Source organism: Chelmon rostratus, chromosome 2 (assembly GCF_017976325.1).
Source record: "Chelmon rostratus isolate fCheRos1 chromosome 2, fCheRos1.pri, whole genome shotgun sequence".
Taxonomy (NCBI): domain Eukaryota; kingdom Metazoa; phylum Chordata; class Actinopteri; order Chaetodontiformes; family Chaetodontidae; genus Chelmon; species Chelmon rostratus.
This window is the reverse complement of record NC_055659.1, coordinates 14182654-14324068: the sequence shown is the minus strand read 5'-3', so window position 1 is coordinate 14324068 and position 141415 is coordinate 14182654. Positions and strand designations below refer to the sequence as shown.

General features: G+C 42.1%; 10 protein-coding genes across 13 annotated transcripts; 4 read left to right on the top strand and 6 right to left on the bottom strand.

Moving 5' to 3' along the window:
* The first annotated feature begins 24132 nt into the window (after positions 1 to 24132).
* sema3fa (sema domain, immunoglobulin domain (Ig), short basic domain, secreted, (semaphorin) 3Fa) lies at positions 24133 to 75669 on the top strand. 2 transcript variants are annotated; one of them, XM_041947304.1, is made up of 19 exons: positions 24133 to 24423; positions 26032 to 26185; positions 53816 to 53976; positions 54063 to 54125; positions 56515 to 56634; positions 58073 to 58162; positions 59757 to 59850; positions 61204 to 61323; positions 63315 to 63454; positions 65768 to 65882; positions 70073 to 70142; positions 70943 to 71087; positions 71205 to 71427; positions 71865 to 71953; positions 72215 to 72256; positions 72362 to 72519; positions 72690 to 72757; positions 72910 to 73043; positions 73205 to 75669. In XM_041947304.1, exons 2-19 carry the CDS (start codon positions 26074 to 26076, stop codon positions 73631 to 73633), a joined length of 2373 nt encoding a protein of 790 aa, XP_041803238.1. In that variant the 5' UTR covers positions 24133 to 24423; positions 26032 to 26073; the 3' UTR covers positions 73634 to 75669. The 2 variants fall into 2 exon arrangements, with proteins under 2 accessions (XP_041803238.1, XP_041803245.1); XM_041947311.1 differs by lacking the exon at positions 58073 to 58162.
* A 1288-nt stretch (positions 75670 to 76957) lies between these two features.
* gnat1 (guanine nucleotide binding protein (G protein), alpha transducing activity polypeptide 1) lies at positions 76958 to 80768 on the top strand. Its single transcript, XM_041947335.1, has 9 exons — positions 76958 to 77204; positions 78238 to 78280; positions 78367 to 78508; positions 78617 to 78774; positions 78862 to 78990; positions 79100 to 79229; positions 79333 to 79486; positions 79588 to 79804; positions 79904 to 80768. Exons 1-8 carry the CDS (start codon positions 77099 to 77101, stop codon positions 79776 to 79778), a joined length of 1053 nt encoding a protein of 350 aa, XP_041803269.1. The 5' UTR covers positions 76958 to 77098; the 3' UTR covers positions 79779 to 79804; positions 79904 to 80768.
* On the bottom strand, positions 80764 to 89218 carry edem1 (ER degradation enhancer, mannosidase alpha-like 1). Its single transcript, XM_041947324.1, has 12 exons — positions 88620 to 89218; positions 86870 to 86942; positions 86122 to 86225; positions 85616 to 85787; positions 85313 to 85496; positions 85017 to 85191; positions 84532 to 84652; positions 84277 to 84447; positions 84123 to 84196; positions 83940 to 84036; positions 83118 to 83303; positions 80764 to 82987 (listed from the first exon to the last, which is right to left on the bottom strand). The coding sequence occupies exons 1-12, from the start codon at positions 89087 to 89089 to the stop codon at positions 82898 to 82900; spliced, it is 1917 nt and encodes a 638-aa protein (XP_041803258.1). The 5' UTR covers positions 89090 to 89218; the 3' UTR covers positions 80764 to 82897.
* Positions 89219 to 90487: 1269 nt separating this feature from the next.
* On the bottom strand, positions 90488 to 96959 carry arl8ba (ADP-ribosylation factor-like 8Ba). Its single transcript, XM_041948634.1, has 7 exons — positions 96763 to 96959; positions 92609 to 92689; positions 92416 to 92489; positions 92178 to 92271; positions 91991 to 92058; positions 91610 to 91680; positions 90488 to 91456 (listed from the first exon to the last, which is right to left on the bottom strand). The coding sequence occupies exons 1-7, from the start codon at positions 96883 to 96885 to the stop codon at positions 91407 to 91409; spliced, it is 561 nt and encodes a 186-aa protein (XP_041804568.1). The 5' UTR covers positions 96886 to 96959; the 3' UTR covers positions 90488 to 91406.
* A 1265-nt stretch (positions 96960 to 98224) lies between these two features.
* tnfrsf18 (tumor necrosis factor receptor superfamily, member 18) lies at positions 98225 to 101742 on the bottom strand. Its single transcript, XM_041960644.1, has 7 exons — positions 101610 to 101742; positions 101342 to 101467; positions 101050 to 101181; positions 99997 to 100105; positions 99840 to 99910; positions 99586 to 99711; positions 98225 to 98773 (listed from the first exon to the last, which is right to left on the bottom strand). Exons 1-7 carry the CDS (start codon positions 101734 to 101736, stop codon positions 98619 to 98621), a joined length of 846 nt encoding a protein of 281 aa, XP_041816578.1. The 5' UTR covers positions 101737 to 101742; the 3' UTR covers positions 98225 to 98618.
* Positions 101743 to 105605: 3863 nt separating this feature from the next.
* si:ch73-361p23.3 (tumor necrosis factor receptor superfamily member 4) lies at positions 105606 to 110668 on the bottom strand. 2 transcript variants are annotated; one of them, XM_041956892.1, is made up of 7 exons: positions 110533 to 110668; positions 110263 to 110373; positions 109029 to 109163; positions 108882 to 108948; positions 108492 to 108763; positions 108265 to 108414; positions 105606 to 107835 (listed from the first exon to the last, which is right to left on the bottom strand). In XM_041956892.1, the coding sequence occupies exons 1-6, from the start codon at positions 110612 to 110614 to the stop codon at positions 108281 to 108283; spliced, it is 801 nt and encodes a 266-aa protein (XP_041812826.1). In that variant the 5' UTR covers positions 110615 to 110668; the 3' UTR covers positions 105606 to 107835; positions 108265 to 108280. The 2 variants fall into 2 exon arrangements, with proteins under 2 accessions (XP_041812826.1, XP_041812817.1); XM_041956883.1 differs by having other exon boundaries at positions 108310 to 108414.
* Positions 110669 to 119255: 8587 nt separating this feature from the next.
* Positions 119256 to 130833, top strand: ddi2 (DNA-damage inducible protein 2). Of its 2 annotated transcripts, XM_041953192.1 has the most exons (10): positions 119256 to 119679; positions 121051 to 121180; positions 121770 to 122069; positions 122178 to 122304; positions 122493 to 122620; positions 124653 to 124781; positions 125367 to 125470; positions 125628 to 125820; positions 127829 to 127877; positions 128214 to 128313. In XM_041953192.1, the coding sequence occupies exons 1-9, from the start codon at positions 119542 to 119544 to the stop codon at positions 127837 to 127839; spliced, it is 1260 nt and encodes a 419-aa protein (XP_041809126.1). In that variant the 5' UTR covers positions 119256 to 119541; the 3' UTR covers positions 127840 to 127877; positions 128214 to 128313. The 2 variants fall into 2 exon arrangements, with proteins under 2 accessions (XP_041809126.1, XP_041809115.1); XM_041953181.1 differs by lacking the exons at positions 119256 to 119679; positions 121051 to 121180; positions 121770 to 122069; ... (2 more) ...; positions 124653 to 124781; positions 125367 to 125470 and having other exon boundaries at positions 125729 to 125820; positions 128214 to 130833.
* A 94-nt stretch (positions 130834 to 130927) lies between these two features.
* On the top strand, positions 130928 to 135236 carry si:ch73-15b2.5 (rho guanine nucleotide exchange factor 19). The gene is made up of 12 exons (XM_041953166.1): positions 130928 to 131805; positions 131884 to 132048; positions 132128 to 132192; positions 132272 to 132570; positions 133114 to 133274; positions 133354 to 133506; positions 133586 to 133715; positions 133817 to 133891; positions 134088 to 134180; positions 134300 to 134448; positions 134626 to 134790; positions 134888 to 135236. The coding sequence occupies exons 1-12, from the start codon at positions 131570 to 131572 to the stop codon at positions 134931 to 134933; spliced, it is 1737 nt and encodes a 578-aa protein (XP_041809100.1). The 5' UTR covers positions 130928 to 131569; the 3' UTR covers positions 134934 to 135236.
* On the bottom strand, positions 134909 to 138177 carry cplane2 (ciliogenesis and planar polarity effector 2). The gene is made up of 5 exons (XM_041953204.1): positions 137847 to 138177; positions 136880 to 137032; positions 136645 to 136769; positions 136416 to 136549; positions 134909 to 136247 (listed from the first exon to the last, which is right to left on the bottom strand). Exons 1-5 carry the CDS (start codon positions 137956 to 137958, stop codon positions 136025 to 136027), a joined length of 747 nt encoding a protein of 248 aa, XP_041809138.1. The 5' UTR covers positions 137959 to 138177; the 3' UTR covers positions 134909 to 136024.
* A 1009-nt stretch (positions 138178 to 139186) lies between these two features.
* Positions 139187 to 140059, bottom strand: LOC121612555 (heat shock protein beta-7-like). The gene is made up of 3 exons (XM_041945515.1): positions 139981 to 140059; positions 139757 to 139890; positions 139187 to 139321 (listed from the first exon to the last, which is right to left on the bottom strand). The coding sequence occupies exons 1-3, from the start codon at positions 140057 to 140059 to the stop codon at positions 139187 to 139189; spliced, it is 348 nt and encodes a 115-aa protein (XP_041801449.1).
* Positions 140060 to 141415: the final 1356 nt, after the last annotated feature.

Here is a 141415-nt window from a genome sequence, read left to right as displayed (position 1 = left end):
TATCTCCCTCTATGCATTTAAATAAACAAAAGTGCACTTTTTCATAATGGTGAATCTTGAAGTCATTGTGCTGGTGTTGTTTTGTGCCGTGGGCTGTCATTCAGTTTAACAAATGAGGGCTAAGACAATTGTGGCACTCAGTCAGTCGTGGCCTAGTTTTGTGGCCACACAGGCTGTATATAATACCACATGATATGATGTCAAAACACCCAGCCATAAAATGGTCGACCACCAGTTTAGCCAGTATTTTTTTGGACGTGTAAATTCTGGGCTCCTTATAAAAGCTCAGTGAAACGTATAAAAAAAGACCAAGCCTGACAAGATGTTGGAGCCAGATTCACAGCCAAATTTCAATTAAATTGTTAAATTGGAGTTGTTGTCTTTCACAAGGAAATTTTCATCTTTCAGTGTGAAATGGCATTCGCTCATGCTGGCGCACACAAAGGCAACAAAACAAGCCGCGTATGTGTGTGGGTCCCTCTCTCACTCTGTGTCTTTGCATTGCATGCCTGGCACTCCAACTATCTGTCTGCTTTGGCTGTGGCCCGGCTGTTGTTTCTCTCCAGGCTCACGCTCTGGAGATAAGGACAGGAGAGGAATCGAGATAACGCAGAGGCCCAGACATACCCCCCTTAATCCCCAGAGAGCCAACACAGTGATAGCCTCATTCCAACCCTGATTTAGTGACTCTGACACTACATAATTACCCCGTAAGCACAGATAATCACAATCTGTATCAATGAGCAATTAGTGTAGACATGGGCTGAAGGGTCCCCTGGGGATGCCAAGTTGGAAGCTTGCAGGGAAGCTCGGAGGGATGGCAAGGCAGGACTGGTGCTCTGAAAGACCTCATGACAAAAGCCACAATCGGGCTGCTCTGTTCCCTGTAAAACCTTCACTCTGTCTTATATGGATACCACCTCGGACATCCTGGGCTATTTGGAGGCGAAATGTGATCCAGTCCTCTGTTTTGATGATCAGAATTGGGCCAGCTGTACACTCCAAACAAAAGTGAATTTGGCAAGTTCTCCAAGGTTAATGAACTGCTGTCGAAAATGCTTCTGCAAACAAACGCCTCTCTGCCCACTGCGATGCGGCGTCTGTTTGTTTAATGGCAGCCACGTCAGCTGGAGGAGCACGCAAGTTCAATGGGGAGCAGACCCCACTCGCAAGCCCCTCAAAAAAGGAGTAAATACTCACAGACACACTTATGTGAACTTTCAAACAATCGCATGAGGTTGCTGAGTGATTGGACAAATTCGGCTTGAAGCCTGTGGACACTAAAGTGGTCAAAGAGGTGCTTCATTTTTTGTTAAAAACAGATTAACTGGTTAGTCCTGCCTCTGCCAGTTGAAAATCATCTAAAAATATGGTATTTCTATTGCCTTTATGACTTCAATAGAGTGTTTATATGTGTTTATCACCTCAGGCCACCTCGTAAATCCAATCTCAGTCGAAAGCCCTCTCTCTCCTGCTGTTAGTGCCTCCCACCGTCCTGTCCTCTAATTCCTGACCCCTTGCCGTCTTGTCAGTGGCCTCCTCAGACTCCAAGGCCCCTCTTACTTGTTGGAGGAACAGACATAACCCAATAAGTCTGTTTACTGCGGTGGTCAAAGGTCAGACGTTTTAACAGACAAGTACACAGACGCGATCGGCTTCTGGTCTGGAAACTGGAGATAGCGCCGGATTTGTGCAAGCGAGCACAACATAAAGGTCGCCGTCGAGGTGGTGAGGGCCATGTGGTTTTCCTGCAAGAGTTAAAAACATTCTTTTCGAGGATCATGACAACCATGGAGCCATAGTTTAACGTTATGAGTCTCTCTCTGAAGATTTTATAGTCACTGCTGTCTTTGTAGACCAAATTTTCCATTACAAATACATGTTTCTGTCAATTAGACAATGGAGTTTCTTACATTAATTATTGACATAAAATTCTTGATTTTATTGCGCTAAATTGTCTCATTCACGCGCAAACGCAAAATAAAATCATTTCTTTCAATTCCCTCATGATCCTGAATTCCTAGCAGAAGCTCCCCTCACCTCACCTCTGCTTCAACCTGCTAAAAATCTTTGAACATGTATTTAATTGAGGCAACACCCAGCCATTTCTGTTAAGCTGACATTTCATGTGGATTGGCCCAAGGCAGGATTTGATCCCAGCAGCCTTTTAAGACACCATAATTGAATAGTTAAAAGGCTGCACTATGATAACCATTGGCTTTATCGTTCTAATCCAATTGCCTTAATTTTATTTTCCAAAGGGGAAACAGTGCGTCAGGGTTCCACCGGGCATTTTCCCTTAATTTGCATTCAGCAAAGCACTTCAGTTTTGCAAAACGTAATCTAATGTCATAAAGCTCCCTTCGATTACAAATGAGACGGCTGCAGTATATTATCCTGAACCCTCTTGTTTTGGTGTCATGCCTTCACAGACCTAAGTACAACGGTTAGAAAGGGAGCTGCAGGAGCAGTTTTCTCCTTAGGATTAACATTCCCTCGCTGCATCTCCTCTTCCCCAGCAGTGCGCCTGGACAGAAAGTGGAGGCCCGTTAAGATCAAGGGTCTTATGTAATCATACTCCAACGAGGGCAAAACAATCACAACTCAGCACGACAGAGAGCCAAAGTTCAAGAGAGACATGTTATTCATTTTGAGAGAATACTCCAGGGCCTTCAGAACAACCTTGTTGGATAGACTTTCTGTCAGGGAAAAAAAGCTGGAATGTTTGACCCGGCATCGCTGATGCTCTGATCAGATGGAGCGGTCATGTTTTCCCTTCTGACTCCCCTAGAGAGAGGTTATCACTCCTCCCAACCAATCACACATACCTGACTACTTTACATAGTTTTGTGACAGCATACCAAAATTATTCCCTGTGTTTTTCCCTCTGTGCTGTAATTTCTGTATCGGCTAAAAGACGGTGACATTCTAAAGTTTTTTGTCAATAAGTCTCATGAAGTGATCCTAACAAGTATTACCTGTGGAACCAAGGCCAACTATAGCTTATTTCTGTGTGCCATAGACCTCAGCCTTTCCCCAAATCATACCTCTGAGCCATACCAATGCACTGGGTGGCATGTTCTTTCAATATGGTGGAACTTGGGCGCTAAAGCATCACATCCGCAGCTGAAAATAGTCCCCAGTAAATACACTAATCACTGTTTGAGTTAGGCTGACTGAAAACTACAATGCAGAGCTGTTTAACAAAATAATTTAGCCTTTAATAAAAAAAAAAAAAAACATCTTTTAAACTTCTTGTCTTTGGAGGGAACAAATGGGCTTGTGTCTGAGGGTAAGGAGGTCAGGAAGAACTGAGAGATGGACTAATTGTTGGTATTGGTCTTTTCATGAGATTTGATGATACTGACAAAAAATGAATAATATTGTCAGCCAAATCCTTTAACTCAGAATTCTGTAGATAGTGAATCACCATGATTCACTATCTACAGAATTGTGAGGATATGTCGATGTACAACATATGGCCAAAAGTGTGTAGACAATCATATATGCGAAGATGCTTCTGCTCTGTTCATTGAATATTTCTTAATGATGTTATTTTCCTTCATATAATGTGAATATCTGGCATGTCCGCGTAAACATGAACTCAGTATTTGACCTCGAGCGAGCCTCTGATGACACTGCGACAGCTGTGGCTGCTATTCTTTCAGCTCACAGACTCTGCGTGAATGGAGCATCATGTTTGAAGCGTGAGGAGTAAGCACGGACAGTATGCGAAGGACTCGGTAATGAGAGCCCCTCAGTGCGCAGGGAGCGAAGTCAGTAAAGCTGTAAACACTTCCGAAGAGTGTCCCCCTCCTTCAGACTCCTGCCAGTGCATTAAAAAAGCTACAGTAAACACTGCAGCCCCTCTGGTGGAGCTATACATTTTCACATCTAAATGCACACAGGCTGCTGTTTCTCCTGTTTCCTACATTACACAAAAATGGGTCACATCTAAAAGGACTTCCATCAACAGTGAGTGAGAAGGTATTTGTTTGAATTTCATGCATGTGCAGATTTATGTGTGTGGGCGCCTGGGTCTGTGTCACAAAGGTTGATTAATTCTGACACAGGTTGACAGTCCTCCTGCAGCAGTGATATATTCTACCACACATGCAGAGGACTGGGGAGCATTTAAACTGGTCACCTTTCCCCTGTGAAAGTATCCTTTAGCTTGATAGCTGCGAAGCAGGTCTGTCTCTCCTAATATGTCAGGATGAAACAGCTTGTGTGACTACAGTCTTTCAGGATGTGGAATAACAGTCTAAACTGAGTACAAACACGGTGGTTTTCCTCTATCAAAACAACATCGCTCTTTGTTAATCTTAATGCAAGTAAATATAAAAATAACTTATTTTGTTGAAAACAAATTTCCACAAAATGATGAGCAGCTGCAGAAAAGTTCTCCACACCAAAATAATGCTAGCATGTATTAGCAATATTGCACATATGAGATACTGCACAATAACTGTGTTTATTGAGTGAAAGTGTCTTTGTTTTACAAAGCAATGGGTCAATTTGAATATGAACTGCCATATAAATAAAACACAAATCCTTCAGTGCACCTTGGATAATTTTTGAAGGAGACAGGCCTTTCAGATCTTTTTATTGAGACCATATTCCACCCACGTAATGAGCCTTCACAAGATGGAACCAAGATACACCAATACAAGTATCCAGAGAGCACCTGTATGTGATCACCGCAAAGACCCAGCAGCACTTCTGCTCCTCGTGGTTAGAACAGGGGGATCTGAGTCCGGCATGTTTCTTTGCTTTCCGAAAACACACAAGCTCTCTCTCGAGGACTGTTTTTCATTCTTCACACAACTACTTCGGTCATTTTTCGTGAGTACAACGCCATGAGTGCAGCACCTTGGAGGAAAACTGTCAGAAAGAGTGCACTGTTCATTGATTCAATTGTGTTGAAACTATAAAGATGCACAAAAGGCACAGAAGTCTTGGCAAGAAATCAGGGAGGCAGTGTTTTGCAGTCAGGAGGAGGCCATGACGGTCCATGCTCCACACATAGATGGTTTGACTAAGCGTGGTATGGTCACATTAAACCTCTGGTCTGGGAAGTCTTTTGATGCTATTATATTATGAGGTACACACACAATGTGCTGTAAATATCCATTCAGAGAGGGCATAGGCCTTCCACCTAAACATTTTCAACTAGTTATAGTATCTTTGGCGTAATATGTTAAACTGCACTACAGCTAATAAGGTGCTATTGGCAAAAGTCAAAACTGCTCTATGTTGCAGGAGTGATTCAAAAGGTTAACAAGCTTCAGCAGTGTGTTACCCACCCTCTGTCAGCTGATCACGTCCAATCCTCCAGGTGGAGTTGGTGTGGACAGGCCATTTTGTTCTCAAAGGCACACGGGGAGACAGACCCCGGGTAATCCCATTAACGTTTTGTTCTGTGGCGTCCAGACCGAAGAGAGTAAATTGGGAAACAATGCCATTGGTGATCTCCTTAAACGCATGAGGCAGCTCATCAGCCTTTGATTTATGGTGTTACTCTCTTTGGGACAGAGGAAGAGGAGAGCAGCAGATCTGCAGTGACGGCAGTCTGAATTAGTCAAGGTGCTCACTTATATCGCAACAGCCTGAAAGTGCTCTTTGAAATATTTAGCTCCTTATTCCAGCTTCATTTGAGAGTGTGGATACACAAGCTGACAATGTATTTGCTACCACATATTATATCTTTAATTCAACAATACAGAGTCAACTTTTTAGCTTGGCTGAAGCTCATTGGAGGAAATAATGTCATGTTAAGGGGAAACATGCCATTTACTGATTAGATGTATAACTCACATTAAACAGTGATATTCTGTATTATGTGTATTTTATTCCTGTAACGCCTCTGAGTTTTATCATGAAGTCTGATACATGAGAAATGTATGGCCAGAGTTTCTGGTATACATCCTTTGAAGTTAAACTTATACCTAAGTAAAGTTATAATATGAAAGACCAAATGTGACATAATTATGTCAAGAAGGCAACAACAACATTGAAATAATATAATATATATATAGTATATAGAGAAACATGTGGTGTGTGGGTATGTGAGGCTGGGGGCTGGGTTTTGTGTGTGCTCTCTCTGACAGTATCGGTGTGGCTTGCGGGTTAGAGGAGGAGCTGGCTGCACACACCTGTGCCTGATCTTCATCAGGAGCTTACTTAAGGCGGGCACGTCGGTGTTCTCGCTGCCAGATTGTCACCGCTTTGTGGTAGATTGTATGCTAGTGCCTCAGAGAGTTTTTGCTTGTGATTTCTTGTGCTTACCTGTGTTTTCTATGTTCAGGATCCAGCTCGTTACCCTTTCATTTATTTGCTTTTCAATTAGATGCTTGCCCTTTGCCTCATCCATTTCTTTCAGTGTGTTTTTGGGAACAGGTTATACCAGTAAACTTCATGGACAGGGGTTGAATTTAAGGAGTTGGCTGTATAAAAAGTCGACATGAGTGGGACAGATCATGTCTCCAGATAGGATATCTTCAATATTTATTAATATCATTTTGTCATATTTGATAGTTTTGAAGTAAGTGGTACTAAACATATTTTAGCATCAAATGCACAGTAAAAGAGCACTGACAAGCTTCAGTATGCCAACACCACCTCTCCTGCTACTCTTCCCCAAGCAGGCTGTGTGTTGAAGGATCCAGGGGGATTATGGGATGCTAGGCTCACCTAATAACATGCCATCATGTTGACAGACATGTTAAGCAGTCTACATCTCCTGTGCAGCTGTAGTTGGGCATAGGTATCATATGTGAAGCAGTGATTGCTCACATTTGTTCCCCGTGGGCTCCTGTGCAGTGAACAGCAAACTTGAATGCAAACATAAGCTGCTGTGATAGAAAATAAGAAGCTGTGATGACCTGTGCAGTAACCTCACTGCTGCAGCTGTTAGACATGATAAAAACTGTGAACTGTTGTACAGAAAACATTTATGATGTATGAATGTTTCAAACAATACAAGAATTGTGGGATTTTTATAGCATGTTTAAACAGAAATAGATTCTAAAGCAGTCTACCAGATGTGGATGAGGTCAGTCATTTTCCTCAGCTGTTGCTTAGTCCCCTTGAGGTCTTACGACCTTTACCTGAAGCTTCTTGTTGCAGCGCCTCAGACATTAATTAGTGGCATGTCAGAGAGCCTGAGTGGATCTGGAAAGGAAGAACGTGCTGCTTAGGAAGTGGAAATCTCCACACAGCCATCAGTGGTGAACCATACTGTACGCACGCATCTCACGAGCCGCCTGGAGGCTGCTCAACACTCTCCAGAGCAGATGGACTTCCTTTAAGGTGCAAAGGGCAGAGAGTTTATTGAGCCCAAATCCTATGGGTGTCTGACTGACTGGAAGTGCATTCCACACACACACACACACTGTATTGAACCAAAGGAGGTTTTTTTTTTCCCAAACAGGAGAGATATGGTTTTTAATGTTGTGTTGCACCTGGGGTCTGTCATCCTGGTCTGGAAGAGGGCCTCCACTTCACAGATGGCAGGGCTGATGTGGGCCGTGGGCTCTCTGCACAGGGTTTTTGATTACATGACCTGGTTCCGGTGCTTGTGGAAGGTGTGGAATGTGGAAAACAGTCTGTCTGACAATGTGCAGCTGGTTTGAAAAACAAGAAATCAAATCTGAAGTCAATTTTAAAATTGGTGTCACTTAAGTGACATAAAGCACAATTAGCCCTGAGCGTTATCTTCTAAAATCATTTAGAAGACCATTTGACAGGGCTGACAGAAGTATTATCTGTGAATAACGACCTCTTCATTAACACTTCCTGAGAGAACACACAGATCAGATCGAATGAACAGAGAGACATTCAGACCCGATGAGTAACTTTGTCGTCGATCTTGCACTGTTCTCCTCATATACTCCAGAGGCCAACACATTCACATGTGTTGCCTTACTCCATTGATCCGCTCCACTAATCCACTCCCACATGTCATTGTCAACACCTCTAGGTGACAAACTCATGCCCTTGTCAGAGCATGAAAACACACCAGACACTGTGGGATTTAAATGACTCGCCACACAGTAATTTAAATGCCACAAAAATATCAGCTGTGATATTGTAATTATTATCATTGTTGATATGCTCTTATAACAGATGATAAAATACTGCTGGCTAATTCCAACATCTTCTGTTTTCGTGCAACATTTTTACACGGTTTGCATTCTTATTTATAGACGCCTCTTGTGACCAATCAAAAGTTTGAGGTGTTTGCGTGTTGACAGCAAGTCTTCAAGGTCATGGGAGTCAGTGAAAATCCTATTTTAGCAGCCAAACGAGCCATCTGCTTCATCTCCGCTGTTAATTGGCTGCAGGTTGACATGTTTTGCACAGAGTATACTCCCTTCATCCCGCCTCTCTGGCCACACAGCTTCATGATTCATTAGGTCTGACATCGCAAATGGAGGTAAGACATGTCAGTTACTCTCTGTTCATGAACGGATATCTGAAAAGTTTACCTTTCAGTGGGCTAACAGTCGTACGAACAGTTTGGTGCATGTTTTTTTTCATAAGCAGAGTTTAAACTCTTTTCCTCTCTGATGCAGATGAAGCCAAACTCAGCCATAATAGCCCACGCTGCTTCCCATCACCTGCCCCTACCTAATGACACCTGCCACCACCCCATGTGTAAACACACACACACACACACACACACACTTATTCACGCACAGAAACACACACCCTCATTAGTGTGCTTGGGTCTCCATGGAAACACTAAACAGGTGACAGTATTCCAAAGGGGGAAGGTTTGGGGAACTGACAGGCTACCATCCTGCATGTGTATCTTGGAACATGTGTGTGTGTGTGTGTGTGAGCTGTGCTTCCTGTGTTGGCTGTGAAGCATAGGACTTTGGCTGTGATTGCGCTCAGGCTTAGCTGTGTCTGGAAAGACGGGGCAGTGCCAGGTTGCGGTGACAGGACATGTCAGCTGCCTCTGGCCAGTGACGTCCTCGTGCTTCAGGCTCATGCTGTAGGTAGCTCAGTCCTTCACAGAACCGTATCCACACACACACACCTCCTGAATAATTCAACACAGAAAAAGACACACAAGAACATGGCCGCATTATCCATCATCTTGTACAGCTGTTCCATAGGAAATCATATTTCCGGAGATGCCAGAGGAGGAAGAGATTATCTGTAACATTAGGATGAACTTTTCATAATAATCCATTTATTCTGCCAGCCTGCCATTATTATTATTATAAATACAGTCCAGTCAAATTAAGGTAAGAGAGAGACAAAACACTCAAAACACGATGTGGAAAATCAGTAAATAAATTAATAAAAATGCTTTGAAGTCAATCAAATGGCTAAGGTACGCTAAAGGCTAAAGGAAAGAGATGGGCCTTATTATTGTCTTAAAGATACAGCTTACTATTTTCATTTTAGATGTAAAAGATAATTATACATGGCTATATGCACTTAATTAATCAGAATTTCTGCAGATTTAATGTAGTATTTGGGTCAGGATTATCAGAATATCATGACTGGTGACAACAGCTAATGCCAGTGGGTGAAAGTCAAGGATGTGGCAGCTAATCAGTCAAGAAGATATTCAGAAGAAATGCTTATAGCAACGAAGCATTTCCTCTTTTAGCCATAACAGCAGGGTTGAATCCACAGCGGTTTAGCCGACCTCTTTGTAAATAGCATTGTTACCACAACAGATAGGGCTGTTAGTGCACATATGGAGAAACAACCAGAGGGTGGTCTGGTGGAGTGGGTGCGGGGATAACCCCAATTCAGAGCATGACCAGTTTAATATGTAGGGCAGGCTTCATGTCATGCCCGTGGGTTGGAGGTAAAAAGGCATGGCACACTGACAGATTTCCTGTGGGGGTGCAGGGTTAGAGTTCATCATGCTGCTCACGTTAGGAGAAATCTTCACTTGCAGAAGTGAAGGCAAAGGTTAGAATGAGGTGGTGACTGGCTAACTGGAAACTGTCCGGCCCAAGAAAAATCTCAGCAAATTCTTCAATACGACACCGTGTTATGACCGAGCTCTCTAACGGCCGAAGGAATTATGATTCTCGTCCGTCTGGAGAAAAGAGGAAGCGAGATGATGATAGTCCACAGAGGGAGGAGTTCAGGGTGGATGGATGAGTCAACAAAAAGTGGAGTTTAATACAGGAGGCTGCTTTGTTTCCCGTCTCCTACTGACATTCAGTAGACTTAAAATGGCCATTACAGTTCCAAATTACGTATTTTGACATTGAATTTAAAGGACTTCTTGGCTGACTTATATGGCTCTCTGACGGCAGACATGATAGCAGGAACAGCGCAGACGTTATTAATAACATTAACGATTGCTCTGTTCTATTAAAGCATCCCAGTAAGCCGGGACAATGTGACAGCGACCCAGCATGCACAACACAAGCCGAAGCCTAAATGGAATTCAGCCATCATTGAATTTATTACGTACACCTGTGCTTTTCTTAACGACATGACATATCAAAATGTCTTTAGTGAAAAAGAGCCATTAGGAGCTGTTTCTGCAACATAACAGCAAGAACAAGTTGCTGCTAAGGCTCTTTCAATCAAAACAATAGCAAAAGATGAAGTTTGACGACATCGTGAAGCAGAATCATGGGAGTTGCACCATTGCTGACGGCATTGAAAGGCATCTAAATGAAAAGCACTGTTGAAAATCTTGCATAAACTTACAAGTTTTTCTGGGTTTGAACATTGTTTAGGCTTGCAACTCAACAAAAAATACAGTATAACATAAGTCTTGTCCTTTTTGGACGTATTAATGAGGAAATGTTACATATTAGGCCTTTAACATGAAGAGGCATGCTCTCTCAATACGCCCTTAAAGCCCATATTGGTGCAATCCCGCTGTGCCTGTCGACTCGCTGCAAGAGAGGCATCCCAGAGAGTGTTGTACAGTTTATGTCGCCATGGTAACAGAACTCAGTCGGGACTGGAGGGAGGAAAAAGGCACATACAGTAGATTCAAATGCTGCTACAGGTGAACACACATCAACTAACACGGGCTCTGCTGCTCTGACATGCAGGGCTTTCGGCTGCTGCGCTAAGGGATGACATGCATGTAGGGAGGACAGAGGAGAGACTTAAAACATCAGCGTGTCAGCAGCTGTCTCCCCACAGTGGGCTGTCAGACATGAACGAGGTCTCCCTGCAGTACACTTCGCTGCAGGTGAGTGTCAGGCCTGAATCTGCTAAAGCTTCATTAATATTAAAAATTGAACCCACCAGCAGGCAGCGAGCACAGCTGTGCCTGAGAACTCGGTGTGGGTGAGGCGGAGAGCTCCTCCAGCTGTGTGAATGGAGGCAAAGATCCGCAAAAGACTGCGAGAGCTGGAGACAGCGAAGAACCGGTGATGGTGCAGCAACGATCTTTCTGTGGAGCTATGAAGTGTCAAGATGATCCAATTACAGAACAGCCAAAGGCACCAACTGTCACATATAGGACATCACTTTAGGCTCATTAAAAAAAAAATCCATGGCACAGGAAACACCCATAACTTTAAACTGTGGTTTCTTTTTGGAAGTCAAGAAATTCACTGTCAGAGATAGGACTCTGTGGATATACAGTAAACGAGTGCCCTCCTGTCTTACCTGACTTTCTATGTTAATGAGAAGTGACACTAAAGATGTGGCTGATTTCCTACATGGCCCTGGCAGTCGCTTCGCATTAGCAGGGATGACAGATGATTAAAGGAGGGAGGCAGAAAGTGGCATCTCGCTGAGTGACAGTCAAATGAGGGAAACGCGAGTAAGGCAACAACCTGCGAGAGGCAGGAGCTTGATTACTCCATCGCTCGCTCTCTCATGGCTGCTGTGAATGCATGCAGGCTCCCCAGCAATTTTTAATGAGAAAAAGATGCAGATGCAGATTGCCCAGCCGAGTATCTATTAGCACTAGAAAAAAAAAATTACACATTGAATGAATTTGGCAGCATCATGCTGTTTAATTCACTGCTATACCTAAAATGTGTTGTTATCCATGCAGTGAAGAAAACAGCACTTAACACCTCACAAGAATCAGAAGACTGTGCCATTTATAGATGTTTAGTCTTTTATAGACATTTAACAGCAGCATATATTATAAAAATGAACAATAAGCTGCCTTAACTGAAACTACATAACCATCATTGTCTAAGTTTGCTTATTTCTATGAGGATCCCACCACGTTATTGGTTCTAGGTTCTCTATCTTCCTCATTTTTCTGTTTTAAATTCCCACAGTTGCATTGCCCAGATGGATTCCAGTGAGCTAACACACTTCTCAACTGAATGTGCTGTGAGGTCAGCTTATTTGTTGGTTTGCTAAAAGCATCCTGCCATCCTTCCCTCATTCAGTCAGTCAAATAGCTGTTTCCTGACATTTCTAAGTCAGATAGTTATTGTTTGGATAATAAGGGGTTTCCACCACCTCCACCACCCCCCAGCGTTATTGCTGGCATGCCAGTCCAGAAGAGACCAAAGAAATGCGGCTGCTGATGGTCTTGGTGCCTCAGGGAGAGCTGCATGTGGGGTTTCCCCCTGCTGTTTTCAGGAAGGGATTAGTAGATGTATTGTGATTACTGCTGCATTGTGCTCAACCTCTCCTCATCAGCCCTTGTTGTACAGAAAGCGCCGAGGTCTGCCGTTCCTCAGGCGCCTCAGCCCCTGATGGCTCCCATTTGAATTCAGTGCACATTATACAAATAACCTCAACTAATTGATTACCATGTTTTACACAAATTAACATGCTTCAGCTTCAGTTCATGTCCTTTCAAAGGAAAACAACAAAGCGTGCATGCCACTTAACATTTCCCATACATATCAGTTTACATAACATTGGTTAGGCAAGTAAGTACTGGAGAGGTGAGGGGTCGTGTCAGAGCCCAGTGACCCAGGTCCTGGGTAACTCAGGAGGGAAGTCCCAGCGTGACGTTCTTGGGTAGCTCATGTTGCAAAAATGTCTAAAAGTCACAATCCTGCAGGAATAGAAGGGTAATATCACATCTACAGCTAGGCCCCTCTGACCCCTCAGTCAATGTCACAAAGACTTCAAGGCCTTTACTTTACTGGGAAGTTCAGATGTTATGTTGCCTTTGTGTCCCCAAGTCTGGACCTCTAAATATATGAAACCTTTGAGTTTTGGGGTTTTTGTTGTTTTTTTTTTTTTTTTTGGATGTTTGAGTATTAATCTTTGCAGGCCACAAGAGCACAGGACACTTTAACATGATGGGCTGGTAAATACAGTATTTTATACTTCACTATCCCTCCAAAATATTAAGTTGTAGGCAACGTAAACCTCAACATAAATTTTACTTTATTTACTGTGATAATTGTGTTGATGCTAGTTGTGTTTTATATTTCCAGCAAATAAACCAGTCTAATTATCAACCAAACTGCCGCAACAAGTCAAATTCTGCTGGCAGCCAGGAAGAGTATCCACATGCTAACAAGCACTGAGCCCTGTGTATGACTCTGGTGCATGAGTTCAATTTGGCGAGCCCCCAAACGGTGTCTTCGGTATTTGTCTTTGGCATACTGGCAGCAGTTTGGTATGTTCAAGAGTGAGTATCACCAGTAGCAAGTTAGGTTAAGTTGAGTGTATGAGTTTGTAGTGCTGACTGAGCTCAACTATGAACAAATACACGGGGATGGGAACATGTGTGTCAGTCAAAGCAAACTTAATAGTGCTTTAACACAGTGAGCACTGTTTAGGGTGGTGATCCTTCCATTTTGATCTGCGGCAGTTGGTAAAAAATAAAAGCAGAATAGATGGAAGAAGAGCTTTGGTCATGTAGGACTCATAGGCTCTGGCTACTTCCTGGAAGCAGAATGTAAAGTGCAAACCTGGTACATACTGAACTCAGTAGAGAAGATTTGTTCGCTCACTTTTGCAGCACAAGTTCACGCTGTGGAGTGGCACTCTCTGTAGAAGCTGCTGGGCACAGAGGATGGAGCCGACATTGCCTCGTATCTGTCTTGACTACCTTTGGCCTTTATCACCACGGATGCATGAAGCATGACACACTGCATGCTGGTCAGTGTCCAGCATGGATTAAATGTGGGATACTTCATATATCTGCATGGGTTGTCACAAATCGAAATGCTGATGAGGGTTATTAAACACTGACACATTTGCTAGCGTCCATCCTCAGCTCTGTAAATAGCCCGAATTATTTCTATCTTTTGCCAAAACTATTTCTCAATTTTACCATCCCCAGATTTAGACGTAATTCAAAAGGACTTTGTATTACGTCAGCCAGCGTGTCAGAGATTGTTGGGAGTCCTGATCTGCTTTGAGTGAGGCTAGCACAGCCTTGACTAGCATGCTTGCCAAAGTGAGCCATCCATGGCCCCTGTCCTGGGCATCATGCCACAGGTCTATTGCTGGAGACATGAACTCTTGGGAATGTTGGGATAAACAGTAGGTCACTGTACTATTACAGCGCATGTTCTTCCATCCTGTAAGACCACCACACCGAAAACAGCAGGAGACTGAACAAGGTGAAAGGCAGAAGAAGTACTGTACACTGCATATGAATAGCGTATATGTATATACACACACATAATAACTGTAAAATTTGTGTTTTTTTGGTTTTGGGTTAAGTTATGTTTCTTATTTGGGTGCAGTGACTTCCTGTTTCATCATATGGTTGCCAGGTAACAAGTGGCGACTCCAGGAAGTGGAGTGGAACTGCTCCCCGCCAAGAATTGTTCCTGCACACAAACCAAAAACCACAAAATGTTGTTTTAATTAGGTTTTAATTAGTGAGCCAGAGGCAGGCAAGCCTTTAAAACGTTTGTGCTTTTAATGGTGCACAGATAGATAGATAGATAGATAGATAGATAGATAACTCGCAATAAGCTGACCTGAGGTAGGTAAGAGAAACAGAGTTTTAAAAATATATTCATGTGCATATTTTGAAGGCTGTATTTCATTTTAGCATAGTTTCAAATGACAGTGGGGTTTTGAGTTTTGGAGCAGAACCTGGAAGTTCTGGTTTCACTTCGGCTCTCATTTAACTTTCCATGAAGAAAACCAACGAGCGTATTTCCCAAAATACTGAACTATTCCTCTGAGTGTCACTTTTTTCTCTCTCTCATTTTGAAACATTTTTTCTAAGTGTCATCACGTCCACAGTGTGTTTCTTGTTTTTCTCGTCATGCTTACAGAGTTCTTGTTCTATTTGTTTGTATTTGCTAGAAATGTAAAATGCATCACATAGAGGATGTTTTGCAGAGAAGGTTTCACCAAACTGTGCATAAGTTGAATAAGTTATACGATTTGAACGTATACAAATTGTTTCTGTTACCTTAATTTAGTAAGCCTTTGGGAGAGAAAACTTAAAATTTCCACAGTGCAGTATGTGAATTATGATATCAGGTTTTGACTGTTCAGACTAGTTTTCATACAAACACACCAGAACAGGGCAGCGAGGACTTGGCCTTTTGAGACTGCAAAACAACCTCATACACCAGGGAAAAGGTAGAAAAGAAATGATCTGCCACCACCTGCCTTTTGACATAGCAGGTGGGTTTTTGTCCTTCGGATCTGAGGTGGATGTGCTGGTTTGTTTCAGTGATTGGCAAGCCAGAGGTGAGAGGTTTGACGGAGGCTGCAGGGCACACACAAGAGTCTGCCTGGACCCACTTGGTATGCTGCGGGCTCTCAAGGGGCAGAGAGGAAGGACGGGGGCTTCGGTCTCTGCTAATCTAGCTGGCAGATGACTGACGTCTCCCTGTCCATCAAAGTGTGACCCGGGGCATACTTTTAATGAGATCCATTCCACATGACAGGCGCCACCTCTCCCTGGGCTGTCTGTCTAATCGCCTCCTCTGTTCCAATCAGACTGCTGGCTACATGTGTTGCTGCTTTAACGTACAGACCGAGTGGGACTGTGTGTCTATGCGTCAGTGTGTGTCTTGAGGGTACGCTGCTCAGCGTGTCCGTTAAAACGTCTCCTGAAAGGAAGTCATGTTTTAAACCTCCGACAAAAACTGAATGAACATGTCAAACTCAGCGCCGGCCTGTCAGCTGCCTCTGTCAGTTGAGTACAATATTGTTTTCAGCAACAGCTCATTTAACTTTGAAAATGAGCTTGTCAGCTTTGTATAACACCGCATTTTCATGTCTTTACAGCCGGTACAAAACTCACACACAGACTGGAGATGCGGAACAGTTTACATTGTGTAACAGCAAAAAACGCGCCCTGCGTTTGTGGAGGCGAGAATATTTATCCAACAGTTGAATCTGTCAACTTCGCTTTCGAGTGCATGTGCGAGTGTGGAATTTATGTGCACGGGCTAACATCCATCATACGCCCAGAAGAAAACTGCTGGAGCATCTAAGCCTTGGCTGAACTGACTTGGCCTGTTGGTTTGTATCAGAAACACATCTTGCTGGGTGGTTGTGCAACCTCTGCCGCACATCTTTAAAAAATCCTCAGATTTGGAGAGACTGGGACAAAACCAATGAAATACTACATATCTTCAAGCTAACAGAGGAGAGACACGTAGGATCTGGGAGTCTGGCTCCTCCAGGGATTGCTCAATCTTTTCATTAATTCTTACACAACTGTACGCATCTGGTCTGAGCCAGCAAAATGCTATATCTGCCCGCTCTGCGTGAGGTTCACGCTGCAAAGTGGTGGAACTTTCACAGATTCTCACTCCAGTTCATTACAGTGGACGACTGTGGCAGATCTGAAAATACACAGGCAAATTATCTCTCCGTCAACTTCACACAGAGAACAAGATGAGGTTAGCTCGCCTTGGCTGGCAACCGCTGGCACAACGAGTTAGACTGAGGATTCTGCTTGTTACTGCAGATTTAGGAGCCAAATGTGCCAATTTGCCAGTCTGAGGCTGCACACTGTCCCCGCTGAGTGACCATAAAACTGTCAACATATGGTCATACCGGGGTGCAATGTCAATAAAGCAACTGGTATGATATTAAAAGCTTTAGCAAGTTTTATGATACATCAGAACAAACTCACCATTCTACCACCAATTTGTGGCAACTTTTAAGACAGAGAGTTTTGACAACATTTATTTTCTCCTACCAAGAACCACCGCTAACATGAAAACAAAGCCAAATGAAATGTGAAATGTGTGAGATCGATTGGTAACTGGAGCGTCGGGAGTGCTGATGGGAAAGCAGACGGTGATAAGACTGAGGGACCTTCTTCTGGGATTGACTAGAGAGCCACCAACAGTTGTGACATCCCTCCAACAACATTTTCACAGTTAATTAAATTGGGAACTAAGCCACAGAGAAAGGCACAGTTTAGAAAATGTGCTTGATGTGCCATACTGTCTCCAGACAACTTACTACAGGATCTGTTACAACACAAGTGCTGCTGGAAAATCTGGGAACAGATGTCGAGGCAGATTTTTTCTCTTTCTGCAGAGCTGAGAAAACTCGTCTTTCAGGCCACTGTTAGATGTGTTTAAACAGAGAAAGTATTTCCTCTTATCATTGCATGTCACTGTATCTGTTTCAGCTGAACGGTACAATACCGCAGTCATGAACGCTTACCGCTTCCAGCTCTTCATCTGTTTAGAGCCCGGCGTTTGAATCAAGATGGATTTCATTAGCTTTAATTTAATTTAGGTGTATTCTGGCTACAGGCTGACAGTCTGGGCAGAGAGGCAGCTCTGAAATAACTCTGAGAGAGAGCTAAAAGAAATGTGGTAGTGGGTTCTGCAGAAACCAGCAAACACAGCAAGTAAACATATTTGTGTGTTGTTTGTTGTTGTTTTTGGGTGGCCCCCTTCCTTTCTTTCCCCACTCGTTCATGAACACACATGCAAAACCGTTCCCTGTTGCTCCCTCACACACACACAACTGTTTGGTTGCCATCTCTCCTATGTCATTTTAAATTCTCGAGCCACCTGTTTCACGGCCTCATCAGAGCGAGTGATGACAGGAGGATGAGACAGGGAGAGTGGGGGAGGAGGAGCGAGGGGAAGGGTGAAGGACAAGGGACTCGGCATGGTCCGGTTTGCAAGAGGACGGCAAATTAAAGGCAGGCGTCGTAAATAGTGTACGCTCAAAACTTTTAACCAGACGTGAGCGCACACGTTCCTGTCCGTGTCAGTCGTAGAATGAAGGCAAGTTTCTAGAGTCGTGCAGCTCGGTGAGGCTGCACCACCATGCTAACATGCTCACACTGACAATGCTGGTATATGTTTGCCGTGTTCATCTGGCGTGTTAGCATGCTAATGTCCGCTGGTTAGCAATAAACAGACAAAGTATGGGATTTTTTTTTTTTTTTACCTGATTCATTCTTCCTCATTCATCCTGAGTGAGACATGAAAGTATGTACCAATTAATTCCATGGCAATCCTCCAACCTCAAGGTGGTGCTAGATGGAAAGTCAGGGGGTCACAAAAGTAATCAGGATTCATCCTCTGGGAACCATGAATGTGCTAAATCTCATGTCAACACATCCAGCGTTCATTGAGATATTTCAATCTGGATTAAAGCAGTGGATCGCCAGACCAGCATCGGAATCCTTAAAGCCGTCGGCTAATAAGGACTGACCTAGTAGAGAGATTACACTGGCTGATTCTGCATGAACGAGCAAGCCATCTTAATTGTTCTTAGTTACATTTGTCATTTGTTTCTTTCCATGCAAATTGTATGAAACAGAGGGAAAGGACAGAGAAAGAGAGGAAGAAGAAGGGAAAGGACAATGATGTGTGTGATGCGGTGTATTTCATTAGTGCTGCCTTGTAAGCCAACACTGGAACATAAGCATGAAACTCAACAGAAAATTGTACTCATTGAGAGGGTCTTTAAATAATTAAAGCAGTGGGCTATGGCAAAAAGTCCCATGTATTCCCCTATCAGACCACAGATTACATTAGATTGAGTTCCACTGCAAAAGCTGACCGCTTTTGAGTGCAGCGTAGAACAAAAAGCACAGTCATTTCCTCTTTGGTCTCTCCCTCTGGCCAGAGACCTGCGGCTGGATGCAGATGAAGACTGACACTGACTGGACCCTCAGGAGGCCCACACCATACAACACTGCATGGGAAAACTATTACACAAAGCCCCTCAGCCGACCACAGGTAGCGTGGCCGGGGCACCTTCAACCGCAAAGCTGTGCTAAATATATAACCATTGTTATTGTTTGCAATACATTTGACTGTGAAGAACAATAAGACAAGAGGGAAAAAGAGCTGATGTAATGTGATACATACTCTCCTCTGGTTGATACTGGAGGGAGAGAATCCACCAGACAAGCAGGGGACAGGATCAGACCCTGTGGAGCCTGTTAGGAAACAGCTTTAATTCATACCAAATCATCCCACCACAGCTGCCCGCCTTCCCTCTGTTCCCAGGCAGGAGACATGTGAGCCAGATACAATGAGACAAACTTGTGTCATTTAAAAAAGGCAGCTGTCCCATTTTTAGCTTCGCAAAGCTCCAGCTGAGTCACAGTCAGCCCCTGTGACAAAAGACTGAGGAACAAATACGAGCTGAGAAATGACAATCAGCCAAACGCAGTGAGATGTGGATGAGAAAAACATGCACGGAGGAAGGGGGTGCCATTAATCTTGAGAGTGCAGCTCAAAGGGCATGTCATGTGCGAGCGCTCGAAGGAAGAGAAGTACATGCTCAACAGAATTTACATCACAGCATAAATGTTTGGCTGGGTACAGATTCACCAGCAAGAAGCAACGTTTTCCATCTGCATTTATTAGCATTACAGAGAGGCTATTGTTTTAGCTTTACAGCGGACTATTTCATTGTTAAAGTCAACACGGTTTGCATCATGCCAGGCCAACGAAAATAGCAAAAATCCAAAGTATTTTTCTAGCTCATGGTTCACTCACTAACGAACTGTATGTGGTCTGAATGGGAACATCCAGCCAGGGGGGCAAGGTCTCTCCCACAGGCATGAATGTACTTGAAGAATAATAGACAAATATTGCTGTATTTATTGCTATTAGAGAAAACACAGAATGGCTCTGCTATTACAGGAGAGAATAACTGGAACAGCTCCAACAATAAGAGACCTCAGAGTTTACATTTTTACTTGAGATTTTATATTCAATTCAATTCAAACGTCTTTTTTCATTGTTTTGCTACTGAGTACATAAAGGACAATTACTCTAATTCCTAATAGATTTGAAAGTGTCTTCAGTGGCACTGATTTAGCCTTCCCTTAAATATAATAATCTTTGTGTCTAAAGTTAGATTCCCTGGCAATTATAGTATATATGAGGTACAAAAGCAAAATAAATCATACAATGACAAAACATTAGTAATAAGATGGAACTATTTCCGCTCTCAGGTGTCTAAAAACAGCCAAAGTTTTCAGGGCCTGATTCAAGTTTTCTTCTCTGTCTGCCAGCTCTGTGATGGAGGTATGACTCTGCCAAGTGCGGCGTTATCTTTTTCCCATTTAAATGCTAATGAGCGTGCTGCCGTACTAGTCAAAGCGCTGCAGAAACAGTGTGAATTTTTAATATCTTATCACACCAAAAGGTAACAGCTCTCCCGGTGAGGTGGAGGGATGAGTACATGTTCCCTCATTAAATTCTACACAAACGATGAGTCCCTCGGAGAGCGCTGAGGGCCATTCTGTGTGCATCCGCAGCTCTGTGTGTGAGTGTGTGTGTTGTTAGTCAATTGTGGTCAATTGCGTGAGTGTGTGTGTGTGTGTGTGTGTGTGTGTGCACACTCACATCTGTCCGTGTCATTTAAATGCTTGCGTACATGCAGATGTGCGCAGCAGAGTGCGGGTGCACTTGTTTCTTCACCTCATTGGTAATGAACAGCTGTTAATTGCCTCCCCATCATGTGGTGGAGCCAGCAGACAGAGGTTAGGGTTGTCACAGCCTGTTAATAATTACTTTCCATGGCTGGCGGAGTCATTGGTGGCAAAAGGTTAGAGGAAAATTCATTGAATGTAATGAAACTCATATGAGAGAGTCACCTCTGCTCCTCTACTGCCTGGATTTGTATTCCCCGCTGCCACCTGTTTCCATGAAAACCACCCGTGTCTTCTACAGTGAGAAAATGTTAATGCACAACAATCCTCAGAGAACTCAGATAACAATAATCTATGCAGCGTTGCCTTCATGTCCTCCAGGAAAATGACAAAATTTTTTAAATAGATTCATTGAACTCTGAGTCAAACTCACATTGTCAGAACTGGCAGGTTTAGTCTGGCTGATAGAAGTGCAGCATTTGAAGTGATGTAATAAATATCTGCAACAAACATAAAACCTCTCAAGAGAAAGACGAATAAAGTGTCCCAGCAGCAGTGCTCAAGCTCGGATTTATAAACCTGGCATCTCCTCTGCAGAACAAAAGGCCCAAACGTCACTTTTCGCAGAATTCCTCTAAATGTGTTGCCTTTGTGGTCTGGCACCCAATGCTGATCTTTGGTTTCAACATTATCGTTCACATTGTACTCCTCAGATAGCTGCTAGAGAAAGCAACGCTAGAGGAGAAAACTGGAAAGCATGAGGGACTTTTATGAAGGCGGGCGCTCCTCAAAGCCAGGATTCAATAATTGCTTTCCTCTTGTCTCACGCAAGTGACAGATGGTGAGGCCACCAGAGGCCTGAAGATGGGAATAATATTGTTGATTAAAAAGAAATATAGGAAACAACATGCAGCTGTTGGCGACAAGACAGAGGAGGGGAGACAAAAAAGCGAGAGGAAAGAGAGAAAGTAGGAATCGATGGAGCTAGGAAACAAAAAGAGTACCAGTAATGACACAATTAAACTTGGCCGGTCCACACACGTTTGGATTGGAGGCTGTTTGAACTGCTGATATGGGAAGTTTAGGAGAGATTTTATTGTTTGACTGATGTATTCTGGGTGATTCGTGAGGGATTTGGAGTTGTGCTCCAGATATTTATGAAAGTTGTTATTTATTTGGCTCTGTGCAGTCTGGTGCTCAGACCACCCTTCAAACATGGACGCCCACCTGCATATGTTCAGCTGTGTGCCTCTTTGTGCTCGTGTGTGACTGTGATGATTTTTCAAGATCCTCCAAGATTCAGACAGACGGAAACATATCAATATCTTCTGCCTCATGCCTGTGTGTGTGAGCTTGTACTGTAAGTGTGGGGATAATTGTTTCCCAGAGCTCTTTGCTGGTATCAAGGGAAATTTAGCACTTTTTAATGGCAAATGCTGATGCTGAGCTCCCTTCTTTTCTCTGCTCTGAGCATCAAAGCCTGGAGTCGCGCTGCGAAGCCTCTTTTGCATAGAGTAATGTGGTAATTGTCTTTCCGAGACATCTTTCAAAGGACAGAAAACTCAAAGTCACAGCCAGAGATCCAGTATCACGTTTAGCATGAAGGTGCTTAGCATACACATCCGATTTATTGTCCCCTCAACACAAAGATGACAACATAAATGACAAAATAAACATGCATGAATGTCATACAGAGCCAGTTTGGTGATTTGAAATGCTGCACAAGTAAGTTTCAGTGGAATTGCCACCCAGTAGGTTTTGGTGCAGGTTTTATGGCTTGTAACGTGTAACATGATCTTTCCCGTGAATGAGAAACACAAAGGAAACAATAAATCATCTCTACAGCCATGATTCAATGACAGAACATCTTTATATCCTCCACATTCTTCTCTGATTTTATACATTTCTGCAATAATAACACCCCTAAGACTGCATGACACCGCTGCTACTGTATTTATCATTTATAGAATAATAAGCATGCACACTGGGTGTCAGCTGCGTTGGGCATTGACTGGATAAGAAGCAAAATAAGCCAGCGTGATCAGGGGAGGGATCGAGTGAGATTAAAAGCTTTGAGGCTCCATTTGCCCATGAATATCTGATGCCTATCTGAGGCGAGAGCAAGTGATCCTCTGTCAGGTCGCGGAGGTGTCGGAGGAAATCTACCTTATCTGCATCTGGCCACTTTTCAACAGTTTCTTATGTGAATGTGCCGCCACATTCCTGCTTTGCAGAAGCATTATGCAGCAGCTGTTTGCTTCAAATGAAAATTGTTCTCCTCGTCTTAAGGCAATGTTAGCTTGGTTTGCTCTTTCTTCTCCACCCGCAAGTCAAAATATAGTAAGTGATTCACATTTCATTCAAAAAGCCAACACTGTTCCATACCGTGAGATTGCCAACAGCAGCAGATAGTGAACAATTGTTCGGCTCAGACCTGGCATCCGAAAGCTTCTCAGCGCTGCTCCATGTTGGCTCCAGTCAGCAAATAAAAATCAGTAGCTGGCAGTCACAAAGGCTAATCAAGTTGTGAAATGACCTCAGTCGTATTTTGATATTTAAAAAAAAAAAAAAAAGCCTTCCCTGGACATTGGAAAGAATAGCTCTCCCTCTTAGACTTAAAATGAAGCATCTGTGCTAGGACCATGCACTTTGGACACAGGTTGCATGCTTGTGCATTTGTCATGGCAAAATATTTTCTCTCTCAGACAAACATCACATTAAGTCCTTGTGTTCCTGTATTACTGTGAGTAAGTGCAATTTACATTGTTTATTCTGCAATAAAGCCATAATGGGGATATTTCAGTTGGTAATGTTTCACCGTTTGAGAGCTGTCTTCATCTTAACCTTTATCTCAACGTGTACTTTTTGGTGACAAAGAATACTAATGGGAATGAAAACAAATTGCATAATTCTCGCCTACTGAAGGCTTTCGGTTCAACAGCATGAATCAACTTCAGGGGAACAAATCACACTGGCATACAATGCAACTGTGTTTTCACACTTAATAGGAAAAATAAAAACCCAAAATCCAAGAAGGTGACGTGACAGCATTGCCAAATGTCATTAAAAGGAGATTTTAAAAATAATCTTTGTTCATTTCTTGAAGGATAAACATATTCATTTGTTGATTTTAGCACAACTTAACTGCTTCTAGCGTTGAAGGAAACTCTGCATCTGCATGTCCTTTTCCTCACTTAGAGCTTGCTCTTCATCATTTTACCTTCGCCGCCCCTCCGGAGTGAAAGAAGACGCAGAGCAGACTTATTTTGTGCTAAATTTCGGGGCGGGACGGAGCTCAGGGATGTGAAGGTAGGTTCCCTCCCCCATGGGTGTGTCCACTGCCGGGAGACCTCCGTCTATCCACCTGCAGAAGCCGCTTCCCTGCACTACACACTTGAGCGCCGCCGCGCACGGCCGAAGCTCCGCTCCGCCGCGCATCTCCAGGAACAACTCTTTGTTTCTAACCTCCTCCTGTGGAAAATACAGAGTCCGTTGATGCGATTTAAAGATCACTTCAAGTTAAGGCGGCCGCGTCAAGTTAATTTAAATCCAAGCTTTGTTTGGCTCTGGGATAATCGTGCGGGATCTGCGGCGGATACGCTGGTACTCCTGCGTGCGGACAGAGAAGCTCAAAGGATCTGGGTGGATGGTTTTAAATGTTGACCAGCTTTATCACAATATTCACCGGACGCGACTAGAAGGTAGGTCAAAATGCAAATACTGTTTGAATACATGACAAGTAATTATTTGTGTTGGGACTGATGTGCTCATAGGAAGCCACGTTTGGTGGAGTCGATCAAAAAGGACTGATGCCTCCGCTTCGTTGCAAGATAGAAGGATCTGAGATTTTTTTAAATGTATTTTAAAAGTTCTGTATTTGCATTTTTTTTATAATTTTGAATATTTTAAATAGTTTGTTTTAATCAACAGAATTCAGGTCGCCTCTATTTATATTTTGAGGGTTTTTTTGGCGCGTGGGATGCAGTTTGAAATGAGCTCTACTCAAATACATTTTCAAATTCTGCAAGACCCAACAGCAGTGTGTGTGTGTGTGTGCGTGTGTGTGTGTGTGTGTGTGAGAGAGAGAGAGAGAGAGAGAGAGTTTTGAGCCTCTGAAAGTTTGTGCTGCATGTGATGCTGTATGTTGATTATTCTCTGCGGCTGAGCGCGCGGTGATTAGACCCCAGCGCTGCTCCTCATAATATAAAATCCCGGGCACTCTTATAAATGACACGTGGTTCGTGTTCATGCCCTCATAACTCGAAGCCCAGTCACGCTTTATTTTGGTTAACGTATCTGCTTTGGAGTTCTGCCTTCAGGGCCGCGGAGTGGAACTTGATCTTAAACCCCGACTGACAGTTTGACCTCAGACTCAGATCCACGTTTACGAGCAGATCAGTGCCATGCATGGATAATTACAGCCAAACGCGCTCGCTAAATTGGTTTTATTGTCTCCAAAACGCGGCACAGCCATTTCTGCCTGTAACTTGTTGTTGGGTTTGTTTGTTGGTTTGTGTTTTGTTTTTTTTTTTCGGGGGGGCTGGTGTTTCGCACAGCTCGCACGCTGATAACTTGACCCATCAGATCCTTTTATGGGGATATTATTAACTTCCCTTTTGTGGCGGAGATGAGCGCGTTGATGCGCTTTGTGATTAATGGAAGACTGGCTGCGCGCGCCAGGCTGAACGCGCAGCTAGCCTAATGTGAAATTCAGCTCGTGCTGTATAACAGTAATAATATTCATCGATCAGATATTTACAAAACACGTTTTGTGTCGGTGTGTATGCGAAGTGCGGCTCAGCAGAGAGAGGCGGCGGCTCTCCCAGCTGGACGCAGACTCAGGCGAGAATCACTGTGGGCGGTTTGGAGAAGCACATTCACCAGGAAATCCAGTAGCAATGAAGAACAGTCAGCTCTGAAGCAGCAGAGTTTGTTTCCAGACCACAAGCCTCAGGTTCAAGCCTCAGGTTAAGTTACTTGGTCTCTATTGCGCACCCAAAAAAAAATCACCTGGTCAGGATTTTTAGCATTTTGATTCCCATATGATATGCAACCATACAACAGATATAGAAGGCAACAGAAAAAAAAACAGATCCAGTTTTTAAGTTTGTGTCTCAGTCCCTGCTTGATTTACTATCTTGACATCAGAACCACAGGGCAGTACAAAGACTACACCATGTAGCAGTGACTGTAAGCAAACAGACTGGTTTATTATTGCAGCTCAGTGACTGAGAATTGGTCGCTGCGGTTGGTTTGCGAGGTGGAAGTGCAGGCTTGTTGTCTGACGCTCATCCCTCTCTGCCCCTCAGCTCCCGGACTCTCTTTCTCCTCTGTTAACAAACAGAGGGACAATGTTGCGGGACAAACTGTGCTGGCTACTGGCCCTGCTGGCCCTGTCATCCGGGGGGCTGCCCCCCTCCAACGAGCCCCTCTCTGCTCCCAGGATCTTCCTGTCCTTCAAAGGTAAGGCACTCAAAATACTGCTGTGTGTGTGACCCAGTTTGTTCAGGTCTGTGTTCCTCTACAGACATGTAGATGTGATCGCTGGTGTAATAGTCACTCCTGTCAACAGCCTTTTATCTCGCGGTCTTGTTCAATATCTGGAATGGGTAAACTATTGGCACTAGCTGAATTCAGGGCTTGGCAAGCCTGGCATTTAGTCCTTCACTGCCTAACAGAGAGTTTGATTGTGTGTGGGTGTGAGAGAGGCGTGATGAGAGGGACGAGGAGATGTGCTGCTGATTGTCCTGACTATTCAGGGCAAGAGAATATGTCTTCATTTAATCGCCCGGCTGCTATTAGTTCCCCAAACAGGCCTTTGTGTGACCTCGGCTCCCTTCTGAAATCAAGTCAGATTTAACACTTGGCCGGGCACACACTCAGGGCGCAGATCCAGCATGTTATGAATGTTTGCCAGTGCCACATGAGACCTTGTGTGTGTTGAACTGTCCTGTTAAAATAGGTCTCAGCGGCACAGTGACCGGCGCTTTGTCATTCCAGTGCCGGCGTAGCCATCGTGTCCATGTAAAGCTCCCAAGGTTTTATAGTACCTGCCTTTGAGGGAGGCTTTAAGAAGCATCCGACGCGTTCAGATTCCTGTCTGCTCATATGGTCACATCACTTCAGATGTGTTGAGTTTGAACTGGAACACATAGAAACTCTTACCCCTGTCAGTCAGGGAATAGCAGAAATAAGTTAGTTGTTCATTTGTTTCTTCATGTCGTTGTCTTTTGTGAAGCTGCTGAAAACTTTAAACTGAAGCCTTTTGTCAATGACGATTTCTCAGTTTCTCCCTCTTGCTCCCACATTTTGCCCACCTGTTTATTTTCTCTCTCTCTTCATCCCTTCGGATCCCATCTCTTTCTCTCTGCCTCTAATCGAGTCGGATTTCACACGCCGCTGCTCTCACACTCACTTGCTAGAAAAGAGTTCATTTATTTTCTACTTCTTTTAATTGAGTTCCTTTTTGTTTTTAATTAGTTTTGGAGGTTACTTTATGCCTCACAGAGCAACTTCAGATAGCTGGAGACCAGAAATGCAGCTAAGCTGTGCAGCCCTAATTGTATTGGTTTTGCACCGCACTGCTGGGAATAGCTCTGTAATGTGCTTTTATTAATTCTTTATGTGCCAATGTACTTAACCAAATAACTGGCTCTAGTTTGCATGATATCTGTCGAGTGCTGGCATAGAGATTTGTTGTAATAAGTGCCTTCTGGTGACATAATCCGGCTAATTTTTAATAAGTATTTCAATTTTGATGATAAAATAAAACAAGGAGACAAGCTACACATGTAGCTGCAAACAGAATACGTTTGTTTTTACTGCGTTGTTGAATTTGCTTCTGTCTGTGACCCAGCCACACATGTTTATCTATAAAGGTTACACCGTATCACTTCCCACTGATTATTTGCATTTTATAAAGCTGGAAGAGATGATTTTGTTGCTTTTGGCTGAAATCCAACACTCTGGCACAAGAGGACCAGCGCTTTGTCTTTGCTTTTCAAATATTTGCCCTCTATCAAATCAACAGGGTTATATATACTGTACACAGATTCACACACATGCACATTTCTCTAAAGACAAATTCTAATACATTATATAGAATATATACAGTATGCATTTCAGTGACACCATCTGCTATAAACACTTGAAATTCCAATCCATTCTACGTAGACTGCCATGTTTTAATCACTACTTTTCAGCTGTGTTCATTTTGTACTGGGATGTTTATAATATATGACAGTTATCCTGAAACGCTGCATAACTAAAAGCTTAAGTATTTTCATGCATAAAAGCCCAAATTAGATCACATGTAACATCACATTGATGTAACAAGTTTAATTTCTGGTGCACAGTCAAAGAAAATGCTGCACTTTGGTATTTGGCTCTGATTCTTTTTCATTCTTTTTCAATTTTGGCCCATATTTTTATTGATTTGAGTTGTGCAATGATTTTTTTGTATTATGCTAAGTAGTGTGTTCATTCTTGTTCAACCTTTAAGCTCCATATTTGCAAAATCCTAAAAAAAAAAAGAATATAAAAAAAAATCCAGCAAGTCAGCTTGATCTCTTAAAACTAGTGTTTACAATGTTAACAGCCATAAGCAACACAAGCTCATAATTCTGTCTTTCTGAGGCTTAAAGCAGCTACTGAGTGTGTTAGTACAAGCTGAGTTATTAACTGTGATAAGGACCAAGAGAGCAAACAGGGGCTAAAACCAAAGGAATGTCCATGCAAAGCTCGCAGGGATAGATCATCAACCCAGACTTCAAAAGAGTTGAATAGCACATGTATGCACACCTACCAAACACCAGGCTGCAGTGCATCTCTCAAACTAAACATTGTGTGTTTTCCAGAAAAAAAGAGGCATTTAATACACCCACAGGATGATGTATTGTGCCCTTTTTTCTGTAGTTCAGTCATTCATAAGTGTGGTTGAGGTGATGAAAACAACTTTTTTCAAATGTCTGTTATTAAATGCACTGAAACAAAGGGTCACAGTTATGTAGGTGTACTCGCTCTCGTAAAAGACTGGACGAGGCGGGCTTAGATCAGCTGCTGAGAACTCCTATATTTACTCTTAAACGAGGTCTGTAATCACATGCTATTTTAGTGCGTGGGGCTCTGCGAGGTTGTGACCCTTCAAACAGAAGCCAGTCACACCCGAGGTTAACTGCCCTCAAACTGTGGGAGAATGGCACCATATTAACAAGTAATAGCTTGTTAGGCTAATCCTCAGGCACATTTGAAAGTGTTTAACTTTGTTTTTCCTTCGGCCTCTTTAGTCCTCAGTGGAACACCTGGGTACAAGGTTAGCTCTGGGAAGAAAGCCAGACAAAGCCAGGCGGTCCTGTAATTGGACCAATTCTCAGGGACAATCTTAAGGTTACTCCAGCCTTTGCACCCCCCCGCCCCCGACAGTCTTTTTGTCCCATGTAGTGGTTCGATGATTGTCACGCCTGAACAAAGACTTCCCTATCGGCTCATCGCTCCCGACAGTTTTCAGGGTTAACATCAGAAACGGCGAGATGTCCTCCACCTCTTTATTCTTTGACTAATTAGGAGCTGACACTGAGTCGAACTCTACGGCTTGTTCTATTTCTGACTCTTCAACAATAGACCTCATCTTCCACAGATTATGTTCTATAGGCAGATTTATGTGTATATATAGTCCCTAAGAGGAACCCTTTGTCCCCCTCAAGTCACATCAGTGTGACGCTCCTCCACAGTACATAGGTGGTCCTGAACTGTCGGTGTCCTTTTGACTTCTCTGGTGTAAGATAAAGTATTATGTTCATTTTGTCTTGCCATGAGATAGTACACTTTTTTCCAGAGTTTTAAAGGGATACCCAAGCAAGGTTACCTCCTTGCACCTCGCCCCCACCTGCTCATTTCTTCCATACAGCATATATATAATTGTGACACTGGAGATGGAGCAAGTGCCCCCACCAAGTCTTGTTGCAATCAAGTCTTAGCAAGCAATGAGCTGCTGAAAGCTTATCCACAGCTAACCTGTCTGCCAGCACATGATTCCTTACTACCTTGGGTGGATCTTTAGTCCGGCCAGTAAAGTCCAGACAAATCTCACAGACAAGGTGTAGACGTAAAAAGGTCACCACGATTCATGCAGACAGGCATCGTCTAGCTGCTTCGATTGTCTTGATCTGTCTCCTTCAAACAAAGGTGAACAGGCTGGATGTAACCAGCCGCTGTGATTGGTTAATCACCAGGGAGATGGCGAATGCATTCAGTGTGCGAGCACGTTGTTCTCATAACCCAGAAACCCTCCTGCTCTTCAGCTACAAAAGTGATGTCATTTTTATCATTAGACCACAGTACACATTATAGGGCATTATAGTCCATGCATCATCACAGGTGTTAAACATAATGAGACACGAGTTGCACAGTGAAACATATAATAATAATACTCTACTACTTGTAGTACTTGTACTTGTATACTACTTGTTTAAATGTGTTAGGGACGCGAAAGTTATGTAAAGAAAGGAGTGAATAACTACAAGCAATGTTGAGTCCGTGAAAGAAAAGTAGCAAATTAAAGGTTTAGGAAATAAATGACATGCAAGAGCAACATGTTTTCTAGACCGAATAATGCAACATGTTTATTTAAAATAAAAAATAAGCAGAATCCAGCAGCAACACTGGTTTGCTAGTTTTTCCGCTAAAGCAAATAAGCTTTTTACACCGGCTAAAGTCCACTGTGCACCATTTGGACCACTCACATAGACTTACAGTAACTAATTCACATCCTGTCTGCCATTCTATCTACCAGCTGTGCTTGTTTACCTTTTTCCCAGCTAATAATCATTCGTAGACGAGGGTAACAAGTTTACCACTGCTTCTCACTGTCGCTGCCCTTCATGCATTCCAATTCTGAGAAGATCATGCAAGAATGTTTTTGTGAATGTCTTCCGGTCACGTTGCTGCTCATTCGTACATACAGTGCTTGAATGCGGTTTGCTGTCTTGGTATGCATCGCACATGCAGTATTTTACCTGTTGGCAACAGTCAGCAGCCTAAAAGTCACTCCCTGTCCTATTATCTCCATTAGAGAATGTCAGGGCGCTGAAAAATGTTTCCACAGAGTAATGTGTGGTGGCTGTGGCACGCAAGCCTGCAGCAATTATTACAATACTTTGCTACTTTCTCCCCGGAGATGCTGCTGGTGGAGAAGGGAAGGGGGGGTAGTGCATCCCAGCAACCTCTGCTCTGCAGGATACATGCTGTCAAACTATGATTATTCAGTAGAGAAAAACAGAAGGCGACAGCTTCACTGCTAAATATAGTGTCCTTCCTGTCTGTTTCTTTCTCTTTTTATCTCCCTCTCCTCCTCTGCCTCGTCCTCCTCCTCCTCCTCCTCTGCCTTTACTCCACACTCACACCCTCTCTATTTGCTTGTTGATAAGAGGTTGGCAGTGGGAGGTGAGGGAGGAGAGCACCCAGTACGCCGCCCACAGCAGGAGCGCACACTGTTTTAGCACACTCAAAAGGCGAAAGAGGAGAGGGGAGGTCTCCAAAGTGCCCAGACTTTCCTTGAGAGAAAGGCACATCGGTGAGGGAGCAGGGGAATCTGTAAGGGAGGAGTGGGTGGACATACAGCGTGAGGGCACAGAAAGGTTTTACATACCAGCTCAGCGAACGTGCAGTAAATGCAAAGCTAACTGAGATCGCAGGCATTAAAGGAAATAAGGTGTCTCCATTGTGTAGCCCTTTTTAGTCATTTTCACTCAATAAATTGCTGGTTCCCCACCCTTTAATGTTGTCACAGAGAGAAGTACGCACACAAATCATTGCTCCCAGTGAAAAGCTGCAGATTGAAAACAGTTTGCTGCGATTTCGCCTGAGCTGGCAAGCAGAGCCCTCGCCTAAGCACTTATTAATGCTGGAATCTCCCCCTGTGGTGATAAAATGCACAGCATCCAAATGAAACCCTAATCACTCTGCTATTTATTATTCCAGTCTTTAGCTTTTAGGCATTTTAATCATAGATTTAATTATTTGTTCCGGGGGAGGAGCAGATCTACTCATCCAGCCGCAGAATGACACAGTGACGCTCCAAGCAAACAGAGGAGGCACGATGCCTGTGTTTGTTTGGGTTGGGTAATGATTAAGGTAGTTTGACAACAGTGTGGAAAGTTTGGTTCAGGACTGTAGCTGAAACCTCTTGTGTCAAGTAAAGTGCTTTTTTTTGCCACTTTAAGTTCAACTTTGTTTCTGAGAAGTCATGTTTGTTTCATCAGTTTGATGGCAAATGGCTGTAAACACTACAGTACCCATGAGCATCAGTCACTATCGCTATGGAAAGGAAGCAGCGAAAACACTTTCAAGCCTTGGAAATGCTCCAACTAACCAAAGTTACCTAACATTGTCTAAGCAAAAAAATAAAATAAAATAAAATCAGTGGTTTTACTGAAACAGTTCCTGCTATAGCTCTTACCTTTTTGCAACTCTGTCAATTTATAGGTATCCAGGAGTTTTCCAAACATTCTGTGTTAAATGTTTTTTTGTCAGAGATCTTCTGTATGTAATGATAGTTTACTGCACATATGGGATAACGCACCCCATGTGTGCAGGAAGCTGCCATTCACAGGCTCGCAGGCTCAATAAATAGCCCTTCCAGTTCTCTGCCTGGCGTGCAAAGGGGGGCAACACTCAGCAGGGGGTTATAGACAGCCACACTGCGATAAGTGTGTGTGTGTAGGTGAATGTGTGACAAACAGTGTACATCCTGGTGTGTGTTTGTGTCTCTTAGTCCCCGCTGCAGCCAATTTTTTTAGATCGAAATGTGGCAGATGGGCGGAAATCACGGTGGTACATGAGACCGATGTTGGTTTTTTTCCCTCATGTTTGAGGAACTTGATTGGCTTGTGCGGCTGGAGTGTTTAATGTAGCCTTTGCAGTTGCTTTCTGTCGGGCCTGTGAGCACTTTGCGGCACTTTACATAATTCTTGAGGTGCGATTTTAATCACTATCAGAGGCAGATTATTATGCAGGCTGTGATCAGCCTCGCGACCTGCAGAAAAGGGGGGAGAGGAAGAGGACGACAGTTGTGGCGGTTAGAGAGTTAGAGAGCGAGATGGTAATGGCTTTTACAAGAGGTGGATTTCTTAAGATTCAAAGTGACAGAGAGGAATGGGAGAGAGTCTTTAATATTCATGTCAAGTCCATGTGGTTATGTCTGCATTGTTTGTGTGTGTGTGTGTGTGTGTGTGTGTGTGTGTGTGTGTGTGTGTGTGTGTGCCTCTGCAAAGAGCTATATGTGACGCTGCTTTGGTTTGGTTGCCATAGCAGCGTCTACCTGTCACTCCTCACAAACCGAATCGGGTTCAAATGATTCTCTCCACAGAGGAGAGGTGGGATGTAATCACAGCGTTGCGCTTATTTCCCCTGATGTCTGCTGTCTCGTCTGCTCTCCGGGAACCCTCAAGCAAGCGAGGCTCCGAGGCTTCGAGGCCTCGGTTGAGACAAATGAGAGAACACATTCGCCAAAACAACAGATTTTGATAAGGCTGCGGTGTGGAGGTGTTGAAAGTGAGAGTTTTCGTGAGCGGATAAGTGAAGGATTGGTTTCTCCGTGTGGAGGCTCCAGCCGGCCGGACGTGCTCTCCAGATGTGGCCAAGGTGTAGGAGTCCTTGGTCGGGGGTGGGGTTGCTGAAATTAAGGAGACAGCAGGTCAAGGGCACCTCTCCACTTGTTTACTCAGACAGCTATCATTCATTATCATTTGTCTGTCAGTGTTGAGATCCTGTTACTGCAGCGCCATTGACCTGTGTGTGTGTGTGTGTGTGTGTGTGTGTGCGTGCGTGTGTGTGTGTCTGTGTGCGCGCGATGTCTGGCAACAAAAGTATGGTACCGTAGTGCCTGAACTATGAGTCATGTGATTGATTATTCGAATAAAAGAAATTTAATTGTCAACAGTTGAATTCTGTCTGCTGAAGCATTTTGGATGATGAAACATCTTCAATCAAAACTCAGGTCCAGTGATTTTGAAGAGTCTGTGAACCACATGCGTGATTGAGAAATGTAATAACTGACTCATCATTCAAGCAGCAATACAAAGCTTTTGTTGTTTCTAGCTTCTCAAATATCAGGATTTGCTGTGTTTCTCAGTTTTCAATTGAATACTTTGGGCAGTCGGTCATGCAAAATAAGCCGTCTGAAGATGTCACATTGGGTTATCTGATCGTTTATAGCTAAAAAGACACATAAAAAATAATAGATTAATTCAATGGAAATAGTCATTAGTTGCACCCCTGCCATATTTAAAGGGAATGTATATCCCCAGAATCAATCATTTTGTTTGTAGAGTTTTCAAAGGGCACTGTGACGTGAAAAGTGTGTATTCAGTGCTGGACACCGTGTGAATAAGGTCACTGGTTCTTGCTTCGTCCACAGATTGAGACAGAAACTGGGCAGCAGTTTCAGTTAGTTGATAAGTTGATTAATCAGTCAATAATTATATTAATAGAATAATTGTTTCTCAAAGTAGATTTTCTATGTTTTATGCAAATTTAATACCATTGTTTGTGGATAGCTCAGACACAACAAGCTATTTTCTTGGCATTTTATAGACTCGCTGAATAACTGATGAATTTAAGATATAATCAACACATTTATTGATTATGAAGTGATCGTTTGTTGCAGCCTCTGCTGGACAGGGAGTGATTTTTGGAGGTAGGAAGCTCATACTGTAGGAAGACAACTGTTTTTTATCTATCAGTGATAACAGGTGTGTCTGAAGAGGAAGAGTGACGTTACATTAGAGGAGACAGGCTAGAGGAGAGCTATCTGAGGAGCTATTGTTGGTATCATGTGTCTAAAGGGATTTTGTGCAGCCCTATCACAGCCGTGTTATCTGAATTTGGCATGAGTGACTACAGACTTGTTCTCTTCTCTATGGACAGAGACTGACATGTTGAACTTGAGGATATCGCCTTGTTCCAGCTCCAGACATCATCTAGGTGGAAAGAAGGAAGGGACGCAGACAGTGAGACAGAAAGACAGAGTCAGATAAGAAGCGAGGGTCCAATCGAAGACTGTGAGGAAGATAGGCTGAGTGGAAGAAAATGTGAAAGGGGGCAAGAGAGCAGACTCTGAGAGTGCTAATGGACTACAGGGCATCAGTGTCAGGTTTGCTATCTCAGCCAGACCGTGGATAGATGGAGGGATTTGAGAAGCAGGAAAGGAGAGTGTGTGCAGAAAAAGGCATGCTTAGGACAAATTGTGTGTCTGCTTCCCATTAGCGGTGTCGGTTGAGATGGTTTACCTCAGCTGGTGACTGCTCGGACTGCTCAGCTCCGTGCCAATGCCCCGGCAATAACCTCGCGCTGCAAGGGTTCGGCGTTCGAGTCAATGAAAAGTGCTGACTTCATTCACACTTACATATTGTCATACAGATTGTCTCAGAAGAAGTGTTGTAAGTCATTTGGCAGCGGGGAACATTTGGACTAACGCCCAAACTGCATTCTGAGCCACACTTCCATTCATCAACGATACAAAATGATGTTAAGCCAAAGTACAGATTTGCACAAATATTTCTTTTTGCCGAGTGTTTATACGATCAAAGTAGCTTGCGCTGTGCCAGTTTGGCAGAGTTTAACGGGGAGTGCTTCCTTTCATGAATGAAAGGTCAAAGATGTTTTTTAGGCAGAAGCTGGGCAACCTCAAACACCCACAACCTCATGAAGGTTTTCAGGTGTGGGAGATTCAGACTAATAGTTCATCAAACCTCTGTGTGTACAGTATATGTTGGATGAAGCCCAAGTAGCTGTCTGTGTGATTATGGGAGTAATAAGGCCTGTGGTTGAGCCTGACCATGATCCTGTGGGAGGTTGCAGTAGTGGTGTCTCACTATTGGATTAAAAAAGCCGGAACGTTCCTCCTTCTCCTCCTGCTGCTGTCAGAGCTGTATTTCATCTTTTAGCTTCAGCCCTGTGCTGCTCTCATGCGCTCGACATGCATTCTCTCTGCAGGATGCATAATCGGTGAAAACTGAGCCCCGGTCAGATGCTAACATCATTACAAAGCCCACCTTCAAGGTTTGAGATGTAAATGCTTGGTAAATAGCAAAGCCTTCCTTGTCAGATTGATCTCGCTTCAATCGGATTTGTATTCCCCGTGTTCCATTAGCTGCTGTGGTTTCGGGCCAGTATAATGCCTGAGTTTGAAGGTCAGACCTCTGAGTGTGGGCGAGAACCCCCTGAACCCATCCCGTCCTGGAAGAACAACAGAGGAGAACCGAGTGGAGGAGAAAAGGCAGAATGCGGTGGAACATGAGGTTTCCAGGCCTTGTTTTCTGGGTTCATGCACTGATGGGCTTCCTGATAATGTGCTGATTGTGGAGGGGAGGAGATGGCCTCTCATCCCTGATCATTGTGGCGGTTGCATTGACGTGATGCCAAGATTTTTTTCCATGCCTGCCCCGTTCACGCCCCTTTGCCTCTGCGCTTTGTTAGTCGGCCCTGTTCTCAGGAACCCTCTCTAGGTGTCCCTAATGGTATGTTGGCAGTGTTGTCCATAGTATCTGAGCCATATGTGTGCGTCTGTGTGACTGCATACATATGTATGAATGAGAAATAGGAGTAAGGGCCTCCTATGTTGCTGTTGTTATTGTTGTTGTTGGTGTTGACGCCTCACTCATCCCCGTGAATGGACTGCTTGGTCTCAATAGAAGAGGGGCGTCTGTGTGGGCCGGGTCCATCATTCATTTACTTCATTCATGTCCCCGGGGAAGCGGAGGGGGAGTGGCTTACAACGCTGGCACGGCATTAACGCTCACAGCATCTCTGTCTGTCCTTTTCCTCCCTCTGCTCGCTCTCCCTCCCTCTGTCTCTCATCATTCTCGTCTCTCACTTTTTCCTCCTCTTGGCACAAATGCTGAAACAGTCATCAGTCAAAGCTTGGCCGTGATCCTGGGCTTTCATGTTCTGTAGGATTTCATGTTAGATGAATTGATGTGCTCCTCTGGACCGCGTGTTTCACGGCGCTACAATGATGGAAGACCACAGACAGCCCCTCAGAGAGCTTATAGGAAGCAGCACCGCTTGGCACAAACACACAGACACGAAACTTCTTCTTTTTTTTTTCCACGGCTGACAGATCTAGTTTTAATGTGGTCGACTCAGCTGAGAGTCACACAGAGGAAACAACAAAATGTCTTTTGACACTGGGAAGATCTCTGACCTAAATGATGCTTTGTTCAAGTGTAATCGCATTAAGAAAGTATAAAAAGCTTGGAATTCATTAGTCTATGGCTTTTGATTATACTAACGTCACTTGGGTAAAGGATTGGTGCACAGCGTGAAATTTACCTTTTCACTACCATGGCCAGATTACACTGTCCTACTAAACCATCTATGCATGATTAATTGGTCACAAACCATTGAAACGCATTATGAGCAAATTGAACCATAAAAACAGCAGGAGCTACAACACACTGCATACTGTGGCGTTTAACGGGATTGGTCTGCTTCTGAAAGCCATATTGTTTTTGTGGTTGCAAAGATATTGTTATATGCAAACTTGCACTGATTAGCACAGCATTAGCTTTTTACTAATCTTGCATAGCTAGACTGATCTCCACACTTAATTTTAGAGCTTGGCCAGTGCTGGAAAAAGGTCTGACTGAACCCATTATCATTCAGGTATTGAGGAAAATAACGATCTGCTTTGTTTGTATTTCTTTAAACCAGTCACAGTCATCTTGGACGCCACTGGATGCAACAGCGGCTGCCTTGCAAAATAGTGTTGGGGGAACTTGTTTTGGTGAAATGTTTGCACACAAGGAGGAGAGCCCTGGCATTAACATTGCAAAATCCCTCCAAAAGAACCAAGCAGACCTGCTTTATTGCACAGTCCAAATCTTTGTGAAAACTTTCCATTTTCAGCATGCAGGTCGGTAGCTCGGAGGTTGTTGTTGGTGTTTCGCATAGAGACGGGGACTTTGAACGGCAGATAACAGAAGAGGCGGAGGATACGACTGAAATAGTCAGTCGATGGCAGGCTTGTAGCAATAGTGAGTATACGTCAAAAAGGATTAGCAAATGATAACATTGCCTTTTATTCATGTTTTACACAGCACTTTTTTTTGGAATCAGGATGCAAAATTTCCAATATGACGTTGTAATTACTAAACAGTATGGGTTTTTTTGGAATGGGTATTTTTGTCACTTTTGAGGACGCTGCATTAGCTCCTTTGTGCTAAATCCAGTTTGTGAGTTAAGATGGGCTAAAAAGTTCCACACTGCTGTGTGTGAATTACATCAGTCTTTTAAAGTCCAACCTATGGCAAGGCAGACTATGTGGTTCTCCAAAAATTGGATCATTCATATTGAAAGCAGTGGTAGTTTGTAAAGGTTATCTCAGTGCTAGACATCATGAATTTTGTAATAAACACACCAGAGACTACTTTCATCATTAATCCACAAAAGGACATAAACTATTAAGATAAGGAAACAGCTGTGGGTTTGCCGGCTATAGAAATGTCATCATTGGACTGCTGTTATGTATCATGAGATGGACTGTCCTTGACTCACTTTTTGGTATCTCTGGAGTCCCGTGGCAGTGACATCCACAGCCCAGATCCAGTTTAAGTAAAAGCCTTTTCTCTACATATTTGTTTATTGCAGCAACCATCGAAAGATCATTTCTCAGCTCTCCCAGCTCTTTCTTGTGCAAATGATTCACTAGTTCCTCAGATGATCACAACCAGACTGCTGGAAAAGCTACAAGAGAAAATATGGCAAGCTGCAAACAAACAAGCCCTAAGCAGAAGAAGAAAAAAAATAACTTGTCTGCTGTTCAGATCTGATGAATGAAAAACAGATAACGAAGATAGGAGAAGGGAGTGTGAGAGAGAGCGAGAGAGGCCACTCATAAAAGAGAAAAGTCTCTCTCCATTCCTGGTGTGGATCAGTCTGTGTTTGGTTGCCTTATCAGTGCAGAGCGGATGGCTAAGCACAGATTTATGAGAAGGTATGACAGTGTAAGATAAGAGGGTTTTTAGCCTCCATGTGTCTGTGCAATCGCTGGCCTCCTTCAACACCCCGTGCGAGGACGAATGGAAGGACTGTGACTAAGATTTCCCACTGTCACGCATGTTGCTTCCCAGCCGATAAGACTATTGCCTTCCTCTTGGTTTTGTCCTCTTTATATTTATATCTCGCTATCTCTCTCCCGTTCCCCGATCAAAACATGTACTTCCAGGTATTACTTCCTTTTGTGAAAACTGTCTGAGTATCACCCACCTGGATGTTTAAGTATGGCCGTGTTGCTTTCAGTTGGTGTGAGCCTGAAGCCAAATGGCTACGAATTCCTGGCAGACTGCTTATGAGACACTACCTCTATGGTTTTGAATGTGTTGCGTCATTAGTGTTTAACGGTTGGAAAGGTCATTTCAACATTTCTTATCTATCTCCATTTATGTGCATACTAAATCCCACTGAGCAGAACTGCCAACAATAACATGCCAGAGAGCCATTTTCTGATTTGCTGTTGGTATTTGGGTGCATGGCCTGTAATCTGAACAGTGGGCAATCTTATTTGCCCATGTCATGCCTGGTGTGCAGTAATTGCCGTAGCACTGACATGAAGGGTTTATGTGAACCGGGGGCCATGGTTGTTTTCGGGCAGACATGTCATCTTGTATTGTGTTTTTATGATTTTATCCATCTTTTACTCTCTGGCGCAAGTTTTGCTACTTGTGCCTCCTTTGTCTGCAAAACCTCACTGTTCAACCTGCCCTTTCATTTGGGAAACTGATCCTTATTAACATGAATAAATCACTAAGTAGAGCCATTCAGATATCCTCTCCCGGCTGCCCCTGAGCAGCCAAACTCTGCACACTGACCCTTATGGTCACGGGTGAGGCGAAGGTCACAGTGTCACAGGGTAGGATGTCCCATCTGTCCATCAAACATGAAAGCCTCCAAATCAACAGGCGCTGGTGTTTAAAATGGGAGGGGTGAGCGCGTCAGTCAGCGAGGGGAGTGAAAAAGGCCGTGGATTACACAGACAGACAGTAATCTATAGGTCTGTCAGCCTGTCACTCAGCCTGACCTTGTGTAGCTTTGCTTTAATTGCAGGCTAGGATGAGAGAGTGGGGCCCGCCTTTAAGCAGACAATTCACATTATCCATTAAAGTTGTAATGGCTGCCAACATGTTTTATCTTGAATGACATTTTTCTTTTTCTGCTTTCAAAGCACACATTTAACCTATTGGAATGTAAATGGTCGTTTTAGCCTGTAATTATTTTCTGTGAGGAAGGCCCCCGGTTCTTGAAGTGATTCAGTTCCTTCATGCTGGGAAAAGATCCCCACGTGCAACATTCCTGCTCAAGTTAGTGCTTCCTTTTTGGAGGATACTCTCAAACAAGACTCCAAATCGCTGAGGTGGTCTAAGCTGGCTGCTTCCATACCGCACGTGTTTGCTGGTTTCTGCAACTGAGTGATGTACATTTCCCTTCACACCTAAGCCTAGCTATCGCCTGTCAAATGATCATCTACACAGAGACCCTTTGACATTGAAACAACATAGGATGCACAAATGCATAAATCTTTAAACATTAATAGGATACCAAATATTTGTGCATCATTGTAGCCAGAATGTGCCTTTGTGTTCTCTTTTTACTACAGTCAGTACAGTTTGAATCTGTTCCTAAGGCCAACTATTTCCATGATAATTTTCTACAGCATTCCCACTGTCTGCATTCCTTTCTGCCACCTCTTCAGCCCTTTCTCCCTTTGCTCTAACTCCCTCCATTCCCATCATCTCCATCATGCAGCCACTCTTCCACTTAGAAAAGATGAATGCCCTTGACTGACGGTCATCATCCCACACTTTGTTCCCTCCACTCCTCTGCTCCCATTTATGCCACACAGACAGACAGACAGACATCAAATGGACAAGTTAACGTGGATGATCTGTCACAGTCAGCTTATTCTCACCAGTTGGTCTCCTCACTTTCTTTTCTTCCCACAGCTTTCACCAAACTTTCCTGCTGTGTTTCATTGACTGTTTGGATCAAGTCTCTCTGTGTGCATTGGTTTGGGTCAGTTGTTTTGTCAGTGTGAGCTGCATTAAATGCCCCAGTCATGGCCGTAAATGTACCAAAATAAAACCAGTTGAAAGAAGCACATACAAAAGATGGTTGCGGTGAAAAGAGGCAGTGGGATGCTGTCGGCTGCAGTCTGGTCAGAATATCTCTTTGCGGTGTCAACTCACCATGCCACCAAAGAATCACTAAAGAGAAGGCTTCTGGACATCTTACACACAAAGGGACAAACTAAAAGACATGCAGATAAAGCTGCTGCTTGTTCTGGGAAGGATTCAGCAGTACAGCGTTTCCCCACGGTTAACTAGCTTGTGTTTTGAATGATTTCATTTAATTACTTGTGCCGAGCAAATGAAGCCACATTGGAAGCATCCATCCTGAGAAACAGGTTTCAGTGCAGGCAGAGGTGAAGCTCATCTAAAAGGCTATGAAAACACAGCGAAGCAAGCTTTCATTTCCTGCAGGCATTGTGGATGGAGCACAAGTTGGCCGAGTTAACAAGCTGGCTTTATAATGCTTCTTCATCACATATAAAGAAATCATCAGAAGACTGACCGATGAATGAAAGGATGTTTTGCTGCCATTTCAAGTAATTTAATTAACTGGGCAGCTCAAGCGCTTAGGTGGAATGTTTTCCTGCATGTTACTCAATGCCTGAGCAGACGTGAATCAATCAACACGCCTTGAATGACAACTTCGACCGCGCCATTTGTTTTTATTGGCTCTCTTGCATGACATATGCCTGAGTGATGATTGGATATTCAAGCGCTTAAAATAATGTACATTTATTTCAACCGAATTAACCTGTAAGAACTGCAAATATTCCATTACAAGGCAATGGCAGGGAAATAGTGTAGTAATAGCAGAAACACTAGCAAATAACATCTCACATTTGTGGGGCTCAAGCTGCTCTCACCCAGGCCATGAGAAGAAAACATAATATTGCTCCTGGGCGGCTCCTCAGTAATAACAGCTCAGGAGTTAACCTGCAATAGCCTGCCAAAGAGTATGTTTTTGTTTGAGAATATACTCAAAAATCTTCAGAGTATGTTGCTGGTTAATTTGCTTTTCTTAGACAAGCTTGTGGTTGCAGAGCTTAAAAGACTGGAAAGGCAGAGTTTATGCTCTGAGTGTAATTACCTTCAGAATCATCTGCTGAGGTCAATGCCATATTGATCCGTTGGTTCACCGGTGCACAGTCGGCCACTAATGGAATGGATTACTAGAGGAATGTTATGTTTGATCTGTTTGCAAAGAACTTCTCTGTAGGGAGTGTGTTTAGAAAAATCTTCACTTTCTACATTCATTGAAGTGTCAGTCAAGCAGGACTTGCAGTAGCAGCTATTGAGTCAAATCTTCATATTTTATTGGATTTGTCTATAGTTCTTGTCAAAGACAGTAAGCAAACGATTTTAGCTAGAAATGATGGACTGTATTGAGAAAAAAGGCTCAAGTCTATGGCCATGCTAGCTGTGTGGCTGATGTCAGCATGCTAACACGCTCACAGTGACAGTGCTAACATACCGATGTTTAGCATGCGTAATGTTTACTGTGTTCACCATCTTAGTTAGCAAACATTTTCCAATTAGCACTGAACACAAAGTACAGCAGAGGCTGATGGGAGTGTCATTAGATTTGCATCTAATAGTTGTTGAGGTAGTTGACTAAATCCACAAATGTGATGGTGGTGGTGCTAAAGAAAAAGTCAGGGACTCACTGAAGTCACTAGAAATCATCATCTGGAGATCATGAATATCTGCGTTTCATGGCGATCCGTTCAATATTTGTTGAGATATTTCCTTCTCGACTCAGGCTGTGGACTGACTCAGATCAACATTGCCATCCCAAGAGCCACGCTGCTTAAACAGCTGAAAATTGTATCAAAGGTCTATCATCTAAAGAGATAAAAGTGACATTATACAGTAGGAAAAAATGTTGGAAGGATATTACATTTAGGAGGTATTTCAGCTGGTTTGCAAAGGACATTGATGTCTTATGGTTATGCATGCCTGTCTCAGTCTTTGTGGCACAACTCCCACTTGTTGTTAACTGAGCACAAAGCCTGTCAGACAAATGAGTAGGTCCTCACTGCAGGCATGGACTCCAACACGCCATCTGAGGACCATGCCACGCTGCTCAACAACCAGCCGCCTGATTGTTGAGCATTATCTGGTTGTCCCCTGCCTGTCATATGGAATTAGCACACGAGGCTCGACCCGGGATCTGTGCTGACACGTACCTGGTCGGGGGTGACCCTGCCTTTGTCTAGCAGCGACGTGGGGTCAAGTGGGTGTATGCAGCAGCAGGGCATGCCGTATTATGTCGACCGTGCAGAGGCAGATGGGCTTCTGGCACTCGCCTGTTAGTGGCTTGTAGCCTGATAACTCCACAGATGCTGCTGACCCCTGGCTGGCCATTTGGGACAGAGGGCACGTTTATGTTCACATCGCCAACCTCTAATTGACCATCTCGTTTCACACTATATACACACTAATATAGAATAAGGCACATGCAGGCATGTCCTGAGCAATGCAGTGCACTCATCAAAGGATACAACATTTTCCAGTCACACATTAAATCCAAAGCCACCAGCCGAGCTTATTAAGGGCATTTCCACCCAACAGTTTTAATGCATGTATTGAATTTTTACTTTTAAAAAAAAAAGATGAGTACAAACAAAGTCTTGCCTCTTGGCTCAGGGGCAAAAAAGTTGCCTCGTCTCTCTAGGTGGCCTGGCAGTGGAAGACACATGCTGCAAAACATCCCCAGCTCAGCTCCAGCGAGCGGCCTTTGTCGCTTGTCATCCTGTCTCTGTCTCCAGGGTAGCTGACAAAAACGTCACATGGTGTGGGTGGACAGAGGAGACGAAGTCATTCATTAAAATAACATAAATGCCATCTTAGCAGGGAAGCAGTAGTGAAGTGCCATGATGTGTTCGAGTTATTCGTCCTTGTCTGAATATCACATCCTCTTGAGTAATTTTACACAACACTAGCTGATGGAACCACATAACCACAGGCATTTTATTTTGTCAACTTTTAAGATATTTGCCTAAAACTTGTGGAACATTTGGATAGAAGCATATCGGTTAAATCTCATTAGACATGTTCCTTAACGACTCTTGTTGAGAGACGCGTCTGTCTCTTACTTCATGCTCGAGTTAAATACTTTTAATGGGTGAAGCACAAGCCTGACAGTCATAGAAAAATGCATCATCGCTGCACTCCTCGTGCACGCATTTCCCCCATCGCCCTGCTTCTTTCACCTGCGGCATGCTGGGTGTTAAAGAAAGGAGCTTGTGTTATCTCAAAGGGTTGGTATGCAGACAGGGGCTAGTGGATCCTGGCAGGATCAGACAAGCTGAGGAAAAGGAAAGGTGTCAGAGGAAGCTAGGTGATAAATCAAAATAGCATTAAGCAGGCATAGAGAGAGAGATTTAAGATAGAAGGGGATGCTATAATTTTTTAGTCGAGCAGCATGCATGACAACCTCTTTAAAGAAGCCATACAATGTCCTGGATGGTGTGCAAGGCTGGCGGAAATGCTTAAACAATCTGAAGAGGTTGATGCAGGACGGGAAAGTGATAAATGATGTTGAGATGTTTGTTTCCTCGTCACTCCTCAGTGAGAGATAATTCGGTTTTATTTTGTGAAATACAGGATGCAGGGTTTGGGTTATCTGACTTTGGCCATCGCCTGCTGTAAACTGAAAATCACCTGGATGAAAGGAAGAAAATGTTTTGGCCTGTTTAATATAAGAGAGCTGTGGTCTTAACTGCAGTCACATCTCAGTATCAGATGTTGTTCATTCTTATCTGGACAAGTATTGCTTGGAGGATTGAACCTTTACACATAAAAACTCATTATTTCAGTATCTCCCAGTCTATTTCCATCATGTTGGAACTATAGAGATTATCCTGATCAGATGCATCAATGTTTGGAAGGAGAAGTGTGCTGCCTCAGACTGCAACTCGTCCATGGCAACATGCGTAAAAAAGAAACCGTGTTGACTGTCGGTAGGAATCAGGAAAAGAACAGCGTTCTCCACTGTCAGGTCCAGCGATTTGTTGACCCATCCATCCACCTCGACGGCCTCCCTCTGTGGACTTTGTGGTTTTTTTTAACAGCGTCTTATAACGCTATTTTCTCCTTTACTCCAGACAGACTAGAGCCATAATTCCCATGACTGGTTTTTGGGCATTTGCTGGGAGGACATTCTGTCCAGGTTCTATACCATAAATGCTGTATCAGCATAACGCTAGCACAGCAAACACCCCTCCTGTCGAGCCAATGGACTGTTTGCCCTCATCCCATTAGAAAGGAGATTTAGAGAGCTTCTGAACCAGTGCCACAATGTTACGGTTCCTTCCCAAATGCCATTATACGTTCTGAAAACTCACCTCCATTATCATTTAAACTTGATCCTAACAAGCCTACGAGTGCATGCCACTTTGTGCATGGTATTAACTACTCAGTTTAAAATTTGTTCAAATCTGTTCAATGCATCAAAAGCAGCAAAGGAAACTCACAAAAGCCACCAGAGAGCTTCCTGGGGGTCTCATAGAATAGTGCTTATTTGCTCATTTGAGCTATACATGTAGTCAAACTGTTCCACAAACTTTGTCATTACTTCTTCCCTTTTCTTTTCAGGGGTAAACAATGCTTGTGAGAACTTCTCTCTCCTCTCTTTCCACTTCTGCTCTCTACCTAAGCTGGCATCTGAGATCTCAATCAGTGTTTCTGTGTATTTGGGCCCACAATCGGGGTGTTTTGTCCTCCGTCCAACTCATGATTAGAATACACATTGGAGAGCCTGTGTGTGCCTTTGTGAGCTGTGGTTTTTGCCCCTCCAGCAGCAGTAGAGGAGATCTCAGCCTCTCCGTGTTGGCCGTAGGAAGCAGCTCTCCCAGAGTTCGACTCAGAGTTTCCATGGCTCTCTCCTGCCTGCGTTGATAAATGGAAGTTCTTAGGCTCGCTGTCAGGCTCCTCTCCCCCCGGGACTCCTCCTTCCATTCTCACTCCTCTACCACACCATTTGCTGTTGTGGGTGAAAAATGACCACAGGGAATATAGTGGATTCTCAGGGCTGGACTGGAGGGTGGAACACCCAGAGAGGGTAGAGGTGGCTGTTGTCCCCAGTGGACTGTGAGTCAACACTTGCAGCTAATGGTCTCTCTAAATTTGCCTCCTAATTACCCCCCTCTTATTGCCCCCAGCTAGCAACACACTGGCCATGACCTTGATACACGAGGAAGCAAGAGGGCATGCGCAATATTATGCTTTGTTCAGTTCTGGTAAAAATCAGCAGGAGGAGAACTGATTTATCGACACCTTGGCTCAGGAACTATGCAAATTTTAACACTCCCAACCGAATAGAGGATTAGGAGAGATCCATAAATAAGAATGAACAGACTCCTCTGAGAAAGCATTGTGCATCTGGGTGTGTGTTAGTGCAGCTGACAGAGAGGGAGAGTATTTGTTCTGAGTGCCGGGTCAGAGGTCAGCTGGGGAGAAGAGGATTTTTCACTCATTCACGCCAGCTCTGTCTCATTATTCAGCTCTTTCCATAATCCCTCTAACCTGTGTTGCCACCACCGACTGCCGCCGCCACCCGGACCAGCGCGCTGCTAGCGACAGCACAGCTACAACAACAAACACAGCTTCATCATCATTACAGCGGCCTGCAGCATCTGCACGACCCCAATCCCACACACACAAACGCAGCCACAGACCCAGACAGCGCCCCGGGACAAAGCATTTTGTAAACAAAGCAAGGAACCAACCTGTGTTTTTCATGTTCTCCAAAATCCAGAGATTAGTGTCGAGGGAGAGAGCTGGGCAGACCCACACGCTGATTTCCTGAAAGATTTTATAGTACTTACAGCTCAGCATGAATATGGATTTCTCATTTTTCTTGGCAACACAAGTGTTATTTTCTGTGAAATGTGGAGGTATGCTTAAGACGTATACATTTTATACCACTTGAATGTATCCCACTATACCTTTTTTCTGTGAAGCCAAGTGGAAAACGTGATTAGAACAACTGGTTGAAAAGCTCTTCGCCACTTTGTGAAGAGGCAACAGTAAATGTATCATGAAAATTTGTCTCAATTGATTATACTTGCTACTTTTAAAACCTCTGCAGCCACAGCAGTGTTCTTCACCCCCTTTCAGACATTTCGGAAGAGGTGCATTTTCTGAACTCTCCCTTCTCTCAACCATCCCACCCCGGCCTCACCATGACCACCCTGTCTCTCCAGACCCGGCTCGGAGCAGGCACTCTGCCTGACCCTCCCCGAAGATAATCCTGATTATGCTGAAGTGTGTGAGGAGGCCAGGGAGGAGCTTTCACCTCGGACCCCTCGTGTCCTTTAACCTTTCACCTGCGGCCCTGCGGGGCTATTGGGGGCAGCTGTCCGTACCAGAGTGTGTTGAGGGCAAAGCATTGGTAGTATTCACATTAGACACCCCCTGGTTTAAGTTGTCACACTGCATTGGCCTTATTTATTGCAAAGCGTAGTAATTTGGTATTATATGTAATCGGTGGAAGAGTTAGAATTACATTTTGAAAGTAAATCAAAAGTCGTGCATGTCCCGTGCTTCCTCTCTCTGCATGAAATCCCACCGTATCCTCTTCCGATGACTACATATACAGTATAACTTAATGAATGTTGGGTTTGCAGACCAGACACAGTGGGATAAAGAAACTAAATGACCTCTCCTGTCAGTTGAACCAGAGATACTCCTCTACTCCCTCGTGCTTTAATTAACCTTTCCTGTCATCCGAAACAGCAGAAATAGATTTGTTATAATCTCTCGTTTCCACGCAGGAAGAGAACTCACTGCTTAAATCAATCTGTCTCTGCTCTTGATTTGTGCAGTGGGAGACAGGTGTCCCTGATTTGATGTGAGGATCAGAAAGCTCTACTTCTATTCACGTACGCACACACATACACAGTGCATCAGTGGCAGACGAGCGTGAAGAGCATCTGAGTGACAGCATCCGGAAGCTCGGAGATAAGATGTAATCTGGTGCCAATTATTTGTCCTTGACAGGCACAGGTAAGCAGCAATCAGCTGCACTGACATGTGTTCTGAGTCAATAGTCCTGGCCCCAGTGGGTGGTGAGAGGCTGATTATGAGGTGCTGAACAGAGGCAAACACAAAGCTGCGACAGGTTGGGCTGATAAGGCTTCCCACTGCTTTTCAGCCGCTCTGATATCTGCAATGACCTCTCCATCCTGAACACTTACAAAAATAAACCCAACATTCAGTTTGCACTTGGGATTTGCACCGAACAGACAGATACTTTTAATTGTTTATTGTATGCATTTACAATACACATATACATCCAAAAAAAATTTGATACCGTAAATGTAATGACGAATGAAATGTAAAAATGGCTGAGTTGTTGCTAAGATGCTAAGATCCAGACTATTTTTGTCCATCGGCTTCCAGCCATTATGCTAAGCTAAGATAGCCATGGGGTGTTGATCTTCTAATCTTATTCTTGGAAAAAAAAACAACGGCGAATAAACATTTTTGCCAAAATGTGCAAATGTTTCTCTAAAGCTTGAAAAGCACGGCCATCATGGCTGAAAGAACCCGGTTTGGCTGTTGAGAATGAGAAATGAGACTGTGGTGAAATATTTTACTGACCCAGCTATAAAACCTGACACCGAAATAAAAATGCATGTAAAAAATGCATGTTGCCACTGCATTTGCTACTGAAAAACCACAGTCATTACTTGCACAGCCATGACATCACTTCGAGGTAATTTAAATTGTTGTGACCAATGTTGTGTTTATTTTCTGCTGTGGACAGTCCTTATATATAAGATGCATGTGTCCATCACTTTATAAAGAAAATCCCCACCGGGACACATCCGTGCATGCATGGCTGCAGACAAGCTGCAGCAAGGTGGGTACTTTATGAGAACGTGAACATGAATAGATTGGGGAATTCGGACAACATGCCAGGGATGCTGCCTGATTCCTCAGACCCCCCTTCTCTTTCACTCTAAACACACACACACACGCACACACACACACACACACACACACTGACAGGAAACAAGGGGAGATCTACAAGGCTGATAGTGGCATGAAAAGAAGTGGCAGGGGCGTCTGGGAGCTGCGTCTTTTCATCATCTCCTCACAGATACAGAACAGAGGTCCCTTAAGTCCCTTTGAAGATGACCCGGGAAAACTACACCAGGGTATGGAGCTTTGCCGAAAGGCTGCGTACCTTGGCTGCAGAACAGATCAGAGAGTGACCACAGTGCAGAGGGACGGCATCAACAGGTGGACAGACTACAGGCTCAGTTTACCGGCAGATGTCGTTCACATTCTGGAGCAGTAGTTGGAACAGATTGGGTTTAATCCAACAACAAAGATCTTCAACAAACTGATGACAATTCACATGATGAAAAGAAAAGGACAATGTTGCTCTGTTTGCCTGTGTGTCTGGTGGTGATTGCAAAGACCTTGCTTGGAAACTCTGCGACGAACACGAGATTCTGCGGTTTTTGTAGAAAGACACTTGTGCCCTATCATTGCTGAATTTACCAACTCGTTATAAAGTCAACTGTGTAACACAACGTCAAGGGCCGTGTTTTGTTTTGTGACATTTTTCTTGGCGTCGGAGGCAGGGCCAATTTAGGCTGAGCTGCAACACACAGGAATGTTTCTGAGAAAATGAATTTGTGCTGACAATAGAGCGTACGAGCGCTCGGAGGTGGACTGTTATCATACCTAACTCCTTATCTCACTGCGCCACAGGCATTATTTCAAAGAAAATGTGTTTTAGCATGTCTCATCTCGCAGAGATGCAATATTTCTCCTGAGTGCAAGATTGCCACTTCATTTTCACAGATTAAAATGGCAAGATGAATCGAGTTAATGTGCAGTATATCTATAAAAGAGTCATTGTATTTTAGCTGAAGGGACATGTAGTGTTTATGCAGGCTTTAAATGTGCTTTGTAATGAGTCTCTGGTGCTGTAGATGTTAGGAAATTCTTGTAAGTGACAAGCAGTCCTGGTTAACGCATGATTCCCCCATTATATCACACGCATTATGATCTCCTGCAGCGCAATTTTATATACTACAATGCTGCATACAAGATAGGGTGCTGTGATGAGGGTAAGCATGTGCATACATGCATTGCCCCGAGATTGTTTTTACACTTTTGTCAGCCCTTGCTTCCTAGATTACCGGTGCAGTACAATTAGCAGAACTGCTACAACAGAAATATGCAGACCTCCATGAAAAGATTGAATAAACACAGCCAAACATCCTTTCCATCATGTGTCAGTGGTCTCTCAGTATCAGTTAGCTTTGGAGAAATGAGGCAAGAACGGTATGTTTTAATACGACTGTTGAATGAAGTTGTCCAAACCACAATTGGATATAATTTGCAGCCTGCAAATTTTCAGGAATAAGATAATTATTGTATTCTATTTTGCCAAGAAGGTTTTTATCAGTAATGTCATTATCTTGTATTATGTGTTTTTTAGCAGTCAGTTTTTATAGAGTTGACTTTGGATCTCACTTACCTTATTTTTTTTTTCCATCATATGTGGGTCATTCAGGCCGTTTTCGTCAGGATGAAACTAGGTCTGCAGCAAAAGTGATAGATATTGATCCAGTGACCCTGGACGAGAGAACGAGACAGAGAGAGGGAGAAAGATGACAGGCTGTCAGACAATCAGAGCCAGTTGGTGTTAACTGATAATCTGTTTTGATGAATGTTTATTTGTAACGCAGTAGGTTGTCTGCCCGTCTGTCTGTCTGTGGGCTCTCAGTGAACTTTTCTGTGACCTACAACCGCTGTCGGACCTGTGACAGCCAGTCACCACCGGCAGGCTTCCATTCAGATGCCCCTGAGTGTGAATCTGAGCGCAGAGGTGATAAATGTGGGATGTCAGCTGGTGACGTCTGGCGTCCCCGAAGCTCCAGTGTCGTTCGACCGCTGTGCCTGCCAGAGCAGCTGGCTGGCCGAGTGTGTGGCTGACAAGCAGACAAGGATAGAAAACGAGATGTGATGTGTGTGGAGAAAGAGTGGAGTTTTAGGATGTTCTCTATTTGGGTCTATGTGTGTGTACTGTTTTTGCACGGGCATGGATGCTTAGCATAGGACATCCAATGGGGCTGTGATTCATCATCATGCTGCTGTCACCACCTGCACCCGTGTCCTACTTTACTGTGCTCATGCATGTGCTCGGTTGTAGGGCTGAGTGATACGCTGGGAATCAGTGTTAATCTTTTAGCTTTTTTTTTTTCAAGTTTTAGTGAACTAAAAGTCTGAGCATTTTAGTCTTATTTTAGTCAAAGAAAACCGGAACTATTTTATATTATTTTAGTCAGTGGAAACTGTTGATATTTTAGTCTTTGTCAGTCATCAGATTATATTTAACATTTCAGTCAATGTAGCCAAAACCAATAATCTTTTGTAATTTCTTTCACATCACGTTTTATCTTATCATTATGTGATGAAACACAGTGGTTGAATGATCCACAACACAGTCTACATAATGTAACACCACTGCCTGACCAATTATCTTAATATAGCTTAAAAAAACAACCTAATGTTGAGTGAACGTACTTCAGTTTCCTTGTGGTGAGCCTTACCCTGCCTCCTCAGGTTTGTGGGATTCTTACCAGCAATTTCATGGCCACATACCCTTCCTTTAGGACAAGGCGATGAATAATTTTTTGTCTCAGCTTCATTGTTATGAAAGTTGGCCCAAATGTCACCATGTTTCTTTTTTTCCAAGCCCTGTTGTTGTGAACTTTAACTTGCTTTCTATAAAACAGTTGATTTAAGTTACTCCGACTCCTGAGGACTTTGCTTATACACTCAGGACATGAGACTGCTGCTCAGGTAGTCACCTGAGATGGTCTTCCAACAGTCTTGAAGGAGTTCCCAGAGGTACTGAGCACTCGTTGGCCCCTTTGCCTTCACTCTGCAGTCCAGCTCACCCCAAACCATCTTGATTGTGTTCAGGTCCGGTGACTGTGGAGGCCAGGTCATGTGCCGCTGCACTCCATCGCTCTCGTTCTTGGTCAAATAGCCCTTACACAGACTGATTCGTGCAGTCTCCTCTTAACAGTTGTTCTAGAGATGGGTCTGCAGAAATTCCACTAATTATCCCTGATAAGGCACAACTGTGAAGTGAAAACCATTTCAGGTCACTACCTCTTGAAGCTCATCGAGCGAATGCCAAAAATTATCATCGATAATTGAATATATACAGAGGTAATCACAAATTTAAGCACAATGAATCACACAAAATGAGACCTTTATATATCAGTTAAAAATCTTGAATTCAATTAAACACAAACTTCAGTAACTGATTTTATTAGTATTTAATTTTAATTTATGTAGAGATATGATATGTAGAGGATTCTAAAAAATAATACCTCATTGGTCATACATGATTATACAGTGAAAGTCTATAAACACCTGGGCCAGCTATAATTATATGTCCCTGAGAGTGAGAACAAACAGCAAAGCATAGGTTTGGAGACAACTTATGAGAATTACATTGGTGACAGCCATATCTATTCCTATTTGCTACCTTTTCCACCCCACTGTGTGGCGTGATGCTGCACCGTGACGACAGTATTTCACAGTTCCTGAAAGAGCTCAACTCACCAGCAGCTGAGGCGCTTTCTGCCAGAGGATTCGTGTCAGTATTTCAAGATGTCCTGTGCAGGTGGAACACATCATGCTGTCTTTTATTTCCAGTAAAGTAACAAGACATTCTGCATCCTCCTGGTCAAGAAAAGCTGTTTTTGTGAGTCAGTGAGTCTCAGATTTGGCTGGGGACAACAGTAGGGCCGTTTGTCTGGTCCCATTCAAGTGGAACACGAACAGGTCCTCTATCTGGTCCCCTAGGTTTCTCTGCAAATAGAACAGCACAAGTGCAGGCTCAACTTTCCCAAGCGTAGTTTGAAAGAGAGCAAGAGAAAGAGAGAGACCTCCTATCAGATTCTCTAACAGCTTGGGAGGTAATGGGAGGACCGGGAGAAAAAGCTGCTTTCCGTACACCAGATCTCCACTTATCTCCCCTCACACCCAGAGTGTAACTTAAACTCACACTCACACACCAGCAATCCACCCCGAGCAGCATGCGAGCCATTTGAGAGAAGTTTTATAGCAGAATAGGGAGGGAAGGATGTGGCCGTGTCGTGTGTGATACGGTGGGAGACTAAGCCTGGGAGTGGTCGGCATCTCCTCCGCTGCAGCTGAAATGGAGAATTCACAAGAGGAGATTAGAGCGAAGGCCGTCATCACCGGCACGGCCTGAGAGAATTCCAAAAAGATGAAGGAAAGCCAGGGTCAGGCTGCCAGGTCCTGAACATAATCTGCTACTTGGCTTTTTGTAATGGAAGCCAGGATATGTGACTGCAGCTCAGGATACCAACCACGAGGCAGCGTGAAAGAAGCCAAAATGAGTGGTCAAATCGAGCTTTCGGGACACCTTTCCGTCACCATGCAGCAGTGGCTGATACATTGCTTGTCTGGTTCAGTTCCGACTCTTGCGAGGTTCACTGTAGGCCTCCTTGCTTTTGTCAAACCTGTCATAACCAGATTTAGCCTGTCCAGAACCCCATAATGTCAGGATGTAATTGGTAGTGCCGAAGATAAAAAAAGAACAAACGGCTTCTGTAGATGAATTTTAGGAGAGTCTGAGGGAAGATCTGGCTTATCATTAGCGTACTATCATGAGATCCACATTAGCATACTCTCTGTGTGCATGTGTGTGCATGCGTGTGTGTGTCTACTGTATGTGGTTTAGTAAAGTAAATAGAGAAGATCACCTCTGGTGCAGAAAGAACTTTGGCAAACCAAAGGGCATCTCTGTGCCAAAAACGAGCAGCCTACACACATCTCTGGCGACCATGTCTGTGGTTTGTGTTCCCCAACTATTATTGTATTGTGTGCTTTTCTACTACAGCATTACAGGCACAGCTTGAAGACAACCATTTATTTTTCCACTATTTTTGCCTCTTCATAGAGCTCAAGTCTACCGGCACCGCTCACCACTTCTCCTTCTTGCTGAACTCCACCGACTACCGGATCCTTCGCATGGACGAGGACCACGACCGCATGTATGTGGGCAGCAAGGACTATATCCTCTCTCTGGATCTGCACGACATCAACAAGGAGCCGCTCATTGTGAGAAACGTCCCACACAAACAGTAATCCTGATCGAGCCCCGCAAATGTTTACATGTAACCGGCTTGTTGATCTCTCCCTGTCAGATCCACTGGCCTGTTGCCCCCCAGAGGAAGACTGAATGTGTCCTGTCAGGGAAAGACACCAACGTAAGTCCTGGCAGACCGTAATATACAATGAAAAAGAGTGCTGAATCAGTTCTTTTATTAGTTAACTACATATCAGTCCTTATTAAGAATAAATGCTTACTATTTTCTGGTTCTTCTTCCAGATATAAAGATTTACTGCTTTGCTCTGTTTTATATTAGCGTTAATTGATTACATTTGATGAAATGAGCATTTTAAAGATGCCACATTGGGCTCTAAGTTTTATGAACGAAATGATTAATCAGATAGCCGAAAAAATAATGGACAGATTAATTAATTTAAATTAAAGTCCCTGAATTTGTTTTGATTTTTAATGAAAGTCTTTTAAGCAATTCCCTCAAGACCAACTACCGCAGGCATAACAGGACCCCTAATGTGCTGCTGATAGAGGCACAGCAGCTATTTTACCTGCTGCACCTTAAAACAATTTATCTGGTGACACCCTTGCACAAGTGTGTTTTCAGTTTGTCTCTTCTGCAACATTTTTTGGATTTGAACAGGGCGCCGGGTCAGCAGAGGACATTTGAAAGCTCCTTCCAACGTGTGACTTCTGTGAAGCTCTTATTTGCTGTCTGCGCGTCCCTGATTGCTGATTGCGTACAGCTGCCACCAATTAAGCTCCAGCAGGAACTTGGAACGTGCAGCGTTCAGTCGCCTTCAGTGAGGGCGGAAAACACATTAGCCTACAGATCTCACACACATCACAGATATTTCTACTTAATTTCTGAACGTAATCTAATTTTCTGTTTTCGCACAATAATTATTTTGCCCTTTGTAGTGCGGGCAGGCAGACAAAATGAATTAGCCGCTGGAAGCTACAGGCCCGTCTGAAGTGTTAATACGATTCAGACATTCAAACACAGCCACCGCCAGCGCAGCCCCCACAAAGAAACTCATCATTGAAATTCATATAAAAACCAGATCCTTCGCTTTTGATTTTGTTCACACATTCTGACCCCCCCCCCCCAAAACACACGCACACACACACACTCATCTCTTCCATGTCAGGATGGAGCACTGGCAGGAGCCGGTGATGAGACTAATAACCCTGCTCTCCCCTGCTGGTAGAGAGCGCGGGCTGCTGTTTATCCAACTGGAATGTTCATTTATGCGTGTTTGGTGACCCGCGCCTCTCACCGCCTCTGGCTACATCGTATTGGCCTCTGTATGTTCTCTGTGTGCGCACGTATGAGCCTCTGCGTGTGCATGTGCGTGTCAGAGGTGGGTTTGAAATTTCATCACTAAAATAAGAAATAAAATTGGCTGGCGGGAGACGTCTTGGCAACCGCGGCCACTCTTTAGGGAATGACAGATGATGACAATTCAGAAGCAATTCAGAGGGGATGTCGGTTCGGGCGGGAGGTCAAAGGCAATCATCCCCACTGTGCTCGCTGTGGGGGAGCACAACTGTGCGCTGAATAATACACGCAGCCCCGCATGCGTAAACACACACAAAAAACACATCCTCTCAAACCTCTGACTTGTGCATCTGTCGTGTTGCTAAGATCTGCCAAAATGGCTCATCCCCCATCCTGCACACAGTCTTTTTTTTTTTTTTTTATGCTTGGTACATCCTTTCTTTTTCACCAGCTGTCACCAGCAGGACAAATCTGAACAGATATCATCAGCCTGTACGTTTCTGTCGTTGGAGTCTTGATTTGGGTGGACTGAGACCAGGAAGGCGGACAGCTGGTCAGGAAAAACACAGAGATTAGAAAGCTGCAGACCTCGAAAGCGCTGAGCCGCTTTCACCAGCAGCACCTCGCTGTCTGCACTCGAGAAAGAAAAATGGTGTTCGCGTCTGAATTCTTACCACTTAAATGATTAAAAGTCTAAATAAACCACATCGATGGGGAGATTTTAAAAAGCCTGCAGCAACAAGCATGTCTTTGTGTCCTCTTCTAAGAAAAAAAAAACCCTAATTGGAATTTAAAATCTCTCCTCTCCAAAAACCCAGATATTCACTCAACAGGCTTGTTTGGTCTAACTGAAATGCTTTTCAGTTGTCAAGTCGGACAGAACATTAAATTGGTTTTGCCCTCAATCCCCATAGCAAACACACTTCACAGCTCAGATGCACTGCTTTTCTTGGTTTCTGCCACACAGTTATATGGTGTTTGGAAACATTTTCCCTCTGACAGTGTGGTCTGATCTGAAGCCCGGGCCAGGCCGACACGCAGCGCCAGGGAACTGAGCTGCCAAACACAAGTCAGCCAATAGCGGAAATGATAGATAGGATGATTCTAAGCCAGGCAGAGGGGTTATTAACCATCAGTGGGGCATTATGTGTTATGTAACCTTTTTCTTTCCATTTTGTTTTCGTGATCATAATTTTTTTCTTTTTTGGGAAAGTCTCTAATCCTGTTGGGGTTTTGTTTTGCTCTCCCTCAGGGGGAATGTGGAAACTTCATCCGCCTCATTGAGCCGTGGAACCGGACCCACCTGTATGTGTGCGGAACGGGCGCGTACAACCCCATCTGCACCTACGTGGACCGAGGACGCAGGTCACAGGTAACCAAACACGCGGCCGGGCAGCCATGGAGACATTTTGACCTTCGCTCTCCACCTCCTTTCAGAACCGTATCTGTCGATCAATCCCGGGTCAGAGAATCTCCTTCTGCTCCCGCTCCTCACTTTCATGGGCTCTGCCCCTCTTCCATCATTTTCTGCCGCTTGCTTTTCATCGATTTGTGCTGTTTCACGGTCTGGGAGACTCAAAGAAAAAAGCTCATGGCCAGTCTGAGCTAGATCTCTATTATTATTGCAAAATTGCTGTTGGTGAGGTACCTAACTGCCACCGCTCAGAGATCGTTGAGGCAACAATTTTCTCTTACCACCGGGAATAGCACGTTGACAGTATATCTATAGAAATACACCATAGCCCACCCCCCCACTTCACCTGTTTATACACAGCAGAGCCTGTGGCCTGTCTTCCTCTCTGGCTGAGAGCCTCTGAAAGGCCATCATTACTGATGGAGCCTCTCATCCATCATCAGCCTTGTAGCTCACCCCTCCCTCCGTCCCTTCCTCCATCCCTCCCTCGCTCCAGCACGACGGCCACGCAGAGCTGCAGCAGCTGCCGGCCCGGCTGTAGTCCACACACTTGCATTCACCACTCCGCCTGTTTAGTCTCACTGTTGAAATGGAGGGTTCGGATTTCATCGTAAAGGTCAGTCCGCCTCTTGTCATTCAGCTTCTCCCCTAAGGTCCAAATGCTATGTTACTTCACACTGTAAAGATTTTCTTTACATGTAAACAGAAACCAATTGTTCAGAAAAATTGTGGCACACGGAGGGCTTCATGGCTTTTTTCTTTTTTGTAACTTTTTCCTTTCACTGCAAACTTTTTCCTTCAATTGCATCACTTTTCCTGCTTTTTTGGATGATGTTTCAGAGCTCCTGTCAACCTGTCGAGCACTGCACCTTTCTGGAAAAACTTAAATGATCCAAATTAGACTGTTTAGGAGAGATTAAGACTAATAAAAATAAGAAATAATTTACTATATATATCTTTACAGTTGTTTTTTAATGTTCTATGCTTCACTGTATTAGATGGTGCCGGATGTAATGCATTTTTTTCAATTGCTGCTTGTCTCATTTTGTTGCATTTCCTCGTCTGCTTTCTGTACAGGCACTGCATGGTTTATGCATGAAGTTTGCAGCTGTGTTTGCATGACACTGAGTCTAATCCAACATGGTTACTGAATGATGAATGTCGCCCCACGGGCTCTCTTCACTCTACTTCGACCTCCACTTTGACATTTTTCTTTTCATCTTTTAGAATTGTTGGTCTTCGTCGAGCCTGCCTGTTTTTTCCACTCCTTTCGTTTTTGAACTTTCCTATTTTTCCAGTCTGTTTATGTCATGGTCGCCGTCAGGTTAAATTCACTTTGTTCTGGGCTGTCGATTGTGGTAATGAGATGGCCCACTGTGCCATGTCTCTGTTATAGGGTTCCCACTACCTACAGGCACCCCAATCTGGAGGGAGAACAAGTCGGGCAGCAGACTACAGCACTGCATCAGAGCCTTTGGAGGCGAAGGTGGGCTGAAGGGAGTTTTGCAAAGTTTGGCGCCCACCTGGAACTTTTTCAGTCTCAGGTCTTCACAGATCTCAGAGCAGCAAAACTGCTTGCTGAACTGCAGATTCTCCACAAAACCTCAACTATCAAAATGTTAGCTGTGAATGTTTTTCTTCCTTTTTTTTTTTTTTTTGCAGATGTAGAAAATAAGCTTCGCTCTTACAGCAACAAAAAAGAATGCTTTGTAAATGTCCTGTTCTCATGCCAGGGGAGCCTTTAAATGCCCTGCAAACATGTTTTCTCCATCAGATTCTTATTATGAGTGATGGGCTGCAACATGAAAACAAGATTTTCTCCCTGAATCAGAACAGTTTTGTTTTGTTTCCCATGAAATATTTTCCTGTATTTGTGTATTTGTTTGTGCCTTACTCACTGGTTTAAGGTGTGTGGAGCTTAGTTGCCAAAAAGGTGATGTTGAATAAGCCAATGATGTTTTTCAAACCCAATCATGATACTATCACCTGTTACCAATCCACCTGTTTACCTGTGGAATGATCCAAACAGGTGTTGGAGCGTTCGACAACTTTTGCTGCTCCTGTCCCAACTAGTTTGAAACGTGTTGCTGCATCAAATTCAGAATAAGCAGATATTTACAAAAATCAATTAAGCTGATGAGGTAAAATATTAAATGTATATTGTCTTTGTACTGTTTTCAATTGAGTATATCTCAAACAAGATTAGTGAATGAAAGCAAATTAACTCCTTCTGTTAAAGTTTCACACAGCGTCCCAACTTGTTTGGATTGTAATACATCATTCTGGGGCTTTGATGCTGCACATAGTAACTATTATAATTTGAAAATTGTGCTTTTAGTTATATTTGTTTTATACATATATAAAAGGCATTCGGTCAAATATGCAGAGTTGCTGGCCATAGTTGTTATCGCCCTAAAGATAGAGTTATTGGTTTTTCCCAGTGTTGGAGTCTCAGTTCACACATATTTTTGAGTCATACTTCATGTTGTTACTGAAGAAAATATCCAAGAACAGGTTACAAACACAGCTCTACCATTATTCTGCTTCCACTCACATATTTCCTACCTGTCAGGCATCATCAGCCAGCTTTGAAGTACCCGACAAAACTCCGTGTAGACACATACCCAGTGTTGACACAGATGTTCAAGATGTCCTCTTGCACTGTGGAATAATGAATTCTTGTCTGAGCCACTAACATCAGAAGCACGGTGGATGAGTTTTGAATTGCTCTCAGCATTTTCCTCCACCTCTCCATCTCCCAGATAACTGGCTTTGTCTGCTTTTTGTTCCCCTCAGCAGATCCAGTAGTGCTGCGAGAGAGTCTGTTTTGCAGCTGCTGTAGGGTCACAGCTCGTCACTGTTACCGCCTCTCTAAACCGATCACGTTATTAGTTTGATGCTGCTGCTTTTAACATCTAACAATACTCAGAAGTGCCTTACACTTACATGCTGCATTCAAAGAATAACCCTCCCCCACACACAAAAAAATGATTCCTTAAACACAATAAATCTGCTACCAAATGAGAAGCCATAACAAGAAAATTATTAATGATGTTTTTCCTAATTCTTTGCCGTTATAGGAATACATTTTCCGGCTTGAACCTGGTAAAGTGGATTCTGGGAAAGGAAAATGTCCTTTTGACCCCAAACTTAACAGCGTCTCCGCTTTGATCAGTAAGTTCCTGCTTTTTTTTTTCTCCTTCATAAAACGTCTACAGGCAGCTTTGGTTTTAGTCTGCTCAGTGTCTGTGCTAAAGGATGGTTTGCAACCACATTAATTCTGTGAAATTCAATTAGATATTTTCTTTCCATTGCTTATAGTGTGTACTTAAAGAAAAATCCTAGTTGGTCATTACAATAGCTGCTGATTATGTGCAGTCTAGGGCTGCCACTAATGATTATTTTCATTATCAATTAAGTTGGCATAATTTCTGAGTTGTTTTTTCCGATAAGTGGTCCAAAACCCAAAGACAATCATATGAGACAGAGAAAATCAGCAAACCCTCACATTTTAGGAGCCACAACCAGGGAACTCTTGAACTCTCATTTCAGCTCTTGTGCAGTCACAGTTTTATCAACATGTTCACCTGTTTTGTCGGACACTCTTGTGTTGGTGGGTGGTCTTTTGTTGTCAGCGGCTTACAGGTGGTCAGACATGGCTGTTGATCATCCGTGACCTCCCGCCCTGCGTGCAAGTGTTTGTGTGCGAGTGAGAGAGAAAGACAAAGAAAGATAGTGAGACCCTCTCCTCTGCTATGTCAGCTAAATTCCAGCTGGCCCGAGCAAAATTAACACCAGGAGAATCAGCTACAGGTCATCTTGCATAGCTGGCAGGGCAGAGACATACCATGCTGAGGACAGCAGAGGAAGCTGGAATTCCCCTGGTTTTGGTGTCAGGAGTTATTTCGTTACACGTTATTATTTCTTGTCAAATCTCATTTACCTCCTGAAAAGAACGCTACAGCGGATTGCCAAGTAAGGTCTCGAAGTTTCACCTTTTTTCGTGCAGGGAAAATGGCCTCAGACTTGACTTTCCAGGGTCTAACTTTGTCAAATTTTTGAGTGATGACATTTTAAAGACATTGCACTAACAGGCCTGATGGGGAGGCGTTAATGAAGGGCTACAACATCAAGCTCTGATTGACCCCTAACCTCGACACCATGGATCCAGCTGTCCATTGGAATTGTGTAAATCCAGCTGTCCATTGCAATTACACTGATTGGCCCACTGAGTGTGCTTTAAGTATGATTACGATATAATTGGGAGGTCAGTTTTAACCCAAACGTGACATTTCTACTGGTTTTTGAAAGCATGATTTACAAATTCCAAACAACATGTTAATCCTCATGCGGGTAGAAACTCATACCCACAGCTGCTGTACGTGCCACCACTCTGATTTTGATGCAACCTGGAGGGATGATCCAATTTTTTAATGAAATTTCAATCAGATGTGTTAGACAACGTGTTATTATAATATTTCACCCACCACGACTTCACCTCCTTCCTTCTCTCTCTGTGACTGGCAGATGGAGAGCTGTATGCAGGAGTTTACATTGATTTCATGGGAACAGACTCTGCTATCTTCCGTACGCTGGGGAAGCAGACAGCCATGAGGACTGATCAGTACAACTCCAGATGGTTAAACGGTAATGTCTCAGCTCAGCGCTTGTTCTGCAGCCAGTGTTATTTCTTTCACTCATCTCTTTCCAGACTGTTTTTAATTTATTCCTCAGCTCCTGAGGTACACTGCTGTAATGTTTCACGCAACTTCCCATATGCCGCTTCCACACCGGCCTGCACATCGTCCGTTCCTGGAGACGTCTAGACATCTAGGAACGACATTGTCGATCTTTCCAGCCTGCTAAATGACCACATGTTCGCTTGACTCAAAGCATAAAATGCACTATGCTAATTGTTGACTGCGTGCATGCAGAGCCTGACCACAAGGTCAGTAGTGTAGTATCAGGCAGAAATGACTGTCAATAATGACTCGGAGTAGCCCCCGCTCTCTAATGAACCATGATTGCCACAGCGTTCTAAATGCTGGTCGGGTGCTTTCGTTGATGTTGCCAAACCAATCACGGCCTCCCTGAGTGTTGCTGGCACCCAGATTTTCCTCTGACCCTGTTGCCCTGACAACAGTCCCCTGGTAGTGGTACACTAAATCGGGACACCTGAGTCCTGCTAATCAGCCATGTGGAATCCCTCGGATATTTCCCCTCCCCCATTACATGGCTCCTGGTCACCCCCCCTTCCTGATTTTGGTTTGTCCTCATTTTGGACCCTGGTTGATCACATCGGGGAGGGGGAGCCCTGTGTTGCGTGCCCAGCGGTGACCCAGTAAGTCAGCCAGTGGGAGCTCACTATGATGCCATATTGAGCATTGTCACGAGGAAGAAATAAATGGGTGGGTTAGTTAAAGTGCTGCTCTGGGCCCCAGGCTACTATTATTTATGTTACAGCAGTAATCATTCTCAATAGACCTCTGCCTCCAGTTTCTCTGTCAGAGTTGAAGTGATGTCTGTGACTGAATACAAATCTTCACCCTTTAGACCTGCAGACTAGCAGTCATTCATACAGTGACAAGTTCACAGTCATCACGACGAGTTAGTGAGGGTGTTTGGCCCTGAGAGGCTAAAATGTGCTATGAAACAGGACTAAAGACCCCTCTTGTTTTCATGGATATGTAAGTTACAGGTTTCCAGCAATGATCTGAGTATTTTTCTTCAGGGTCTACTACTGTCAGGGGGAGTTAAAGGATAGGTTCACATTTTTTCATGTCCGTCTTAAAGTAATAAGTGTGGTGCCCATGTGAAGATTTAAACAGTTTTTGCTCCCTATAAGCATTTCGCCTGTTCATATTGACCAATAGTGTAAGTGATGGGGGCCAAAATCTGTATAAAAATGCATATCAGACTTTAGCAAAAACTAATATGAGGTCTCAGCAGTCTGATTCAGCCACATCAAACAGGTGTCTCCTAGATTCACTGTGTTTTTGGTGAAAAATGCCCTGTTTCTGTTATTGTCCCTCCACCACAGCTCAGCAAAGAAAACAACAAATTTGGAATATATCCATTTGATATGTCTAACTCAGAATGCTGCAGCCTCATTTTACTGTCGTTTCAGCTGAACTTTAGATAGATTTTTGCACTGATTTGCGGGCTGCACAGGCTAAATGATTACAGCTACCTGTAAAAACCCTGTAAAACCTGTTTCAGTGTACATACAAGCATATAGAGTATTGTTTTGAAGACAGACTTGGAAACCCTATATGAACATATCTTTTAAAGGAGATTTAAATAGGACTGGTAAGGTAAGGAAAGGTTGATGTTGACATAACTTTGATTACTTTGTTTGAATGGATATTGGCATTCCTTTCTTTCACACTTTTAGAGCCACATTTCTATAAATTATGGGTAATATTTTGAGTGCAGTCCAGTGAAATCTGCACCACAAGTGGACTTTCTGGAGGTCCACAAAAAGTCCACTTGAGGTTTGATTTGATGATTTGTGGATTCGAACAGGCTTTAACACTTGTGGCTTTCCTGGGCCCACGCCCCTTGAGCGCAGTGAAGTCTGGACATTTTGAACTGCAAAGTTGCTAATGCTCTCTCCTTCCCTTCTTTCTACTTCACAGATCCCACATTCGTCCATGCACACCTCATCCCAGACAGCGCTGAGAAGAATGATGACAAGCTCTACTTCTTCTTCCGCGAGAAAGCCTCTGAGATGGGCCAGAGTCCCATGACCCAGTCCAGGATAGGGCGGATCTGCCTGGTGAGTTATCACCCCAGTCAGCAAACCTCATGTTGATCATCACAGCTGAAAGGTTTATATGTCTCCATAATGGTTGTAGTCTGTTGCCTGTTTCTTAGTCTCTTAGAGGCCCAGAAAGGAAGTTCTCCATGATCATCAGTAATTGCTGAGCACGAAACAGCAACGCACACCAATTACCAGTCAGAAAACAAAATCTCTGCTGTTTGCCTGAACAGCTAAGTTTGGAAAGCATTCTGTTATTTTTGTCCCTCAGGATGAAATGTTTGAGCAGCAGAGTTTACTTTAATTCACATCTGTATACATGCATAGACATCCATACAAAGCCAGAGCTGTGTTTACTCAGCGATGTAGTGCTGTGGCCGGTAGTGTTGTTTTTCCACTGAAGACAGACAAATGACACAGAGTTCAAAACTTTCAAACCATCTGCACATGGACTTCAGACAAATGTCTCTCAACACGCGCCTGTGTTTGCAAGATGCATTCCTGAAGTTTGTAATTTACAGGAAATATATTATAGAACATATATCCGGATACATTACCCGGATAACAAACTGTCCTCTGTGATTACACATGGCATTTTTTTTTGGCATTTTGCATTATCCACATTGAGATCAGATGTCTGTCCTCCGGAACAAAACCTGAGTCAGTGCCAGACTCCCGTAAAAAATCATGGAGTTTTGTGAGTTGTGAGTAGTAGAGAAAACTTTATAAACTTTGTGAAACGCAGTGTGTGATAAAATCTTAATTATTTGTCCCCTCTTGTAAATTTGGAAGATATAATACATTAAGCTATTCCTTTCTTTGTATACAAAGAAAGAAGAAAAATACTGTTTCAGTTTGTCCGGGCATGTTGCAGCACTGGCATGTAGGCTACTCTGTGACTACATAAATTATATGCACAGATGAGCTTAAGGCACTCTGTTGCAGACTCAGTTATTTCTTTCTGCATATCATTCATTTTCAACCCGTAATGCTTTGATTTTTCACGCAGTTCTGTTGAATAACGCATCTTTTGGCACCTTCATGGCGCAGGATAGACGTACATTAAGAGGCCATTTTCATTTTCATTTTTAACTAGCATTAACTTGCATCGTATTTTATATGGGTTGTGAAAGTCTACAGCCATGCCCAGTGAATGAGGTTGTACTAATCGTGCTTTTAGCTAAATGCTAACATATTCATTCTAATATGCTCATGATGATGATGCTAAGCAGCTGAGGTTAGCAGGAATAATGCTTATCATGTTCGTGTTATCATTCTAACCCGCACATTCCACCGGGCACATCTCTGGGTGATATATTTCTAATTACCACTAAACACAAAGTACAACTGAGGCTGAGGGGAATGTCAGTATGTAAGTATTGGACAAACTCACATTTTTGACCTGATGGTTTTTTCATTTCTTTCTTTCATCATCTGGGGACCGTGAGCAGTCTGTGGAGTTATTTCAATAAAAACTGGAAAATTCAACCTCATGATGGTGCTAGATGAAACATCCCCAATGTCCTTACAAGACAAATAGATGTTGTGATATTTTACTGTCAATGACTGATATTTCAAATGAAAAGTTTGACCTGCTGGTGGCGCTAGAGGATCATCAAAGTTTTTTCAATTTCATCATCTGTGGAAGTTGAATATTTTTAACATTTTTATGGCAATTGTTCTGACAGGTATCAAGCTATTTAACTCTGAATGACAGATGTCAACCCGCAGGTGGTGCTAGAATAAAAGTCAGGGATCATTAAAGACAATATTTTTAATCCTCAGGGGACCATGAATGTTTGTACAAATGGCATGGCAATCCATCCAGTAATCACAGAGTTATTTCAGTTTAGACCAAAGTGGTGGAGCGACTGACCGTTCTACACATATGTCCCTGGCATGGCTAATAAAAACAATATAAAGCATTTCTATCTTTTTCTGGAAGACATTACATTAAACATGTCACCCCTCTACCAAAGACCACAATCAACAGACCTCTTCCCTACTTGATGTTACAGTACATAAAGATAGATACCAAATGTACGTCTTCCAGCTCTGCAAATCACTTGGCCTCCATAAAAGGTGTTGAGTTGCAGCCCATGAATCATTTCCTAAGGCTTGAATCTTTACCTCAGCAGTAGAAGTTGGCTGACCTCCTGTGCAGATGGGCCAAGCTGCAACACAGAGCTGATCTTTATTCATGCAGGCCCAATAACAACAGGCCCAGTGCAGTCAGTCTGGACGGTTGTTTCAAACAGCTGTTCCTCAGACGGTGGTCAGACTCTTGCTGTGGAGCTGGATGGATGACTACTGTGTCTCTTCCCCCCACAGAACGATGACGGCGGGCACTGCTGTCTGGTCAACAAGTGGAGCACGTTCCTGAAAGCCCGACTCATCTGCTCAGTGCCCGGAGCTGACGGCATCGAGACGCACTTTGATGAACTAAGTGAGTTTAAATTATTATTGCCCTGTTTAAGATTCCCCCTCTGTCCCTGACCCTTTCAGAGCGTCTATGCCCCTTTTCTTTCACCTCTGGACATTATACACCCCCCATCTCCTCACCAGGCCTGTATCCACCACCTGTTGATCATTTACACTCTCTGGGTCAGTGTATGTGATCTATAAGTTAACTTCAAAACTAAGTATCTAAAATACCCAATGTGGCATTTTTACAGATCATATTCCGCTACTCAGGGAACATATAATGCATCTGCTTAGTGTGCTTAGTGTGAAACGCATAATGAGTCCAAAAAACGCAGATGGAAAGTGAGAATTCGTACATGACCGTGTAACACCAACTCATAACAGAGGTCTCCAGATGGACTTCTTGTTGACAGATTCAGTATCAACAACTTTCTCATTTGTAGACTTCTCACATTTTGACCTCCATTTGCTTTGCATACTTTCGCCATGATGTGACAGTCTTCAGCATTAACATCTACTCAGATTTTGCTGCAGTATGTGAGCCAGCAGCTCGCTGTACTGGAGGGGTACACACACACACACATCCAGAAAAGAAGCAGCCTTTACAGCAGCATGTGTCTGCTCATGTGCAGCAATATTGGGAAGAATCCAAGGGAAGCTGCAGCTTTAGATTAAGGTGTCACTGACTCACGCATGTTAAGCTTGACATGTCTGTTCCTTTGAACATCAACATGGCTCCTGCAGGTAACATCCTCAAAGGCAACATCTGTACTGTAGGGCCATCAACATGCTTTTGCAGAGAATTTGTACTTAAAAAAGCATGAGATAGAAAAGCAAACACACACACAGAATAATCAAAGTAATGAGGATCCGGGATCAGTCCGACCCCCTGTGGATCATCCCAGCCTGTCTGTCATTCACATGACTGACAGGATTAAGGACGGATTTGTAGTGCCCTTGAAATTACAGGTACAAGCAGCAAATCTTTCACTTCTTTTCACTGGTTTTTGTTCCATTTTAGCAGAAAAAAGTGCTCTCACTGGAAATAAAACTCTAATTTCGCACAAAATTTAACGAGCAAAAGACTCAAAAATTCATTGTGATTTCAACTGCAAGCTAAAATTGAATGTGAGCCGTCTCACTTTTCCTGAGTCCACATCGATTTAAAATCAGATTAATATTATTTGAAATGCTCAATCAAGTTTCAAGTCTTCTGTGAGGCAACTTTTCACAGAAATATCACAAACTAAATGACTGTGGAGTACTGCGCACTTTTCAGGGCCAGCAGTCACTTTTGGTTGCACAGAATACTGAATGTGGAATAATTAAAATGTATTCCATTTTTCTGAGACCTTTTTGCAGTTAAACATATATCTTGTATAAATCAAATTTTGTTTTATGCATATAATGTCATTTTGTTGCACTAAATCCTGTCCAATTGGACCAAAATTGCATTTCATTGAAGCGTAATTATTATATTCTTGTTATCTAAAAGTGATCCCAAATTAGCATACTGAAATGCAGCATGTGACCTACTAAGTGTGACAATTTGAACTTGTACACACACTGCATAGACTACAGCTAGAGGCAACATGCATTTGTCTCTCTGTCATAACTGTTTTCATTCAGATGCACTGTGACTGTATTGAATCATTCACCCAGTAACTGTGCATCAAGCACAGCTATGCTGCGAGCTTCTTCCTGCTGCGATGAGGCTCTGCAGCTTGCAAATGTATGCAATGCATTAAGAGCACTCCGTCAGTGGCAGAAGAGCGCTCCTCTCTCAGCGCTGCTGCACTTTCAGAAGTCTGCCCACAGCGCAGCAGGTCAGTTGTAGCTTCAGTGCAGATGAGCACTCGTGGTGCGGTCATTGTGAGTCCTGAGGTGCAGTGGAACATCCCACAGCTCTGCGGTCGTCCTTCCCACAACCACAGACAGTCTGGTCGAAATGTATTCTGTCTCCGTTGCTGCCGGTCCTGCGGGAGCCCAGCAGAGGCATCAGAGTGGCCGTATGAGGACTCAGGGGAGAGAGTGGAGTAGATTCAGATGGTGAGGCAGAGGCTAACAGAAGAGAAAGCGTTCAGGGTTGTGCAGAGGGAGAGGAGGAATGTAAAGAGAGAGGGGAAGAGACAAGCAGACGCAGGAGAGCTGAAAATGTCTGCCAGACAAAAATGAGAATGAATGTGCGGGCGATAAAGTTTTATTGCCTTTTCTGAAATGTAATTATGGAGGGGTTTTTTTTAATGTCGCTGCAGACGACAAATCCCAAAACCTCTTCACTAAATATGAAGACAAAGGTCCTTTTTGTTGTTGCTTTTTGTTTGCTTTTCAATTTTCTCTGCACTTATTGTAAGTGGACATTTCGACAACACATTTTAGGTGCACACGCTTAAGAGTAGGTATCAAGGAGCGAATGATATGCTATCTGTAGTCATCTGACAGCCCGTGTTCCATCCAGTGACTGTTCACTGAGTGCATCACTCACTTTCTCTTGTTGTTACTTTTCAAAAACACCTTATTTATGCCCTGTCTTTGTGTTCTCTCCACGCTTACAGCAATCAGAGATGCTTCTCTGCTAATGTGATGCTGAGAGCGCCTCAAAGACTCTGTCTGATCTGACACATCAGAAACAAAAGTTGCAGTGACGCAACTTGCTCCAGTTCTCTGCTGATTTATTTCTTTTCTCTTTCGCTGCGCTGGTTGTGTAGCCAGGAGGCCTGTCAAACTGGCGTCAGATGGGTTATGAATTTTTGCTTTGTTTGCCAAAAGTAAATTTTTGCTTTTGTGCGCAGCCATTACCTGTCATTTTCATACCTTGGCACGTAAGGAGGTCTTTTTCTGAAGTGATTTCAAACTCACGAACGAAGGAGAGTTTGTTGATTTTTGCAGGTTTGCAGGGTAAGAAATGATGTTTTCACACAAGCCGTGTGAATTTGAGCTTCCTCGTGTTTATTTTGTGCACAGCAGATAAGGGCACGGGGATCAAACCGTGTGTTATTACATGTCACCCTCAATTCCACATGCGTAACTGTGGCTTAACATTTCGTTCTCTCACACGCTGCTTCTCGTGTCCATTCAGGTGATATTTGAGAGATAAATCTGAGCGGAGGGTTGCATTCTTACTGTCAGGTTTATGTCTTGCTTCTAGTTCCACAGATGAGAAAGATCCTCAGGTTATAAAAGAGAGGATCAGATTTCATGCCTCTTTATTGTAATTGGTGTTTTTTTAAAGACTTTTGAGGAGAGATAATTGTTGCCCTCGTCTTTTCAAGGACATTTAAAACAAGCGATCTGTGCCCTTTTCACTAGTTTCCCATTGATGCACAGCATTAAATGGACCTGTGTGTTCTACGTGTCGCGGATGAGGTGTTATTCTACTCAACCTGTCGACTTTAAATTTATTTCAGTTTTCTCCCTTATTGTTTTTCCTTGCACTTTTCTCTCATTAAGCCATCAGAGGATACGCAGGGTTCACGACGGCCTCAACCCCACAGTCGCTGCATGCATATGGCTCCTATTAAAGTCATGTTTCACCAGAGATCTCTGTTTCACTCATATTCCCTGTTGACACTCAGGAACTGTAGTTTCAGCATTGGAAGAGTTTGGATTCAGGATCTCATTGAGGCTCGTGTAACCTCACTTCTTGAGGAACTCTCCTTAAAACTCCCCCTCAGAGGAAACCAAAAAATCTCCATGTGTCATAATTGCAAAATGAGTTTGGGGTGGAACCAGGTGGAATCTGGGAAGTAATAAAGTTTTGGGATGATTTGATATAAGACACAGGCAATAATATGTACTTAATATACCAGGTTTACTTTATCTGACCATTCATCATGACAGTTGTTATGTTTCTGTCAATCAGTGGTGGAATAACTTAAATTTAAGGTACTCATATTTATTTCAATTGTCTCTACCCTCTACATTTTGCAGGCAAATATTGTACTTATAACTCCACCACATTTCTTAGTTACTAGTTGCTTTGCAAATTGGGACCCCCGACAACAAAGCTGTGTCTAGTTGGGGCTCCTTGTGACTCTGGGCTTCTATGAGTGATTTACCCTCTAAACTCAGATGGTGTGACCATAACTTGTGACCCTTTAGAGGGAGCTAAATGAACCAGTTTTTCAGTGTCTGACTGAGAAAAGATGAATTAATGAATTAATTAGTGAATTAATTGCTCAAATTACTCTCAATTCTGTCTTTGTTTATTAGGGGATGTGTATATCCAACCAACTCAAGACACCAAGAATCCTGTCATCTACGGAGTCTTCTCAGTTTCAGGGTGAGTGACTGACAGCTTTCTCAAACTCTCTAACTTTCATGTAGTTTGGAGGGAAGGTGTATTTTGGTTTCCTCCTGCAGTTCGTGTTCACTTTCACTCAGCCTGAAGGTGTCAGCTCTCTCTGATATTGAAATGCTGTGTTGCGTTTGGCCTGTCAGATTCAGGCTACAAAGACAAAACAGGGCTGTGAATCCGAAGCCAAGAGGGAGTCGCGCTCCTCTGAGAGACTGACTGAGCCTATAGTTCCTTACAGGTCAGGTTTGATAGCAAGTTGTCATTCAGCACACAGCATTAAAATTCAAGGGAACCAGCCGGAGATGTAGATTGAGATTCAGACTACATGCAAGCAGGGAGAGGCGCATAAACATGTCTTGATTAATGTAGTTGAGAAACAAATACTGTTATTGTTTCCATCCTCTCCTTGGGCATCAGGCACATTTTAACCCAGCTGATAAAAACACATGCAGTGCTAATGATAGGGGCCCGTGACAGGAGTTACAAACATAGTACACCCACCACACAGCAGCGAGAGCCTGAGCTCTGGCGATTCTCTGCAGTACGTGGGTGTTTGTATGTCAGTGTGTCAGACAGCTTGACTCTGGTTGAGTCGGTTTGAGAGTGTGTTTGTGCGTCATAGTGTTCCAGTGCGTTCCTGTAAGAGGCCGGCTGAGTACGTGGGAAGGAAGGAGATTGTACCAGCCACAGAGAACACTCGTAGTAATTATCTCAGGGAGTGAGTTAATCTGTATCCTCGAGCTGCGTCTCTATGTGCTCACCCTTTTTCTCCTGCACTCCTCCAGATCTGTGTTTAAAGGCTCAGCAGTTTGCGTCTACTCCATGGCCGACATCCGTATGGTCTTCAACGGGCCTTTTGCCCACAAGGAGGGACCCAACTACCAGTGGGTGGCATACACTGGGAAGATCCCCTACCCACGACCTGGCACTGTGAGTTAGAAACAAAAAAAAAAGAAAATCTGTCATCCTTTTTATGAGAACATGTTTTTACTGCAAAAGGAATTTGATAAATTGCAAGTTTGACAGTCAGATTTTTTTTGTCAACAGTGTCCTGGAGGCACTTTCACCCCCAACATGAAATCCACAAAGGATTACCCAGATGAGGTTATCAACTTCATGAGAAACCACCCCACCATGTACAATGCCGTATACCCAGTGCACAAGCGCCCCCTGGTGGTCAGAACCAACGTGGACTATGAGTTCACCACGATTGCAGTGGACCAAGTGGCAGCTGCTGATGGGAGCTACGAGGTGCTCTTCCTGGGCACAGGTCAGTGCTCTAAGGCCTTAAGTGACATTATATGATCTTTGTCCAGTGATCTAATTGTTGTATCACTGTGCAGTTTGAAGTTCATTGTCAAGAATACATCCTCTAGCCTTGACTCTGTCTAGATCAGGCATGTCCAAGCTATTCCATAAAGGGCCACATGGCAGGTTTTTTATCCCACCCAAGGAGGAGCACACCAGGCTGGACTCATTTAATCAGTTGATCTCAGTCTTCAGCTGATAATTAGGTGACCTCTCGATTGGTTGGAACAAAAATCTGCAGCCACACAGACCTTTATGGAATAGTTTGGACATGCCTGGTCTAGATGGTTAAATTTGGGGAGTTCTTAAAGGTTTTTCCTTTAAAAAAAAAGTGGATGGATGAAATGAGGGGCGCCTGCGTAGGAAGATAAGTTTAGAGGTATCGCTTGTGTTGTACAGATCGGGGATCAGTCCAAAAAGTGATCGTCCTGCCCAGAGACGACTTGCAGACAGAGGAGCTGGTGTTGGAGGAAGTGGAGGTCTTCAAGGTCTGACCTTACTCTCTTTACTCCTTCTCTCTCTATCCTTTCTGTATGTTTAAGTATATTGTGTTTGGTGATTTGTACATATATATTCCTGTTTAGTACATTGAAAGCAATGAAAAACCAGAATCGAATTCCTTGTACATGTGCACATACTTACTGTACATACAATAAAGACAATTCTGATTCTGATCTGATTATGTGAGAAAAAATAGCACAGTGAATAATTATTGTGTGTTTGTTAAAAGCTGTACTGTATCACTGCAGGTTCCCACAGCAATTACCACCATGAAGATTTCATCAAAACGGGTATGTTCCTTTGAATTGGCTCAGACTTAATAGCTATATAAATAGGTAAATTGCACCCAAAATGTTTGTATCTGGTTATTTTACTTTCTGATCTTTACCTTATAGCAACAACTGTATGTGGGATCAGTCTTGGGGGTGACCCATCTGGCTCTCCATCGCTGTGATGTGTACGGGGAGGCCTGCGCCGACTGCTGTCTGGCCAGAGATCCGTACTGCGCCTGGGACGGCAAATCCTGCTCCAGATACTCGTCCTCACAGAAGAGGTGAGGATATGGATGGTATAGACAGGCTGTGCATGGCATACAGGACTTGTTTGTGTGTGTGTGTGTGTGTGTGTGTATTGAGAACATTTTCCTTCTTACTTTAGCACAATATTTTCTAAATATGTTGAAGTTAAGCTTTTTATTTTCGTCTGTTGATCTGACCCCACTAGACGGAGCCGTCGGCAGGATGTGAAGTACGGCAACCCGATCCGTCAGTGCAGAGGTTACAACTCAAACAGTGAGTATCAGCATGACTCTTTATTAAGCACAGCAATAGAAATATCCCTCCATCCACCTAGATCATATATTATAAATAGAATATATAAAATATTAAAATACATGTATTTTCTTCAGAATAATCATCAATATATTCTCCACGTTGTTTTACAGCCAATAAGAACACTCTTGAGACAGTTCAGTACGGGGTGGAGGGCAGCACTACGTTCCTGGAGTGCCAGGCCAGGTCTCCTCATGTGTCTCTCAAGTGGCACCTGCAGAAGGAAAACAGCGACAGGAGAAAAGAGGTGAGCAAAGCTTCCCGTGCAAAGCAGTCAGTTATGTTTCCACCACCATTTCCACGCTGCAGGTCAGGTGTGTGAATGTATATGAGCCAGGAGAGGATGAACGAATGAGCGCTGTGTTTAAATGTGTCATTTAACTTCGTCTTCGCTCTCCTGTCTTCCAGATTCGCTCAGAGGGCCGCATCCTAAAAACAGATCAGGGCCTTCTGATCCGCTCGCTGCAGTCGTCTGACAGCGGCATCTACCAGTGCACATCCACGGAGAAAAACTTCAAACACACGCTCGTCAAACTGCAGCTCGTGGTTCTTTCTAGCCGCACGGTCAACAACGTGTTGGTGGAGACGGGCAGCCCGGCCCTCCCTCCGCTGCAGTCCAGCGCCTGGACTCCGAGCGCCGGTCAGTATAAAGACCTGCTGACCATCCTAAGCCAACCGGAGATGGGCCTGATCAACCAGTACTGCCAGGATTACTGGCAGCTCGGAGAGGGCAGCCTCGGGGACAACAAAGCCAAAAGCCTGAAGGAGCTGAAAGAACAGAAGAAGCCTCGTAACCGTCGGCATCATGATGAGCAGACGACTCCAGCTGAGACATGAGGAGCTGGATGTACACCTTGTCATACTTGCCCCCTCCAACCCCTCAGTCTACCTTTCACACCTCCACCTCCGAAACACTGCAACCCTCCATTAAGGGGAATGACTCCAGTTAGAAAAGTGAAATGATCATAACGGACAAGACAGACACTGCAACCAAAAGCAACAGCATCAAACAGTTTCTATGTAACTGTTGGAAAAAATACACAATATTTATTGTAGGTTGTAAAAAGTAATTCTTTGTACCTATCTAGAAAACATGTTTTTTGTGAATAGGTAAATCTGTGCAAATATTGTTGTTATTATAATATTATTGTTAGTGTTATTGTTTATTACAATGTGCTATTACGTTGAGAATATCTTTATGTTTGGTGTTTTTGAGAAACAGCAACAATAACCCAGGACATTGGGAGTTATCCACACATGGACAAGGACTGAACACGTACACAGGAACTGTTAAAGGCGACCGTGTTGGATCACTTGACTGCTGGCAGTATTCAGTGTCTAAGCTGGAAGTCGAGTCGCTGGTTCAGTGAAATTCTCGAACTCCTCTAAACTTCTTCACCAGAACTCTCTACTGTAAAGCAGGCAGTTTGTTTTTTTTTTTACTGCAAGTTGTTGACAGAATGATGACGGCATTTCTTGGGACATGAAAGGATGAAAAGAAATGGCCACAGGCTGCAGCCGTGACAACACGTCACGCTCGTACAGTCACATGTTAATAAGAAGGCCTTTTGCGGCAGGTGAGACGTCTCCCTTGTCATGTTGTGTACCAGCCTGGCCTCAAGTAACGATGTTGCATCACCCGCCCAAATTCTTCCAAAATCCGTTGCTGCCAAGTGTTTGTTTTGTTCATACGTCAATATCACATCTCAATGTTGTATACTTAAACGTGATCTTTGTGATAAGCTGGGGTTTGTTTGTTTTTTGTTTTTTTTCGGGGCGGGGTCTTTTAATAACACAAAAGCTAAAAATATGACATTGCCTTCTCTTTTCTCTTTCGAGATAAGAAATTCCAGCAGGCAGCTACGTGTGAGTTTGTGACGGTTTGTGATACATAAAACACATTAGAGACAAAGCACCTTCTGTTGCCAAAATTGGTAATCTTGATAAGCAGTTAATACTTCACGTGTATCTGTAGCATTTGCATTATATTCATAATAAGGCAGAGCGTGCAGCTTGTATGCTCAAAGGTTTGTTTTTAGCTCTCAATGAACGTTTGCATTCCTGCCGCTTTCATGCTAAATATTGGTTTCACTAAGTGAATATTAATCACAATAAGTCTACACTTCTGTTAGAATACAAATGTGCTCATTTGCAGTGATTGGGAATTGACTACCATGATTGGTGCTGTATTTACTGTATCAGCTGTTTAACAACAGACTTCACAGCCATTTATTTCTTTTTGTCAGTCCAGTGCAGTGCCATCCAGCTATCATACGTGCCACAGACTTCATGTTAAACTGTTTGTACCGAGCAGCTTCCATGCAGTGAAAAACAAAATGTCACAACCACTAACAAGCCGATCACCTCCGAGCCTGAAGAGAAACGTGTACCAAAATCTTCAGGAGGTGGCTTTTCATTGTGCATGGCATGTACAGTGTATGTATATGGTATTTGTCTAAAATGCTATGTTGCCGTGGATGTCAGTGAATGTCTTTCTGTGGGAATATGGAAATACTATCAGTGCAAGAAAGATGTACTCAACCCTTTTTTATGGTGGGAAATGCTGAAAGTAAAGGAAGGTCAGATTGTGATTTTAAATGCTCTCTCTCTCTCTGTCTCTCTCTCTGTCTCTCTCTGTCTCTCTCTGTCTCTCTCTCTCTGTCTCTCTCTCTCAACTTTGCAAAACAAATTTGCATATATTTCAAACACGTGCATCTATTTTATTTTCTCTGTCTGGCAGACTTCGCTCTGGGTCATTGAGGTTAAGTAATGTATGATATAATGCACAGTTGATGTTATTGTAATGACTTGTAAAAAAATTACTATCTTTTTCTTCCTCATCCATGTTGCTGACTAATAAATTAAAGCTCTATATTTTATAATAACAGAGGTTCTGTTCTGTTTGCGACACATAGTCTGCAGTAAGTAAGTAAGTAAGTATTCAGATCATTCAGTAAAAGAAGTAATACTACACTGTACTCTTTACAAGTAAAAGTCCTGCAATGAAAATGTATTTTATTGTGAAAGATAAACAATGCATAAAAATGAAGGAAAATGTGATGTACTATTACACATTATGTGATCACATTATTATTGTTCAGGTGTAAATGTAAAAGTATTTTTACTCTTGTAATTGATCAAAGTGGAGCTATTTTCTAATAACGTTATACACTGTTCAGCTGTTTAATCTATAACATTTGATCATACATATTGTATATGACTTGTAACCACAGAAATGAATGCAGTACAGTTAAAAGTACAATATTTACTTCCACTGCTGATGTGCAGCAGTGTTTTCATTGGCACTATCGACTCAAAAACTTAACCAACATTGACTCCCACAAAAAAACGATAAAGATATAATAAAAACTTTATTTGCAGATCGTTTTTGTAAACAAAAGTGTGCGCAGACAAACAGCAAAAGAGACAAAAAGTTACTGTATGTGTGGGGAAATGCCCACAGATGCTCACACACACACACACACACACACTGTGCATGCATGCATTCAGTACATAATTGAAAGTGAGTAGATTAGGATCCTGAACCAGCCTCAGATTGAGGTCAATGAGATCTGTCAGGTGAAACCGCAAAGCCCTTTAAGCACTTCAGAACTCACCCTTCAGTCTGCAGTATCGTGCAAGAAATTTCAGTTTGTCTTTCTTCATGTTTGGACTGGGAGCTGAAGGCTCTGCATGCAGTATTTAGTTCAGTGGCTCCATTTACTGTGATTGTTGTGGAGACTGGTTGTTAAAATCCCTAGCACAGACCTCTTTGCAAACACTGTACATTTAAGACCATGCTATATCCAACATCTGATTTTATTTCTATTTTGGTCCTGATTTGAGATTACGCTAGTTTGGGTAACTAAGTTACCAGATGTAGGTGCAAACACTCAGCATAAAGTTATTTTGCTTTACATGCTTCTCTTTTAAAGGCACCTAAGAACAGCATCGAGAGATAAGCACTTGAGCCGATGTTCATCTTCCGCTGAGCACAGCAAAGTCCCCCTAAAGGTTAGATCGCTCCTACACTGATGTATGTCTGCTGCTCCTCACACCTTTCGCTCTGCTCTAAAACGCCCCTGTCCTTGTGCTCCATTGGCCCTCGTCAGTCAGGTGGGCAGAGGATGCCCGAAATCCTCTCCTAAGACAGGAAAATACTCAAACATTCTCCAGTGCTCGCTGCAGGCAGTTGACGCATCAGCTGCACAGTTGACGGCACCGGTCGGAAAGTAGGGCCTACTTCCATTTTTCCTGACACTTGGCTTTTGGGCAGAGGGGCCCCACACCGGGAAAAGTAGGATGGGGGCTGGAGCGAGCGCTGAGGAGAAACGCTCCAGAGAGCTGGAGAAGAAGCTGAAGGAGGATGCCGACAAGGATGCAAGAACTGTCAAGCTGCTGCTGCTAGGTAAAGACAGAGCTGGACACAATAAGAGGAAGCCTCATCGTCATGGTTACACATATTTAAGGGCCCCATAAGGCCCCACGGTGAGGCTATTTTTATACAAAGTCCTGCAGGAGAAATAGTTATCTTGTCTCTCTATACAATATAATTATAGCTGCTGGTGCATTAGGTGTAAAAAGTTTGGTTTAATCTTTCATACGCTTTATTTCTAAGTTATAAACACGAACAGATCTCATTGGCTGACGTTTGCTTTGGTCTGAATAACCTTTAAACGCCTACTAAATTTGCATAATATTAAAAGCCTGCTCATTGAAATAAAATGCGATGAAAACAAGCAATATGTTTAGGGAAAGTGAAAGGCTTAATAGCCTATGTCATTGAATTGCTAAGACACTTTGATAATCACTCAATGCAATCCCTTGTTAATCCTGAAACAACACGTCCTGCAACACAAAGGGCTTAACGCTGAAGGACACAGATACTCTACAGCCCATCCCAAACAGGGCCCGTGGCTGGAGCATTCAAATACAATAACACATCACAGGCACTAGATCGAGGGGGAAATTAGTAAGAATTTTAAATTGGGCTAGGTTTTTTGTTTTTGTTAAGCACTAACAAAATCTGTACACCAAAAAATCAGTAAATTCTATATAACAACGCTGGACCTAAAAGCACAGTACAGCTGGGAATAATCTGAATATGTGTCAGCTTGTCACAGATATTGTTCCACGCTCATCATTATCATCTCCTCATGACAATGCAGGTCAGGGATGGGGAAAGTTCCCCCAGACATCAGCTCTGAACAAGATTAGACCTGGACTAAGAAGTATTATAACCTGTTGGGATCTTCTGTCCGATAAATGCCACGAGGTCACCTGCAGAATGTTGATATCATTCTCCTCTCACAATATGAAACCTAAAACATGAATAAAAGCACAAAACTGCAGTTGAGAAGAAGTCACATTTCTCCAAAATCTTTAAAGATGAATCACTATGAAATTATAACCACATTTAATGTTTTTCTTCTTTCGCACAGGTGCTGGAGAATCAGGAAAAAGCACTATCGTCAAACAGATGAAGTGAGATCATTCGACTTTGCACTTAATGTGACATTTCTTCCCTAACTGACTGTAAATCACATACCAATTCTGTATTTCCTCATCAGAATTATCCACAAAGATGGTTACTCGCTTGAAGAATGCTTGGAGTTCATCACCATCATCTACAGCAACACCCTGCAGTCCATCATGGCCATTGTGAAGGCCATGAACACACTCAATATTGGCTACGGCCACGCTGATCAGCAGGTAACGACAGCTGAGAAAGACTTAAATGTGTGTTGCGTAAATTGTTTTCGAGTTAGACCACTGAACATAACTTGCATGTGTCTCTGTCCTCTTGGGTCCGCCCTGCAGGATGATGCCAGGAAACTCATGCATCTTGCAGACACCATTGAGGAAGGCACCATGCCTAAAGAGCTGTCAGAGATCATTCTGCGCCTGTGGAAGGATTCTGGCATACAGGCGTGCTTTGACAGGGCCTCAGAGTACCAACTCAACGACTCCGCTGGATAGTAAGAAATCACCCAAACGGAGATTTAAAGTCGTCGCAAGGTCTCACGTGAGGGTTTGTTACTGACTGAATTGCATTTTTCCCTCAGCTACCTGAATGACTTGGAGCGACTGATCCAACCAGGGTACGTGCCCACTGAGCAGGATGTGCTGCGATCAAGAGTGAAGACCACTGGTATCATCGAGACCCAGTTCTCCTTCAAAGATCTCCATTTCAGGTGACTCAGCCTGGTATTTCTCAGGAGGAGAGCACCAATAACCCATCGTCAGTGCTCCCACTCTGCTGGATTGCAGTCATTAAGATATCATGCTTCTCTTTCCATGCAGAATGTTTGATGTGGGTGGCCAGAGGTCAGAGAGGAAGAAGTGGATCCACTGTTTCGAAGGTGTGACCTGTATCATCTTCATTGCTGCTTTGAGCGCCTACGACATGGTGCTGGTGGAGGACGATGAAGTGGTACGATAACAGTTAGATCCCACTATTCTGCGCTGCTTGTGTCTTATTCAAAACTTGGTTTACTGGAGAGGCTCTTCTTAGGGAACACACATTTTTCTTTCAGAATCGAATGCACGAAAGCCTGCACTTGTTTAACAGTATCTGCAACCACCGCTACTTCGCCGCCACCTCCATTGTGCTCTTCCTCAACAAGAAAGATGTGTTCATTGAGAAGATCAAGAAAGCTCATCTCAGCATGTGCTTTCCTGAATACGATGGTGAGGTCACCCCCAACACACAACCTGCAGCACATTTAAGGACATTCGTAAGTGGCCAACTAATCAAACATGCCCCTTTGTCTTGATATCTTTTCGTTAAGGCCCCAACACTTACGAGGATGCCGGTAACTACATCAAAGTGCAGTTCTTGGACCTGAACATGCGCCGAGACATCAAAGAAATCTACTCTCACATGACCTGTGCCACAGACACAGAGAACGTCAAGTTTGTGTTTGACGCCGTAACCGACATCATCATCAAAGAAAACCTGAAAGATTGTGGTCTCTTCTAAGAGCCACGCTGAGACATCCAGTGGAGGTGAGTAACGTCTGCACAGTGTCGTAATGATGATGCACATTTGAAACTGTTGCACCTGCTACTGTAGTTAAGCAGTGCGATTTTCTTTCTTTTCCACAGGCTGATGTTGTAGCCCTGTCACATTCCACAAATCCCTTCTCAATTCAAGCTGAGGATGAATGAAGATGAGCACCGTCCCCTCAAACAGCCATTCTCAAACCGGCGATCCCAAAAAAATAAAAGTCATATTTGTTGTGTTCAAAAATGAGTTGTAGCTTTGACCAAAGACTTCCGGTCAGCTGAGACCAGAAGCCAGCTCTGAAAATCCTGTGCAGATTTCGGATGACAACCAACTAAACTAACTTTTCTCTCGAGTCTCTTGAACTCATCTTTGGAGGGCTATGCAATCTGTAGTTAAGACATCAAGAGCTTCTGTCCGCATGAAGTGATTTCTTCTCACATATGCTAATGTGAATAGATGTCAGGCTTATGCATCATCTCTATGCTCCAGTAACTGGTAAGTATACAGCCAAAAAGCAAACGAGAGGACCTCACCACCTGCAGACGCACTTCAACTTTTGTTAGAGATTAAAAAAAAACTCGTCAGTAGAAATGGCTTTTCCATACAGAAATTCTACAGTTTGAGATACAATTCAAACAGGTAAAAAATATATTTTTAAAGGAGAGTGTTAGAAAATTTAACTTTTTGCAATAGTTGAAAAGGGCCAGTGTATATAATTAAACTGTTTTCTATTGGACAGTTCATGAAGTGTGGTGATACCATGTGGATCTACTGCTACTCTGCTGAATGGTAGATGTAATATACTTCAACTTAAAAATCCTGGTCTAAAAGTGAATCAACAGGCCTTTGAGCTGACTATCCTGTACAGAAACCAATAATTGTAAACTTTGACTAAGTCTATTAAAGCTTCTGTAGAAAACTGAGTAGTTTTCCATTTTCCACTAATAAAAACCAACACAGCAATGTCTTGTTCATAATCTGTCATTTATTAATTTCACAGAATGTTTTAGGTTCCTTTTCTAGAATTTTGAAACAAGACAGGATTGAACAGTCCTTATCTTTAATTTCAGCCAGACTAAAGGAACAGACATTTTTGGGAAATACACTTGTTCACTTCAAGCTACTGCCAACAGCTGGTTACAGTTGTATCTTAGCTTAGCACAAATGCTAGTAACAGGGGTAAACAGCTAGCCTAGTTTTGTCCAAATACTAAAAACATCTTACAAGCACCTCTAAAGATCATTAATTAACATGTTAATTTTTGTACTTATTTACCCAATGAGCTTTAAAGGGGCTGATAGGTAGATTTTGTTACAGAACCTACCTAGTTGATCCCCTGTTTACTTTGTGCTTAGCTAAGATAACCAGCTACTGGCGGTAATGTCATATTTAACACACAAGGGCCCATTTCACCAAATTTATGCAATGAAATCAGTTCATATCCAAATCATTTTGATGAGTTCTAAGCAACTAGTACTGATTAGAGATACTTTTGTCCTGCAAGACTTGCAAGTTTATCTGCAATTTCTGAGCAACAAACATTTGCGATTGGCATGCGAGTCATACTCACAATTCGTTTTTTGCGAAACGGCCCCAGACTGGGATCCAGTGGTATTAACTTTTTCGTCTAAATCTCAGCTGGAAAGTGAATATGCCTATTAGCCAAAATGTCAAACTATTCCTTTAAAGATAATCTGAGTCGTTTGGGGTGACGTAAGCCAGTTCAAAAACTCATAAATATGATTCCCATGGCCTGGAGCAATTTAGACAGCACTTGAGAAATGAACAGCTGTCTCCCAAGGCCAAAGACGATGCCAATGCTCTGAAGTAATCGAGCCATGCAGCCTGAAGCTCTGCTGAGCTTTACATACTCATGATGTTTGGCAAGAGATGAACCAGTCCAGAGAATATATCTCAATCAACATCAGTTAAGGAGACATCATACACTTGTCCTGTCTGCGTGGAACAACGATGAATATTCACAGTACAACTGTACTTCAGTTCAGTGCAGTTATTCAGTTATTTACCTCAGATAACCAAGTTGTAAGATTTGCAAAACAAATACCTAAGACAATTCTAAGACGTTGTAGGCGATAACATTTCAAGAGAGTTCTATTATCTACGAAAGCATTCATTGATTTTTGTTTGTCCTTTAAACCCTGAGTTCGCACCACATGACAATTAAAGTATGATGATGTGCAATTAAGAGAAACAGAAACAGCAAATGACAACTTCCGTTTACTCTAAACAAGAATAAACTACGTGTACTAAACACGTGTGACAGAACAATGATGGAGAACAAACACGTTTTCACTCATTTACATTAAAAAATACATTTTATGGCTTGTTTCGTCGTGTCTAAAAAAGTAGCTTTACACTGATGTCATAATCGGTGCAAAACTGTACACACTCATGGAATGACACCTATTGTGCAAATCGACAGTGGCCTCCGGATGTACTTGACAACGTTGTGCACAACCAATATGCACTGACAGCATCCAGAAAGACCAAGTAAAACTGAAGGCACTTTAAAACAGCAAGAGTCGGCTGAACCTCTCTCTCACTGCCGTTTTCTGTTAATGTGCAGCCCTTATGTAAAAGCACTGATGTAGTCAAGTGAATCCACTGCAAAGAGGCACTAATCATCATGTTTAGAGAGATACTTTTAGAGGCGAGTGTTTTTATAGGCTATGCATTTTATGTACGTGTGGCTAGATGGCACTGTTCCCATAAACACAATTTTATCATTCACAGCTCAGCTGTCATTTCAAATATGCATTCACACACAAACACACACACAATGTATACACACTCATACCTGAACCAACACCTCAACAGACTTTTTTCTTCTTGCTCCAAGAAGTAATCTGAAAATCACTTACACAATCTTCTAATTTTTCATGAGAGACGTTGTTCACCTTTCACTTAAGCTGCGTTCTCAGGTTTGCTTTAGTGTCTGGATCCTGAGCAGTGGGACAGACGGGACGAGGATTTCGACCAACAGTGGGTCCTTTTTAATCTCACTGCACCTGCACCTGAGGGGGTGTGGCGGAGGCCTGTTCATGCCAGTGTCACCACATGCATCCTCTTGCTCAGAAAAGTCCCACCATGTGATCAATCTGCCTCATGTAGACGCTCTTTAACGGCAGAGCATACCGTCGCTCCTCTGGGATTCTGTTGCACTGCAGAATGAGAGAGAAAGGAAGAAAGAACAGCAATATCGCATGTTTTAAGAAAATGTTGTAGGAGATTGTTGGTTGTAGTTTCACATGACACTGATAATGGTGAACAGTGAGACGGGCTGGGCCTTACATTGCTGATGTTGCTAGGTGGCGGCCGGTTGTTTGGCTCTCTTTTTGTCAGTACTACCTCTTCACAAGGAAAAAAATCCTTCCACTGCTTCTCCCTGAAGCGCTTGTCTATAGGCACGACATGGCCCTCTGTGGTGAAGATGTACTTGTTATCGGATTTGTGAAGTGGGTTGTCCTCATCAAACAGCTGCATTGGAAGAGAGACATTTCTTTGTCCACATGACAGTATGGAAGGAGCTGAGACAAAAATGGGCCTGAATTTTAAATTTACAATGGCTGGCTGACAATCAAAAATGATGATATTTTTATATGATATCAATCATCAATTTGCGCTTGAAGTATTTTCTGTCTTCAGCTTCTCAAATGTTTGGGCCTGCTACTTTAATCTGTCTTTTATCATTGTGAATTAAATATATCTGGGTTTGCCACTGCTGGTTGGAACAAAACAAGTAAACTGGAGGAGGATGCTACCTTTAGCTAGCATTTGCATTAGCATTTTTCACTGTTTTATGACAGTTTTAGCAGTGAAATAAAACAGTAGCTAAAAATATACATATACATTCATTGCAGCAATAATTTAAAATATAAGAATTGAGGTTATAATTAACATTTTGCTCTGCTACAACAGCCTAGTTTAAGAAATTGTACCAGTTAACTGCACTCCAGTCTTTATCTCCAGGAAAATAACAATTAATCTATTGTATTTATTGTATTACATTGATCAATATACATCCAGACTCATATTATGCCCTCATATCATGTGGTCATAATCATATATACTGTAACATAGCTCTAGCTCTGACATACTTAAGCTGCAACTTACAAGGTAAAGGTATTTGCATGTCTCACTGAGGAAGAAGCTCTCCATACGATCCTCTTTGGATTTGTCCACGACGTGGTGGAGAGTGGCATACCCACATCTGCAAAATAACATGGCTCGGCTTAAAGTAGACATGTCAAAGCATCGTAAAACTTCCAAAAATGGCGAATATTGCATGATCCACACCTGACTTTGGCATTTTTCTCAAGGCTCTGGAGAATGTCCATTCCAACGTGCAAATAGAAAGGATTTTTGGTCGCCTGCGGGGAAGTGACGATAACAATGACGTACAACAATCCACCAACACCAATGCTGTGTTGTGACAGGTCAGAACTGCTACCTGGTACAGCAGATAGGTCGACTCCACCAGCTCTGGCCTTAATGGGTAGAAGAGCACATCAGGGGCCTGCAGCTGCCAGTTGTATCTCTCTGGCAAAGCCCCGAAGCGCTTCCAGATGGCATAGTAAAAGGCATGCAGGCAAATGGCATTATCTACATCACCATTCAGGACCTGGTGCACAGAACGGAAACACACTCCCTTTAGTTGAACACATATTTCAGCTTATCTGTCAAAGCTGCAAGTGTATAATCTAACCTGCAGCCCAGGAAAGAAGGCCTGAAGGGAGTCAATCCAGGTGTTCATGATCTCACCGCTGAACATGTTCACATTAACATAGAGAGGTGGGTCACCCTCTCCTTCATTACATGACTCTCTCCTGGAAAAAACACAGAGGCAGAGGAGGTTTCACAATATGTCACACCACTCACCACCATTAGACCGTGCTGGTTTGTCCCTTGCTGTTATCACTGGTTGGTGGAGGGGAGGAAAGTGTTACTCTGTGTGCATGCAGATGTCACACATCTCGTGACAGCCTCAAGTCTCAGAATGCAACTTTCCAGTGGAAACCGTGAGAGGTTTCATTTCGTCTTTGTTTGGCCATTCCCAATCAGAGACTCATTTACATACCGTTGCTGCAACAGTTTCAGGTGCAACCTCGTGTGAAGCTCCCTCATTCCGCCAACACGCCCAGTTACTTTCACACAAGCTGCAGTATCACATTCCTTCAGTGTGGGACTCACCCTCTCCTCATGTGGTTCTGAATGCTCTCATAAGCCGCTTGGAACATCCCGTAGTCCTCTTTCTCACCAAAAAGGATGTATGATTTGAGCAAATACTCATAGAAGGAGTCCATACCAGCTCCCAGACCGCTCTGCTTGCCGACCCACTGGCCTGTTTGGATATTAACTACATTCCCTAAAGAATTACAGACAGAAAGTTGCTTTAAATTCTATGACAACTCTAGCCATCACATTTACAGTACATGCTGAAGCCTTAACTGCCCTGGGTGGAAGCTCATTTTAAAAGCTGTACTTACCTAACAGACCGGTCTCGTTGCTCCTCAAGCTCCACAGAGCTCTCACAGCTCGTCTGGCAACCCACTCAAACGTGGAGTCTCCAATCAAGCGGCTCAAAATCCCAAACTCCACCAGCAGGGACCCAGCTCCAGCAGTACAAGTCTCATTGATGCTATCAGGAGGTACTCCGGTCTTCAGGTTCACCTGCATGTAAGGTACAAGTCAATAAAGCGACTGATTTCAATCTTTAAAGGATAACGTGTAGAATAGCAGGTATCTTGTAAAATGTTCTTGTACTGTGTGGCCAGAGCTGTCTCACTCACCCGGGGGTAAGGAATGCCTGTGCTGGTGTTCTCAAAGGCCGGCAGCAAGCGGACAGCCAAGTCATGAGCCAAGTGAAGCAGCTCGTTATCGTAACCTTCAAAGCCCACCTTGCCAAAGGGATGTTTTGGGTCCGTCAGCAGGATGTGAGATGAGATGAGGCTTCCCAAGATCCTTCAGGGAAAAGAGGAATATTACAAACGGGTTCCTCGCAGAAACAGATAAAATATCATCGCAGTATGCTTTTTTTCTGTTCAGTATCATGATCTGTGTACATATTGAAAATCACATGTTGAAGTTATAATTGTCATTATTGCTATTGCAGAAATAATGTGCTGTGTCCAGTTAGGTCATGAGGGCTACAAAAGTAATCATGATCACAATCAAGATTCATGACACACTTTTAACAATCATGACACACTTTTAACCTCAGAATCCAGCCTGGTCAGTCGCTGTATCTGAAGTCAGGTGGACAGTTTATTCTTGTGTATAGTAGCAACATTTGTACCTGATGTTTGCCTCAAAAACCTGCACAGTTGAGTCCTTGTCAAAAGACACAGTATCTATAACCAGCTTGACAGCTCTCTGGAACTCCGTCACATTTCCGAGCACCTGCAGAGAGACGCCACATTATATAACTACAGTATACTGTATCAACAAGCTTCTTAGGTCGCAAACTAGTGAGTGATTTCAAGGTATTTTGCTCAAATTATAGACAACAACTGTTGTAAAGAAGCTCTGAGCAATCCAGTTATCACTTCATAAAAAGTCCCAATAACTGTCACAGAAATTACTTTGGTGCCTTATTCTTTTTTAATCCAGAATCTTGTTTAGGATTGTGAATCCTGGAGCTAAGCACAGGGCAAAGGAGACACCCTGCACTGTCAGTTTTAAGGCTTTCACAGTAACACTCATGCAGGCAGTAGAGACTCTGATCCATCTGACTCCATGTCAGGGGAAGTTTGGGCTGTGATAGAAAACACAATTTACATCGCAGTCAGGAAGTGCTAACCACGATGCAACTGTGCTATTGAATGTAGCACATTAAAAAAAACTCATGAACTAGATTGAGCTGCTTTCCAGTCTCATATTTAAAGTCACTATATTGCCAAATGCCAATACTAACCAGAAGGTAGCATACTGTAATAAACCCCACACACTCTATGTATTGTACTTTTTCTATAAGAGCCATAAGAAAGTAAAACTCTGCTGACACATTGTGTAGCATAAAGACACAGAAACTGAATATAACTTACCAATAGGGTGTCTAAGGTGTCAATTAGTGTAAGGGAATAGTTCCCCAAGACGTCGTTTATGTTGATGTTTGACCTGAAATCAAAGCAGTGAGACAGCCTGAGTGTCGTGGTGCAAAAGAGAGAGAACTCATCAGCCAATCGCAAAACAGGGAGCATATCTTCAATCCAAAAATGAAGAGTTTCCTTCCCCATTGTCTAAAAATATTGTTCTCCCTTATCATAGTTATCATCAGCACAGGCACAGCTCAGACTAAGACTGCAACTAACAATTATTGTCATTATCTATCAATCTGCTGATTATTTACTTGATTAATCATTTGGTCTATAAAATTGTAAAGGCTGTCCATCAAACTTTCCTAAAGTCCCAGGTGACCTCATTTGCCAAAATCCACATATTTCTCTATTTATTATTGACTGATTTATTTCTTTATTTAATAACAACTTATTATTAAATATAACACAGAAAAGCAGGAAATCTGACAGCTGAGAAGCTGGAACAAGGGAACGTTGACATTTTTGTTTGAAAAAAATTACTTTAATATATAATGACTCATTATTCAAAAATCCTAATTCTATCAAGTGACTGAAAGAAATGTTGACAGAAAACGACGTTGACTCCGCAGCTGCAAACGATAAAGAATGCTTTTTTTGGTCAGTCACATGACAACTGACACACATTTACCTGACAATGAATGTGCATCTAAAGAGTCTACTGTCAGATATGACTATATGAGACAGGGTTTTTCCTTTAGAATAAAGAAGTATGAACTGTGTGTGTCATCTTGTGGTCACTTTCTTGAATAGAAAGCTCCACCAGTGTTATTTTTTAATGATTTAAGCACCACAAAGGAAATCCAGTCAACCAGATATACTGTTACACATTGAAAAATGCTGAAACCTCCCCAAAAACAGAAAGACTGCAATCAAAGAAGCATTCTGATTGATCTGGGTATGTGAACACTTGTTATGTTTGCTGTACTTTCACTATAATTACACACACTCATTCCCTCCTTTGTCTTTGGTTGAGTGTGATGTTTTTAAAGCTATAAGAGAGAACGATAAGTCAACAAAGCATCAGCACAGAATTAATCAGCAGCGATTAGGATAATCGCCTGATCATTCAAGTCATTGCTTTTAACAAAATTGCCAAATATGTACCAGCTTCAGGTTGTCAACTTTGAATACTTGCTGGTTTTCTTAGTTTTTCATGATAAAACACTGCTTATCTTCAGGTTTTGGACTTTTGGTTGGACCAAACAAGCAATTTTTAGATGACACAGAGGGATCTGGGAAAATGTGATGGGCAAATTTTTCACTATTTATTGGCATTTCATAGACCAAACAGTGAAATGATTTTTAAAAATCAGCACATTAATTCATCATAACATAACCATCAGTTGCAGCCCTAATATTGTTTTACTCTACATATTTTTTAGATTTCATATTACCACAATGGCTCATTGGCCTGTGAATGGAGTGAGGAACAAACTAAACAGTTCCTTAACGTGACCCCTTGGAACCATCAAGACCTTTAAGTGATGCCTGCCTTTGTACGGTCCAACGCAAAAAGCTTCTGAAACCCAACCTGCTTGTTACTGAGTTACTGAGCTCAGCAGCAGGATTACACTATGTTATATGATCACACACTCAATGCAAATAGCGCAGTTTGCAGAGGACAGTTAAGATGTAAATGACCTGTCCGGCAGGTGTCTGCCAGTTTAGACAGCCAGGGCAGCTTTGAATGACTCACGGGTTTAGCACGTCTGGTCCCCTCCCCTCACAGTCAATGGGATTCAGCTCGTCCTCGGGAAAAGCATATTTCATGTAATTGTCATAACCGAAATAGAACATTTCTTTGGCCATGGTCTTCATTTTCGCCTTCAGCGTGTCCGGGAAGGAGCTGTATCTCCGGACGTACTCGTCCTTGTTGCCATCGAAGAAGCTCAGGTAGGATCTCTTGAGTGACTCCTCTCCGACCTTTGCACAGGTGCTCGCCGTCTCTTCATATTTCTGACCGGGTAGTCGTTGAGACCACGAGTTGCCCCTCGGGCCGGTACCCTTTTCCTCCCTGAATAGCAGATCCAATTTGTGCAAACCGAAACTGAGAGGGAAGTTGAACCCCCAGCTAACGTTAGGTCCGAGCCCGAAGGCTAGCCACAGCACACAGCTGAGGGAGAGTCTCAGTACGACCAGACCAACTACTATTGACCTCCATTGCATCTTTGATTCGGGTCGATCTTAAAACGCATAATTTAAGTCCACACACCTCGCAGGGGTGAAGGAATGTAAAATCCTGTTTGAAAGGCTAAACTATGGGCACAGACGGATTGTAGTGATTCCGCCTCACACTCTTCCTGTCAACAGACCAGCCCCTTCAAGACCCTGCGGTGTGATTGGGTGTTCCCTTCTGTCGTCACGAAACGGGTTCGTCCTGTGATTGGCCGCAGCGCTCTCAATCTCTTAGTCGCGTTTTGTGGCACTCCTGACGTGTCTTTATTGAACTCCTGCGCCAATAGAAAACAGCCACAAGAGTGACACGTTCAGGTTGACTCTGGCTTTGAAACTAAAACTGATGTGTTACGGCATAGATCCCAAAAGATTCAAAGATGCAAATGATGCCGAATAAATGCAAATGTTAAGAAAATAGAAACTAGATGTTTCATCCTTCATAATTATACATTTTAGTTAGCATTTTCTAAGAAGATTCCATGTGCTTGCTTTGTTGATGGCTCATTTACTAAAGGTGTGTAGATCAGTTATTATCCATTTGTAACAAAAACTTTGGGGTGTTTGTGAAAAATCCTTGCGACTAGTCAAACTATGTGTCCTTCTTCACACTTTTTAGAAAAGGGCTGCAGAGGATCTCTACCAGAATCCATTTATTAACAACTTATTAAAGAGCCAAATTACATTTTCCACAAAAAAAATAAATAAATAAAAATAAATTACCTTGTTTAAAAAAATCTTAAGATTACACCTGTTTCTTTCTATGCAAATATTTTTTCTTTCTACAAGTTTAACCGCTGGTCACATCGTCTCGTACATACAAGGTTTTAAGTCAGACTTCAGGTGAGCACAAACCTTCTAGTGTCAAACTCTGCACATACTTATGCTACTTGAAGTAACAAGTAGCAAACGTTTTTGTGTAGCAAGGGACTAGATGGATTACAAACCCTTTAACTGCTAAATCAATGATTTATTCAACTGCATGGGTGTTTTCCGTTTGCCTCATTAGCCCTCCTGTCAGGACTGTGTGGGTGTGTACAGCCTGTTCTTTATTGACTCTCCTCTAAGCTTTGTTGCACCTATCGTTAGTGCAAGGAGTTCAGGTGAAGTAAGGCAATGCGCTGCACAGTGCCAACCAACTTCAACCTGAGCACAGGTCCTTGTTTTTACATTGTGATATAGCCACTAGGGATATTTTAACACTGACTCTGTAAAACTGAGCACACAGAGACAAGCTCAATTCAAAATAAAACTTTCTTACAATGATTGGATCAAAATACATTTACTATCCTGCAACAAGAATACTGTCTTACTACCATGCCAGCTCCTACTCCATACACACATACAGTATACACAGTGATACAGTACAAATCACAGGACGATGTCTAAATTAAAAAGCATGCCTTTTTATTTCTTGAATATATTGAAGTGGTGTTTTTTTTTTATAACTCCACCCAGGTAGACACACATCGTGCATGCTGCTTTGCTTCAGAGGTGAGAGACATTGCACAAGGCACTTTGAATTCTGCCACTCTCTCAGCCTCGAGGCAGCACAAAGGACATCATTCCACCGAGGCTGCTTCCAAATGGAGGCCAATATGAACCACACGATCCCGTACAGCTTTACTTTAAGTACATTCAGACTTTAAATAGAATCATATATTCATACACGCACATCTCACATCAGTAAAAATCATACAAGTTTGATATTTGTACAGACCTGCTTGGATTGACTTGCTTAAACGCACAATTTTCTAAAACAATAGGCATGTCCTTGAAAGAAGAGAACCCGATCAAGTGAAAGGAGACTATCATCCAAGACAATCAGAGTAGAGCTCGACAGAAATGGGAAAACCTGCATGTCCACATCAGCCATCTCCTGGCACTATATCTGACTGTGCGAGGAACATCTTTTCATTATGTGAGGCCTGTTTGACAGAATAAACCGTCCTTCAAGAACTGTGCCGCTGTATACCCAAGATTAGTGTTATAAAACAACTGGGTATAATCAACTGAGCAATGCCTGAATGGAGAAAAGGTAATTTAGAAAATAGGTTCTTATTCCGAGTTAAAGGAAACAGCTTTACAGGATGTATAATGCCAACTGCATTCCTTAAACTTATTATCAGAATCACATTTTAGTCATGCATTCTCAGGGTTTGTGAAAGAATAACCGGGGGGGAGGGGTGGGTTGCGTGACTTGAGCATAACAGTGCAGCATGTGAGTTTGAGACTGTACATCATCGCAGAGTGATGGGGGGTGGCATGAATGTAACATTGCAAACACAGCTGGAGAACAACTCCTGCATTTTCAGCTCCTCCTGGATTTTGAGTGCTGGATGAGCCACTGAAGCGTGATATCTGGAATCAAAGAAACATGCTGAGTCAGTCAGACAATCGGTTTATATATACATATATATATATGTGTGATTTTGAAAAGTCTCCCTGCAGAAATTAGTCCCTTGAGTTAACACAACAACAAAAATCAAACAATAATCATCAGCTGAAACTCACCAATGTTGTCTTTTTCTTTGCAGGAAATCGAGTAGCAGCATATCTCTCTGTCCTGAATAGCCGCCAGATTCCTTTGAAGGGACAAAGGTGCATGAACAAATTATATATACTATATATATTTATATCATCAATCTCATTCATCTGCAGCTTGTGGGACACAGTTTGAGGTCTGAGCTCAACTCTCAGCACGTTTCTAATATGACAGCAGGGGGAGCCAGCCAACAAAAAGAAATAAAGGGGACATGGTCCTGATTTTTTATCATTAGCATGGAAGGTAAATGTAGACATAAGTAGAAGTTTTTAATATATACAGATTTTAACATAATTCAGATGTAATCAGATTAAATACATCAAGGTATTTGTATCATTTTTCATACTTACATTTTCTCAATGAGCTGCTTTTCATCTAGAGCAGTGGGGAGATCCCTTTTGTTACCGAGTACCAAAACCTAAAAACACATTACAATCGAAATCTGTGACTGCTGCAAGTAAGCCTTGGCAGAAAGTTTTGCACGACTGCTGCAGAAATCGCACAAATCTTAAAAACTGGTTTCACGAGAAGACTTACAGGAATTCCTTGCAACTGAGGTTTGTCTAATAAATTGTGAAGCTCGTTTCTAGATGCCTCCACCTTTTCTCGATCTGCTGCGTCAACCATGTACCTAAAAAATGAGCAAAACTGAAACAATTAGTGAAATGTGTTTTACGTAGCATTTACGGTATGGCCTATTCAACCCCAAGTGCTCGTTAAATTTCCTGTCATTCGTTTTTTGGACAAACTTGAACATCGTACCAGGAATACTCACACGATTGCATTGACTCCCCGACAGTAGCGTTCCCACATGCTCCTGAACCGTGGCTGCCCTCCTATATCCCAGATCTACAGAATTAAGGGCACATAATCACATTTCCTATTTCAAATATCAGTTGCAATTATTTCCTCCTTGTACAAGCAGGATGCCTTTGGCATTTGACTAACTACAATTGCAGTTAAAATACCTTGATGGTGACATTTCCTTTGGTGACCTTCCTCATATTGAATCCGACTGTAGGGATCATGTCTTCGCTGAAATGGCCAGACTGAAAGGAAAGACACAAATCTAGGTAATTGTGTGAATGTTGATTGAAAATATCACTGCAATTTGCTGCAGAGAACATGTGTAGGGTGGGATGGGCACACAGGCACATGCCCACAATCAATTAATTTGGCCCACAGGATAATGACATATAGCCACTTCACACACAAATTTTCAAATATCCGCACTACACACTCAGGTATGTTCAAGCCCAGTAAGAGGACAGAGTGTAGCAGTGTGGCTGATCACTCAGCTGTATCGTACATCCATGTTACAGCATAGAAGACGTTTCCAATAAGACAACAGTCAGAGTCATACAAATTATGCTTTGTGTAATTATTAGAAAAACATTTTAACTAATACTACGTAACTATGACATGCTCCATGGGATCTCTTTTCCACTTTTACATGCTTTTATTAACAAATGACATGGCTGTACAGTTGCTTGGAATGAAGTCTAATGGTGCTCATTTAGGTTTAAATAGCCTCGAAAAATCTAATAAAAAAAAATATGCTGCAATATATGACAGTCTAGTTTGTGTGCAACTATGTACAAACCTGTGAAAAGACAGGGACTGGTATTTGAGAAAAGCAAACGTGTTCTCTTAAAACTAAAACAACCCAACAACTCTGATTACATGTTGGGACGCTGTGTAAAATGTAAATAAATACAGAATGCAATCATTTTCCCGCCAACTGTGTTTAGTGACAACGGTTTTACACAGTGTTCACAGGCCAATGCAGTGACATCCTTTATGCAATCATGTGTTCACAAAGTGGTGAACCTCGCTCGTGAACCACTCAGTCTTTCCAGGATGCTCCTTTAGTACCCAATCAAGATACTATCACCTGTTACCAATCAACCTGTTGGAATGTTCCAAACAGGTGTTGGACCGTTCCACAACTTTCCCAGTCTTTTGTTGCTCCTGTACCAACTTGTTTGAAATGTGTTGCTGGCATCAAATTCAGAGTAACAGATATTTACAAAAATCAATGAAGTTGACGAGATCAAACATTAAATATAGTCTTTGTACTGTTTTCAGAGTATATGTCAGAACAGCAAATGATCATATTCTGTTTTATTTATGTTTTTCCCTACTTTTTGGGGTTGAATTGGGTTGTATCACAGAATAATTTATTTTTCACCAAACTAACAATGAAGCCAAATACTGTGTTACCACATGTTCGTGCTTTTGTGAAAGTGCATTATTGCAAAGTGAAATGGAAAAAAAATGCATGCAGAGTCAGCGGCATTCCCCCTTTAACTTCAAAACCCACAAGCTGTTTATATTCCTTCTACCCGTCTTCCTGCAAGTGTGCATTGTCTGCTGCACACACATTTCACAGCACATGACTTGCTGTAGTCACCTGATGAAGCTAAGTGGAAATGAGTGAAGCGGTCTTATGACTGAGGCAGGAGGAACCACCCCCACTACAACCATTCATGCGCTCTTTTGTGCCACAGGCTGGCAGGGCAATTGTTTCATCTCCTCAGTGTGAAGGAAGGATTGGGGTTTTGTTTCAACCCAAAACCCAACTTCCTCCTCACACACCAGCCCTGGTACAGCAGGCAACAGGGCTGATGCCTAGAGTGCACTGCAATCCAATTTGAACAGTGACAGTTTTCTGTAAGGACATTGTCATTAAATGCAGAATAGAACTTGCACTGGTGGTTTGCTTTCTCTTGAACACACTTTATACATCAACAGTGGCAGTAATAGTTGCTGTTCTTGTGAAAATTCCCACTGAAGTTCTGTGTTTTATTATCGATTAATCAACAAATTATCTTCTTGATTAATCAATTAGTTGCTCAGTCTATTAAATGTCTAAAAATTGTGAAAAATGCCTGTCACAGCTTCCTGAAACTCCAGGTGACATATTAAAGCATAAAGCTAGTCAGTTTACAATGATACAAAGCACAGAAAAGTATAAAATCCTCACAAGTGAGAAGCTGGGAGCTTTTGCATTTATGATAAAAAACATAACTCGCACAATTAATTTACAAAGTAGTTGTAGTAACTATTTTTCCTATCAATTAACTAATCAATTAATTGTCTCAGCTCTAGTGATGTGTTGCCACCGATATCTACAATCCTGAATCCAAAAGAGCTAGAACGCCATGAAAGACATAAATAAAACAGAATGTGATTTGCTAATCCTGTTTGACATATACTCAATTGAAAACAGTCCAAAGACAATATATTTAGATGTTTGATCTGATCAGCTTCATTGATTTTTGTAAATATCTACTCATTCTGAATTTGACGGAGCAACACGTTTCAAACAAGTTGGGACAGAAGCAACCAAAGACTGAGAAAGTTGTGGAATGGTGCAAAAACACCTGTTTGGAACATTCCACAGGTAAACAGGTTGATTGGTAACAGGTGATAGTATCATGATTGGGTATGAAAGGAGCATCCTGGAAAGACTGAGTGGTTCACAAGCAAGGATGGAGCGAGGTTCACCACTTTGTGAACACATGATTGTATAAAGGAGATTACTACATGGACTCAGGAACACTTAGTAAAACAGCATTCTGTTTTTGTTTACGTTTCACGCAACATCCTAACTGTTTTGGAATCATGCACACTTGGGAAAAAAAAAAACTGAAAGGTGTACAGATCATCGATCGCAATAACAGAATAAAACAGAACAGACAGCTGACTGCCAAAGTCTCAAGAGCTTTGACTGAGGGACGGCCTAAAAATGTTTGATACATATTTTGGGTGCAAAGAATTCCTTAGTATCTCTTCCTCTAACATTATTAATTCTCTGCAAATTCTGATAAAACTATGTTTGAAGTAGGATTTAAGGATTTTTGTTCTTCACTGCACACCACAGGATGATGCTTTTGTTTAATATGTTTTGTTTGGTTCTGCTTCTGCCTCTTGTTTTTAGCTGGTTGTCTGATTTTAATGTCTGTTGCTCTGTCTTGTATTTGTTTTTTGTGCTTTCTCTTGTGAAGCACTTTGTGACATCTGCTCTTGAAAGGTGCTATATACATAAGCTTATTATTATTGTCATTGTTGCTATTACTAAAACCTGATAGGGTAACAGAGAGCTGATGAAGTAAAAGGCATGTGTGCAAAATACTGTGAGGGAAAACTGATTACTCTAAATAAAGTCATTTAGCTTTACACACTTTAACAATGTGCTGCTACAAACTCAGGTTCTGTCTAGTAATTAACCAATGGCAAATTGCTCCACCAGAAACAACAGTTTTGAGCAACCCCTGCAAAAGTTGCACAAGAGAAACGGCCTGCCAAAAAACAGACGTTCCCCAGCGTCTGTGTACCTTTAGCACAATTTGCATGTCATGTTAGATACAGAAAGCATCAACTGAAGTTTAAGTCACATACTTCATTTAACTGAACAATGCTTAGAAACTATTAATCTAGTCACTTTTTGTTGGTCTGATGAAGGAATCTGACATTCTTTATGCCACTGGTCACCTGCATTCAGACATCAACACCAACAATAACTAAAAGGCAGATATGTATTTTTTCCTAAATAAAAAAAAGTTTAAAAATGACCATGATCCAGTGTCTGTTCTTTCAGCTCTAGCTTTTCTAGTCTTTTGTACTCTGAAATTTCTGTTATGGACTGAATGCCAGTTTCAACTTGTTGCATTGGACCAGTACTCAAGTGACACATTGTGTTGTAATGTTCAGCTGTTGTAATGGTCAACATGTACTTCCTGGTGGCTGAATAACGCTGACAGCTCTGAACTCAGTGTAAAATGATCCCACAGTTTCAAGTCACAACAAAGCAAATGCATGTATGCTGCGTTTGGGTTTAGCATGTTAAACAATCACTACACATCAACTTCAGCAACTAGCTAGAATCCAGCAGCTGCAAACTAGTTAGCTCAGCTGACTTGTTGACTCAGGAACTACCTGACTCAGTCTCAGGTTTGTTTTTATGGAAGCTACGGTCCCAGCAGAGTCAAAACACAACGTTTTTGGACACATAAACCAGACAACGTAGCACAGACCTAGCTTGGTAACTGTTATCCCATTATTAGCGCTAATGGTATTAGCAAAACCCTAGCAAGGTAGCTAGCAGCTGAAGACTTACAGCGATCACATTTACAAATGTTGTTTTTCCCGAGTACTGGAGGCCGACCAGCGTCAGCTCCATCTCCTCCTTCCAAAACAGAGACTTGAACCAGTCCAAAAGCCGGTTTATTAGTGCCAGCATCTTGAGGTCGCTGTCCAAACTCCTCTGTTGTTGTAGCTGTTTCTCCCTCCCTGTCAGATGTGGCGTTTTCCAGCGAGGAAGGGAAGTGGGACACAGTCAGCTGTCATATGACCAGTCTGCCAAGGCGTGCCCCACAGCGCCCCCATCGGTATATGGAGGAAATCAGACATTTCTAGGTTCATTAACCGCATTAAGATTGAGGATTTTTTTAAAAACAAAAAGTAAATAAAGAAAAATCACAAATTGTACTAGAAAAAAGTGCTGCTCTGAATATTGTAGTGGGAGCCCAGTTCAAGTAAGGACACTGAGGTTCTGGCCACAGTATTTTGGGTAATGTGGAGGTTAATAACGTTTAAAGTCTGCTAGGATAATGATCTGTGGCCACCATATCATGTCCTGTGGTATATATGGTCTCATGTAACTATATCTTTCTTTGTTCTTGGGCTGGAAGATGCATGTACTCTGCAATATTTACATTCACTTTTAAAGAAATATGTATACAATTGAATTGATTTTTTTTAACCAAATCAGGCAAAAAAGAAGAAAAAATTTCAACCAAAAAATGCTGCAGGCATAATTAATGAAGTTAATGAACCACTCTTCTAAAAACTCCAAATGACTTATTTCTGGACATGATTTCAAACTTTGTAGCACTTTGAGATCCTGCTGATGAAAAGTGCACTAGAAATTAAATTTATTATTATTATTATTATTATTATTATTATTATTATTATTATTATTATTATTATTATTATTATCTCATTATACCTTCATTCACTGATCCGCCATACTGAGCAATTTTCACATGTCATAATGAAAAGACATCCAATCAGAGCTAAAGAGAAGAAACTGTAACAAGCTGTTGTGATGCTATAACCACATTTACAGAAATCGATAGTGAAAGATAAATTGAGCTGATAGTTTCTCACGGTCGTGGACAGCTAAGGTGACGGTTACGTTTTCCTGTTAAAATCACAGAGTGAAAAAGGAGAGGGCAACTTTTAAAAAGTTACTACAAGTAAAAACAAAAGATACATAAAATGTTTTTTGTCTCCCTTTTTATCTTCCACCCCTCATTTCTTTTCTAGCTCTTTCCAAAAATACAATGAAACCACCAGAAATCCCATTATAATAAGCACTGAGTGCCTGCATGGGTCACTGCGCTCCAGGACAGACATATGTAATATAATTTAGTTAGTATTGGATTACATTTGGTAGGTGTCCAAAGTGGATCAGTGTTTTTTGTATGTGACAGGAGGAGCCAGGCAATGAATCCTGCTCAGCCACCTCTAATCATCATCATCATCATCATCATATCATTGAAATCTTTAAAACATAACACAATTTAAAACATTTATTTGTTCTTTAAAATCTTTACAAAATAATCTTTACAATCACACCTCAGCCCTCTCTGGGGCATCTGTAAGAAACAACTAAGAATACAGTGGACACTATTTTGAGAATTTTCATGCTCAGAGTTACACACATTCAAAGCTGGACGTCAAATCTGTTAAGCACTGTGTAGCTTTACTGGAGCAAATGAGGGTTAAGTGCCTTGCTCACGAGCACTTCAACAGTGGTATCCTTCCAGAGATCGAGCTATCCCCAAGCCCGCATCTCTTAGCTTATCAGTCTTCTCAATATCTGAATGTTTGCTTTTACCGATTCTTCGGACCATTGATATTTTTGTGCTTGTGGCTGAACAGACTGTTGCCGTCGTCCCAGACTTGTTATCAAAAAGCGTCGACTTCTTCCAGATGCAGCTTGCCCAAACTGTCGCTGTTCTTGGTCTCATCCTGGATGATGAGCTGAAAGCCGCTCTCCTCCTTTGACAGGTGGAAGTCGCTGGTGTTGGCAGAGACTGCTAACTTGTCGATGGGATGATCATCTGAGGCAGAGAGAATAAACACAAACTAAATATTTTGGAATCAGCAGCATCATCAAAAACTCACTGCAGTCATGTCATAGCTTTCATGTTCTTCTTCACATCAGCTTTCCACCCACAGTTCAGTGGGTATTTTGCATTAATGGTCTTCCATTGATGTCTGTGATGATGTGATTGAGACTGTTTGTTTTAAATGTGCATATAATAAGTAAATTCTTACTATAGGCATTTGGTATTTGTTGTTATCTTATTTTATATCAATTCATCTCAAAATTAAAGTGTACCGTGACTGTAAGCATTTTCACTGTGTGTAATGCTTACAGTCACGGTACACTTTATTTTCTACACACTGCCATTTGCTGTAGATATTCTTTTTTGTGCAGTATTTTTCATTACTACTGTTTGCTATTATGCTTTTTTATTATTATGTATATAGTTTTTTACTGCTTGCTATTTTGATATTTTATTATGTATAGTTTGCTCTTTATAGTCTTATTTCTCAATTTTTCACGTATTTCACTGTGTGTAATGCTGCTGTTGCACTGCAATTTTCCAGCTTGAGATACATAAAGTATATCTATCTATCTATCTATTTATCTAAAAGGGTTTTATCTAAAAAAAGCTGAAAGTTTACTTTCTTATATTTTGTCATTAAAATGCTAAATATTGTAGTAAAAACAAATAGTGCACAAATCTGAGTGAAAAGCTGATGCAGCTTGCTTGCCCCCTCAAATGGGGGATTTTTAAAGGCTCTGTAAAAGTGAAAAACAGTTTATCTTTGCTCATTTTAAAAATCTCAGTATCTGTTCACTTACTTAATTTGGGTTTCATTAGTCGCTTTATACAGGTGTAAGACAGAGACACAAGGAGGGTGAAAGAAATCAGAACAAAGCCGATGCCAAGGAACACGTGAATGAAGCCTCCCGCATGTCCGTGACTCTCTGGTGAAACATCAAATCACATCACAGTCAAGTTAGTTACAGTAGTTCAATTCAATTTTCCGTCCACAAAATGCTATCAGAAACAGATGATGCTGTAGTTTCTGTCAGTGAAATATATGTTTACATACCATCTCTACCACAAAGTGCATTGTGGGTTTTGTTCCCTGGAAACCGCTCGGCAAGTCCAAGTATACTGCACCTGTAGACCAGAATCTCTTTATGTTACTGTAATTTAAAGTAGTTTTAAGGGGGATTATTGTTGTGGGTCAAGTGTTGGGATCTTACTGTATTCGTGGCCTGCAGACATTCTCTTTCACATCAAAATATGCGGTATCAGGGCATGAGGGCTCACAATGATATGCATACTCTATCAAGCCTTTACCCAAGGAATTTTCTGCAAGGTAGGTATAGATAGATGAGTCTACCACCATTTGTTCAGTCAGAAAGTACAAACATTCATAATCCCTCAACAGCATTTAATGGATTGCCATGAAATTTAATACACACATTCAAATCCTCCTCCAGATGAATTGTATATTGCTGGTGATGCCCTGATCATTCCTCTAGCACCATCATCAAGTCAAAATAGAAATCTTTCTATGCATCAGCACCTTAGCATTGTCACCGTCACCGTGACATTAACATTCAACTCAAACCACAGTTGTGCGTAAGTATAGCCTCAGAGAGTGGCTAACGTGGCTGAAGACCTTTAGTCCTGTTCAAGACAAACCACAGCTTGATCTCTGCACGGCTCTAGTCTAACAGTCTTGTGATGTTAAGCATGAGTTGTCTTCCTCTTATCGAACGCACCTAAAGATCATCATTGAGTTTCGTCTCTGATCTCGGAATGGAAACACATGCCAGTCATCACTCCTATTTTATAAGAAATCAAAACCCTTTGGAAAACGTCTTGACACTAAGCTTTCTTGACATTGTCATGAGCCGCTCTCCTTTTACTCACTTAAAGCACTATAAAGGGCCACATTAATGCGTTGATGTTCAAGACTGTGTAACCGCAAACCAATTTTGTGTGTGTTTGTGTGTGAGCTGAGATATTAAGACATTCAAATCCTTTTTGTATCAATTATGAATGATATGATATGAAAGAAAACAGTTGCTTGGGAGTGTTAATCCAGTCTACATTTCTAGCACATGGCTGTATCTGAGTCACATTTATTTACATTCATGAACCATGACACTGGCACCCAGAAATAAACAAGGAAAACAGTAGCTGATTTACTGTATTCAGACCAGATTTGTGAAAGAAGCAATTCATTTTGAAACAAACTGCTGCCACAGTGTATTTCTCTCATCTACAAAAAACTTGCCCACCCTCACCTGTTCTCTTCAGTTTCTCCCCCATGACGCATTTGTTTTCCTCACAGCTTGAACACGCATTGTTGGAGCACAGGAAACCAGAGCGGCACGAACACTTAGCGTCTGCAATCACTGTACAGTTCTCTGCATATTCTGTAGACAGACAAGAAACCAAACCACAGGAGTTCCAGGCGATAATTACCTTTAAACCGCTGCATAAAATACATTGTCAGCATCACTGGCAGGTGTTTCACTAGAAAGAGCAGAGCTGCCACTTTTCTAAATCAAACCTCTCTCTAATTTTCAGTGTTACCTTGTGGGCATGACCTGCATTTCTCACATCTGTCAAAGAAGTTATAATGGTTCAGGTAGTAGCCCTCCGCACAGGTGAGACAGACAGTTTTCCGGCGCTCTGAGCAGAACTCCTTAATATGTGTACCTTCAAAATAAGAAATCAGCCACTCTCAAGAATTTGGACAACATTTTCTCAGTTTACAGTAAAGACAATGTCATGATTACGATGATGATGATTAGATATAACATGTTAGCACATTTATATAAGCACATTTAATGTGTTTTACCTGGGGGACACAGGTCGCAGCATTGGCCATTAATGTCAGTCTGTCGATCACCACAACCTGCAGCGTGCTCTATAATCCAAATACTCAACAGACACGTAACTGCCAGGGAAAGGCTGAGATGAATCATTGTGACCAGTGCTCTGCTCATGCCTTCAGGCTTTTATCCTGTCTGCTTGCTGACGTCAGTGTCAGATGTGAGTGGTTAGCCAGAAACATTGCTTGTGACATGTACGACATGTACAAGGGTTCAGGAAGTGAAAGACCACTTTCAACTTTTGGAAGCCCTTGGTAATTTAACAACATGTAGCCTTTGAACTGAATGACCTTTTTTTTGTTTCTTCCTTTCTTTTTTACCCATATGAGTTTACAATATGTCCCTTGTGGTTTGATTTTATTGTGAAATTTTATCTCATAAATCTAAAGTGGGGATATTTAGAATAGGAGGGGTGCCGGGTGTATGTGCATCAAAGCAGACAGCACAGCTGATATGAATAGGTGGCACAGATTTACAAAGACAAAACAGGGGCATCAGCATGTGTTCACTATTATGGATCTGTCATCTGGAGGATTTCTTATAAAGTGCGTGCTGGTGTTGGAGGTGTTGTTTCGGGTTTTGTCAAAGGCTTAACTTCTGCAGAAAGTGACGACGAAGCTGTGGTTAAGCCACCATCTGCATGTCAATGAATAATGGCTGGTTATACGATCATGCACATGATAAGAATACAGGATATTTTCTTTTTTCTTGTTTTTGAGACAAGAAAAATTTCCAGGTTTAGACACATATTAGTGCCTGGTCCACTTGTCTTTGATCTCCAGCGCTGGCCACTTTTTTTGCCGCGAAGGCAAGACTGAAAATAAGACTTGCAATCAATTTCGCTTCTGTGTAGTTTGACTCCTGAAGAACTCTCGAAAGTTTAACTCGATGGACTGTACGATCAGGACACCTGACCAGAGGAAGCAAGCACAATGCTGAAGAAGCATTGTTACAGGGTTGGGTTCGACTGTGGGTTTCATTTGCATACATGTGTAAAGAACACACCGCTTGAAGATGTGATGGGCTGTGATCCTCTTTTTGTATACAAACTTCATTAGTCTAATACATAATTTGACACTATAAATTAATTCAGATGACATAGTGAACAGCAATAATCTGTAATTTCTATACAATAAGAAGCCAATGAACTGAAGCAATTAGCATTTTCTGAATATGACTCAGTTTGGCTCCTGGAAAACCCCACAGCATGCGGGGTAAAAACACAATAACAGCAATATAATTCAATGTAAAGCAACTCCTGGCAGTATATTCTACCTTTACCCCACCTGTTAGCCTGCTAAAGCCCACTGCATGGAGTTTTCCCCAGCTTTGCATCAGCAACCCCCGAAAGAAAAGTATTCATGGTCACATCAGATCTTAAAGAGTCGTATAGTTATAGTATATAGTTATACAGATATATAGTAAGCCCTCGTTGAAAGTAGTGTAACCCAAAAGGTGTGACATGTGGTTACATTGGCACTGGGTTGTTGGTCAGCAGTAAGCACAGAGATTATGTGCAGTAGCTGAATGTATGATGATGTGACACTGTACTTAAGTGCAATTTTGATGTACTTAGAGTTTCTTACAGTATTTCTATTTTGTGCTACTTTATACTTCAACTCCACTTTATTTTGAAGGAAAATATTGCACTTCACTACATTAAATTGATGACTTTAGCTACTAGTTACTTTGCAGATTCAGATTATGAATATAAAGTATAAATCAGCAGGTTCATTATGATGTATTACTATAGATCAAGCTACTTAGCAGCACACAAAGTCATTAAAATGAGCCCCACCTGACAAGCCCGGAGGCACAAGATTTGAGGACTCAAAATGCAGACCACAGACAGCTCAGCAGAGTTTCAAAATAAAAGGTTTATTGAACTCAAAGCGCTCAGGATAATGGCAACTGAGGGAGATACAAAGTATAACAGAAAACGCTAAGGATAACTAGAAAACTAGAAAACAAACTATCAAAGCACGAAGGCTGATGCGATAACAAAGTACAAACCAAAGGAGAGAGGCTGAACTAATCTCAAGACAGGAAGCAAAGTAGCAAACAAAAGATACAAAACTTGACTAGGTGCAAAGTAACAAACAAAAGATCTCAAGGCAATACCGACAACTAGACTTACACAGACAAGGATCAAGGACGCTAGAGAGCAAGGCGAGTACGAGACAAGGCACATGACAATCTGGCACAGGACAAAGGGAGACGCGGACTATATATACACGAGGTAACAATGAACAGGTGGAGACAATTAGGGCGGGGTAGACAATCAGACAGGCGGGAAACACACCGGGAAGTCAAGGGCCTGAAACGAGAGGAGAGTTAGGTTTCACAATAAGACAGGAAGTGTATGACAAGACATGACACTAGTGAACAAAAACACTTAACAGATTTGACGAGACATGACACCACCTTTACCAGCTGTAGCATTAATGATCATATTAATGCATCAGTCATTATAACCCAATAATATAACACACAGTATGTATCATGTTACTCCGAAGTTGGCTATTCTGCTCTTCTATCTTTGGTACTTTAAGTATATTTTGATGGTAATACTTTTGTACTTCTACTGAAAGCAGGAGAGTATTTTTACACTGTGGTATTGCTACTTTCACTCACAAAGATGTGAGTCCTTCTTTCACTACTGGCGGGCTGCTGTCAATTTACTGTAGGTAAAGTGTGACTGGGTTTGTTGACATTTGATGAATGAGTTGGGGGGTTTCCTGGGAATGGCAGCACACTGTTGAGCTGTGCTGAAATGATTAGTAAATAAAACAGGTGGAATTATTGTGGTGGAGTGTTTGTTTTTCTTTTTTTTTCATCATTATGAATTGAATGTCTTTGGATTTTATACAGTTTATATAGCACACTATTAATTAATCATAAAACTACAAACTGATGACGAGTCCACACCTGATTCATTCTGATAGCTTGCATTCAGTAAGTGATTAATATTGATGCATGACTTGTGGTCCTGTAAATTTTTGACACTAGAGCCTGATGCGTCGTCCTCATTTGCATTGCACTGTAGAAGTGAATGGCCACGTTAGACTGCAGCCCAGTGCACAGTAACACGAAATCATGTGTTTTAGTTTAAGTTTTACGGGCAGCCGCCAGCCGAATTCACGCCCTTCAAAACCTTATCTCATGTAGCTGTAGCACCAAGGTTGTCACAGGCATTAACTTCTTTTTCTGTCACTCACACTCACGCACAACCGCACGGTCGCATGTTTGAAACTTCCCTCCGGATGTGCCATAACCATAGACGTACTCACACGTAGTTCTCCACTGTAGTCGATGCATACGTCATTGTAAAGCCACAAAGGGCAATACACTGCAGAAAGGTGCCTTATCCTTTATAACTGCACTGCACAAGTGCTACCCACTCTGTGGCCGTCGTGACGAGGGTGGGTGAAAGACACGTTTTGTCTCTGTAGCTGATTCTTCTCCATGATAATATAAACGTTTACTAAAGGTTAAGCTATGACATTTGAGGGCACTGAATACAGACATAAGAGAAGGTATTGCCTAAGTTTAAAGATTTTTCTCTGATCTGAACCAACAGAGAAAATACAGATAAAAAAGGGTTTGGCTTTGAAGCTGCCATGTTTTTTGCTTCGAGGGGAACTCACAGTCTGTTTACAGGTCTTGAGGAGTACCACTTGTAGCTCCAGGTGGTGGCTCCCTCTGGTGAACTGCATCGAGCGAGGTCGCACCTGTTATCAGTCAGTGGCATCTTTACTCTGTCTTCAACAAGTTGCTGTACTTTACAAAGGAGATATTTCGGGTTTGGTTCATGCGTTGTATATTTCTTTGAAACCACACACCAACTTCCTGGATCACCGACATTTACTGAAAGTATCTGCAGGAAGAGTTTCCAGTGTGTGTGCACACTCTGTGACAGGTGCTCAAACTCGTAGTTTAGTCACACAAAAAGACACGTTTACTTAGAAAGTCTTTATTCACACACTGTCAGGGTGTCAAAGTGCACATTGAAAACAGAGAACAAATATCAGAAACAACATATGACAAAAAAATATGCTTCAAAATAAGTCAGATAGGAACTGGTTTGTTTACTGTGTCTAAGTACATTTACTCAAATACTGTACATAAGCACAATTTTGAGGAACTTGCACTTGATTTGAGTATTATTGTAGTACTTTATATCTTTACTACATTTGTTTGTAGATATAGTAGTCAGATTAACATATTACATGGAAATACACAACAGACTTACAATACATTGTGATTACACCTGTGGTTTCTAATCTTTCTGTGACCTCTAATAGAAAATCAGTGTCTAGTTGGGGGCTCCTTGTCACACTTCAGATATCTAAGAGTTGTTAGCAGTTCCAACAAAGACACATGTCCCCTCTAAACAGCTCAGATTTCATTTAAATAACTGTTCAGTTGATCCAGTATTTCGCAAAAAAATAGAGTAAAAGCCCAAAAACTGCAAACAGATATACATTTGTGTATCAGAACTGATTTGTCATATTTCCTGACCCCATAATCATCTCACAATCCCTCAGATTTATCTGGTCAAGCTTTGGAGGGGTCAAATCCAAGGCTAGGAACCACCAGACTAAACTGGCTAACTGCTTATAAAGAAGTTAGAACTACCTCCACTTCGAGCAGCTACAACAGTAAAACACTGCTGACACATTGATGCATCAGTATTAACAATAACTTGATCTATGATTTGCAGAACAAGTACTTTTACTTCTGATACTTTAAATATAGTTTAATACTTCTTGTACTTTTATTCAAGTCAGGTTTTAAATGCGTGACCTTTACTTGTAACAGAGTATTTTTACATTGTTGTACTGGTACTTTTACTTAAGTAAAAGATATGAATACTTTACCCACCCCTGTTTTTAAAAAAGAAATGTCAGTTCATTTCCTCTTCTCTTTCTAACTGTCAAAATGACTGAGGGCGCTGTCAACATAACAGCAAAGAGCTGGAACAAAACTGCAGTATTTTCCAAGCGGATTGTTGTAGTCACACAGTGCCATCCAGGTACACACCAAGCCACCTGTGATTTGACAGCTTGTGTATCAGATTTCTTAGCAAAATACAAATGACGTTTAAAATAATGAGGGCATGCTTTCATAACTCCTCTCACTGTACCGATTTGGGGAAAGTCTCCAATGAGGTACAAACAACATGAAAGTCTTCACATTTACAATATTAATGTTTCCAGTGGTAGAAATGAAAACATGAGAGGAAGTATCTCTCAGTGGGAAAAAAAAAGACACATTTAACTCCACAAGGGGACCTCCCCCAACCCCACGTACCACTGAAAGCTTGTTTTTTACTGTTCTCAGCCTAACAGACCTGCTACCAGTGGAACAAAGCCGAATAAACAACACATGACAAAAATACAGACAGACAGACTGCATGAAGAGAGCGAGATGTTTTTCTAAGGCTCTCCAGTAGTTCATAATAACATGGATCAACAATATTGATTGTTATTTCCTTTACTACAGTACTGTTCATACTGTATATTTCTCAGAACATTGTCAATTTCCCCATTAAACCATTATCACATTATATAACATTGTAAGGCTTAAAAAGCAACCAAAAATATGCATATATGTGCATTTTAGTAAGAGTAAAAGGATTGTTTGAAAATACCATAAGGCATATAGTGACAGGATCTCTGAGGTTGTTATACAAAAATTTCCATATCCAAATACGTAATAAATATTAAAGTTACACAGAAAGTGAATTATTTATTACATTATCTTACTAAAAAGGCGGTTTGAGTAGTAAAAGCTATGTTTTACTGCCAAACTTTAAATTGATTTACAGTTAGATAACAAAAAGTGAGGTATAAGACATACAGATCTTTCATGTAATTCACCCAATATACCATAACAGAACAAACAATAGTCAAATGTTGATTACTTTGCAGACTGTGAATACACTTCACATACAGAAGAGTAAATAGTTTTTTGATGTACTTTCTAATGTAAAACCAACAATATAAGAACAATATATGAACAATATAAGTGATCAGTCTCAAATATTCATATGATGATTACCTGATATTAAAAATTCACACTTGACAGATTTGAAAGTTTCGCCTCAGGGCTCCCCTGGATTCAGCTTGAGAGGGGACCGACTGCCGCTGCCGCTTTCTTCAACTGGCCTCCGACACAATGAGTCATTTTCTGAAAACAAACATTAAAGGATATTTAATGAAAATTACATATTTACGACAATCCGTATATCCAAAGTTAATATCCATATTCCTTGATTTCTGAGCACATTTGCTACAGAACCTAGAGGGAAGGAGCACAGGATGGCAATTTCATGTGACCCACTCAAAAAAAACATGACAAAAAACCTGTGTGTCCGACCATTACTTGCTGGCTGGCAACCTCACATCGACAAGGCAGGAGAAGAATCTTACAAGACATAACTGAGATTTAGAGGTGCTGGTACAGTTGACAGATTATATTAACTTCGGACAGACCCAGGCTAGCTGTTCCCCCTGCTTCCAGTCTTTGTGCTAAGCTAAGATAACCAGCAAACAAACATGTGTCCTATAATTCTTCTCATCTAACTCTCAGCCAATCCATTAGCCTACCAACACTTACTTCCCAAAATGTCACACTATTCCTTTAAGGTATTCTGCAACATACTTTGTACTGCTGGTCGTCTCTCCATGTGGGGAGTCAGGTGCAGCCTGCAGGTCACGGCGGTCAGTACAAGCAGTCCAATGATTCCAAATATGAGGAGGACCATACCTGAACAAGACAAGCAAGCTACAGGTTATTTCATATTCCTTTGGAATCAGTGGTTGTGTCATAAGAAGATGTCTCACCGATGTGGTTGCCTGTGTTTGAAGGGTAGGAAGGCTGTCCTTTGTCCTTTGGGGTGACGGTGGGTCCCGGAGCTGATGTGGTGGTGGTGGTAGTGTGCGTCTTCTGAGTTTGGGCCCCCTCATGTGGACGGTGGGATATCAAGCGAGTAATGAGAGAAACATCTTTGTTTGATGTGGTGGCTGTAGTGACATAAGTGTTACTCTGTGACTCCTTATTACAGATGACATCTGAGGTCTGGGTTCCATTGATACTGACTCCTGCTGATTTGCATCTAGAATAAATGATACAGGGCACAGCTGTAAATAACAAGCAACTACTAAAAACATTGCTGAGATTACATTTTTAATATAATACATATTTTGAAAAATTCTAGAAAGCAGTGGACATACTCTTTCCATTTTTGACAGGACGAGTCGATAGATGTGCTGAAATATCCATCGGCACATTTTGAACATTCTGGCAAGGAAAAAGGATGAATCATTAAAAAGACAATTGCTCTGACATATTGGATGCAGTTGTGTGATCCACCTCTGTACCTCCAAGACTCAGTCCAAATCCAATGTCACATTTGCAAGTGGAATAATCACTGTCGCTCCCAACAAATTCTCCACGGCACTCACATTTGGTGTCTGACTCCTTCGTGCACTTCTCTTTAACAACACTTCCTGAACCTGCAGCAAAAATAAATAAATAAATCTCTGCATTAAAGGCAGATCGCTTGCTTTATGAACCAGTTTGAAGCAAAGATTCATTTGTAATTATGTAGCCTGATTGTGTGAAATAACATGTAGGCCTGAGTTCATCGGCTATTTCTCACAGAGCTGCTTTTATGGCAAGTAAAGCAGAGGTCAGCACCATAAATGTCTGTCACTGACTGACTGACTGACTGATGAAGTTACACCTCTGGTCGGTTGAGAGAATCCCGTTGAGGATTTAGTTTTGCGATTGATTAACATGAGAAATTTATGAACGTTCTAAAGTCATTAGAGCTGACTTTACTGTTAATTTTAGTACAGTAAAATAACTCAGGTGTGACATGGTCAAAGTCGAATTTTCAGTGAACAGAAGTCCACTGAAAATCCCAAACCACTTAAGGAATATATTTGATGACCATTCAAATATTTAGAAATGATGAGTGTGTGTGTGCGTTAGAATATGATTTGAGGTGACTTTTCCTTTAATTTGCCCAAAACTTGCACAGTACAATAACTCCACATGGTTATAGTCCGGGTCACAGTGGAGGTACATTTTCAGCCAATTTTTAAAGAGAAGATATTTATGAAAGTTCAGATATGTATGTCCAGAAATAAACAATGATACTGCTTAAAATGTCATGTGGTCACAATGGACCATTGCGCTTCCAGCAAAGGTATTATAGAACTAATCCAAAAATAAGGACTTGTTTATCGACGCGACGTATTCAACCAGACCTCTTTAACAAATGATGTGTATCATGATGTCGTTTTTATCTGGCGTGTAAAATGTGGTAATTGATCGCTGTGTTGCGAGTCACGGAAAAGCACCGTAAAAGCAATAATAGACACGCATCGGAATCGAGCGGCGGGTGGCTTCGCCGGCTTTACGCGCACGACGACCCACTTGACCGCAGCGTCGTAGTACATCGTGTGTGGACAGATGCGCGCGGAGACAGCGTAAAAACCTGCGAGAGGAAGAGACGGCGGTCGAGCGCGCACAGTTAAGTCTGTTCTGTGTACAAGTTCTGTCTTCTTGTAAAATAGGCCGACATGAGACGGAAGCTTCGACACTTACGCTCATCACACCTCGTGCACGCCATGCACTGCCGGGAGTAATTTTCTACGGGCTGGTAATATCCATCGCTGCAGTCCTCGCAACCACGGCCGCCACGAGACACTTTCTGACCTTAATTAGATTCACAGTGTCAACAAAAATGCACTTTAATCACAAGAGCACACGTAGCACACATGAAGAATATGAAGGAGTTGTGCTGCCAAAAACGGACGTATCTTGTATTATATGCAGGCCAATATGTAGAATGAGGAGGAGAAACTTATACTTTACCTTTTGGGCAACTCACGGCATCCAAATTAACAAGGAGTCCATGTAAAGTCAAAGTGAATATAAGCAATTTGGGCAGAACCATGTTCAGTACTTGAGAGGCGAGCAGTGCTGCAGCGTTTCCTCCACAGACAGTGCCACCACAGAGAGCGAGACACAGCAGACTGTCAGGGAATCACCTTTATACAGACGCACGGACGAGACTAACCCACGCGTTTTCAGCGCAGTGGCCTATCACTCATGTTTCACCTTTTTTTCTTTTACATATGAGATGCTAAAACGTATGATGTATCGTAAGGTCTTACTTTATGACATTAAAAAAAACATGAATATGAGGAAAAGAATGATACTAATAGTAAGTTACAGTTTTCATACTGGGACTCCTGCATTATTCAGTCTATGCCTTATCTGTTTTAAGATTTGGGGATTTTCTAATCAGCAGAAGATCTCCACTTATTTTTTCCAAACCTTTCAAAAAAAAAAAAAGCAAGAAACTGGACCTTTTTTCTTATTACTTGTTGTCAAGCTACTTTCCAAGGTCACGAAAGAGCTTTCTGAACATTTATTTGTCATGTTGTGATTTGTTTAAAAAAAAGTGTTTTCTGCTTCAAAATTTTTTAAAGCATATATGTTGCAAACTTGTGTTTATCCCTGTAAAATGATCTTAAAGTTAAAATACAAATTCATATGACAGACGTGCATGAGGTTAGTAATGAAATAGTTAAGTCACGGCCTCTCGCAAAGAAAACCTGACTGTGCGTTATCACTCATTTCATGACAGATAATGGAGGGAAAATGCATCTTTCTACCAGGCACCTCTCACATACTCCACTAATTAATTATTTTGTAGTTCAGTTGGTCAAACAACCTTTATATTTCTGACTCAACTTTTAACTCAAATATAGGTTTTGATGATGGTACTTAAATAAAATAATAATTAAATACATGAGTTCAATTAAATGATATGAAAAAAATAATCACATCTACATTTTATATCTATATTGAGATGCACTTTATTCAGCATACAAACACCAAAACAGATGAAAATGATAATAGTTTTTCATCCCTCCAACAGCATACTCCATTATAAGCAATTTTTAAGAAACAGAATGTTATCATCTTTAAAGAAATTCAGCGTTTGGATCGTTCTAGCATGTTTATCAACCTTTATCTGTTTGGGGGTTTTTTTTACATATCCTTTCAGGACGAGTAGGAAAATAGGTAAGAACTCTGGGGTTAATGTTCGGAAACTGTGCGGCTTTGTATTGTTTTGCTGGTAAGAATGTGGCCTTGTACTTTTGGACAGAAAAAAACAACATGCTCTTGACTAATCTGCAAGCTACAACCACACAAATGCTCAGAACTTGCTTCGTGAGCGGATGTTGAAAACACACCCCCGCCCAACATATTGCTGGCTGCCGTTCTGTGAAATTCTGAAAAATCACAACATTCTTATTAGGTTTATATTCAGGTGACTGGTTTTATTCCTGTATACAATATTAACATAAAACAATTTAGTAAGCTGACAGAGGGAGCTCCAAAAGGTCAAAGTGAATTTCTATATGTACCAAGATGTTTATCAGTAGAGAAGAACATTCTTTCTGACATCACAGAAGATTTTAATCAGGCCATTATTTCTAATTGTTAGGAGAATTTTTCCACCAAAGTGTCAGTAGAAACCAAAAGCAGACAAACTCCAAGGCAAGTTTCATATCAGGAAAGTCAAACTCAAATACTGGTCTTGCATTGTCACAACACAATGTGTTTCCTTCCTTTGTTGCTTGTAATGTTTGGCAAACTTCCACTGTAGCAGAAGTACATGAAAGATCTCACACCTGTCATTCACCTTCCAGAGGAGAAAATGTGGTAAACTGCAATAAGTGACCTCTAGGGTGCCCTTCCAATGGAGAAAACATGATGAAATGTCCTGCATGGTGTCCTCCCAGTGGAGAAAACGTGCTCTTAAAGTGAAGAAAACACAATGCGGTGACCTGTATGGTGATGCAGTGCACGCAGCTAAGGCACTTTTTTTTTGCTCAGACAGCAAAACCACCACTGTGGACAATCCATCTAAAACTAGTGAAGTTCACAAGGCTTCCACGTTTACACAGGGTGGAGATATGGTGGGAGTTAAAGGGTGTCACCAGGCTCTGTGGACTAATAAGACTTGTCCCACCATTAACATGGGCAACAAAAGTAGAGGAGGGGAGTACGTGGAATTAAGGTTTCTGTGTCCTTAAATTGAAACATTTTTTTACAGAAGGAACATCACCTCAAACGAGCCAGCCGTGTCTGCAGCCGTCTTCTCTCCTTCGTTGGCAAAGCACAGAAAACCAGCTCTGTATAATAATAATTTACGCGATAGCGTAACTTTTTCTGTTTCAGCACTATGAGCAAAACATAGCTATAGTACAGATAAAACCCTCAGATAAACAGTAATTGGTAGAGAGTTATCGATCGGGGGGGTGTTTCGATAGATATGCACAAATAAATGGATATACAGCAAGTATGGTGGTTTACCATAAGTAGTGGTATGATTTACATTCAATTCCTATCAACTGAAACATATCTGAACTGCATATCAGTGACTACAAAACTAATTCATACATTGTGCTTCGTACAACAGTTCTCAATGTTACTGATTTTAAGATCTCAGTTTCTTTAGATACTATTAAGAATTACTGTTGTTGTATTGAACAACAACCATTTGTAGAGTTTTTCAGTCAATGTAGTGCTTAACAATCAAATTTAGCTGTTATGTCAAAACCCCGGATTTTCTGTAGGGGAGGGAAACCAAGTGTGGCCATCTGTTGAGTGACCTTGATGTGACTACACCTCTTGATATAGCAGATGAATTAAAGTAATTTCTTTGCTTTTGGCCTCAAAACGGTTTACTCTTCGACCGGTTAGTGTTGAAAGTTGGGTGTGCAGAGCAGAGGTTGTCACGCTTACTAGACAAAGTATTTGCATCCTCTGCTGCCAAGTGACTGTCGGAGTTTTATTAAGCCACGTATGGTCACTCTTAAGACACAACACATGGTCAGCACACATGCACTAACAGGACTGACATAGACTTTTCCCAGCTCATTAAAGTTTTTGTGGGTTTTTTTCTGTTTTTTTTTTTTTTTTTTTTTGTCACCAGATTTCAAGTAGATTAAAAGTACATGTGTTTTTTTGCAGCGGCAACACCATCTGCATGGAATCCACAGAGGAACTATGTGGTTAGCACAACGCTTTGCAGTTTCTGCATGTGATTACAGAAGAAAGATTAAAACTGAAGAAATCCAAGGACACTGACTGCACAGTAGAGGCAATGGTGTTTAATTAAAGGAGGTATAATTTAAAAACACTAGAGTCATTACCCTCCTGCCCTTTTTGTAAATGTTTTATTTGTTTCAATCCTTCTCATTTAGATTAAGATTTTAATGATTAGTGTCTATTTCAGTGCATTGAATGTGCTACGCTAATAAACTTGGTTTGCTTTGATTTGTTGATTTTATGTTCTGTCAGGGAGATAAAACTCAAACTCCAGGTTACAGCAACAACTTAAAAAAATGGCCAATGTGGGAGGTTTTTAAAAAATAATGTTTTTTTTATCATAATTGTCATTAGTTTCAATATGCCTCGTCTTGAATGGGTGTCATTTTCAAGGTATCCAGTAGGTGGTGGCAATAGGACACTTGCTTGAAGAGTTTTTAAGAATAGAAGAAGAAAGTATTCACTAGGCTGGCGGAAGTGGAGGCGGTTGGCAACACTAGACTGAGACTGGATGAGAGGCGGCAGAGGGAAGGAGAGATGGAAGTAGGTAGTAGATTCCGAAGGGGGGAGCAGCGGTAGCAGGGGAAAAGAGAGAGGAGTTTAAGTGTCAGTTGCTTTAAGTGTCAGAGATTTGGACACGTAGCGGTGGTTTGCAAGGGAAAGCAAAGATGTGGCAGATGTGGTGGAGACCATGAATATGGCAAAATGTGATGAGAGGGCAAAACTGAAGTGTTGTAATTGTGGAGGGGAGCATAGCTCAGCATACCGTGGATGCGAGGCTAGCAAGAAAAAGCAGCAGAGGTGCAGAGAATCAGGGTTTCCCAGGGAGTCAGTTATGCAGAGGCAGCAAAAGGGGTTTCAGGAAGCGTTTAGGTAACAATACAAAATGACGCTAAGAACAATGATGCAGGAAAAGATGCAAAAGATGTGATAAGTTGAAGGAGGAAACTCTGCTAGTTAGTAAAAATGACTTTGTATTGTTTACGGCAGATGTAATTAACTGCTCAGCACAGTCAAGGAGCCGAAATGAAAGGATCAAAATAATTGTCAAATCAGCTGAAAAGGGCCTTGATGTGAAGGGGCTGAGTTGTGAAGATGTTAAAGACACTCTTAATGATGATGCCAAGCCATCTCAGACATGGAGTGGATCCTCTTACTGGTCTTGATGTTACTGCAGTGGAATGCAAGAAGTTCAATTGGGAATGGACAAGAATTTAAGAAATGATAATCTGAGAGAGAGACCTAATGTTCTTTGTGTTCAGGAAACATGGCTGAAACCACAGTTGGATTTTATTATAAAAGGATATGTTGCGGTTAGAAGAGATAGGGCATCTGGTATAGTGGGAGGAGTTTCAACATTCATACAGAATGGAATAAGATATAAAATTGTACAAATAAACACAGATCATGAAGCAATTGTGGTTAGGATTTGGACAGACAAAGGTTTGATAGACATAGTTAATTACTATAATCCATGTGAGAAATTAAGTTTAGATATATTAAATTACCTTGAGGGATCAGTGCAAGACAGTGTAATATGGTGTGGGGATTTCAACTCGCATAAATCATTATGTGGAAGCAGTAGCACAGATGAAATGGTTCAGTTGTTGAGGAACTTTTCGATGTTTATGGTTTGGTGTGTCTTAATACAGGGGGAGGAACACGATATAATAGCACGCAAAACACAGAAACAGCAATTGATCTGAAGTTTGGAACCAGTGCAATAGCAGGTGTAAGCACATGGAGTGTGGTATCCTGTGATGACTACAGTTGGCACAAAAAGTTGCTTTGAAAAGGAAAAGAAAATTCCTAGATGGAAATTGGGAAATGCTAATTGGGATGCTTTACAAAAGATCAGTGCAAGCAGATTTTAAAAATTTCAAGAGGAGGACCAGGTGGACGTTGACATATTTATTGAGGATCTATTTAGATAGATAGATAGATAGATAGATAGATAGATAGATAGATAGATAGATAGATAGTTTATTTATCTCCAAGGAGAAATAATTTAATCTGCTGAGGACCAATCCCTAAAAGTGCAGGAGTTAGACATACCAAGAACGTACCCTGGTAGAAAAGTGACTGTGGCAAAGCCATACAAGCAAGAAATAAAGCATTTAGACAACTCAAAAAAATCCATTCTCAGGATGCTCTGATGCAGTATAAAAGAGCCCAGGCAATACTAAGGAAAACAATAAAAATGCAAAAACACACATTTTGGCGGCAATATTGCAACAGCATTGGGAGTGAAGTACAGCTGTCAGATATATGGGGTGTGAATAGGAGAATGGGGGGTCAGAAGAAATGTTGGTTTACCAGTATTAAGCAGTGGGACAAAATGGTTGCTAACAACTTGGAAAAGGCTGAACTTCTAGTACAAACATCTAGGAAAATTCACAGTTCAGAAAATCTCACAGAGGAGGCCAGGCAGAATAGAATTAGAATTAATAAGGAATTAATTAGGAACCCCGACATATTGGAAAAAGTGGAGGTGCCAGGAGATCCGTTAGACCTGCCTTTTAGTATGTTTGAGCTGAGAAGAGCATCATTAGTGCTCGTCAAACTACCCCTGGAAAAGATGGTGTATGCTTCAAAATGTTGGAACACCTGACTGCGGATGCACAAGCCATAGTGTTGAGGTTTTTTAATAGAGTTTTGGAGTGTGGTCAAGTTCCCTCAGTGTGGAAACGAGCAGTAATAGTACCAGTTCAAAAACCAGGAAAGGACCCTCAGATCCATCTAGCTACAGACCTATTGCCTTGACATGGCATCTCTGTAAAATAATGGCATGACTGGTCACAGAGAGATTAATATACTTACTAGAAAGGAGAGCTCTTCTCTCTCCATACCAAAGTGGTTTCCATAGGGGTAGGAACAAACTGGACTCAGTACTGTGTCTAGAGACAGACACCAGGAAAACAGACCAATAAGGAGGTGGTGATAGCTGTCTTCTTTGATGTTGAAAAAGCATACAACATTCTCTGGAAAGAAGGTCTTCTCATTAAATTAAAATCCATTAAAAATCCCTTGGACTGGGTGGGAGGGCACATAACTGGGTGTTGGATTTTTTAATCAATAGGAAAATACAGGTAAGGGTAGAAGCAGAATACTCTCGTATATATGAGGTAGAGAATGGTACTCACAAGGTAGTGTATGTAGTCCATTGCTATTCAATATAATGATCAATGATATATTTTCTAAGGTAGAACAAAATGTAGGGAAATCTTTGTATGTGAATGACGGGGCTTTGTGGGCAAGAGGCCGCAATGTAGCTCATGTGGCTGGGAAAATACAAGCTGCAATACTTGAGGTGGTGGGGTGGGCAAGTAAGTGGGGGTTTAGATTATCGGTGGCAATAACACAAGTGATCTGCTTTTCAAGACGACATAAAATTACACCACTCTCATTTAAAACTAGAGATCGACCGATTATCGACGCATATCGGTATCGGCCTTTTCTTTTTTTTAAATCCGATGGGCCGATATCAAGAAATCAATAAAAACTGGTTTATTTCGGCTCAGATGCAGCCGCCCTCTCTCCTGCCACTTCTGTGTCCAGTGTTTTTCCGCCCATGGTGCCCGCTGATTGGTTAAGCAAGCCACAGTGTGCGTAAGTGGCAGAGCCAAACTGAAGCGGAAGCCGCGGAAGTTTTCTCATGTGGAGAAGCTCCAGAGAGCAAACACATGAGTCGAAGGTAAACAGAAAATTCTCACCAAATTGTAATAAACATCCCAGTGCTCAACATCTCTAACGTAAGAGCAGAGTAAACATTAGCGGCAGCTCTGCTAGTTCGTTTTACCTCCCGACATGTCTGTGAAGTACTTAAAAGAAGGCTGCTGATAATATCGACAGTCAAACAGTCTGTGATAGTATAGCATGTGTGTGTGATTGAGAGAGAGCGTGTATGTCTGTGAATCACTTGAAACAATGCTGTTGGTAAGGTAGCTATTTATTTAAGTTTTTATTCAACTTTATAAAAGATGCTTCTGAGTCCAGGAACTCCTTGCACTTCTGGAGCTTTTTATTTTCTATTTGTTTGGTTAAATAAACATGCTTTATGCATTTAAACGAAGTTAAGTGTTTGTATTATTCAACATTTTTACGCCAATTTTTACACTTTCACTGCAAATGAATATCGGCTCCATATATGGGTTTTTGGCTGCCTGAACTACTAATAATCTGTATCGGTATCTGTTCTGAAAAACCCATATCAGTCGATCTCTTATTAAAACTGTATGGACAACAACTTGAACAAGTTAAAGTCATCATATTTCTTGGGGTCTGGTTTGATGAGAAGCTTACATAGGGCACTCACTTAAGTAAAGTGGTGAGTAAAAGTAAGAGGTTCTTGAATGTGCTGCAGTGTCTGGCAGGACAGGATTGGGGAGCAAGTCGGTCATCTCTACAAAATATATACTGGGTGCTCATGAGATCGATATTTGATTATGTATGTATAGCTTATATGTCAACAGCAGAGTCAAATCTCAAGTAGCTGGATGTTTTGTAAGCTCAGGCCCTGAGAATCTGAAGCGAAGCATTTAAACATTTCCAGTGTCAGCGATGCAGGTGGAAATGGGAGAGTTGCCTCGGCGAATTAGGAGAGGTAAACTAATGTTGGCATACTGGGTCAATCTCCAGGAGCATAGTGATAAGCATCCTGCCAAGAAATTTTAACTGACTGCCGTGAACACAATGAAACTAATTTCAGGAGTTTTGGTTGGATTGGTGACACAAAAGCAAGAGTCGTAGGATTAAATAATTTACAGTACAGCCCCACAGTTCACTCAGATCAGCATTCAGAATGGATATAATCAATGAAATATTCCTAATAATGTACAGAACGCATGTTAAAGGCATATTCAGACGGTTTATCAGGGTCCCTGCTCATGTGGGTGTGGAAGGAAATGAGCAGACAGATATTCTGGCCAAACAAACACTCCGAATTACACAAGTAGACATGCAAGTTCCACTAAGCAAAGCTGAAGTTAAACCATTCATCAGGAAGTATACACAGTCTACATGGCAAAATAGGGACATCAGTGAAACCGGAAGGCACCTATAACAAATACAAAGGCATGTTGGTAATGGGAGGAAGGTGGGCTGCAAACATAGGGAAGAAAACATTGTAACACATCTGAGGATAGGTCACACAGGTCTCAATCGCCCATTGCATAAAATAGGTAAGCACCCTACTGGAAACTGCTCACCATGATTTTACACTAACAGGACTTCTGGGGAAATCACCAGGCAAGATACAATATTACATTGTTAAGTTCATTAAAGAAACTGAGTTAAGTAACATAATCTACTTTTTTTATTATTATGTATTTATTTATTTATTTATTTTATTTCACTGCGTAACCTCTTGTCCAAACTCCAGTCCAGTTGGTGGCGGTAATGCACCAACCGCCAATAAACCCCACACAAGAATAGGAAGAAGTATTCACGACTCAAATTCTGTAATGCGACATGTCGAAAAAACAAGCTGGATGAAATGCGGCAGTATTGAGCAATACTTGATGTTTAGTTGTTTATTTAAGAGAATCTGTCACATCAGGCTTTTACCCAGTAAGTGCAAAGCAGTCACTGTCTTTCTGTGTTTCCCCTTTGACGCCTTTTCTACTGAAACACGTCTTTAAAACTTGGAAAAATCCACAGAACAATTTGGTTTTCATCTGTGAGACAAGGAACTAAACACACCAACCGCAGTCCTGTTGCAGCGGGTTTGTCTAGTGATTCTACCCCAAAAAAGCGATGCTGGTCACCGTTTTCTGCGCGCCGAGGGATCGTCCAGAAACCACCTTCGCCCTCGATGTGTCCCCAGACCTGGAGCTGAGAGACTTTGTAGCACTTTGCGAACTGGAATCAGGAATCCCAGCTGGAGAAATTCAGGTAAGACTCAGGCTAGCTGTAGCCAGAGAGCTAACGTAGCGAATAGCTAGCCAGCTAGCTGACTTGCTAGCATGAATCGGACTTTTCCTGTTTGATGGACCGAATGTTGCGAAGCTTCGGTTATCAACAACAGACAGACTTGTCGCTTTACCATAACCTGACCGAAAGTCAACCTAATGGCAAACCAATGAAGCTAATTGTTGTCTGAGTCGTTAACAGTGCCAGGGCAATTGTTTAGGCTAACGGTTACATGAGGTTTCCCCCAGTAACTTAAACACTTGCTTCTTTATTTAGTCAAACGTCCGTGTCACAAGTAACGTTAGTTAACGGTTTTCTAATGTTAACTCAAGATATGGGGGAATGTTACGTCTTGACAGAGATCAAGTCTTGGTCACTAAAACATGCTAAGATACTTCAACAAACTACACACATGGTTGACGTGGTATATGCCTAGCATAATTGTAACGGTAACTTTAGAGAAGTTTTTAAGTTTATTGGAGAATTGTCGAGCCATCAGATTTATAGACCAAAAACACAGGTACGTTACGCAATAACCTCAACGCATTCAATGTTGCCGTGCAGTGTATACTTCGCTTGCAGAGCTCTAATTATGTCTTTATTGGGGCTATATCAGACAGGTTTACAGTCAACTCTATTTCAGCTTGTATGTCAGTAGTTTAGGTTGGATTGGGCCAATGTTACATGCGAGTAGCTTAAATGATCTATCAATTGACAGAAAATGAATTGGCAGATATTTAGATAGTAAATCTATGGGATTGTTTTTACTTTTCTAGCAAAAAGTGAAGTTATTTAATTTCAGTTTCTAAATGATGAGGATTTGATGCGTTTTGAGCAGACTGTACAACGCAATCCAACACTATTGCCTTAGAAAACTGGCTTCAAACATACCTCACCTTCCTTTCCCAATTTCTAGAGTTTGGTCTGTGCATATAAAATATGTTCGTGGGTAAAGGGAAACAGAAAGTGAGTGTGATAAGTCAACTTGGCACCATGACACCAGCCAAGTGGCCTGCAGTAATAGAACTTTGTAGATCTTGTTGGAAGGAAGTGTAGTCAGGTAGACCACTGAATTAGCTAGTCAGTGAAACTGTAAACTATACTATACTATACTTCAACTATATACATAAGTAGTCTGGTTTACTTATGGAAAACTAGAGTTTGCTAAAGCAAGTGCCACCTAATGACTGCTGCGCTTTGTGATCTACTGAATCTGTGTTAAGCATGCTTAGTTTATCCAGTCATGTGGGTTCTCTAATCTTAATATCCACATCAAATACAAAGGAAGCAACAATTTATAAATGTTCTGCATAATGATTATAAAATGTAATTCTGTATGTTTTGTATAAACAGATCACATATGTAGAACAGCACCTAAAAGACCCCACTCGTGCCTTGGGGACCTACGGTGTTAAGGATGGAGATGTGGTGGTTCTCAGGCAAGCTGACAGAAGGCCACCACCAACTCAGCCAGCCTTCCCAGGTAACACACGTGTTTGATAAAAATCTATGAAAGCTATTGACCCCAGTCTGATACCAAATTCCAGTTAAGATGCTGATTACTGTGCATTAATTTTGCATGAAACTCCTTTGTGGGTGCAATGTTGTCACGTGGTTTGATGTGTGTCCACAAGAAGAAGGATGATGGGTTGCAACTTTTTGAGACAGACTAGAATGGAAAGTTCAAAAATGGGCAAGACTAAAACAACGAAAAGGACACTGATAAGTAACATTACTGCTTTTTTATTTACTCTAAATTTTGAGAGGGAGGTGCTGCTTCTTTCACATCCAAATACATTAATACACTCATCTAACCTGTATTGCTGGTGTTAGTTCTAGTTAGCGAAGTAGAGTAGCTTTTTTTCTTTTCTTTTTTTATCATGGGAGGGGCTGGCTGGTTGCGACAAAATCAAATGAGTCATCGAAAGTATGAGGGAAGTAAGTGCAGTTTACAGGGAGAGACAAGTGTATGTAGTGTACAGATTAATGCATCATCTCTCTGTATTTAATAAGCAGGGTTTTTGTACATGCAAAATGCTAATCTTTCACCGTTTGTCCTCTGTGCTCCTTAGGTCTGCCCCACATTGATTTTCGTTCTATAACAGTCCCTGGCACCTCTTCTTCAACCAGTCAACGGGGTACCGTAAGGCCACAGCAACAGGCTTCACAGTCACCGCAGCATCAGCAGTCACAGCAGCAGCAACCGCCCGCCGCACAAACTTCCACGCCGATGGCCTTTCGTGGCTCCTCACCTCAGGGGCTGGATGACCCTTCCTTACTTCAGCAGATGCTATTATCCAATCCACATGAGCTTTCACTGCTCAAGGAGCGAAACCCGCCACTTGCTGAGGCCCTGCTGAGCGGAGACTTGGGTAAACAGAAAAAAGAGGCAATGGCTCCACATGCCTCAGTTTGTGTTTATGGTCTTTTACTGTTAAGCAGATATGAATCAGTCAGTTTAATGGTCTATTTTTCCCCAGAGCGTTTCACCAAAGTGCTGCAGGAACAACAGCAGGATCGAGCCAAGAGAGAACAAGAGAGGATTAGACTTCTGACAGCTGATCCTTTTGATTTGGAAGCCCAAGCAAAGATTGAGGAGGATATCAGGTATGGTGTAGACCACACATTTTGTTGACCACCAGATATTGCAGTGTAATGATTTGTAGCATAATGATATTTGTAATTGTCATGAATTTGACTTTACTGTTAAGAACTACCTCAAGGCAAAGTAGCTTGTTCGCCAAACTTAGGTAGCATGTTTTTATTTTTTACCCTTGGATTTGTTCGTATTCCAGGCAGCACAATGTGGAAGAAAACATGACCATTGCCATGGAGGAGGCCCCAGAAAGCTTTGGACAGGTGGTTATGCTGTACATTAACTGCAAAGTCAATGGGCACCCTGTGAAAGCTTTTGTTGACTCAGGTAATGAGCATTAAATCCTGATCCCATCTGTCGTAGTTACAATTTTCTGGTCATGAACAGGAATGCTACTGAAATGTTGGTGTGCTACATATTGGCTGATCCCGATTGTTTGTTTTGTTTTGTTTTGTTTTGTTTTGTTTTGTTTTGTTTTGTTTTGTTATAGCAACTGGTATAAGAGTATTATAGGTCAGTTTGACTGCTATATAGTGTATCAGGATCTGTACAGTGTGTAAGTAAAGAACCACAAAGTCAATCTTGCTGGTTTATTCTGTCAACAGCATGCTTGTACTTAGTCTGTTCAATCAGGAATCAGCAATTCAATCAGTGTGTTCAAACAAAGGACTCCCAAGCATCACTGCTACAGAGAGTCTAGAGGGACAACTGAAATATGCCTTGTAATTACATACATAACATTATGTGAGGATAATCTTTTTCCTCTGTAGAGCTGAAGCACATTGATTTGCTCAGCCTCTCCCTCTGTCTCTCTCTCACAAACATATTAACAGTGGAGCCATCAGTGAACAGCCCCTCCTCTGCGCACATTCAAAACATGATCACACCCGCAGCGTTGTCAACTTTGGAACTTTCCGGCTAGATTTAGCTTCTTTTCAGACCCTCTTACAGACTTTATTTGTAGCAAGCAACTGTCAGCGACGCAATGCACGGCTGTTCTGCCAACAGTGCTGGGGTCTCCCTCCCCCTCCTTTTACACTGTGTAGGCAGTCAGTGTGTGGATCTGTTGTGTGTGGGGCTGGCAGGAGGATACTGCTCTCTGAAGGAGAAGGAGTTTAGTTGTACTGAGATATTAGCAAAACAGAGTACCTACAGAGTACCTAGACACTTGATAACACACACGTGAGAAAGCTGAGCAGTGTCGATTGCATATTCTTGCTGGATATCAGCTGACAACGATCAGTGACCAATCGATCTGGGCGTCCCTACAAGATAAGCAACGATGAAGTTAGTACTCTACGTCAGTATTACAAAATCATAGCCTAATTGTTTTGCCTAACACTTAAACCATCATCATTAATCACTCATTTCCGTGTGCTTAGGAAACATTGATGTTTATTGCGCCTCAAAATGCTTTACTTTTTTAATTTCCTCAATGCAATACTTGTTAGCAACAACACAGTGTTTGAAAAAGCATGTTCATGTTCAAACACACTTAAGTTGGAGCATTTCTTCTAACCACCTCTTTATAGCTACTTTCTTTTTCTGTTGCCATAAGTAAATTAGAATTTAAAAAAAAAAATGCATACTAGTCAAAAGGTAAGCATCCTAACCAGATGCCTGACCCACCTCAGCAAGCTCCTTTCAATGTAACAACGCAGAGGTTCAAACCTGAGCTCTTTCTGGATATCTGAACTCCTCACCCTGCCCTGAGGGTGAACCGAGACTTCTACTTGTGATCTCATTCCCCTTGTGATCTTTACAACGCCAGTATGACTCAACCAAGATCCGGAACGGCCAGAAATATGTAAGGGATAATGCCCTATGAGGTGTCCACACTTCGAAGGGCATTATCCCGCTTATAGCATGGTCATGTTTCAAAGAAAAGTGACCATGCTATGAAAATATTAAGCTATCCAGCCATGCCATTGTCCCTAAATCATTATCAAGATTTTCACGGACAAAATTATAGTGCATGTCTTCTGTCAGCTGCAGCCTGAAGAGTGGCGAGTTGAATAGGGAATGGGAAGTGAGGTGATCGCTTATGTGATACAAAGTATCAGTAATTTCAGAGTGGCAGTGTACTTGTTGCAGCTTGTGTGGTACAGTCACCATCCTGTGCTGTTCAGAGAACAAGATATTTTTGATTTTTTTCAAGGTCTGACTCAGATGGAGGCTGGTAGCTTTACCCCCTTTCTTGCACGGTAGCCTAAGTGTGGCTTGAATTTGGTGTCAGTCTTGACAATGAATTCAGTGTCCCCCCCCAGGGATTTATCATTGTGTCTTCATTACACAGGCCATTTTAGATTTTTGGTTAGGTTTAAACGTTTTGTAGAGCTTGACGTTCTTTGTCTTTTAGGAGCCCAGATGACCATCATGAGCCAAGCATGTGCTGAGCGCTGTAACATCATGCGGCTGGTGGACCGTCGCTGGGCCGGGATCGCCAAGGGAGTGGGCACACAGAAGATCATTGGCAGAGTTCATTTGGGTGGGTGTTGGATTTGTTTTTTGTTTTTTTTTTTGGGTGTTCTCTTTGAGTGACACTGTATTTTGGATGCAAGTCCATACTATTTCTCAGAAGAATGTTAAATGTATGCTATTTCAGTTTTAGCAGACATTTTTCCTGGCAACACTCAGGGAAACTCTGCATTGAGAACGTGCTGAATCATTAGATAGCCTAGCCTGGCACATTTACTGGATGTACTTGAGTCCACTTCCTATTTACTCTCACCCATAGTTGTGCTTTGAAATAAGTACTTCAGAATAATAACTTGGCTGTTGGATTTTGTACAGTGTGTGGCATTGTAAGAAACATCATCACTGCAAGTTTAACAAAGGCATTGGCAGACATGAAGTTCATTACTTCCTGCAGATGCCCACAAGCTAGCTAAGCAAGGCTAAGCTTACCTTTCGATATACCTTTTGAAACTGCACGCAGAGATAAAACGTGACATCAGAGATTGTCTGACTGGTAGAATAATTTCCCCAAACTTGATCTGTACCTTCAGTTTCATTCATACCCAAATCTCTGCATGACATGTCAGTTAAAATTGTGTGTCTTGTGCTGATGTAGCTCAGGTCCAGATAGAGGGAGATTTCCTTCCATGTTCTTTCTCCATCTTGGAGGACCAGCCGATGGACATGCTGCTTGGACTGGATATGCTGAAGAGACACCAGGTGTGAGCTTCTTCTATCTGATCACAGTGTGCAGTACAGTATTAGATTGGAATCAATTAGATAACACAGGGGTTTCCATTTTCTGTTCTCTGTAATCCAAATGCACAGGAAAGCTGAAGAATATCTGAGAGCATTACTTGTCCTGTTTTTCTTCTAGTGTTCGATCGACCTGAAGAAGAGTGTGCTTCTAATAGGCACCACGGGCACTGAAACCCGCTTCCTGTCTGAAGCAGAGCTGCCAGAGTGTGCCCGACTGGCATACGGAGCAGAGGGGCGTGAAGACGCCCGTCCAGATGAGATAGCTGACAGAGAACTGGCAGAGGCACTTCAGAGGTCCATACAGGAAAGCGGTAAGAAACAGTCTCCCATCTCTGCAGCTTGTTTGTGATTGGGCTTTTTTCAGCTCAGGTAGAACCACATTTGCATGTGCCACTTAAAGCTTCTTACTCTCAACCCCATTGATGCAGTCATCTGAATTTTCAGCTACGTGATCACTTCATGTCATCACCTCAGCAAATTGAATGTGCTTTAGAATAAGATGAGGTCTGTAAGGTAAATATAAGCATACACGTATAAGAAAAGAATATACATTAGATTTGGGATAAGATCAAGCTTTTTAGGCTTAAAAGGAAACACTCATGATTAGCCTATTGCTTGTTTTCTGTATGGAAAATCTTGGGTTACATGAAAGGCACTTTTTTTCAAATTTATCATCATTATTATGATTTGAGCTGCCTTTTGTGGGTGTGATGCTGTTATTGTTTAATGTATTTATAAACACCTGTATTTCGGGGATCTATGGAGAAAACACTTAACCACTTGACACACTCCGTTAGCAAGGAGCCATCAGTGCTAATCGACAGCGCTGAGTGTGTCTTACTGCAGTGAGTTCAGCATGGGCTGTTAAATGTTGTCAGATTCTGTGTTGGACTACAGTGCAGATGGATCTCTGAAGGAGTGTGAGAACAGCACTTGAAGGCACGAAGGGACTAATAGAAACGTAGGTGGTTATTTGTATGAGCAAGAATGTCTCACACAGACAATGAAATAAAAAATAAAGTCCGTAAGATATCAGAGCAGCACTAAGAGAAATCTGAATCTTGCTGTCATGATTAAAACACCCTGCTGCTGGCGATTAACAGACTGTTTTAGCGTTAATAATGCATTGACAGTAAAACGCTTGGGTCCAAGTTTACTTCCGGGCATGGCATGGTTTTCATGTGTGCACTTGAACGATGACTAAAAATAGCTCCATAGTGTTGACATACTAATGACAATACCATCAACATTGCTAAGCAAGCTTAACAACTCCCAGCATGTCAAACCAAAGACTTACACCAAGGTAAATAGGGGAGTATGAGCATGGTCGTGTCAGTCACATGGCGACCACTGCCACATTTTTTTTCCTCTGATTTATGAGATAGTTTTCTAATAATTATGAGATGACGGCCTCATAATTACGCGAGTTTTCTCTTTATCAAGAATTGTACAGTTGTCAGTCAAACTGCTTGCTCCTACAGAAATGTTGGCATGGCTGATCTGCTAATAGTGGCTGATCGTAGCTGGATGGTGCCATATCATCTCAGTGTGACGATATGTACCGTGAGGTGATATAAATTTGTCAACCATTCAGTTATAGTGTTTGTACCTTGATAGCTAGGCCTTACATCCATATCTCTGGGTGTATTAGGCTATTGTTGCCAACGTTGCAGAAAAACGAGCAGATTGGATTTTTAGATGATTTTAGCATCCACATGATGAAGTTTCTTGGTTTAGCAGGTGTTTAATTTACTGGATTAATATGTAACAGCACTCTTGTTTGGTTAGATTATCCATATTATGATTGTCGAACCATAATCATGTGTTTCCCTTTAATGCTTTTCAAGGCTCACACTGGCATTTGTGCTATAGCCATTGATACACTACAGTCTTTTGTCATTGTTTCCATTTGGCAGTCTTGTCCAGTGAAGGCTGTGCATTGCAAATGGAATTGGAAAAAAAAGTTGCAATGAATTCAGGCTCATGTTCGGGTACAGCAGCCACATTGTGGAATAAGGCAGTCCTCCACCAGAGAAGAGGCATCAATCAAATCATTTTGGTCTTTATTAAGGTTAAGTGATTTTTCTCAAATGTTCAACTGATGTGACCTCAATTGAGCTCTCTGAGGTTCCGTGGCAGGATGTGTGATTACGCGGCGAGCTCTCTGTCAGGACATAGGCTCAAGTTGTTTTTGGATGACACTTTTCACATCTGTGTGTGTGAAAAGGCTGATAAGTTGGTGCATGCTCTGTGTGTGACTGCTAACTTTCTCCGTCCCTTTGCATGATGTGTGTGGTGTGTGCCCTAACCCCTGAGCAGGACAGCACTGATGCATTTGGAGACAGCTGGAGAGGGCCCTACCAACCAGGTACTGCAAATTCACAAGTCCATGCCAGTGCTTAGTCCATTGCTATTTTTGTCTTTTATTTTGCTGTTATTTTGCTGCTGGATCGGTTAATTGATGTTGTACTTCTGTTTGTACTTATTCATGTATTTATTCTGAATACATATAAGTGTAAAAAAGCGGAAAAAGTAGCACAAGTAACAAACTATGTGCAGCGGGTATTCAAGAAAAAGAGTTTCTGTGTTCTGGGTTGTTTTCTTTGATATTATTAAAATGCATATTGTCCAGAATAATGCTTCCAGACTGGGTCCACACGAATTCCAGCTGTTTAATTCTCAATTATATTTTCTCTTAAAATAGACACTGCAGATGGACAAACTACCTCACGGCAGCCCCCACCATTTACATTACCCAGAACCTTACACCAAATGTCCTCATCCACCTCCCCTTCCCAAAGCCCTTCCTCTGGCCAGCCCCAGTCCCTGGATCGCTCTCAGTCTGCCCCGGCCACCATGGAACAGGCCTCAGCACCAGGGCTGTGCCAGGCCCTATCTGGCCTCCAGGAGCCTCCTCTGCCTTCATCCCCAGTAGAGGATTCTGGTCCTACACCTCATCAGGTCAGCCCTCTGCCTGTTCATAGCAACTCCGAAGTGCCCCCTGTACCCAGTCCTTCAACAGACGTCCTCCGTACATGTACCCCTCACTCAGACGTGACTACTGTATCCCAGTATCCAGGGGGTGAGGTACAGCCTGGAGCCACAGAGGGGGTTTCTGAATCAGACGAGGTGATGAACAGCTCCATGCAGCCCCATCCAGAGGAACTTTCCCCCATTCAACCCATGGAGCAGGAGGCGGCCGAGTCTGACGCAGCTGATGTCACAGAAGCCTGTCCGAGTGATCTTAGCCGATCCAACTCGGTTGAAATGGAGTCCCCCACTGCCTCCCAGGGCGCAGTGTCCTCTGAGACGGACCAGCCTGAAGGAGAGCACTGCTCCAGTTCCGAGAGCATCCCCTCACTGGCGGCCGCTCTGATGGAGCTTCACGAGCTGCTGGTGTCCAACAACCGGGCCCAATCCCAAAACCGCAGCACCTCCTGCTCCCCCTCTCATCCATTCAAACAGGAAACAGATGAAGTGGCCCTCAAGCCATGCACACCGACACCTGAAAACACCCAGCATATCCCCTCTACTGCCATCACAGCCAGTGCAGAATCAAGCGATGCCAAAGCCAACCATGCTGCTGCTGTGTCTGATGAGGGACCATCTAAGTGTCTTGTGCCTGACCTCTCTGGCCAGGATGAGCATCTGGGCGGAGATAGAGCAGAGACTGTGGAGGCCCAAGGACCACCGCAGCGTCCAGATGACTCCGGGGAGAGGAGGGCAGATAGCCGAGGGCAAGATGAAGCCAATAACATCAGCATTTTTCAGCCTGAGCCAGAGGTTCCTCCTGATCCTGCAGGGGACCTGGAGTTCAGGGAACCTCCTGAGGGGCAGCAGGGGAGAGGGGTTGCAGATGGACGAGCCTCCGGCACCAACACCCCAGACACTGTTGGCCTCCAGACTGAGCACACTTTTCTCAGCCCACTGTCTATGGCAGTGGGCTCACCTGAGGAAGTTTCGAGCACCTCACCCCCCTCTTCTCCTCCTCTTGCTCAGGCTCCCCAGCTTGCACCTCCAGCTCCTTCTCTCCCTTCTCCGCATCCCTTTATAGAACAATTTCCAGCTGAGCACATCCAGAGAATCCAGGCAGCAGGGTTTTCTGCCATGGAGGCTGCAGAGGCACTGGAAAGAGCCCATGGGGTTGTGGAGCTAGCTCTGCTGGCACTACTAGCCCGCAGTATCACTGTGCCCACCTAGACTCATAACTAGTCATACGAGTCCCCAGCCTCCCAACTCAGCATCTGTCTTATTTATACCTTGTTACTGATCCAGACGTCTCAGTCCCTCCTTAGCAGGGAGCACGTATAAACACAGGGAAATGCTGTCTCTTGGTTTGTCGCACAGAATATCCAAGAACAAACAGGACAACTGGTAATACTTTTCTGGATATTGCAGATATGTGAGGTGTGTTTGCATGCAGATGTTTTGGGTGCCCACCCATTTCATTGGTTTTTAGAGATTTGGTATGGTAGATTGATTTTCTTCTTGTTTTTTCGTCCAACATTGACATATTATTAAATGCCCAATGTATGATTGATTCTTGAACCATTAAACATTATAATTTCCCCTTCGATATGTCATAACATGATTGTTGTTTCAGTTATGGAGCATCAATAAAGAAAAAAAATCTCAAACTGGAGTAGCGTTGCTCCTGCTCTCCACCTCAGAGTAACTCTGCTGAGCTTTAGATCATTCAGCGCAAACATGGATATTTGAAGCAATTTGCTGATAAATAAAGCATCATGTTGATTTTTATGTTTGTAGGCCCTTCAATCATAAATGAGAACCCAATGATGGAGGACCTACATTGTGGAAACCGCTGCAGTTGAGAAGGGTTGATTTCTGATCAAGTTTACAATGAATTTCTCCAGATAAGTGGATACCCCTACATACACGGCCATTATCACTGAAATATCAAGCAAGCCACATGTTTGTTGACGTATGATCCTAGATGGCATTTTTTGGTTCAGTATGTGAATTACAGAAGGTTATCTTGTACTGTATGTATCATTCTCCACAGTTTGAGAGCTTTGCCATGTGTAGATTACAAAAGTGTTTGTAGCTCCTGTTCAGAAAGTCCTTTTATTTTGTGTCAAATCATCATAGTGTGTTCATATCTTTTAAAAACACCCATTTTCATTTTGTAATCTGTTAGAATACGGCCATTTATGCCTGTCAGATGTTTTGTCCGTACATTATATATCAAGTATTTTAATGGCTTTATTTCAGTCATATACCAACAATGTTCAGGCAGATTGAATTATCTACTTTTATCTTGTATGAAGTTTTAAATTGAAAATAAAATGGAACTAGTATTTGTACACTGTGTACGAATGTATTCCTTACTTCCTGTAAATGCAAACAACCCTTTTTCAAAATGAACATAATTCAAAAAGGACTTCTGAAACCTTGGTATTGTGAGCTGGTATGTGTGTCCCAGTTCCAGAACATATGCTAACATAAAGAAATCAGTGTGCATAACGGTTTTGTGCAACAGGAAACAAACAGGAAATGCTACAATACGTGCACCAATGCATCTCAGCGCAAATTTAGTTTCAAAAATGCTTCTCCAAAGATTGCTTTTGAGGCGTTCACAAACCACCATCCGATTTTTTTACTGTGAGAAGCTCCTCCTTTGTGCAATGTATTATGGAAAAAAGTCTTAAGTATGCATACAGAGTTTTTTGAATATATGTTGCCACTTTTCACTGAAATTTAAGCTGCAATTTAGTTAGTGATTTCATTATCAATTAACCAATCATTTTCTTGATTAATCACTTGTTGAAAAAAGTGTGAAAATAGTGAAAAATCTGAATTTCCCAAAGCCCCGGGTGACACAACGCCAAAAATAAAACCCTAAAACCCCAAAATATTGCGTTTGCCACCATAAAAGATGATTAAAAACCAGCAAGCTGCCATTCAAGTGTGGAACTGGGACACAACTAGTTTGTCTGAGGCTTGAAAAAGAGCCACACCTGGTTCCAGTTTCTGTGATTGCTGCTGTGTGACACTCAGACTGTAGCCTTGTGTGAGACCAGTTCCAGACAAAAGCATTCAATGGCTCAACGTGATGGCAGAGATGAGAACAGCATGTGTTCGAGCAGTAGCATTATGTCTAATCTACAGTCCTCCTTTGCAAATAATCATCCAGTAAATCATTTGTTATCAAAAATACAATCCATGAGGACACGAGAGCAGCTTTCTTCAGGGTTTTCTCTGGAAACCAACAGTTTGCAGGACACTGGAGGCCTTGACGAGAGCAGTGACTCCCTGAACCAGCTGGAGGATGGCAGGTAAGGACCGCATGGTGCATCTAGAAAAGTTCAGTTATTTGAAGGATTATGATGATGAAATGTCTTCTTTTTTTTAAGTCCTCCCACAGACATGTCTTCAGCTCTCAGGTCGGTGGTCTTAATGTGCATGTTGGATTTGAAAAAAATGCACTCATCTATGCCCAAGCTGTTCTCAGCACCTCAACTTGAGAAGGAAAAACCAACTTGGTCTCCATTAGATGATCACAATGAAAACACAGAAGGGTAAGAGAGGCTTTAAATCTTTAGACTCTAAATAATCTCTACACTAACTTTGAACTGAATGTGGCCTGCTTAAATCCAGGGCAGCAGATCCAGCTGAGGAGGAAGTGCTGAGTGTATCATTCCAGTCAAAGTACATTGACTTTTGTAAGTTCAGGTTTCTACTTGGGCATTTAATAATGAATTATTCACAGCAAAGTAAAGTGCCTTGTCTTCTGCTCTGCAGTCCCGTTGTATCAGGACTACTGCCTGCAGGCAGTGAAAGATGATCTGCACAGACTGAACAAGAGTTACGTGTCTGAACTGATAACGCCGCAGTATGTGCAGGGTCTGCACTCACGTCTCAGCCCTCGCTGCCACTCTGTGGCTGCATCTCCTCTGTTAAACCACCCTGAAGCAGCGCCACCCTCACCTCTACCTCACCCAGTCAGGGTGACTCCATGTACCCTTTGGCAAGAGCTAGATGAGGTGAAGGCGTCTGGCCTGCTGAGCAGCTTGACAACCAGAGAGATTCGCCTTCAGGAGGTGTGAAAACTGTTAATAATTCATCATTTATACACTAAAATGTAGCATGTAACTTGCATGGTGTAGGACTAACATTTAGCATGTTAGTTTGAAATGTTCACGTTAATCTTCATGTACAGTTTATAGGCAGTGCTTGTGTATTATAGAGGAGGTCTGGTGTTTTTCTGTTTTGTTTTGGGTTTTTTTGGGGGTTTTTTAGATATTTTGTCAATGAATGCATGAATCAATGAAAGACTACGTTGGCCTCTTTTTGACCTCCCAGCCTCTGCATGCTTTCACTCCCCTGCTTAAAAACACCACAGACTAGTTTCAGCTGCATAACTATACACATTATGCATTTTTAATTCGTTTTTGGGGAAACAGTGGAGGTTAATTGCTAAGAGGAATGAGCTAGATCAGGCTTTGAACAGGGATGAGATCTGTTAAGAGCAAGTAACACATCAGCCTCATCCCTCACTTCTAATTTCTAATGAATTTCTAATTATTGTGACAGTGAGAGAGTCGCCTGGAAAAATCATTAATTCTCATTTTCCCCCACTGAAGGCAATGTTTGAGTTGATCGGCTCTGAAGCGTCTTACCTAAGGAGCCTCGGAGTCGCCGTCAATCATTTCTATGCGTCGAAGGCAGTGAAACAGACCCTGTCTCAGATGGAGCATCACGTTTTGTTCTCCAACATTCGTCGCGTGATGGCAGCCAGCGAAAAGTGAGACATTTGTAATATCTCTAATTTAACTGGTCGTGTTGGTGTTCATGCTGAGCCGGCGTTGTTCCGGCTCTTCTAGGTTTCTTATGGATCTGGAAACTCGACTGGGAGAGAGCGTGTTAATATCTCAGGTTGGAGACATTGTGCTTCAGCACTGCCCAGAGTTTCACAGGCTCTACGTGCCATATGTGACAAACATGATGTACCAAGAGGCCCTCGTCAGCCAGCTGCTGTGAGTCTCTGTTCTGCACTTCATACCTCCAACCTCAAGTTTTCATAAGCCTCATTCAACCACATCTTTCTCTTTCAAGGCAGCAGAACCGAGACTTTCTGTATTCGATCAGGAAGCTTGAAAGTGACCCAGTGTGTCAAAGACAGAGCCTCAAGTCATTCCTTGTCCTTCCCTTCCAGAGAATCACTCGCATTAAACTCGTCCTCGAGGTAGGGTTTTGACTCATATGTGTCCACATATGTATTTTTAACTTGGCGTGACATGTTTCAGAAGTCAGCTCAGGCTTCTGCTTGCTTTTCTTTCGTTTCAGAGCATCCTGAAACTGTCTGACCCAGGCTCTGACTCAGTGTTAAATCTGGAAAAAGCAATCGAAGCCATTCATGAGGTAACGCTGTTTCACTTTCAGGTGTTCGGATCTGTAAATTCATGCTGAGACAGGACTGAACGGGGGAATGAGCGACTGAGTTACTGGAAGGGAGAGTACTGGTGCAAGTTATGCTTAAAACAGCTGAGCAAGAATTACATTTAAATTACTGTGAAAATAAAAAAAAAAATGGTATCACTACATCTGCTCCGACTAGATAGTGACAGAGTGTGACAGGGGAGTCCGAAAAATGAAACAAATTGAGGAGCTGGTCTGCCTGGAAATGCTGCTGGATTTTGGCAACGTTAAGGTGACTTTTTTTTTTTTCTCATTGTAAGATTTGTAACAGTCTTCATATCTTAACAGACTTGATTCTGTTATGTAACCTGCAGATGGCAATAAATTCCGACTGCCTCTTCCTCCCTCCAGTCAGTTCCTGTGGTCGTCAGTGGGCGTTTTCTGGTGCACCAGGGTCCTGTGAGACAGCTGACTGTGGAGGCTGCTTACAACTCAAGACTATCCTTCATCAGCGTCTACCTCCACCTCTTCAACGACCTGTTGATCATCTCCTCGAAGAAGTACTTGACATACAATCATTTTTGCAAAATGGGGTGACTGCTATTGGTTGCTTTTCATTAGCACATTAAAACCTTTCTTTCTTTTTTTTTTTTTTGCAATGATGCAAACCAGCAAAGGCTTTGCACAAGTATTACAACCTTCATCAGCTAACTGAATATCTCTCTGCGTCCTGCCAGGGATCAGAGGTTCACGGTCGTGGATCATGCTGAATTTCCCACACATGTGCACCCTGAGCATCTGAAGACTGAGGCCCTGGGGCTCCCCCCAGACTCCTTCGTGTTACATCTGTCTAAAAGTCAAAACGGACAACCGACCGCCATGATACTTGTCACACATACAAGGTACAAGTGGACACGATCAACACCTTTTTTAAATGACTAAATCTCCTTAAGCAGCACGTCATCCATCTGTGATTCTGCTCTTTTTTTTAAATTGCAGGTCAGATAAAGAGGTGTGGATGAAGGCGCTGTCAGCTAAACAGTGATGGAAACGTGATTATGCTTTTTGATTTTATGCATCAAACGTGGGTCATTTTAACTTGCACATTACTATTATATACATTTTTAAGATTAATTAAAATTTAAGTTAACTGCACTTCATAATGTTCTTGACAGAGGCACTTTAGAGCATCATACGACACGACATGAAACATTCAAACATGCACTGAATTTGTCACAATTAACAGGATGCACAGGGGGTGTAAGAGGGTGATTTTAATTACTGGGAATGTTTTGTTGACTTGTATTAAAATACTGGCTGCTTTTTAAGCATTGTCATGTCTTTATTTTCTGACCATCAAACCAGCCTAATGGAACAAATCTGAATAAACTTAGTAACAAGACAATGTGAAAAAGCAGCCTCTGATCTTCTCACTGTGAAATACTGACACAATGTTTAACACAATACCTTTAAGTGAACAATGTTTTGACTGACTTATGGCTCTTTTATATATATATGTTCTTTTGATACTAACAGAAATCCATGAAAAACAAGAAAAAATGCCTCCCAAACAGGTCACTGATGCCAAGAAAAAAAGAGGAGCAGCGCTGTTTAAAACAAAAGTGAGAGAACCATATATGCTAACTATGTAATCAAATACAGGCACTTAATGGCATGAAGACAAAAAAAACCCAAACATTGATTATTTGAGCGATTGATTCAATTGCACACCTTTTTTTTCCTTTTTCAAGAATACAGATTACTTTGTACCTCACAGGCTTTAAGACAAGGAAACGCAAGGTAGAGAGACAGAATTCTAGCTTTATCACATAATAAAACCACAATCCCAGACGATATCTGGATGCGTATTATCATACTAACAGAGTATAGCACCCTGCTGACACAAGCTGAGCGAAATGAAGACGTTTCACAGTGAAAATCATCCTCACAGCGGTGATTATAGCATCTTTAAATGGTCCATTTATCTCAGCTGCAGCCTTCTCCATCTCACCCTGAGGAATCTGAAGCTCTTCCAAGCCAGCTGCTAAATGCAGTCCCTCAAAATAAGATACCCTGGAGTGACTGTACCTGAAGGCAAGTTCACTTCTAACTGCCTCCTAGAAGTCATGCTTAGTATCAAAGTACAGTCAGTGTCTCCTGCTGTGAATGGTGGCTGGCTGACCCGGCTGCGACACAGTCCTGATGCCACAGGTTCTCTGCCAGGCAGTTGAGGAGGGGGGCTACGTCACCCAGCCCGTCACCGACCTCCCCGCCCACACGTAACACCGGTAAGCTCCACGTCTCCTGGAAGTTCCTCACATCTCTTTCTGCCACATCACAGTGCATGAAAAGGTCAAATCTGAAGCAGTCATTAAGGACAAATGTCTACCTCTGTATTGATAAAGCTCAAAAATGATTCAGGAAGTGATGAGCATGTTTTAGCTGCACAGATGTAGCAGAAGTGCAGAGAATATAAATACATAAATTCTTAAAAATGACTTAAAAAAAAAAGAACACAAAAGGATACTTGGTACCAACCACCAATTTCACAACACGACCAACAGATGTCCATTTAGCAATTTGATTAGACAGATCATCAAAGGAAGTCCTGTCAGTGAAGGAGAACAGGAAAAGGACGGCGTCCACCTGCTCCTTACAGGACTGGAAGACACAGGGAACAGTGATTTGACAGAAGATCTGGTGTATAATCCTTTTTCTATTTCACATTCATAACTCGATACAAATCTTATACATACTGGGAGCAAATGGTCAAATCTGCGCAAGGCGTTCTCTCCACAGTCCCACAGCTGCAGACGGAAGAAAAGCACTCTGCCACTTTCTCTCAGCTTCACTGGCCAATACGCCACTGTTGTCTCAATACCTTCAACAGCAAAAGATAAACTGGACAAATATTTCTTTGACCTGATTCACTTTTACATTAAAGCAACTGTTTAAAATACTTTGCCCTGTCAGTGTAGAGCAGGGACCTACCTGTGGTTTCATAGTGCACGTTAGGAATATTCAGGCCTGCAAGACGTGCAGCAAGAGCAGTTTTCCCGACTCCACTCTTGCCAGAGATGAAGATCTTATAGTGAACCGTGTCCACAGCTACATGTGGGGGCATCACAGGAGATTCCAACAGACCTGTGATACAAATTTAACCATCAACATATTAACTGTTGTGTAGTACAGTCATACCTTGCTCAATCATACTCATACTGTTCCTGTATCGCAGACTAATGACCAAAACTTTCACAATTTTAAGTAATTCAATCAGTAAGGTTTACTTTCAGCGTCAAAATGGTATCTGGTCAAAGATCGCACTGTCACTTACAGGTCTTACACTTCTGATATGGAGTATGCTATATGTTTGTTTTCTATATGACAGCATGAAGTAGCTCCCATGTAAGAACATTAAAATCCTAAATTATTTTAGGTCTGTTATTTCATTTCCATGATATGTTAAGTATATGTCACTCTACCCCCACAACATCTGCTTAGTCATCAGAGGTCACCACAAATATTTTAAATACCCATTAACACCCACATACTACAATCCACAAGCGTTGTTTTTTTCTGCTGTGGTATTTCATTGATGCGGTTTTGTCATCTTGTTTTGTATGTCATGCTGATTGTCCTATAAAAAAAACGCACGACATTTTTACATTGTTCCGTTTCCTCTTTAAACAGCCAAACTCAAGCATACGTTGAAATACTTAGCCTCATATGACAAGTTAGTGTTTAAACATGCAACCAAACTTTCCATATATCTAGAAGCCGTTATGACAAAACAAACATCAACATCACAGAAAATGGCTGAGAGCAAATTTACTGAAATATTGTTTTATAATCAAGGCCTGGTTACAGCATACGATACATGTACAAATGAATGATATGGGCTTTTAAAAACAGGGAAACCATTGTAATTCAACCAAAACTGTAAAGTGCATTGTCATACCAAAGTTTTTGCGTCTCTTCTTATGAAGAATTTTGCTGAAATACTCTTTGCTGTCCTTACATCGATGCCAGTCAGCTACTACGACTGATCCGGGAGGAGGAACCTGTGCCATGTTGCTATCGTTATCTTAGCTATGATGCTCAGCTAGCATCACTATATGTGAGGTCAGTTTCTAATTTAAAAAAAGCAGACTGTTGAACCGCAATAGTGCTGCAAATACTTCAAACATTGTTTCTAATCGTAAAGCGCTTCAACAACAAGAACTCCAGTCAGCAAATGGCAAATCCATGTCTCACAGTGCCGCCACTTGATGAAAACTTCCGTAAACTAAAATATCACTTGACAACCGCCATAGATACAGCTGCTGCGTGACGTCACGCCCCTTTTTCTTCTTCTTCTGCTGGCAACCCAGCTTCTAGATGCGTTACCGCCACCTACAGGTAATTTCTTTTAAGTTGGTAATCAGAAGACAATCTTACTTTCCATGAGGCTGACCGTGGCAGACTTCCTGATATAATATTATGCTTTGTTTCCTTTGGTACAAGTACCTCCCTTTATCACTCATGATAGCTATTCAAATCTAGCAGTATATGCTCAGGTTTGTGGTTGGCTGCATAGTCCAGTTGGGTGCTTGTTTATTCTGTGAAGTATTTGAATGAGCCTTTTTGACCCCTGTGACACCCTCTCACACCAACACAGTTTTATATATTGTAAAGATGCCATCCTGTGTTAATGATGTTTCCTCAGTAGTTTGGACCGCTCTCACTTGATGGAACTTCTGTAAATTTTCTTTAATTTTGATGATTGCTTTGGCCAATATGTATTTATCCTCATTACCTTCCAGACCTGCCCAGGCAGGAATATACAATAAATATATACAGGGATATGTCTATATACCTGTATATACGTCACTGCCATCAGTCCTTTCAGGCTATTTCATGATGTTGCCTTTGGGTGCTTCAAACCTTGTTTTTTGGACAAAAACAAAAAGCTGGCATTAAGATAAGGTAAGATAACATTGAACGAATCAATCAGACATTGAGTTGCAACAGACATGCTGATAAGATTTCAGTTAATTGATTAACATGAGGTGTGCACATTTATTTCAGCAATCAGCAGCAGATTTCTGTGCAGCCCGTCGTTGTTTGGCCTTACATGTCACACCACGTTAACAAGGCCATCACAGAAAATCGCACTTTTTAGAATCGCATTTGCACTATTGTTGGTTTCAAGAACTCTGGAATGGGACTTTTCTAATGCATTAATGTTGAGATGGTTGATTCATTCTCCCACCGCCAGATGTCGCTAAACTCCATTGCTGAAAGGTCAGACACGAGGCATTAAAGCACCCTGTGAGCTCTGACAGTCAGGACCCCACTGTCTTCTAGGGTCATGGTTACAGATGTGGGGTCCACATCTGATGGTAGTTTGCATTTGTGGGAAAAAGTGTTTGCAACTGCGCCGTCTTCTCCCAGCTGCATGACAAGAGCATAAGTTATAAGAACATAATAATTTTACACATACACATGTTATTTTCTAGCAGGATTCCTAATACTCTAAATTACAGTACTATAACTCCAATTATAGGCCCAAACTCAAATTTACACAGTCACATACAAAAGGATTTCAAACTTTGAGATGTTCTGTAATCCAGCTCCAGTTATCCATCGAATACAAGCCATGACTATAACTTAAGTATTTTAATTTAATCCACTTATTCTTCGATATTATCGTTATCCGCATTGATGTAGGATGCAAAAAATAATCTACACCCAAAATTCAAAGTACTTATTTAGCTGAGTCTGAGGAGTAAGTCTGAGGAGTAATTCAGAAATCAAACATCAGGCTTCCTCACTGTTTTGTGGTGACTATTGCAGATTTTCTGCACCAGGCTGTCCTGCACGGCTCACCTTCTCAGCATGTACCTCTATCAGGTTGTTGGAGGATGTGATGATAACATCCTCTGGAGAAAATTCGCTCACATCGACTGTGAACTGGAAAATGTCTCCGATGATGTGGATCTTCCCCGTAGGATATGAATGGCCTGAAACAGTCACATAGAGCCCGTGAATCTCTCATTCATTGATTTAAGTAGGTCAGACTTGCATTTAAAAATGAAGAAATGAGCACACACCTGTAAATTTGTTTTCCTGACCGGCCTGCTGAGGTAGTGATCCTGAGTCTTCAGAGAAAATACCCTGACCTTTCTCCATGAGGCTGAGGAGGTGGATTGTCTCTATCTAGCTGACTGCATCTACTGTATGGAACCCAGAGAGGTCATTTTAATCTGGTGGGTCCTCCCTTTTATCTAATGAAAGTGTCACCATATATGCCTCTTTTATAGTCCACTGAGTGCTTGTGCTTCCATTGGAACATGGCACGGATCGTAGATATTCATTGTGTCAGAACTGTTGTTGAACTGTTGTCAAGGGGTCCAAAATTTCTGGCCGCACCCTTCAGTGGGAGCGTATGAGTCTTTGTGTTTGTGTGAGAAAGGGTGTGGAGATGTTTCTGTGTGAAGGACTAACCTATAATTATCAGGTGTGATATTAAAGGAACTGTCATTAACAAGTTTAAGCCACTAAAGTGACAATATGCTGCAATTAAGCAGCTTTTAGATCAGATTTCTAATGTAACTGGGCTTTTTAAGGTGATGACAGTAGGATTTGTCACAGGAATTACACTGTACTGATGAAATTCCAGCAAAAAAAAAACCTCACAGAGGGGGAATTTAACATACAGTAGCTGAGTGACGGTGTATGATGGAGCACAGTTGTGTGTAGGTGTGACATTCTGCTCCATCTTGGCAAAGTCACAGAGGTTGATCAACTCCATCTGGATGGCAGACGTCAACAAAAAGGGTTAAGTGAGGCTGTAGTGGTGCTTGTGCTTGTGTCGAGAGAGCAAAGATGTGAAAAGTGAGCTACAGAGATGTTATAAACAGTTTTTGTCTTGTTCTTGGCGTGGGGTGTTTAAGCGTATTGTGCTGGCTGTCATTTCTGTACAGCTTCAACATCATCAGCGCTTTCTGTGATAGCTAATAGCTCATAGCTGCGAATAAGCACGAAGTACAGCTGAGGCTGATGGGAAGGTGAGTAATTTTGCAGGTATTTGGGCATAAACTGTAAAGTGTGTGAAAAACTGTTTTTAATAAATATATTTAATTGATTTTCAAAGTTTTTATCCCACAAGAGTAAAAGATACAAAACATGTAGATTTGACTTCAGTTCACCCATTCATTCTCTATTGTTTTACCCACCCACAGGATTACAGATTACAAAACACATTAAGATGAAGAAGGAAAAATATAGTAAGATAATCAATGAATTGTATGGACATTAATTTAAACAAAAGGAAGTAAGGAGGAAAAAGGAGGAGAAAGGGGAGATGCTCACTGCTATAACAGGACATTTATGGGCTCCACCTCCCTTAACAAGCACTTCCTGTAGTGAGTCATACAAATCCAGACATGGCCTCCACTTTTTTAACAAAGGTTTGAGAGGACCCTGTGTGTCATTTTTTCTATATTTAAGAAATACATAACGTCTGTGACCCAGTGAGGAAAAGAC

Bases quoted from the DNA above. Each gene is read 5' to 3' on its own strand.
- sema3fa (XM_041947304.1), top strand. From the start codon at position 26,074: ATGTTGCGGGACAAACTGTGCTGGCTACTGGCCCTGCTGGCCCTGTCA. The intron at 65,883-70,072 runs GTGAGTTTAAAT...TTTGTTTATTAG, and splicing joins GACGCACTTTGATGAACTAA to GGGATGTGTATATCCAACCA. The intron at 70,143-70,942 runs GTGAGTGACTGA...GCACTCCTCCAG, and splicing joins GGAGTCTTCTCAGTTTCAGG to ATCTGTGTTTAAAGGCTCAG.
- gnat1 (XM_041947335.1), top strand. From the start codon at position 77,099: ATGGGGGCTGGAGCGAGCGCTGAGGAGAAACGCTCCAGAGAGCTGGAG. The intron at 78,991-79,099 runs GTGACTCAGCCT...CTTTCCATGCAG, and splicing joins TTCAAAGATCTCCATTTCAG to AATGTTTGATGTGGGTGGCC. The intron at 79,230-79,332 runs GTACGATAACAG...TTTTTCTTTCAG, and splicing joins TGGTGGAGGACGATGAAGTG to AATCGAATGCACGAAAGCCT.
- edem1 (XM_041947324.1), bottom strand. From the start codon at position 89,089: ATGCAATGGAGGTCAATAGTAGTTGGTCTGGTCGTACTGAGACTCTCC. The intron at 86,226-86,869 runs GTAAGTTATATT...GTCTCTCTGCAG, and splicing joins ACACCTTAGACACCCTATTG to GTGCTCGGAAATGTGACGGA. The intron at 84,448-84,531 runs GTTAGATTATAC...TCTGTGCACCAG, and splicing joins CCTTCTTTCCTGGGCTGCAG to GTCCTGAATGGTGATGTAGA.
- arl8ba (XM_041948634.1), bottom strand. From the start codon at position 96,885: ATGCTGGCACTAATAAACCGGCTTTTGGACTGGTTCAAGTCTCTGTTT. The intron at 92,690-96,762 runs GTAAGTCTTCAG...CTTTCCTTTCAG, and splicing joins CATTTGTAAATGTGATCGCT to TCTGGCCATTTCAGCGAAGA. The intron at 92,272-92,415 runs GTGAGTATTCCT...CTCATTTTTTAG, and splicing joins CGGGGAGTCAATGCAATCGT to GTACATGGTTGACGCAGCAG.
- tnfrsf18 (XM_041960644.1), bottom strand. From the start codon at position 101,736: ATGATTCATCTCAGCCTTTCCCTGGCAGTTACGTGTCTGTTGAGTATT. The intron at 101,468-101,609 runs GTAAAACACATT...CTTATTTTGAAG, and splicing joins CTGCGACCTGTGTCCCCCAG to GTACACATATTAAGGAGTTC. The intron at 100,106-101,049 runs GTGAGGGTGGGC...CCTACCTTGCAG, and splicing joins GGAGAAACTGAAGAGAACAG to AAAATTCCTTGGGTAAAGGC.
- si:ch73-361p23.3 (XM_041956883.1), bottom strand. From the start codon at position 110,614: ATGGTTCTGCCCAAATTGCTTATATTCACTTTGACTTTACATGGACTC. The intron at 108,949-109,028 runs GTACAGAGGTGG...TTTCCTTGCCAG, and splicing joins ATTTGGACTGAGTCTTGGAG to AATGTTCAAAATGTGCCGAT. The intron at 107,836-108,309 runs GTATGTTGCAGA...GTTTGTTTTCAG, and splicing joins GAGACGACCAGCAGTACAAA to AAAATGACTCATTGTGTCGG.
- ddi2 (XM_041953181.1), top strand. From the start codon at position 128,282: ATGTCCTCATCCACCTCCCCTTCCCAAAGCCCTTCCTCTGGCCAGCCC.
- si:ch73-15b2.5 (XM_041953166.1), top strand. From the start codon at position 131,570: ATGGCTCAACGTGATGGCAGAGATGAGAACAGCATGTGTTCGAGCAGT. The intron at 132,049-132,127 runs GTAAGAGAGGCT...GCTTAAATCCAG, and splicing joins CACAATGAAAACACAGAAGG to GGCAGCAGATCCAGCTGAGG. The intron at 133,716-133,816 runs GTAGGGTTTTGA...CTTTCGTTTCAG, and splicing joins GCATTAAACTCGTCCTCGAG to AGCATCCTGAAACTGTCTGA.
- cplane2 (XM_041953204.1), bottom strand. From the start codon at position 137,958: ATGGCACAGGTTCCTCCTCCCGGATCAGTCGTAGTAGCTGACTGGCAT. The intron at 136,770-136,879 runs GTAGGTCCCTGC...TTGCTGTTGAAG, and splicing joins CGTGCACTATGAAACCACAG to GTATTGAGACAACAGTGGCG. The intron at 136,550-136,644 runs GTATGTATAAGA...TGTGTCTTCCAG, and splicing joins GATTTGACCATTTGCTCCCA to TCCTGTAAGGAGCAGGTGGA.
- LOC121612555 (XM_041945515.1), bottom strand. From the start codon at position 140,059: ATGGAGAAAGGTCAGGGTATTTTCTCTGAAGACTCAGGATCACTACCT. The intron at 139,891-139,980 runs GTGTGTGCTCAT...TGACTGTTTCAG, and splicing joins TCAGGAAAACAAATTTACAG to GCCATTCATATCCTACGGGG. The intron at 139,322-139,756 runs GTGAGCCGTGCA...CTTGTCATGCAG, and splicing joins TAGAGGTACATGCTGAGAAG to CTGGGAGAAGACGGCGCAGT.